Here is a 141,565-nt window from a genome sequence, read left to right as displayed (position 1 = left end):
GTTTATAGTTATATAATTCAGGTAGTAGAGTCAATGCTGTTTTTTCTACTGCCTGCTCTCAAATGGTGTTTATCTGAATTTTGATAGCAAACGCAACGCACAGTTTCTCTACTGTTCGGCTGCAGATCGTTTTACGCTATGGCTTAGGCGAATTCGGATAAAAACGAAAATACATACACAAGATCTATTTCATATATTCCTGATGAGATGCAAAACTTATAGCTATTTCAATTCAAATAGCAAAGCCAATGCTAGGTTTTTTGAACGGCATAATTGCTTATCTGAATTTGGATAGCAAAAACGAAACACAATTTTTATTCTGTCCAACTTTAGATAGTCAATATTGTATGGACTTGTCTGAATTCGGATAATAATACAAACTCACAATTTGGTCAAGTGTATTTACTTGTTCGTTTAATGATCAGGTACAAGGTTTCTTTCGTAAATTATCGTATTTGGTAAAGTGTATATTAGCTTAGGACAGTGTAACATAATGAATACTGGATTTAATCTGACAATATTTTGTATTTGTATATTAATATAAAATGAAGTGAAGTTAATCAAAGTCTGCCTTTTATCTGTTTTCGGATAGAGCAGTTTTCTTATACATATTTAGATATGTGGTTTCCTGTTCCCTGCTCGAGGTGTCTTGTATTATATTCATGATCATTAAAGTTATGAAACATTTACTTGTTCTTTTTGTGACTTTCTGATAAGATCTCGATAAATCAAGCATTTTGACAGTTTGGAAACTGTCAAATACAATTGGAACGTGTTTATTTTAATTTTTCCTCAGCAGTAATATAGTTAGCAGACTGAAGATGTTATTACTCGCAGACTGATCAAAACCAGCTTAAGGGACTATATGATTGCGCTTTTTTCGACCGTCATTTCGTTTTCAGGTCCGTCCGTCTTGTCCATATTTCATTCATCATGGGATTTCAATATTACTTGGCACAAATTACTCAATAATAAGACAATGTGTCATGTACATCTTTCAAACGCCTAACTTTAAATGGTCAAGACCACACTTGGCAGTCAAATGCTAACATGGCATGAACAGGATCGGTTTCGTGCCTGGTCGAGAGCTCTGCCGTCCATTAAGGGATAACAATATTACCATAATCAGACGACTTGTCATTTTAATTAAACAGAACCTATTTCATGTTCAATGTCACAGATGGAATTCAAAGGGTTTTTGCTTTCAATAACTTTGTAATATTACTTGGTACAAATGTTTCCCATAGGGTGTAATGCAACACCCTTATCCCTAACTCAGAGGTCAAGGTCACAGTCATAAAACAGAAGTCATTGACCTGATATCAGAATTAAGCTCCTCCCATATTGACGGACTCTACATAAGTTTCTTTCCAGACTGAATTTTATTACACAGTCCAGTTTCGATGTTGCACAACTTTTTTTTTCTAAACAGATTCTGTAATCTTAACAAATTTCCTTGAATATGGTTGTCTCTACTTTTATCACACAGACAATAGCACTGAATGACGTCATTGTGAAACGTTCATGATGATATCACAAAATTTACATGGATCGATTCTTGGAAAGGTTTACAATACACACAATACACTGTATGATATTCTTGTTCTTGATTTATGCCAAATTTAAGGCATGCACATTTTATTAAGTTTAAGTCTAGGATTCACTTCAGTGAGATTTTTTCTAGTTAGAAAAATGTTTTTCTAAGTGTTTGTGTAAATTATTATTCTCGGTTCAGTTAATTAAAATTCATGCATCAGTGTAAAGGAACATGTATCATAAGGCACAATTTTAGCCCCAAATTTCGAAGAAAATGAAAGTAAAAATACATCTCAACGATATGGATTATTTGAAAGAAAAAGGCTTAATCTTGCATTTTTTGAAGAAAAAATGTATTAGTTTTGCGTTAAGTCATGATCCATGGTCTAGTTTCATGTCATCAACACAGATTTTGTACATTTTTAGATGTTTTCATGCCCTTTATCAGCAAAGTACGATACGAGCGCAGGGGAGAACAATTTTAGTTTTTGAATATGTGTTGAGGATTACAAAAACACGGAGAATGATACATGAAAGAAAATTGTTCTAAGGTGCGCTCGTAGTAAATTTTGAACAAATACGGTACATTTTTACTCTAAAAATAGCCATATAAAGGTACAAAACTCTTGCTTTACTTGAAGAGCTTGGTGTAATGGTACGTAAAACATCTTTTGACGTCATGCGTAAGTCATTTCTTTTGAAATGGGTCGCGTGCGATCAAAAACTAGGTCAATAGGTCTAAAAATAGAAAAACCTTGTGACCTCTCTAGAATCCATACTCTTCAATTGATCTTTATTAAAATTGGTCAGAATGTTCACTTTGATGATATCTAGTTCAAGTTCAAAACGAGGTCACGTGCCTTCAAAAACTAGGTCAGTGGATCAAATAATAGAACTTGTGACCTCTCTAGAGGCGATATTTTTCATGGGATCTGTATGAAAGTTGGTCTGAATATTTATCTTGATGATATCTAGGTCAGATTCGAAAGTGGGTCAACTGTTGGAAAAAATAAAACCAGTAGGTCTACGTCGTCCGTGTGTCCATGCGTAAACTTTTGCTTGTGTACAGTTTTGCACACCAATCTTTAAACTGTCACTCATTGACCATAAATGTGACCTACTGATCTACTTTCTAATATTTTAGCATCAGTTTGAAACATGTGGTTCAATATACTCAGGTGAGCGATACAGGGTCATCATGATGTTTTCTTTCTTTGTTGCTTCATAATTGATTAACAAACAAAAGGAAGTCTTTATTTATATTTTGTATGCAATAAATCTGGAAAACTGTACTAAATTAGAAAATAGAAAAAGTGGAAACTCCACAGGTCGCTCAACACAACAAATACGAAAATGTTGCAGGCTCGGTTTGATTGAGCCTGTTCATGGACGGTAGTGGAAATGCATGCTACCGTCCACGCCCTCTAGCCCCGGGTTGAGCAGAACTCAACATTTACACATGCTAAAAGTACAAAAAAACAATTTAGAGACATCCGCAGATATGTTCATACGGCGGTGCACATGGAACCTTCAATGCTACACTAGTGTGTAATTCCATGAAAAGCGGCGTATGGTCCCCTTTTAAAATAATGGGTATGCCCTAAACGAGAAAACAATGAGCAGAACAAAACAAACTGGAATTTAGAAAGGGGATCTGAGGTTATGGAGGCAGCGCTTTTGAAATGCCATACCCTACCGCCTCTTAAGACAGTACTTTGGCAGATGTCCTTGAAAGCTTGGTTGATTGGTAAGAAGTCGGTTTCAGCCACGATAGTAAGAAGTATACTAATGGTCTAAAATAAGGATAACGTGTGATTTGTTATTGATGCAATATGCTATCACAGAATGATGTCAGAGTAAAATAACAAAGTATGTAAAATCTCTTCATATATACATTGTACATGTAGATAACTTGTTGCCTGTAGAAAACATTTCACATTCCAAATGTTTGGCCATTAGGCATTCCATTGGCCATCAAGATACAGATATCGCTAAGATAGTTTCAAATGATTGAAAAAGAAATGATCGGTGTTATAAAAATATATTTCAGGGCGTAACAGTTTAAACAAAAGTAAATGATATTATAAATAATCAAGTGGTGTCAGCAACAATTACACATTAGACTTTTAATAAGTATTTAACTAGTTTACTTCCGAAAATTCTTCTGCATCTTTATATCAGGAAATAAGATATTAAAATATTTTACAACATGCGATGCCTCAAGAGCCAATACGTGATTTAGAAGTTCCTTGTTCCGTTCAAGGGAAAACAATCATCTCAGTTGACTTTAAATGATCGAGAACAATCCACTAAATTTGGATTTCTTCTTTCGAAAAATTCGTGATCTTTAACTGGAAGAAACGGCGTTTAAACACAATGCATCTCAAGTGCTGGTGTCCGGTTCCTATTTCAAAAGTCCGTATGGACTAATTGTCTTTAACTATGACAAATAGTACAACAAGGAAGACAAGTGTGGTATTCTAAGAAGACGGCTTTTAAACACAATGCATCTCAAGTGCTGGTTTCCTATCCCTATATCAAATGTCCGTATGGGCTAATTGTCTGTAAGAATGACAAATAGTACAAGGAAGACAAGTGTGGTATTCTAAAAAGAAGAAATTTGAACAATTAAATATACTTAAAAATTAATGGATGGGAATAAACATTTTCGTTTTTATCTTTTACACATAATTAATTACTGAAATCCTAAATAATAGATTAAAGAATTAATACAATCCTGGTGGGATTCAATGTATGTCAATAACAACAAGGCCAGGTATCCAGGTATCCAGTTAGAAAAGCCTTTCAGCATAAAAAAAGTTTTCAAAAAGCATGTATATATGAAACTTAATCTGATCTTAATTGATGATCATCAAATGAGTGAAACTGCTATATAAAAAGGTAACTATATGAATTTTTGACTTCTTGCGCACTTGAATAAAATGAGGACAATGCAGTATGTATTTACAGCAAGTCATCTAGTTTCAACCATTTATTTTAAACGTGAATTGCAACAGGAAGTAAATGGTAACGTACATAGATTTGCTCTTTTACACCACAAGCTGGGTCAAGTGTTTAAGTGATGTGTTTCAATCTCATATTGTTTATGTATGTTTGTTAGATAGTTCATAGTAAATTATTGAGTTACAATGTATAATAGACAGAAAACAAAATATATTTCGTACTTTGTTACTAATATTGTAAACCTTTCCTGTCTTATTTTTCATTTTATAAAACTACACAGCGCAAAGGGCCTGGATTGTTTAATTATGTCTCTTTTGAAAAGTTAAAATTGTTATGTAAGATCTTGTTGTACCCTTGGAGTTGTGTTTTGAGCGAATTTGGGCTAAAGTCACATGAACTCCTTTCATATTTTTTGTCAGGTCCTGTTCTAACCGCTGATACAAACTATTTTCCGACACTATCTATCTCCCGATACTGACCAACCATTTACAGGGACGTAGACACTTCCGTGCGCGTCAAGCCCAAAAAAGACACTTTTAGTAGAAAATAAAAGAAAATCGAGACAAATAAAAGGGAAAGAAACATTTGTTAGTGGTTAAAAAAAAAAAACAGGGATGAAGAACAAGGTTATGGTGAAGTGTGTTCAATGTTGCAAACAGCGGCATTAAACTACTCAAGGGTTGGAAAGTAGGGAATGTCAGGTGGAAGATTATTCCACAGGACTATAGTCCTGGGAAAAGGAATATTCGAGGTTGTCAGTGGTGACAGAGATTACCCTGTAAGACAGCTAATGATAATGGCGTTATTGCCTAGTTAAGGGGATGAGATAATCTTCCATGGGGAATGCAATCAGTTGATTTGAGATTTTATACATTAGAGAGAGTCGGGTGTAAAGGCGCCGGAGATGTAGCCTGTGCAATTTTTGACTGTATAGCATGTCAGTGACAGTGGAGTTGCGGCCAAAGTCAGACATAGCCCAACGTGCTGCCCGTCTTCGGACCGCTTCTGTTTTGGTCTATTTTGGTTTGTGTGTATGGAGACAAGACTTCGGAACAATATTCCAGCTGTGGTCTGACGAGGGTCTGATATGCCATGGAGTTTGATTTGTCTTTTTGGTTGACCTATTTATATTGGCGTCCCACGACAGATCGTTTGAGATATCCACGACAAGGTATTCTGTTGAGGCGACATATTCTAGTAATGTATTATACAGGTGGTATTATGAGGGAATAGGATATTTCCTTCTTTTGACGCAGATAACTTGACACTTGGAAGAATTGAATTCCATGTCCAAGTCCAGCTGACACTTTTCTCATGGCTCATTTTATCAAATGCTTTGCTGAAAATCTTATAGTATCAGGTCAACCTGCTGTTTGTTTTACACTGATTTGACAAGGTCATTTACAAGCATTTGAGGAGAAATAATGGATCCTTTTAAAAAACAATGCATAAAAAGTCAATCTGTTACCATGGTAACAAGTAATTAGATTTGTAACCATGACAAGTTCTAAACTTACAAAATAAGATAAAATAGATATAAAACAATAAACATTTTTTGATGTGTCTTTATTTTGGAAAATTGAGAAAATACAATTTTTACCTTACTTTTCAGCTGTTTTGAGTAAAGAAGAGTTATCTCCCTTTATATTGTTTTTCTTATTCAAGTATTATAATGGGTATTTAATGTCAAAATGAATTGTACACTGTGTTAGCAATAAATGATCAGATCAAGTTCTAATTTAAGTAAATAATAACTTCAGTATGGCACTTTTTAAGCATATCCCCTCATAAACCAAATATTCACACTCTTGGACGCATGTATATATAAATCAGTACTTTTTTTCTAAAAATACTGACTTTATTAAGATATTTGGCAACTAAATCAAGAAAATAGACATATTTTATAATCTAATGATGCATTCAAAAACAGAATTGGATCGGGGGCCCAAAACACCCCTTATCATACATGGTCCTTTAGTGATTTTTAAAAACTTTAAAGTATCTCTGACCTGAGTCTGGATCAGGTCTCGGATGATATGGGCGGAAGTGGTTTGGTTCTCTCACTCCTTCCAGCCAATATCAACCTCGATCTGATAACATTGATATTAAAAGACAGTAGCCTGTTATTCTCTATAAAACAATAATCAGCAACAAAATATAGAAAAGAAACGAGATATCAATACAATATGATATTATTAATGGGGCACACCGGTATTATGTACATTTTATTCTGTTCTATATACCATACATTAATGTTTGTATTGTGTGAGAAACACATGAGATAGCTTACATATAGAAATTGTATTAAAATAACTTCTGCATAGAATGAGCTCTTTGAATTGAGTAACTACTGTCTAGAAAGATATCACTGAATGGAATAACTACCGCATAGAAAGATTTAGATCACACTGAATTGAATTACTACAGCATAGAAAGATCTCACTGAACTGATTAACTATTGCCTAGAAAGATATTACTTAATGGAATAAAAACATCATAGAAAGATTTAGATCACACTGAATTTGATATACTACTGCATAGAAAGAGCTCACAGAATTGAATAACTATACTGCCTAGAAAGATGTCACTGAATGGAATAAAAACCGCATAGAAAGATTAAGATCACACTGAACTTAATGTACCACTGCGTAGAAGGATCTCACTGAATTAGATAACGACTGCCTAGAAAGATATCACTGAATTGACTAACTACCGCATAGAAAGATCTAGATATCACTGTATTGAATTACTACAGCATAGAAAAAACTTACTGCATAGAAATAGCTCATCGACTGGAATAATTACTGCCTAGAAAGATCTCACTGAACTGAATAACTACTGCACAAGAAGAGCTCACTAAATTGAAAAAAAAAATACTAACTAGAAAAATCTCACTGAAGTGAATGATTACAGTCTAGAACGATCTAACTGAATTAAATAACCACTGCATAAAAAAGCTCACTGAACTGAATATCTGCTGCATGAAAATATTACTGAATTGGAAAAGTACTCAGTAGAAAGAGCTCACTGCTTTGTATTACTACTGCATAGAAAGAACTCTCTAAATTAAATAACTACTGCCTAGAGAGAGCTCATTTAATTGCATAACTACTGCAAACAATGGGCTCATTGAGTGGCTTCTTAATGTTGATAATCTCTTATTTGCAATTACAAAAAAATTATACTGTTGTTTTCATGTGTAAGATACTCAAATAGATCAGGAAGTTTGTACATTTCCTTTTCCATGTTATCATTTGTGTTTAAATATGTATGATATTATGAAGTTATTAAAGGTCTGAGATAAATAGTCTCAAACCCTTTCCTTTCGCCAGTGTGACGCCAAATAACAAAAACAGCATTGTCTTCTTTTGCATAATATTTGCATTTTTGTTAGGGTTTTGTCTGAAATGTTTTTCATTTGAAAATTAATGTTTCCCTTATAAACACGCTTTTCTATTAAAGTTACCTCGGGTTACCCGAATTCATTTTTGTCTGTAGTTCACTTAATATAATATTGTACAATCTAGTTAGTCAATTTTATACAATCTTCGTTGCCAAAATAGTAACCGTCTTTTCATCGTTCAGGTCAGTAAGGCAGAAACATATAAAACGATATATCATGGTCTAGGAGCTAGTCTATCACGGAGAGCATAGACTGAATCCTTTCACTAGATTTAGATATAAAAGACAGTTGTCCTAGCTACTCTACTCTGATAATCGAAACCTACCTTTTTCGAAATAATTGCCATGCGTGTTTGCATTTTGATAATTCTTTATTGATTCTCCCCTGTATCAATAAATTTTTTTTTTTTTTTTAAACTGAGTTCCGAGGAGCAGTTATTAATTCTGAAGAATGACAAAGTGACACTATTAGAATCCTAAGACGTTTATATAATTGAATTGCAAAATAGAATCCACAATATCTTATCATGCACAGTAAGCACAGATGTGTTCATTCTGTTTATAGTTTAAAATGTATATACTATATGTGTTACACTAACAGGACCACTTGAAAACTCGTGTCATATACTGGCAACTAGGTCAACATTTTAGGACGATTTCGGCCATATTATCATTAACCAGCTGGACCACGTATTGTAAAAATGTATGTTGTTTTGATGTTTTTCAGTTAGTATATTTTAATACCCTTTTCACTTATAAAATGTGTTTTCTTACATACATAGACGCATAGAAAGTGAAGTCAATATCTCGTATGTAGATAATCGATTGGCAATACAAAAAATATGCATTGTGCATGTATAAAAAGTAAGCATTATAGTCCCATCAATTAAGCATGATGAATTTATTTCTTGTGGGTAAAGGCAAAACCTGTTTACTTTGATGCTCTATAGCAGCACACATGTTTTTATTCTCTTGAGTATTTATTATCTTTTGTATGATTGTATCTAATTATAATCATTAGAATATTATGTACAAAATGCATTTTCATTGATATTTTTGCCTATATCCTACGAGATATGAGTTATCCAATTAAGCCATATATATCTACGTTAATAATTTGAAATTAAATCTACAAAGAGAAAACATTCAACAGGGTTTCAACGTTCTATATTTACAATTAGTTGGTAAAACCCGCTGATGATCACATATTAATTTATTCCAAAGCTGGGATATTGACCGGTCAGACCATGTAATTTGATTAAAAGAACAGTAAAGTCTTGAGATAACGTACTTCTGTAACTGAAGTTTATTTACTCGTGTCAGTCAATGATCATGAGATAAAGAAGTACTTGAGTACTTGATATTTGCTGAGAGCAATTTATTTTATAAGTATTAGAGTATCCATACTACTGTATAATTTAGAGCGATGTAAACGAAATTTGATATATCAGTTTTCAGTGAAAAAACGTTGCATACTTTGCAAAATTTACCATTCATTTATGGGTTCGTACAAAACACTAAAGTAGTCTGACTACCAGTGGGATATTTTTTTAAGTATTTCAACATTTACTATCTCAGCTAATTTTCCTTTTCTCTCTTGACCTGTATTCACCTACTATCAAATTCTGAATTTATAATTATATTTCAAATCTCGAAAACATAAGTTGCAGTAACTTCTATACGGTAGCTCTTTGTCGTCAATACTATATTTATGGCAATTTGGTTAAAATCCATACTTTAAAAACATACAGAGCCAAATTAATTTTAGCATCTCGGTATCTAATTTTCATGTTAAAACATTGATGAATATCTTTAGCAGATGTGAACTTAAGCTGACCTGTCAGAAATTTGTTACTCGGTAAAATTGGTGGATTAGATCAGTGTTTAGTGATTACAGATGGTCAGTGTCCTAGTCAATATGTTCTAGTGATTCAGATTTAGTGGGGCTTATAAATCTTTCTTGTTTGTTACAGAGCAAGAAAAAAATCCCTTTTTCTATTATTAGAAACTAAATTTTTCAGTTTGTGATGCCCATAGTCATAATATTTTTATGCATGCTATCCTCCGTTTTAAAAAATTTGATTATGAAATGATGTCTCTGTGCCTTAAACATTACATTGGTTGTGATATGTATGCTATAGCTCTATCATACAAACGAAATAGTAGCGACATTCACAAAAAGAATTTCGGATTTCTCTAAGTACGATATTTGACTTGTGTGCTTTCACATCTCTCATTTATTTTGACATGTAAAATATCTAATGATACCAAGAAAACATTGATAACTATCTTGAAATCGTTTTGATTTTATCAACTCTTAGCTACTTCTTTTTTTCCGTATTTGTCCTATTAACATTACGTTATTAAATCGTTTCCCAAGATATCAGTTGGTAGCTAGTTTAAGCGATTTAGATATCAATTAACAATTTGCGATGCCAAAATATTAGTTGATATATTCTATTATATAGTTTTCTCAATGTTTTTTTTTTCTTATGCTATCTAAACTTCATTCTTTTACATGAAGAACTAAATAATCAAATTTATATCATAGAAGCTATCAGCACACAGAAAACAGGTTTAAAGTATCAGAATGTAAATAGCTTTAATTTTCCATTTCAAGGACATCTTTAGTTGCATGTTACGATATAGATATACAAATCATTCGTGATATCAAAAAATGAACATGAAATATTAAGTTAAGTCATGATATCATTAATGAGTGAACTGTATGAAGAATCTAGATATCCCAGAAATGATACCTTAATCTGGTGTTTTAGCATATATGTTATTTAATCTGTACGGGAAATCAGGCAAATACAATAAATTCAATAATATTCACATATAATTAATACAACCGATAAGAATTTTAAATTGAAAAGAAAAAGTATTAAGTATTAAGATTTTTAACATAATTATGTTAATCATTTTCTACTTTCCTACTGATAGCAGAATCAAGAACAGGAATTTGATATAAGTGTTGTATTTATATGATTCTGTTTTTGAAGAATCTGAGAAGATATACAACTATTTGCAGTCTGCCAGAACACTTCGCTTTAATTGGCCTAAGTTGGGTTGTATGTGTAGGTAGCAACCATCTTAAGTGTTTTCATCAGCGTGGTTTCAACTTTCACAATCGAACTTTCAACTTTCATCATTGTTTTAGTTTCGAATTTCAACATCGTTGTTTCGACTTGAAAATCGAAATTAAGATGTTGAAAATCGAAACTACGATAACGAAAGTCGAAAGCACGATGATGGAAACATGAAACCACGATAGTGAAAACGAGAAAAGTTATCGACTTTCACTATCGTAGTTTTGAGTTTTCAAAGTAGTGATTTCGACTGTTATTATCATCTCATCGTAGTGTCGTGATTTCGGCTTTCGAGGTATGTGGCTAAGTAATAAAAAAATGATGGTCCAAACGGAACACAATAAAACAATATCACTGAATAACAAATGTAAAAAAGCTAGCACATAATGTTTTAAAAACAAGTTAACGCGGTAAAGGCCTACACACAACAACTACGTTCATGTGAGTATTAGCTTTTGGTTGGTCTTTAAGGTTTAGGAGTAAATAGTTTATCAAACAAAGAAATATTTGATAAACAAACAACATCTTTACCGACAGTCTACATTACATGTAATGCAGTGCTGTCCCGTACGATGGATCCTTGAAATATTCTGAAAAAGTTGTTCCCCTTTAAAACTAAATGGCATGGGTTAACTAATAAAAATTAATAACTGTTAAGTATGGTGGCACAATTTTAACATGAGATGATAGGTAGCTACACTAGCCACTAGACTGGTAATAAATATATTTCTACATTATTCCCTTTTTTTGTATAAATCGATTTCATACGGACAAAATCCAGTACATTTTAGAGAATTACACAGAGGAATGGTGTTTCAGTTATCATATTAAATTATGATACTGGACATAGGTTATAGACTGGCTCAGTTCACTACATTCAATCATAAGAATGTAAAAAGATATATCATAGTCTAGGAACTAGTCTAATAAGTAACCAGCGCAATACTTTTAAGAAACGAAGTTATCTTAAAAGATTATCTCAATAGTCTATATCAATGCAATAATTTAACTTAGTATCTCGATTTTTTGTGTGTGTTAGTGCCCACAGTTGCCATTACTTAGCAAGACAGCTATGTCGATACTTTCAGCAATTATCTTGATATTTCGAGCTTTCCTGAAAACATCTCTCAATAGCCTAAAGTTTCCTAAAAAATAAAAAGAATATCTTAAAAAGTAATTTATTACGATAATGTTTTCAGGAAAATGCACAACATTTCTGTAGAATATTATCATGATAGCTACCAGGTATCTCGTCGCAGTTCCAAGAACTAACACGGCATTTTTGCGCTAAAACATTTTCAAAAATGATGCTGGAAAGGTAACATATATTAGCAGAAATGAAAGAAGTCTGGTTGATTATGTCATATGTAGTCCGTCAATTGTGGACTTATTTCAGAGTTTTAATGTTAAGAGACCAAGTATCTTGTCCGATCATTGTGTTTAGAATTTTACTTTACATTGTGTTATCTCTACAGATGAAAACAGAAAAACCGATACCTCTTATAAATGGGATACTAATAAAACTGAAAAATATGAAGAAAAATAAACAGCGAGAATTTCATCTCAGAATTGAATAATTTAACAAGCTGTTTAAATGATGAAAGTAATCCATCTTCAATCGATACAAATCTTTTACATTTTTCAAACATTATGCACAGTGTTTGCGCACCACATTTTAAAAAAGATTATAAAATCGGAGTTACATAAACCTTCCGCCACGGATTTAAAATAAAACATAGTTTGACGAAGAATGTTCATTAAAAAGAGACAGATTTTATTGTGATTGAAATAGGTTTAGAGAAAATAGGTCAGATAGTAACAGAGTAAAACTTATTGAATCAATGTCGGGTTATGAAAAGACTATAAGACAGAAACGGTTTAATGAACGTAAACGTAATACAAACAATTACTGAAGATAGCTTGGCACAGAAATAATAATACTAAAAAGAACAACCCAAGACAGTTGTATGAATACATTACTTTTACTATTAACAATTTTACTATAGCAAGCAATTAATATCTAATTTCGTTTAAATTAATGGTTGGCAGAAATTGGTCACAGCTTCACATAAATGTCAATATACAAATACATATGATATAAAGTATATGTTTAAAATGCAGATGTGGAGGCCCTGTGAACAGAGGCCTAATACAGTATACTTGAAACAAACAAACTTCTTATTACACAACGTTAAGATATACTGGTGGAGGCTGACCTAACCGCCGAACCTGGGATCAGAATTCAACGGAGATCAGGTATACAAAAACAGACATACAGAATCAGTGACTACGTTAAACGTTTATATATGACACATACACATTTCACAGTTCTGGAAAACAAACATTGTCATGTCCATACATCAACATGTGAAAACTGCCAATATTCCATGTGAAGCTGTAACGACTGAAGGGAAGGAAGGTGTAGGCTGAACTTGAACACATAAGATGTACCTGAAATTATAAAGAAAAAGGAGAACACAAGCAAAATAAGGGGAGTGAGGGTGGGATATTAAACATCAGCTAGTATAAACAATCGAGGATTCCTTCGATAAGAAGCAAAATCAACACTCGCATCTATTTGCAAACGACCTTCTTCTTCCATGTGCAAAACTGAAAGGACCCAAAAGGAGATTATATCGCAACAAGTATATTAATATACCAACAAGACATAAGCTTAAAACGGGCCCTTACAACAGGATAAGAGCTCCTTCAGTAACAGGTTTTGAATGGTAATCATTAAAAACACATTACTGAAGATAGCTTGGCACAGAAATAATAATACTAAAAAGAACAACTCAAGACAGTTGTATGAATACATTACTTTTACTATTAACAATTTTACTATAGCAAGCAATTAATATCTAATTTCGTTTAAATTAATGGTTGGCAGAAATTGGTCACAGCTTCACATAAATGTCAATATACAAATACATATGATATAAAGTATATGTTTAAAATGCAGATGTGGAGGCCCTGTGAACAGAGGCCTAATACAGTATACTTGAAACAAACAAACTTCTTATTACACAACGTTAAGATATACTGGTGGAGGCTGACCTAACCGCCACGTCGAGAATTTGGAACAACGTGAAAAATTCTTGACAACCGCCACCAGTATAGCGAAGCAAACCCTGCCTGAGAAGCTGTGCCTTAATAATTTATTGCTAAAAAGGACTGAAGCTTGTGTTGCAGAGTGAATAAAAACAAAATATTTCCAAATTATGACAAGTGCACCCCATCCCTGTTGAAGAGACCCGTCACGGAATGAGCAGCGAAATTATTAACGCTCTCTGTAATGAAAAATAAGTTAATTACTCAGTGAATAACAATGATACCTTGATTTACTTCAAAAGGAAACAAGTGTAAGATTAATGGTTTAACTTGCCGCCTTTTCATACCACCCTGACTCTGACACAGTATGGTCGCATTATGACGCTGCATTACAAGTTGAAAACCCTCAGCTGATTCCTTGTCGTAACGAAATACCGACTTTATAATTGAACATCCAACTATCCAAATATGGGTAGGACGCACTGAAAAGCTGAAAACAATTGTCAACAAAAAAAGGCAAACAGATGGCAGGTACAATGAAACTGCTTATATGCTTAAGATCTGAGTGACAACAGCTGACGTGAGAGGATTCTAATGTTATATTTAAATGCACTTGAATCCGGGGCGCAACGCCCCATTCTTGTAATATCGTAAGCAGTCATGCTGCTGTTGCAGCACCTACTCTGAATGAATGTGGTTTATATGGAATGGCACTAGTTTGAAGCACTAGATGGTCGAACAACCATATCTCTCTATTAAATCCAGGGGTCAAGTAGAACAATGTGCAAGGTTGTAAATGAATAGTTACTTCTTCACCTTTTTCTGATCGTTTTTTGATGAATGCAGAATTTTGCGAAGTACACCAATGCTTACAATACTAACGTCTCCCTCACATAATGCGTGACCTTTAGCACTTATATTCGAGGAGTTTGGGTTCGTGTGTACAAGCTCACATATCCTTAAAAATCAAAAATGGTCAGTGAAAATACTGCTGAAAACTGTAATGCCTCAAATATAGAAGAGAAAACAGTATTTGTCACCTGTATAAGTTTACGAAGTAAATCAAGCGTTATAGGTTGCCTGATGTCAATTGTCCGATGTAACTATCAAAACTGATAAGCATTCAACGTAACATAAATCTTTAAGTAAGATGTTCGAGACTATTAATTTTACAATAGAAGAAATGTCCGAGATATACAAACTTGTTGTATGACGAGCTACATTCTTGATTAAAAGATGGGCTAAAAGTGGAATAAGGTGCAAGTCGTCTGTGCATGCAAGTAAAGCTGACACGATCGGCACTAAATATATAATGTTATTATTATTTTATAATATTAAAATATAAAAAGGTTACGTTATTGCATATACGAACGTCTGCCCTCTAGAAGGCCAAATGTAGAAAATCAAACTACTTCGAAAAAGCTGCGCGTCCTAGTTCATGTACGCCAGCGCTATCAGTAAAGAAGTTTAGGACAGAACTATCCAATCAGTGTAAGTCGTGGAAGCTGCAGTAACCATTAAAACTGTCAAACAAAATGATAACCATATCATCTGTTATTGAACTGGTCACTCTTAAATGATGAGAACTTTTAACCAAATTGCACATAATAGCATAGAAACTACTACTAAATAGTCTAGAAAGGAAATGGCTCTGCTACAGAAATTTAAAGATCAACATACATGTATTTGCATTATTTTCATACTTTTTTTTTTTTTTTTTTTTTTGCTACGGGAAGTTAAGGTATTTGCATATATCTATAAAACAGCCTTTCGGATTTCCTCTTGTACCGCACCAGCTATTGTAATAAATTATCAAACTTTTCCCAATGGCAGCAAGAGATTGCACACTCATAGGTAACGTCTTGCCGTAAAATAATCCCGTCCTAATTTGAAGGCGCTGGTTTTGTAATCGAAACCCTTTGTTAGAACCCTCTAAAAATTCAGCTGCCACTTATTTATTTGGATATAAAGAAAGGTAGACTTGTAATACTGCTAATTCAATAAGGGTTTTTGGTGAGGGAATGGAGGTTTAAGTGACCCTCTTTGAGATGCCGGTTTTGACTATCTGAAGTTTCCACGAGGTCCAAGTGACGAGTACATAGAACGATATTGATTGGTAGCTACGTGATTCTGAAACAATAAATACTTCCTAGAGTGCTTCCTATGACAACGCGTAAAGTTCGTATACACAAGCAAATTTGGTACAAATACCTTGAAAACTAAAGTCATAACATTTTCTTGCGCACGGTATATATAGATACTCATGTACATGTACATTAAGGACCGGCAATGAATCTATTGGTCGGAGCCTTTGACTGAAATTTTAGATATCAGTCTGCGTCAGTAACAAAAAAACTCTGACCTTGACAGTTATAAATGTGATCTGAGCGTAACAATACTGTTTACTCAATGAATTCGCCATTAACCATCTTAATTTTAACATTTGCTGAAACGTGGTCTCCCAAGTCGTTATAAATGCTCTACATCGGAACCACTCACCATTTTGTTCAACACTGTCTGACAGTGCCGCGAATCATCATCCAAAATGCTCCTTCGCCGCGCAAACACGGAACAATGGTGTTCTGCAACAAGGCTCACCACAACCACAAGTTGTTGCGGGTTCAGATTCACCGGTTGCGGGGCTGAAACGGCTGGGTGGCTTTGCGGTGTGGCTGTACCATCTGGACTGTGTTGCGGAACTCCTTGGGTTTTTGACGTGTTGATCGTCATATTGTCTAGAAATAGTTAATTGTATACTTGACAATTTGGCATAAAATATATTAATATATGTAAATTTGTTGCTAGCCCGGAATAAACTTTGAGATAGAAAGGAAAATATGACAAATTTGCAATTTGGCAGCACATCAATTCGAAATCATGTCACCAGCATACACAATGTCTATAGTGGGCAATCAGTTAATAAGACTGAAATGGTCAATCATTTAACAAATGGGCTAAAATAAATTCATCAATATACATTAGTCATGCATTCAAAATCTAATTACCATCCAACACAATGAATATAATGAGCAACTCTCTTTTTTATGATAGAACATAGCCAAATGGGCAAACGCAGTTCATCAATATACATTAATCATAAATTAAAAATCCGATTACCATCTAAACACAAAGTATATAATCGGCAACTATCCGGTTACCATCAACACAAATTAAATAATCGGCAACCATTTTGTTAATGATAGAACAGAGTCAGATGGGCTAAACACAGTTCACCAATATACATTAATGTTAAATTCAAAATCCGGTTACCATCAAACACAATGGATATAGTCGACAACCTACTCTTTTATAAATGATTGAACATAGCCAAATGGGCTAAACACAGTTCATCAATATACATTAATCATAAATTCAAAATCCTGTTACCATCCAACACAATGGATATAATCGGCTAAAATAAGTTCATCAATATACATAAATCATTAATTCAAAATCCGGTTTCCATCCAACACAATGCTTGTAATCCGAAACCTTTTTAAAAAATGATTGAACATAGCCAAATGGGCTAAACACAGTTCATCAATGTACATTAACCATAGATTCAAAATCCGGTTACCATCCAACAAAAGGGATATAATCGGCAACCTATTTTTTATTTTTTATTTTGTTATTAAATGATCGAACATAGCCAAATGGGCTAAAGACAGTTCATCGATGTACAATAATCATAAATTCAATCCAACACAATGGATATAATCGTCAAACTATTTTTTTTCTTTTTTTTTTTTTTTTGAAATTATCGAACATAGCCAAATGGGCTGAACATAGTTCATCAATTTTCAATAATCATTAATTCAAAATCTGGTTACCATCCAACACAATGGATATAATGGGCAACCTATTTTTTTTTTTTTTTTTTTTGTTTAATGATCGAACATAGCCAAATGGGCTAAACACTCAGTGTACAATAATCAATAATTCAAAAATTTGGTTACCATCCAACACAATGGATATAATGGGCAACCTATGTTGTTGTTTTTTTGTTTGTTTTTTTTTTTGTTTCTTTTTTTTTTTTTTTTTTTTAATTTTTTATTTTTATTTTTTATTTATTTTTTTTTTTTAAATGATCAAACACAGCCAAATGGGCTAAATAGAGTTCATCAATATACATTAATCATAGATTCAAAATCCGGTTACCATCCAACACAATGGATATAATCGGCAACCATTTTTTTTTTTCTTTTTCTTTTTAAATGATCGAACATAGCCAAATGGGCGAAACACAGTCAATATACATTAAACATCAATTCAAAATCAAGTACCATCCAACACAATGGAGATAATAGCAACTTTCTTAACTTTCTCTTTTTTATTAGAAATGATCGAACATAGCCAAATGGGCGAAACACAGTCAATATACATTAATCATAAATTCAAAATCAAGTACCACCCAACACAATCGAGATAACAGCAACTTTCTTAACTTTCTCTTTTTTTATTAGAAATGATCGAACATAGCCAAATGAGCGAAACACAGTCAATACACATTAATCATAAATTCAAAATCAAGTACCATCCAACACAATGGAGATAATAGCAACTTTCTTAACTTTCTCTTTTTTGTTAGAAACGATCGAACACAGCCAAACGGGCGAAACACAGTCAATACACATTAATCATAAATTCAAAATCAAGTACCATCCAACACAATGGAGACAATAGCAACTTTCTTAATTTTCTCCTTTTTTTATTAGAAACGATCGAACATAGCCAAATGGGCGAAACACACTCAATATACATTAATCATAAATTCAAAATCAAATACCATCCAACACAATGGAGATAATAGCAACTTTCTTTTTTTTATTATTAGAAACGATTGAACATAGCCAAATGGGCTAAAAAAAAGTTCATTCTTAAGCAGTAATCATAAATTCAAAATTCAGTTACAGTCCAATACAAAGGATAAGAAAAGCACCCTTCTTCCTAAGCCAGTACCGGCTGATACAATCAGACATTAGCAATTGGGCTAAGATCTGAAAGGCTAACTATAGATTAAGATCTGAAAAAAAAAAAAAAAAAAAAAAAAAAAACAGTCATCCTTCTTCAAATGACAATAAGTGATAACTACTTTTTTTTTTCTTTTTTTTTTTTTTGTAGGAAGCCAGCTTGCTTTATATTCATTCATTTGATTGCTTAATTAACAATATTCTTCTGTACAAACCATATACATTAACCATCAGGACTAAAAACAAACATACTGCAAGAAACGGTGGTATATTGAAATTTTACTCACACATGCGCATTTAATTACTTGATCCGTGCTCTTGAAAATTTAACTTTGCGTAATATATATGTGAAATGGAAGTTAAATGTACTTCACTTTAGAAGAAAATACTTTTCAGCGAGATTAAGTCTGATAAAGTTGCTTAAACCCTCTCTTTGTAAGCAGGTATCATGAATAATAGACTCTTCCACGTGTTAAAACTACATATACTCGCCACTTGTATACAGAAATCGTCTGCTACACTGCTAGCATGGATGTTTACACATGTCTATTTTTAACCCTGCATTACAAAGGAATGCATTGTTATCAAAATTCGCGTTGTTTAACTTTTAACTTTCAGGTAGATGTTGAACCTTCATATATGGCTACCTGACTGGATGGGAAAAGATCTGGTAGACTGGCGAAAGAAGAATGTGAATATCTAATACACTGACTATGTGGAATCATGAACTATTTTCTCTAAAAGAGGAATAACGTTATGCTTTATTGTTTTACCATTTGGACAGAAACTTAGTCAACGCTCATTCTTTTTATAGCTAATTGTTAGGGCTTATCTAAATTCGGATTGCAACGCCATCAGTTAGTTTTGCTTCATTCGATTTCAGATAGGACATTGTTGAAGCTTAACTGAATTTGGATAGTAACGACAAAACTCAAGTTTTTCTTCAGTACGATTTTAGATAGTTAAATGTTCACGGCTTATCTGAATTGGGATAACCACTCAAACAGCTTATCTGAATTCGGATAGCCACTCAAACACACAGTATTTATTTTTGCCATTTGATACACATGTACAAAAATCATATTATCTTAACTACCAAAATTCGTAGTGTGCATTTGTTACGGATGGTAAAACAGAACGAAAGTATGCGCATTATCCGATTTCGGATAGAGCAGTTCTAATATATATAGAGAGACATAAGTAAATTATGTTTTATGAATGAATGTTTCCGGATCAAGATATTTCTTGAATTTTATTAATGCTTATCAAATATATGAAACATCTGCTTGTTCTTTTGAATTTTCCGATAAGTTCTTAATAAATCAAGCATTTTGACAGTTTGGAAACTGTCAAATACAAATGGATCGTGTTTAATACACTAGTGTAATAAAGCTTTGACGTCGACGTCATTTATAGTATAGGCGACGTCGGTCAAATTGTGTTGTTTATATAATAAAAGAAAGTCGAATTTTTGATGTTTCGACAAAAAAGGCTAACATGTGATAAAAAGAATATTACATTGTGACTTTCCATACTGAGTTTAATAAATTCAATCTGGAAAGTCACAAATGTAATATTCTTTTTATCACATGTTATCCTTTCCTGTCGAAACAACAACAAATCTACTTTCTTTTATATAAACAAGTCAATTTGACCAACGTCTCCTATACTGTAAATGACGTCGACGTCAAAGCTTTATTAAACTAGTGTATTATCATTTTTATTTAATGGCTTTATTACACTCCCGCGACGCCAAATATGTGATAAATAGAGGATATTTGTTTGTTTGCAGTGAGATATCGAAATATATCATCACCGATAAGGGAGACAATTGAATATTTTCACGAAGGCGGAGCCTGAGTGAAAATATCAGAATTGTCTCCCTTATCGGTGATGATATATTTCGATATCTCACTGCAAACAAACAAATTTTCTTTTTATTTTATGCTAGCTTGTGAAGCTTAACGAATTTTCTGTTTATTACGTGCATAAATGTTCATATAAATCCGATATTTTATGACGAAATTCGGATTTATTTAAGCTACCGTGTTACATATGATACATCCGCTAAATTACCATGGACACTTAGGCACATTAATATCGAATATTGGTGATTAGGGTCATTAAATCAACACGACGCCATTTTGTTTTTAAAAACAGAAGGCGACAAACAAAAACTGCATTTAAATATTTTGTGTAAAAATACACAGTCCGCGGCTAACAGAGACATTGACAAATGCCGGTAGTTAAGTAGAAGCATAATTAAATCTTTTCGGGTCAATCCGTCAGTTCGTTGAATAACCGGAAGCTTGCTTTGTTTACCAAAACACACGCAGAAGGTCAGATTAAAAAAAACAACACGAAAAATCTAAACAACTGTGGAATATGCGTATGTCCATGGAAATTAAGCTGCAGAATTAAATATCATCATGGATTCAATAGAAATAGCTAGGAAATATTGATCTAGGAGCTGCTTAGCATAACAAAATGCATGGAAGTTGGAACACAACTGGCTGGGCTTGGAGTGGGAAAGTAAATGCTGGCATATTACGTAAGGTTGAGTTGATGTCTTGTGATAATTAACTAAGACAACAACCAACTAAATGTGCTGTCGTCAGTAAAATCTACCACACGATAGTGAACCAATGGAAAAAAGTAGAGGAAACACACATATATCTGTAGCTACATGAAATTATGGCAAGGCCTAGCAACCAAGCTGACAAAGGTAACATTATTTCTTTTGCAAATTTAATTATATAGCTAGCCTGTTCTATATAGGATTGTCTAGCAGTTCATGACTCGTGTATGGTTTGAGTATTAGTATAATACAGTAATTTTAAAGGCAGCAAAGGGAGGTAATTAAAGAATATATATTTCAAGGGAGATAATTCATCTGGAAAAAAAAGAAGTTCGGCACTGTGAGTGATATCGATTTATATCTCACTGCTATTTTCCAGTATTTCACCAACAAGCATAAAATAAATAATATTATTTAAATTAAAATGCTTTACCAATTATTTCTTTAAAACAGGAGCATACGTATTAATTGTTAAAATGTATTTGATGGATGTATGTGCTCCAAATATTATTTGGAAATCTCTGTAAATTTCAAGGTCACTGACACATTGATCCCCGAAATATTAAGGGTCATCTATTGACATGTGCCTGATTACCCCGTCCAGTCGAAATACACTGACACTGGGCTGACCAGTACTAGTACTTTTCTCCTAATGCTGACCGCGAAGCGAGGAAGCTACCAGTACAATTTTTCACGTCTTTGGTATGATACGGCCAGGGATCGAACCTGCCACCTTCTTCTAATAAGAAATCTTGGCCAGGTTCCGCATTGATTTACCTGAGTATATAGCATTAAATGTAAATGTTGATTTTGTGGTCATTTTGAGCACGCAATGGCAAAAAAAAGAAAAAAAAAAAAACAAAAAAAAACAACTGCTGACTAAGACTTTCATTTTTTCCTGACGATTTTTATTAGATTATTAGATTTCCTAATCTTGCGGGGGATTCTCTTAACATAATATTAGATTTTATTGATATTGTAATTACAAATAGATATAATTTTTGTGCGACAAGTCTTAACTAGCCGGTCTGATAAATATTTCTTATATTTACTGAGGGATTCTATAACGCTGGCCAGAAAGATGATGCCGATGATAGATACAAATCGTTCACTATAAATTTTGAATAACACTTGATAACTTATTTAATTAGTGATTACCAAAATGTAGATCTATTTGAGTTTTGTTAAACACGTCTCAGGTAGAGCACCTATATACTAATTGTATAGTAAATGCATATCAATTATAAAAATGTACATTGATTATACGTGTACTTAGCCCATCCTTTTATTTTCTTTCCTCATTCATATACACAGCTTCATCTTGATGAGTTATAGTTCATTTGAAAACGGATCTTATCTGAAGCGTGGCCCTTGACTTCCGGAAACACTTTTAGAACAAACAATTAAGTTTTCATTTTCATTGTCAATTTTATGAGCACAGCATTATGGAAAATATTCAATTTGTTAGATTTTTAACTTTCATATATTGGATACAAAGAATCATTTGCCGTAAGTAGAACTTTATATTCCATTAATTTAATAACAGTGTAAACTCGATAATTTGGTTTTATGAACAAACAATCAGCTAGTATCGTAATGATAAAAAAGGCAATGTCAGTCAAAGTGAACCCTTAATCGTAATTCCTTAGGCACTCTAAGGTTGCGAAACTGACTGGAATGATCTAATAGCATGTCATACATATATACTTCATTTTGAAAGAAGTTATCTTCCTTTGATAATACTAGTTCATTTGAATCAATTATTGATAAATATATATATTACTAAAACGACACCTTACACATTTGGGATATCTTTTCTCTCTCTCATAAACCCCAAAAATGCGGGTAGTGAGAAACTTCCCGTTGGAATATGTATTGCCATATGATTTGCGCAAGTTAACCCAATAAAAGTAAAAACAAGTTCAAAAGTTGTTGCAAGACGCAATAAAAGGACACCTCGTGCTAAACAAAGCAGTGTTTGTAGTACCGATAGTAAAGGAGGTGATATCTTTGGTGTAGACCCTAGGCAAACAAACAGTTTCATAGGCGTGACACTCATAGTTTGAAAGGAAAAACCAATATGGGTGTTTAGACTACCAATTGGCATAGTTTAACATTGAACTACAATACCATACAAAAGTAAAATTAAAAACGTAAACAACGTTCTTGGTTAAATAACAAAATTATATGGAAAAAAATACTTAGAATAGATGTCAAGATTTGATATTTTATTCATGTATTTGTGAAAATTACAATTTCAGTTTTCAAATGTTAAACTATAAAGGCATTAAAACGTTAAGAATTATAAGTGTTTATGAAATAAACCCGAAAAGACGATAAGTAACTCTAAAACGACATTTATAGAAATAAAAATTTCGTAAAATACCAAGAACGTAAATATCTTCTAGAAATAACTGTATAGATATATGTATCACCTTTTCTATCACTCGAAGAAATGAACACTCAAAAAAGAACGGCTCGGACAATTCACACCTTCAAGCACGTCTGGTTTTTGTCATTTGTATTATTAGAAAATATATATATAAAGTCTTGTTATGAAATTTTGTTGGCAGATAAAGTCAGTATGTCTTAAATCACGAATTGGTTATTACAAAACGTGCAGATTGGTTATTAGCGAGAAACATTTGCGCAGCTTCTGCCAATATCAATACGCAAATTATGCAAACGGTAATTATTGCAACACACAGAACAAAATAGTTGATACGCTTACATTCAAAACAATATTGATGAGCCATCTGTATGTGCTTTAAAAATGCACAATCACATGTTTTAGTGCTTATGGATCAAAACTATTTCTTTCTGGCGCATTCATCAAACTGAAAGGGAAAGGAATTATCCAAGGGATGTCCGACAAAAATGTTTTCTTTCCTGCTCTTTGATTTCTTTTCTGTCTTATGAGAGTCATTTTTTCTCGTTTGTGTTTTTCTAGTCAGATATTGAATGAAATTTGAAATTATGCAATCGAAAGGACAAAATCGTCATTTACGACATACTTTGTAGTGACAAAAGGCCATCATAAATACTCTGTGAGATTAATTGTTGAGAAGGAAGTAAACCGTTTTAAAACTAAGGAGAAAATTAACATTCTTCCTGCTTTTTAAACAATATCTAACAGTTATTTTCACCCACTTAACTATTGTTTCACTGTCACATGGTATTACATATTTTGTGCCAAACTTGATGGAAATTTTCACTCAAGATGTAGGCATATTTTTCAAGGTTGTTTAGTTATTGCAAACTTCTTACATAACTTCATAACGTTAAATGACTATTTTTGACAACGACTTAGAGCTGGAATAACTCGTTAAACTCAATACCGTTATATTCATGTTGTTTTCAATGAGGATGAGATATCTTGAAATACTACTCATAATATTTTATACAATTTACGTAGCTCTACACACTTAAATTAATTTTATTCACTGTTAGTTAATATATGCTTATTGTCATAAATATTGCAATCTAAAGGGGGTGTAATATTTTATGTACATGTGAAGATATGGGCAATATCATAAATATCAAGCAGAGTGGTTGTATTATCACATGTACATGTAATCCACTCGCTTATAAGACGTTGAAATGCAAAAGGAATAAAATAACTGGTATACACTTTATGGTTGTATAGAGCTATTTTCTGATATTTTATTCGCTAATCTGTCTTCTTTATTATATTAAGAAAGTAGATAAACATGTAAAATAGTACAATAAAGTGTTGTATATTGAAATGTAATGTAAATATATTGTGCCATATAAACGGGCCTTAAACGTGGTTCCAAATGAAAAAAGTAGATAAATCTCTACACTTACGGAAATCACAACTGGTCATATTGTTAAAAGTTAGCATAAGAGAAAAGTAATAAAGTATCTATTTGTCATTAATTTCAGTAAGGCTTACAACTAGATGCAATCCCCTATACCCAGAAGTTTCACTGCGGTTCTAAACTATATTCACTATATGAATGAACAAATCGCAAATTTAAAAACAAATGTTTTCATTTTATTTCCTAATTGTGATTGTATAACTCTGCCACTGCATTTATATTATTAAAATAGAAAAAGTGGAAACTATACAGGTCGCTCAGCACGACAAAAACGAAAATGTTGCAGGCTTGGTTTGAGCCTGTTCATGACCGGTAGAGGAGATGCATGCTACATTATTAAAGGCACAACATTAATTTAACGGCGGATATGGAAATTCTGTGACACTGATCCCTCAAGCATGCACACTGTATTTAATACAGTACAAAAAGGGTAATACAAATGTCAAAATTATAAGCGTTGATGGATCCGACAATTTTTTCCCGGTGAGAAAAGGAAAATATGGTAACATTACTTTTAGCAAGAGGTTTGCCTGAAAAAGCATTTGAATATGTATTATTATTTTACATAGAATGTCCAAATACAGTGCATCCTGGAATCAAGGGTTTCGGACCAAACTGTAAATATAGATGTAACTGTAAAGACAATGTACAGTGTAACGTTGTAACGGGCGAGTGTCCTGATGGTTGTTTGTTCGGATGGATGGGACCAGGATGCCAATACCGTTCGTATAAAATTATTGCATGTCGCAAAAATTACCTAGTTAGCTTTAGAGTGTTGTTTTTCTGACATTACATTATGATAAAACCAAATATTTAGTATCTAGCCATTGAATAAAGTAACCATAGAATCACACGTTATACAAATACATTATAAGTAAGTAGTTAAATGAGAGAATCACAGGTAATAGTATCGCATTACACCTTATAAAGTACATTAATTTTCAATTACATTGATAATTTGTTCTAAAATGTAGTACTTGTACAGTTTACACTGAGTGATTCGTTTCTCCAATGTTTGAAAACTATCGATATCAGGAAATACTTGTGTCATAAAGAAAAAATAAATTATTTTAGGGAATCTTGTAACTACATCCAATGGTACTAAACAGAACTATAGAGAGCAAGACAAAGCCCGATGGGCAAAAAAAGCAATAGATGGAGATGTGAACACATGCAGCAGTACAGGCTATAATAAAGAACCAGGAAACCCAACACAACAATTTTGGCGTCTTAAATTATCGACTAAGTTTTATATAGTTGGATTAGTCATCAAGATTCGGGACTCAGATAAAGGTTATATATAAATCAAATCAGTAAGTTAAAGCCTGGAAATTAAATATAATATAAGAAGCATATGGAATATATATGGAAGCATAGACCGCAGCCAAGTGAAATTATTTTGACTGAGTTTGATGATAAATAGAATAAACAAACTACTGTCTTTTCGTATCGGCAGATATGGGCTGAAGAGGATCGGTAATAACTTGTCCATATTGTCATATCATGTCGTTTTCATATTTCTTTATTGTGGAAACAGCATGCTTTCATTTGACTATGTGAATATCATAAAGCGATATATACTGCTTGGACCAAAACGGAGCAAACTATTGACATTTGATCGCTAATTATATGCCTTTCCATTGTAGCAAATTTTCAAGGATTTTCTGTAGAAATAAAAAACACTACCAATAACTATGAGGTCTGCTATCAACACGGAGCCGGTACAGAAGGAGAAAGTGTTATGAATGTGAATTGTGTGAAACCAATTATTGGCAAGATAGTGAAAATCAAACTTAAAGAAAATATGCCATCGCCTTTAGTTCTGTGTGAAGTGGAGCTATTTGGAGGTATGATTTTATATGATTTAGTAATGATCTGGGAAAACATGTACAATATAAAATTCAAAGACAAATAGAGAATGCATTCCAAAGGTCGTGATATTTTACTAACATATCCTTAGACACAATATGCCAGGAAGGAGAAAGTTCTGTCTTACCGGAAGTTCAACAACGTTCTGACAAACATTGCCAATGTTGGCTCATATTAAATTTCGTTTTCGTTCCTATTGTCTTGACGCCAGTAATAAACTATGTTGTAATAATGTGACGTCATGCATATGTTTAGGGGCTTGAATAAAAAACCTCGGATTTGATTATTTTACAAACAGTAACTTTGTCACATTAAAATGCTGTTATGCAATGCTTTTCTGTTGGGATGTGAATTGTAACAGGCTGTAATGTAGTTTTACAGAGATGTGCGTAATGTTTGCGTAGTTAGAATCGAGATAATAAATATGTTCCATTATTTTGTTGTCCAAATATTAGTTTTGCGTATGCCATCCACATATCCATTAATTCATCTCGAAAAGTTTCTTTAAAATGTCTTTTATTCAGTTATTAGCTGGCAAGTAGAACAGTTTCGTGTAAATCACAGAATAAAATGCCTGTTAGTGCCCACTACTGCCATCCACATATTCATTTATGTTGACTAGATATATTGCTTTTATCATTTAGTCACTTATTTCATGATAATTATATATTTTCAGCAAACATTTTTCTAAAAATAGACACTGTTTCGTCCTTCCCAACCTCATTGGACGATAGGTTTAATTCGCTGATTCAAATCGCCTGCTCCTCACCAATGTGGATTCGAAACATCGCTTGTTGGTGTATGTGTGCGTGCGACGGGGGTGGCGGGGGTTGAAGAATCCAACTTTTCCACTTGCCTGGTAATAACTGCATATGTGACATGTTTTAGAGAAAACTGTCTACATAAATAAGTGATTATGTGGTTGGCAGAAATATGCCACCATGATTACGCATACACATTGCATATATTTCATTCACTGAAGAAATATTTATAATTTCGTCATTCACGGTTGTATATTTGTTCATTTAGGAATAAAACACGGGACTGTTCACGCGAAAAAAATACGGCTACGTTAACTTATTAATATACCTCGTAAATATTTCGAAATAAGTTGAACGCCACGACCATTTTCTGAGATCATAACAAGACAAACGAAAATAATGTCAATGATTTATGTCTGCAACATTGATGCAGTACAAAAGTGTTTATCGTCGTTTCGTAAAAAACAAAGACAAGTATCAAACAGGGAATGTCACGCACCAAAAACGCAGCCTCCCCAAAACGAAACCCACAGCACGCAAACGTGCACACCACAAACGCACACACACACACGCACGCAAACACAAACACATGCGCGCGCACAAACACACACAAAGCCAACACATGAGGACAAAACGAACGAACGAACAAACAAAGGAACACAGTGGGGCACCGCCTTGGAACGGTCAGTGGCAAAAACACCACTGGGGAGCTTAAACCGGTTTATGGTGCGCACCCAACCTCACTCTTACGTAAAAATATTACTACATTTGTCATACATTAACACTCGTAAAAAGTGCGTCGTAAATTTAAATATTTTATATATTTTAGGTAATCGAAACGAAACATTTTTGACTGGCTTCAATACCATATTACAATTTAGTATATTATTATAAAAAGGTAATAAAAAGCTTTAATTTTGTATCACTTTTGCAAAAATAGGCCAATTGAAGCATTTTTTTTCCTCGTTTTGCAATTATTGCTGCGGTGTGCAATTTATTTCAAAATATTACAGGGATACTTATTAAATTAAGGCAGCTGTACTTTCAGCTTAAGTTTTTATTACACTACTTAGGTCCAAGCTCAACGAACAACATCAGCACACTAACATATATTAATCCTGGATGAACATTTCTCAAACAACAATTGTGTCTTATATTAATAGTTTAACTTTTTACTATTCACAGTGTTTTAGTTTAAGGTAATTTTACATGTTAAGATCAAACTTATTAATGAGGTACGGTTTGGTAATAAAAGTCTATGGGCCAATCGCAATTTTGTTGACATTTGTGCACACAGAAACAATTCTACGATTTAGGTTTTAATGAAGCTTCTCACAATTGTAAACTGTCTGATTATCTTTCATTCGGTTAAATGAAATACATAGGTCTGTGTGCTTATTTTTCATTTGCTCATGATAAAAGATATCTGCAACCTTCAAGCTGATTTTATGACTAGTTTTGGATTTTTAACGAGTAAATATTTGTTGTCATATATTCAGTCTTTAGAAAGATAGGAACACTGTTGTTGTTTTATCAGTTAACACAAAGTTTATCATTTGTTCGTGATTTGGGAAATAAAGTATTAATAATGTTAATACTGTCGGCTGTATACGTAGCGTCACTACAATATTTTTTACGATATAGCAGTACCTATTCACTAGAAGTCAAATGAGATAGGAAGAAAAGAGATGCCTCCAAAAGTTCCTTTCAGAGGCCTACATTCACTCCATTTATTTTGTGAAACAATTTTACTTTAACTTTTATGGTGACATTTAGAAATTTTATTACAGGTCGCCTGGTTTCGTTCAATAGGCTTACTTCAATAGAAACCGTCCTAACATATAATGGAATATGGAAAGCTTCGTATGCCGTAGACGGAAGGCCAATGCTGTCTCCCAGTGAATCTCAGAATAGTGAGCCGAAGAGAACTTGCAGTGCAACAATGGATTATACTTCTGAACCAGCAAAGTGGTGGAATGTACATTTAGATACTTTTTATGACATCCAAGGAATCAGATTCTTTGGTCGATTAGATCATGGAACAAGTAAGTGAAAGGTAAATTGTTTTATTGATGAATGAAATAAATGAAAACGGTTGCTTTCAATGCAATAAGTTATCATCCACGTATAATTTGTAATTTATACAATAAGTGATCTGCAAAGTATTACAATTTAATTTCGTTTTCACACAATATGATATACATGTATAATTTTTCAGGTCAGTATAATTCGTACAAAGTACTGGTCGGAAATAATAGCTCTCAAACAAAACTTATATTCACTGACAATGGGTCTGAAGACAAAAAACAAGGTTATAACCCTAAATCAAGAAACTTTACGGGACCGTTCCTTGGTAGCACTGTACGGGTTGAAAGATCTGCCAAGATTCTGGTTATTTGTGAATTTGAAGTATTTGCAGGTATAAATCATAGTTCATTAAAATACAGATACGGGACGCAAACCCGCTAATCAGCGGGGCACGGGGCAAAAAGTCGAAATTTTAGAACTCAAATGGCCGGTTCTCGGGGGCGAAAAGTCGAGATTTAAGAGACATATTGGTAGGATCGCAGAGCGAAAAGACGCTTACAAGCGTTCTGTATACGTTGACCCCGTCATTTGAGTGTTATAATCTCGACTTTTCGCCCTGCGTCGCCGCTGTTTAGCGGGATTTCGTGTCACGTGTTTGCTGTTTAGCGGGTGTTCGCCAAGCGCTATTTAAACCTCTTAAATATCGTGTTTTGTCTGGCGGGTTCGCGTGGCGAAAAGACGATATTGCACTAATAGCCACTATAAAGCAATTGTTCTATGGCAAATTAATAACAACTTCCTTGAATGTCATAAAAATATACTTTTTGTTGGATTTAATGTCGCACCGACACATGATAGGTCATATGGCGACTTACCAGCTTTAATGGTGGAGGAAGACCCCAGGTGTCCCTCCGTGCATTATTTCATCAAGAGCGGGCACCTGGGTAGAACCACCGACCTTCCGTAAGCCAGCTGGATGGCTTCCTCACATGAAGAATTGAACGCCCCGAGTGAGGCTTGAACCCACATCGATGAGGGGCAAGTGATTTGAAGTCAGCGACCTTAACCACTCGGCCACGGAGACCCCATAAAAATATAGAAACGTTTACAAAGATCGTTAATTTACACATGGCTAATAGCAAAGAAAACAACTTGAGCAAGAGGAAGATGAAAGATAAAATCCTGAACAACCTGAGACGTATGATTATTTTTATTATTAAATGTATTAATTTCAATACTGCGCAAACAGAATGCCCTCTTGGAAGATGTGGTTGGGAGTGTAACGAAACCTGTCAGTGCAGAAGTCAGACAACTGGACAACACAAGATTGAGGGCATGTGTCCGTATGGATGTAGCGGAAGATGGAGTGGACAAAACGGAAAGTGTAATATTGGTAAAAATTCTTACGTTTATCTCAATATAAATGGACGGATAGCTCAGTGGTTTGCACACTGGCCTTCCAATCCTGAGGTCGGTGGTTCGATCCCCGGCAGCTACTCGGGAATTTTCAGAAACGCTTTTCAGTGTTTCCCACCCAACTAGAGGTGTACTGGTCAGGAACCCAGGCAATCCTTGCGTATATCAGTGCTTATACACTGGGCACGTTAAAGAACCAGGCTGTCTATTCGCAACGAGCTAGGCTAAGTTCGCCGGACAAGCCTGTATCTGATTTCTGATCTCTCTGTCGTGGGGGCTTTGTCTCACTATACCCCAATGGTCAGATCGCTCTGTGTCTGTACTAGTAGAGGATGAATTATGCGCCCTGTGTGGCTGCATTTGAACTATGTAAAGCGCCTTTGAACGTGAAATTGATCATGAAAAGGGCGCTATATAAATCTGGTATAATAATAATAATAATAATAATAATTAATAATATTCCAGCCGCACTGGTTAAACGTACACAATTATTCTTCTATACGATTGGATTGTTTTTATGAGGTTTAACGATCGAGCTGCATTTTGATGTATTTATGGTGTTTCCAGAATGTTCCGATAAGACATGGGGACCATATTGTAATCAAACATGCGGTCACTGCAAGAACAACCATCTATGCAGTGTATCTAATGGCAATTGTCCAGATTCTTGTAAACCTGGATTTATTCCTCCTTTATGTCTGTATGGTAAGTGTAACTTTGTGTATCATGTATGCGCATTTGCAAACAATTACATATAAAAGGCTGAGTTCTGAGTCAAAGTCAAAACAATTTTAACTCCTTTGAGCAAGCAGTGCTAATGTTAAGTTTTTATGATAGTTGAATATCTGTCTGTCCATCATCCTTTGTCTGCAAATTCTTTGAAAATATGTTGAAAATGGCGTTAATCTCAAAACAAAATGCTATACTATACTATTCTGTACTGTGCTGTGCTGTGCTTTGCCGTGCAGTGTCGTGCCGTGCCGTGCCGCACTTTACCATACTGTAATGTACTTACTGTTATGTACTGTACTGTGCCGTATCGTACTCTACTCTACTCTATTCTGCTCTGCTCTGCTCTGCTCTGCACTGCACTACACTACACTGCACTGCACTGCACTACACTACACTACACTACACTACACTACACGGCACTACACTTATACTGTTTTTGGCTATGCTGTGTTGCGCAGTACGTAACTATGCTGTACTGTTCTGTGCATGTGCATGTGCATATGAATATCCTATCCTTTCCTTTCCTTCCCTTTTCTTTCCTTTCCTATTCTATATACTACACACTATTCACCATACACTATATTTTACACTTTACAGGCGTTACACCACACCACACCACACCATGCTACACTATACTTTATCATATGATACCAAATTTATATAGCGCCTTTTTCATGATAAACACGTTCAAAATGTTAAACTCAGGTGAGAAATCAAGGGCTGTGACTGTCATAGCCCTCATGTTTTTTATCGAAATTATATCAAACAGCCTTTAACATGCTATCCAAATCCAAATTTGTTATTTTTAGACATCTCAGATTTAACTTAGTCTGGAAGTAGTCAGGAGCCCTTAGTGTTTCTATATTAAAATTGATATTTCTTTTCTAATTTTGTCAGTATGATATCATTTTCATTGAAAACATGCATTCTTACAGAATGTAATGATGGGAATTTTGGACAAGACTGCAATTTTAAATGTGGACAATGTCAGCATGATGCTGCGTGTAACAAAGAAAACGGCAGATGTGTTTCTGGATGCAAGCCTGGATACAAATTGCCATTTTGTATTCAAAGTGAGCTGTTTTGATACGCACTTTTATACAGTTATTGACTAGAGACCCATATATCCATATTACACATATATTGAATGACTTGCCGGTCAAAAGTCAAAATTATTGCCCGAGGTCCGTAGTACCGTGGGCAATAGTATTGACTATTTGCTGTCAGGTCATTCAATATGTGCTTTTTTACATGACGTCAGAAATAAATTTTTAAGAAATAATATATCTCATCCAGTGATTTGTCGTTGAATAAATCATTGTTTGTGTTCAGATGCGAAGGAATTACATCACGAGGGCACAGCCCGAGTGATATAATAATACGCATCTGAACGACAAACAATGATTTATTCAAGAGCAAATCACTAAATGAGATATATTATTCCGATTCTAACACGTCACCAAGGATTCTTAAGTACATTCTTGACAACATTCATTAAATATTTGCCCGTTTTTGATCGGTTTCTTTTCCAGCGCGCCGCTATGCCGTTTGACGCCATGACGTAATAATTGTGACGTCAGCACAGTGATTTGTTGTATAATAATTCTTTGTTTTCTGCCTTCTTTGTTTAGTAGGAAAATGAATCGGATCGTGTTATGTATCATCTATTTTTTAAGTTTTAACTTTATTCCGACAAAAATTAGTAATGAACTATAACCCAGTCAAAAGCACAAACTATAGACCGGCGATTTATATTAGATATTCATAGACAAAGTCATTTGCCTCGACTATTTTCCGTGAGGTCAAAAGTGAATACCAGCCCACTAGTCAATAATTGTTTAATTATATGACACTATTATCCATTTATATTCAAACTCATCAATAAAAAATAATAATTATATTTGATCATTGACATTTCATATTCTGTGCCTTACTAGATTATCTTGAGTTCAGCAAAATAATAAAGGCAAGAATTGTTTTGATCATTATGTTGATGATTGCGAAGAATGCTGGAGGCAACAAACAATATCGACGATGACGACTAATGATTAAGAATGCCAAGAAAAACGAATTATAACCAACAATTAGGAAAACCGCTGACGAAACAAAAATGAAGATTATAAATGCCGACGATAAAAACTGCCGACAATGAGAAAAGCTGACGACGAATAATGCCGATGACAAAAACTGCTGACGACGAAAATTGCCAACGAGGAAGAATGCTGACCATAGAAAAAATAACAAGAACGCCGACGACTAAACATGTCGACGAAGAAAATGCCGACGACGAAGAATGATTCCTACATGGATCCGCGTTCAAGTAGCGTTGACAGAACATGGTACCAGCTCATGTTCATGAATAAAAATGTCACTGTAATCACATAATGAGATACAATAGGGGAAATAGGAAATATAAAATGTATTTTATTTCTCCGATCGTGCTCTGAACTTATGAGATGCCATTTATTAACAAGTCATGTAAAATAACTCCAAGGGTGGATATAACAACTTTTTAAAAAAATCTTGATTAGTTTTTAATCTTACGTAAAAACGATTTTGATAGGGTATTTTATATCGTTTATTGTAAATTTTAACCATTTTGACATCGATATCTGAGAAAATGATTTATTTTGACTTCGAGCATTGAGTGATTAGGATATTTTTAGCATAAACGCAACACTTTGATGTAAAATGTAAAATTTCTAAAAATAGTTTTTTTTTCGAAATGTGATTTTGTCCGAAATTCATAACGGGAAAATACCTTTTTCACATGAAATAGCATTATTAAACATATTTGTAAATTTCAAAGATATCCTAATACCACCAACTGAGACCTTTATAACTGAAAATAGTTTATGCGTGGGTATTGCAAGCATAAAGCCGCAACTCACTAAACACTGTTACGAATTAGTTTGATCAAACAGTAGTCAGAGTGACCGAACTGCGGTAAGACAGCTGTTTGCAAACTTGGACATGCGTCGCGCTATATTTAGTAAGAAAAGTTAATAATATAAAGAAACTGCACAATGTAATCATAATGCATGTACATCATACATTGCTAAGGGGTAATGCATATATCTTCTAGCATGTGATCCAGGATGGTACGGCGCTAAATGTTCTACACAATGTGGAAGCTGTAAACATGGTGAAACTTGTAACAATACGAATGGTGAATGTACTAGTGGATGTAGTCCAGGATGGTTAACTTCAATGTGCAATAAATGTAAGTGTGTGTGTGTTCTGGTTTAATGTCTTTTTCAACAATTTTTCAGTCATATAAACGACGGTGTCTACTTATAGCAGTGAGCACTATGCCCAACTTTATAGTGCTGCCTCACTGTAATATCACGCCGTAGACACGTGGCATGATACCCCACCCAGTCACATTATACTGAAACCGGGCTGACCAGTCTTAGCACTATCCTCTTAATGCTGAGCGCCAAGCGAGGAAGCTGCTAGTACCATTTTTAAACGTCTTTGGTATGACGCGGCCGGGTATCGAACCCACGACCTCCCGCTCGAAGCGGACGCTCTACCACTAGGCTACCGAGGCGGTGTGTGGGGTAATAAATGTAACAAAACATTTATTTCTTCAATCATATAGACATAATATGAAATGTAACAAAGCATCTATTCAACCATATTGACATAATATCAAATATGACAATGCATCTATTCAATTATATTGACATAATATCCATTGTAACAAAGCATCTATTCAATTATATTGACATAATATCAAATGTGACAATGCATCTATTCAATCATATTGACATAATATCAAATGTGACAATGCATCTATTCAATCATATTGAGATAATATGAAATGGAACAAAGAATCTATTCAATCATATTGACATAATATGAAATGGAACAAAGGATCTATTCAGTCATATTAGCATAATGATATTAATGCATTTTATTCATTCAAATTATCCACCGACGTAATTGAAACGGATTATCTAAAAGACATAATAAGATCCCAACTTAAAACAGTTGTTTGTTAAATTGTGAATCTCTATAACAAACTTTATCATTCCCGTCAGTACAAGCTAGGGTTGAGAAAATATCTGCTATTACGAATGACTCAAATGGTAATTGAACATTATTTTAGCTGAAAGTATTTGTGAAAGGTATTCAACATACTTTACATCTCGCGTGTTCTACAAATTCCGTAAGTTTCTTGCCATTAAAAATAGAAAACTCATCAAATCATGCTAGATTAACATAAAACCACTTAATTTGACAAAGGTTTCGTATCGGACATGATGTATGTTTGCGGACATGCTGCATTTACACTTATTCATGTCTGATATAAAGTTGTAAAATTGATGACCAGGGCCGATCATGTAACATTAGGAGAAATCTAAATTCTCATAAGTTGAATACAGTCTCTCTCCTAGCTTCCTATATATATTTCCCAGTATGTGAACACGGATGGTATGGCATGGACTGTTCTAAACCATGTGGAAGCTGTAAAGATGGTGACACCTGTAACAACACGAATGGTGAATGTACTAGAGGATGTAATCCAGGATGGCTAACCTCAATGTGCAATATACGTAAGGGGCAGACATGCTATTAACGTATTCTTTAAAAATAATATTATCTTAAAATATTTTCAAATATGAAAATTTTGATTTGCTTATGAAGATATTCAGTAAACGACATAGTACCATCGGAAAATCTCTACCAGTTTTCAATATTTGATTTAGAGGAATACTGAAATTCCGTTGCTTGCGCTGAACATTACAGCATGTGCTAGTGGGTTTTATGGTGACGGATGTAATGAAACTTGTGGACATTGCTTAAATGATGAGATTTGCAGTCACGAGAACGGATTGTGTTTACATGGCTGTGCCTCTGGTTACCACGGAACGGTGTGCAAAACAGGTCTGTTTCCTTTATAATAATAAAATTCTTCGTTTTAATTACTATCGGAAAGCTTTAGAAAAATCTAACAGCTATGCAAACACAAACTCTTCAGCATTCATCAGTTAATTTCAGACAATGGGATACAATTAATTTCTTTTTATCTGAATAATATTCAACATGTTTTAAATAATTTAGCTGTGTCTAGATTCTAGTCAAAATTTTTGTTATGTGTATTTTTATCATGATGTCCTTAAATGTGAGTTTCCTTTTGAGTCACAAAAGAAACAGAATCAAATTACATATTTGTCACATAATAGATAATAAGCACAGTTACTTTGTAAAATGATAAAGCTTTACAAACATTATCTTACATAACTTTCAGTATTTCTCTTTTTGAAGTTTTTCGGTAATTATAGTTCAATCAAACCGTCATTTTGATTCACAAGTTTTGACGAGTTCAATTTTTTTTTGCAAGAATCTTATATAAGTAATACGTAAACTACTTTTGGATTTTGGAAACGTAATTTATACTTCTTTTGTGTGACCAAAGGTTTATCATTTACAAGAAAAGAATTGGTAAAAATCTAATATTATTTTTACAAATTTCGAAAACAAAATCCCCAAATAATTTGATGTATTGTATATAAGGATATTGTATACATGCTTACTACTAGTAACTTCAGATGGAAACCTCAACAACTAGATATCTATTGTCCGAATCGGTTGAAATGTACATATAAACCGAACAATTTATAAAGGATTGACAGAAAAACCAGGTTGAAATTGTCAGTTGTGGATTTGCCTTTCTGCGTTTTGTCGTGTTGAATGCTTGTGCTATTACATCCGCGTTTGTTTCATTATTCCATTCTTCTTAGGTTTCTGTGTGTATGTGTACACAATTTCGTGTTGAGTGTTTAATGGGTTGCTTCGTTCTTCAGGTTCGCCTTTTGTCCTTCTTTTGTATGACCTTATTACCATATTTTATAGGATTTAATCATTTTTATGGTGTTTGCGCATTTGCAAACCTCACCGAATAGAGCATACATAGGGGCTTAATGATAAACGTGTGCGGTATAAGGCAGGGTTTTCACATGCTTGACTACCTGAAAATATCTAATTTAAACCTTATACTCCCAAACATACCTACTTTCACACCCACTTTTCATTGTACTCCCAGATACAAAGTTTATTGGGCTATCAAGGAATCAAGCATGTCCGTCCGTTGGTCCGTTTGTCCGTTTCTTCTTAACTCCTGGGAAACTTGTTTTTATTATATTATATTACAGTTGCAAGAACAAACAGAAATATTTTCAAAATCATTTATACCATTTGCTATTTCTTCATGGAATGGCTAAGAAAGTACTATTCGAGAATCATGCCTTTTAAACGCTTTTAAAACAAATATCAAAGAAACATTCAAAACCCGCAAGTTCCAGATTTTTACTAATCTGGATCTAAGATTATTGCCCGTGTATCACGCTAGGCTTAGAAACAAGTGTAATTGTTTCAATTGTGATGTTTCTAAAAATCATTTGAGAGATTCATCTCAGTGTGGCTATTGATTGAAGATGCTGAGCATTTCTTTTTTAATTGCAATCGTTCCCGAGATCAAAGACATAAGCTATTTATCATAGCCAAACGCCATTATTACCCCATAAGAACAAACGCATCATTATTTGATAAAGATTTCACAGTAGAAGAAACTCTCTGATATTCAAAGTAGTGCAAAAATTTATAAAGAAAGGTTCAAATAATACATTAAGTGTGAACAACAAATCAAATGTAAGTGAACACACGTCTGATCAATACTTGTTCAAATATATAAACATGTATTATCTTGTTACAGTCACAGACAGGCAGACAGATCCATGCCATCGAACCACATTTTTCATATTATATTATATTATATTGTAGTATACTAGACTGGGACTTGACTAGACTAGATTATACTAAAATAGACTTACACTTACACAACACTATACTACATTACACTATACTACACTGCACCGCACCGCACCGCACCGCACTACACCACACCACACCACACCACACCACACTGCACTATATCATATGATACCAACTTTATATAGCGCCCTTTTCATGATAAACAGGTTCGAAATCGTTCAAGAAAGCTGTTACACTCAGGTGAGAAATCATGGGCTGTGACAGTCATAGCCCTCTTGTTTTTATCGAAATTTTATCAAACTGCCTTTTACATGCTATTCAAACTAAAATATATTATTTTCAGACATCTCAGATTTAACTTAGTCTGAAAGTAGTAAGGAGCCCTTACTATTTCTATATTAAAACTTAATATTTCTTGTTGATTTTGTAAGGGTGATAATATTTTCATTGAAAATATGCATTCTTACAGAATGCAATGATGGGAACTTTGGAGAAGACTGCAACTCTGCTTGTGGACAATGCAAGAATGATTCTGTGTGTAACAAAGAAACCGGCAGATGTGTTTTTGGATGCAAGCCTGGATACAAATTGCCATTATGTATTCAAAGTGAGTTGTTTTGATATAAAGTATTTTACAGTTTTTGACTAGAGGCCCATATTACACACTTATTGAATGGTTTGTCGGTCAAAAGTCAAAATTTTAGCCCGAGGTCCGAAGTACAACGCGCAGTAGTATTGACTATTTACTGGCAGGACATTCAATATGTGTTTTATTACATGATGTCAGAAGTAAATTTTCATATTTTTTCTTTATGTTTAGACTTTAATAGTCCGGAAAAAAGTCAGTAGTACAAACTATGGTCCAGCGATTTATATTAGATATTCACAGGCAGAAAGTCATCCGCCTCCACTTTCTATCTGTGATGTCAATATGACATTTTGCCTGTGAATACCAGCCCACTAAAGTCTGTTCCATTCAAAAGGTTTACCCCAACTTCGGTGTCATAACAAAACTACGACACTTGTCGGCAAAGTAAACATGGTTTGATAAATTAAAAACAAAGTCACCCTCGAGAAATTAAACGATTTTTTCTGCTTTGCCATATGTCCAAATAAACGGCAAATTTATATTTTCAACGACAGTCTGCCATTGTAATTTCTTGTCGCCATTGAACTTTGCTATCTAAATTTGAAGTATTATAGGACATTTCACGTGAATTTTATAGGGAGCAACTCAAACTACATGCGAATGCATGAGTGAACTGTAATTTTGTAGATCTATTTAAAAACAACAACAACAACAACAACAGTGACTGGTTATTTAACAAAAATGTAAATGGACTCACTTTTAACCTATCAAAGTTGTAATCACTTCAAAGTTCTTCCATGTCTTTAGCAACTCTATCCAATCCTCGATGAATACATTGAAACAAGCTCTTTCAAACATCAATGGAATTCAGGCACCAGTCGCACCATGCACTTGAAACGACGATTTGTTCAATTTAACATTATTTCCAAACGCATGGTTCAAAGATAACCTGTATTTTAACGTCATTACTGAAATATTTACAGTCCGCCACATATCTAATTTCCTTCACAATGACCAGTTTTCAATATATCGCGTCCCGTTGTGTATGTAAGAGAATTTAAATTCTTTTCTCCGAAAGAAATTTGAGACGTATGGGACACTTGACGAAAGAATGTTATGGCCATGTGCAGATTTATACGAGGCGCGAAAGGGAATCATTACCTAGATAGAAATCTTAACGCATGTCACGCTAGAACACACCCGTTAACCGGTTGCGAGCAAAACAGTTCGTGGCGGACTAAACAGTTCTCCGATATTTGTGCCGGAAATACTTCATTACACCGGCATCTATATTGGGGTAAGTATTTTCGATCCAAGAATCGGTTGGTGCAAAAAATATTAAAGATCTCTATTTCTATAAAAAGAAGCATGAACAAAGAACATGTCCTGTGTTTCCCGTTTAAAAGTAATGTATATTTAGTTAGTGTTATGACGAGTTAAAAGTGTCATTTTATTGAAAAAATGCGAAAACGAAAGTTTATCGCGTTATATTTAATTCACTTTTCAACTTACGCCTGTAGTATTAACGTCAACCTTTAAAATAATGTTTGCTCTGAATATTGTACAACTTTTAACCGTCAAAGCGCAATATTCAACGAGTTATAGATATCCAAATATGACATGGTCGAAAAAAGTGTGGCGGCATTGCACAGTTCAAAATTATTTGCGTGGCGAGACAGAGCAGTTCCATGTCTTTTGTGATTTTAGTTTAATAAATAGTGTCTAATCAGTGATATCGAGCTCGTACTAAAAAGTAATGTTTATATTCTGACAACAGCAGATTATTTATTGAACATTTACGTTTTGCAGTAATGGGAGCACCGAAATGAAAGCATAGCTTAATCAATAAGGAAATCAATAAGTGTCTTTGCTGACTCACTGGTAGGAACCGGCATATTAATCCAATAAGTGAGTAAAAATGGAAATATTAGATGTTTAGACTAATTAAACTATACGAATCTTTACATAAATAGCCAGTCCATAGTTCGGACAAAGGCCACTCACTTAGATTATTAGGGAAAACTATACATAATGAGGCTGTGAGTTCGATTTCAAGTCTCCGGACGACACTTACATACTCTGTGACTATTTGAAAGAAGACAATGTTTCTAAAACCATTCTTCCTCCAGCTCTGATTCATGGTGAGAAGTTGACGGTTTTTTGCGTAGAACAGGGGTAGTACTACAAGTTAGGCTCGCCGTTATATAACTGAAATACTATCAAGAAACGCCGCTAAACCCTGAAGCAACAAATAAACAAGCAGTGTTCCGCATTTAACAAAACTAGAAATTCTATTTCAGATCTCATGTAATAAACTATTTATAGATTGGATGCATTCAAACCTCATGCAAATAGTAATGATTATTAACTAACAAGCCCATGTTATTCAGTAAATACATGTTACTGACCGGCATGTCATTACGTGAAAATCCAAAAATATGTTCTTTTTTCAAGTTTTTATTTCAAAATTTACTTGTAAAATAGTACCAACTATGAATTGGCGATGTATATAATCAATACACGCGTATTTTACATCAGTGTATGCATTAGAAATGCATAATGTCATCTCCGCTGTACTCTTTAAACATCATAAATAATAAATCCTTAAAGGCTGAACACCACTAAATGCAGCCCGTATATAATTCTATATAAACCACACTTCAATCTGCAAATCTATTTTCTAATATATCAGACCTTGATGGTTTACCATCTTTCAAAAACTGAATGTTGTGCAACAAAAAATCAAGAGAAAATAGGGTGTTAACTTTTATATAAGAAAACTATAACCAGCTGAATAATTACCATCCAAAATACAGCAACTTTTACACCGGATACGGCTTGTTGACAGTGGTATCGTATCCTTGCACAACTTCCTATTTCATAATTGCCTATTAAACCTACCGAAAGTGAACTTCTGTCATCTACACAACCTATATTACTTGTAACCATCATCATCAGTGGTATCAATCAATGTCCAATGAAAACAAAATAAGGGGGAAAATGCACTATATTTTAATTGGGTCTACTTGAGACTAGACCTCGGAGGCTTACACTGTATTCGGTAGTGATCAGCCTAAACAGACACAATGCACGTTGCTTTACTGGTACCGTGGCTATTAAAACTACTAAAATGTCTATAGATAAAGGTACTAAATCCAAGGCTTACGTTTGTCTAAATTTTCACTCACTGAGACATTGCTGAGCTAGTACCGATTGCTTTTGTCAGTTTACAATGAGTAACGAGCTTGATATCACTATTTATACCATTTATTAAACTAAAATCACAAAAGACACAGACCTGCTCTGTCTCCGCCACACAAATGATTTTAAACTGTTGCAATGCGCCCACATTTGTTTCGAAAACATGTTCAGTTTGAATGTCTATAAATCTTGAATAATTGCGTTTTGTCACAAAAAGTTGACACATAATTCCAGAAAACATTATTTTAAAGGTTGACGTTAATAGTACAGCCGTTAGTTGAAAAGTGAATTAAATATATCATATGGAGTATGCTTTTAAATTTCACAGGGTACGTGAGTAATCGTCGCAAGTGTTACGCGACTTCTGTTTTCTGCACAGATTAATTATATCTGTCACAAAGTCTTCTTGATAAAGTTCACGGAGACCGATTGATAATTCTCTTTTCGCCTGATGCTCACACGTGTCATAATTGGCACCTGGCTTGTATTAACTATCTCTACATTAGTATAATGCAATAAATTTTGAAATATATAATATGGTTATTATTAAAGTAGCTTGATGATATAAATCCGGTATACCATATATGCTGTGTTAGGCTCCAATGGATTATGATAGACCTTGATTACCCGAGGCTCGCGAGCGAATGAAACATAATAGAATGTTCAAAATGATTAAAGAGAAGGAGTAGGCGTAGAAGCAGCGGAACCGGAACCCCTCCTCCTACGAGAGTTAGAGTACAGCATGTGATTTGCACCCTCCCTTCCCCGTCGTCCCCCGCACTTTTGGTTAAAAAAGAGATTTTTTTCTTAGAAATAACAGAAAAGCCAATTTGAGAGAGCATTTAGATAAGAATTTGATGCAACGTCTATTGTCAAATGAAAATAGTCCAAAAATTATAGAAACGTAGGATGTGTATATATTGCTTTAGTGTAATGTACTTTGAGAGAGAGAGAGAGAGAGAGAGAGAGAGAGAGAGATTTAACATAACTATGCATACCATACTTGAACCTGAAAGAAATATAATGAAGGTTTTCGTATATACGCCGAAACTAAACCAAAAATAAAGGAAAGTGAAACAAAATATGCACGTTGGGGCCTAAATTGGACTGAAGATGATTAAAAGGGACATATTTCCTTGCTCATATAAAATATATGTCAGATAATCATATAGGCTCCTTGTCGTGCATTCATATATGTTATACGTAATATGCTGTCCGTTTCTTGTATTGGCGGGAAAACTGCATGTATCTTCTATTTATTGTGCTCCATCGGTTCATTAACATAAACTTACATGTTGCCGTCATGATTTCATGTCAACAGAAACGATTCTGGTTTTATCATAGAATGTAATGTTGAATTATTCTGTAAGGAAACCAAATGAAAATATACTATTCTAAGCGTGAATGAATTTCGTTTCTGTAAGACGGTGACTAGCTCTTTATTATATTTTTCTTTCGGAAATATTAATATTTTGCTTATGTGTTAAGCTTCAAAAAGGACGTTAAATTGAAAAAAATAATTACCAACTAAAGAATGTTTAATATATCCCTCAACACCTCGTACTCTTACAAGCTCATATACCCTAAACATGTACAAGTTTCGGATCGAATCGGATACGATTAACCAATGTTGCTATTAAATATTATTTTAATAATAATAAAAAAAACGTTAAATTGATGACCGTGGCTCGTTCTAATTTTTTATCCACAGTGGTGACTACAGGATTTTACATGCAATATCTGTAGTCTTAAAGAAAATGTGTTTAAGTTATCATTTTTCTGTATGTTTTTGAACCGATGTTTCTTTATTAGATTTGGATCTAATTAATATAACTTAAAATACAGAAATATTAATAAGGTTATTTAGGAAAACTCAGTATTTCTATTTATAGTAGATCAGCATCTTGTAAACGGTCACGAATGCCTTTTTTATTTATTGACATATTTCTTAGTCTCACCGGCACAAATATTTTGAGTAGTAGACATCTAATCTTTTTTATGCTAAAAACAATTTTTTCATTGCCCTTTCCGTTTAGATTAATGTGACGTGATTGAATAGGAATATCCTGACGGACTGCAAAGTTTAGTTTCCGCTTTTATTCATTAAATCCATAAAAATACTTCCAGTCGCGACTCGTCGAGGGGTAATATCTGCTTAGGGTACATCAACTGAAGTGGTTAGTTTTCTTTAAATGACAGAAGAAAATAATATAAAGAGAATGCCCATGTGTTATTGAAATAGCGAGACGTTCACACGCACATTTTTTCTTTTTAGAAATCTCCTTGGTTTTCTTTTTGTGTTCGTTTCTTTTTATTTTTTTATGTTGAGATGGCCTGAACATAAATTCCCCCAAGTATTAACTTGATACGATAATGTAAATTCACAAACAAACACAATCTTGTCAAATATTAACTCGGGCATTTTAATTAGTTTACTGCGCGCGCCGCAATTTTTGAAAGTCGACGTAACATCATATAGCATTACGGTCTATTGGGGAAAAGAAAAATGCAAGATTATATCTTTAAAATACACTTTACTGAAAAAAAAAACAAATGAAAAAAATGTCTTGATATATTGATGTATGGTATATAAATATGCTTTTTGGACGACTTTACCGACACTGATAACTCAGAAAAGAGGTGAACGTAATAGGTCGAACAGACTTTAATCAAGAAGTCTTTCATTATATGACACTGTTAATCTTTTCATTTTCAAATTCATCCTTCTTTTGTATGACCTTATTACCATACTTTATAAGATTAAATCCTCTTTCGGATGTTTGTGCCACTGGCACCAGACCAGAAAGAAAATGCCTCTGTACATGTTGTACCCTACCCCTAGTTATTCTATAAGATTCATGGTTATGAACGGGAAAGTGCACTAACCTATTTCAATCGTACTTTTCTTACCTAAAACGTGCAGTTCGGTGAATGGGTACCCAGCATATTGAACATTGAGCGGTAATTTCTCTTCCACAGTGTACCAGTCACATTGTCTCAATATTTCATATTGCAGAGATACTCCACATGTTTTATGCTTTTGTCAACGTTACAGAAAAAAGCTGCGTGAACTTCTCTAATGAACATCCGGTCTAGAGTTCACAGCAGTGTGCACATGTTTGGCGAAATGTAAACAAACAAAATCAGAATGTAAAATATTCACAGTTTTACAATAAACTCAAAATGATGAATGAAATTCATCTTTGTTATGATTTTGAATTTGAAGTTATTCACTGGTAAACATCTGTACTGTATTTGTGATGGCTTTATTTGAGTGCAGTGGTCAGTGTATGTCGTAAATGAAGATTTTTTCCTTTCGATTTGCAAAATTTCAAATTTTTATTTAAATGTCTGCTCTGGCCAATATAAATCGAATCAGATTTAACAACGCAAACGAGAAAAATAAGTTTCACAAGAATAAAGAAGCAGGAAAGAAATCAAAGTGCAGAAAAGAAAGCAATTTGTGTCGGACATCACTTTGGAAATTCCTTTCGTTTTCAGTTTGATGAATGCGCCAGAAAGAAGGTTTCCTTTTTCGTGTGTAATAATTTTACTTTCTATTTTATTTAAAATATTGATTTATTATATTGTTGATATTGTTTTTTGCCACATTAATTATCTATGATAGGAGGTATAGAGCTTTTATTCTAACAAAATTCCGGATTACTGCTTTTTAAAGTTAATTTATGCTATTTTTTAAACTTTTGTATTGTCTTATCTTTACAGTATTGGTACAGTATATAAATACATTAGTTTATAGACATCGTTGGCAATTATTTATTATAACTTTTATTATCACTAATTGCGACAACGCTTCGGCCCATGGCCTTTATCAAGTCACATACACAATTTTTAGATTACATATTTTGCAATTATTCGGTCTAACAAATACATAAGTAACGTTATATGGAACCACGGAAGTGACGTTTACTTAAACAATACAATCGACGTAGACTCGTCATAATTGGGGTACATACTTAGTTTTTTCTTAAAGCCCTGCTCCGCGGCTTTTCAAATTATATTGTGTGTATGCGACCCATGATTACAGTAGGTAACAGTTAACGGCCACGCGCCGCACTTTAGCACGCAAAACCACATGTATTTTACATAGAATTTTACATAAAATAGACTATTTTGACAGCTAGCGTCAATGTTCATTCAGGATTTTCATGCTTTTTTCAGTGACAATTTAAGGTTAAAAGGTAGGACTGGCGCAGGTTTTTAAAAAACATGCACTACTTATAGAAAGTTATATAGTTCTAATAAAAAAAGGGATAAAGGGAGGTAATTAAGCAATGAAGTATCTGAATTATTTATTTGAAAAACTGATCTATTATTTATGTTAGTCTTGGATCTTCGTTAAATATAATTATTATAGTAGAAAATGAAAATTAACAGGAAGAAATAAGATCAAGGAAACCTGTGTGTTTTTGTATTGATTTACTGGTATAAAATCTACTACTCTGGCCGTAGGCGATAATATAGTATATTTCTATGCTGGGGCGGATGGACCGTTATTAAACTTATGCGCTATTTAACAACAATTGAATGTTAGTAATGTATATTCCATCGCGTGTTTTGAGCCGTGACGGAATAATACACTTTTTCAATTGGGTTAAATCGGTATTCGGTCCATACCTGGCTGAAAAATCTCTACAGAGTAAGTTGATAGTCAAGTCAAATAGTTTATTTATGTCTCTTCATAAGTATCGCATAATAAAACATTACAATATTGCAATATTTTAAAAAATACGCATGCCTTTCTATACAGAAATATAAGAGACACATTTACTTATTCTAAAACCTAATATTTAGTAAGATGACTATGTCACCGACATAAAACTATTAAAATCCTTATATGTTGGCATCACTTAAAAAGGTTACTTACATAAAATTAAAAAGCATGAGGAAACTGCGAATCCATCAGTGACTAGCTGCAGATAGATGCTGTAGGGAAATTTTGAATATAAGATGCTGTACTGAAATCTTGAATCATTCTGTGGCCAAATAAAGTTAACCAGAGCTGTCGGAGGACAGCAATGCTCGACTATTCGACAGCCTGAATATTAAAGTCAAAAAAGGAGCATACTTTTGTAACATTGCAAAACAAGGTTACGGAACCTGTACAATGCATATCAGCTCATGACAATGTACGATTGTGTGAAGTTTCAATCCATTCCCATAAGTGGGTACTAAGATACCAGCTTATATACAAAAACTTAACCAAAAACACTGCTAAGCTAAAAAGGGGCATAATTTTGTAAAAATGCAAAGTAGAGTTATGGAACATGTGCACCGAATGTCAGATCATGACAGTGAACAATTGTATTAAGTTTCAATCAATTCCCATCAGAGTGATATACTATGTTTTGTTTTCAATGAACTTGATTATATCGCTGGCGCAGTTGGTAGAGCGTTTACAATGATTACAAACCGTGAGGTGCGAGTTCAAGCCCATATTACTGTCGTAGTTTTTCACTAGTATACATTACTTTTACTTTATTTTAGTCAAGAATCTTTGAAGACTCTTTTTGAAAACCATTTTATATATTTTAATAATAATGTTTGACTTATTTTTTTCATTGTTTCTATATTTTTAATCATCACTATATTTGTAACGTGTTGAAGCCATTACAAGGTAACTAAGACTAACAGGCAAGTATTTTTGACTAGCTAGCACATAATTAACTAATCGATTCAATGAACTGCACAACTTTCTCGTGCAATGTTTATTGAAACAAAGATTAAAAAAAATAAAAAGTATGAATTTACCAAGGCTCGAACCTCGGAAAGCAAGTTTGTTAAGCCATCGACATATCCTTCGGCCCATGCATTCGATTACGTTCATCGATAACTTGTACCGCTTTACTATGTATTACATAAATTATGTTCCTACCCTTTTTCGGCGAATCAACTGTCCTGCATAAATAAGTCACGGCTCAAAACACGCGATCGAACTTATACTGTGTGTTATTATCAACTAGAATGTTTAACCTCATAGTTATCCCCCGCCGATGAAATCGGGAGGGGGGTATTGAAATGGCGTTGTCCGTCCGTCAGTCCGTGCGTCCGTCCGTCCGCAGCCATTTCTCAGTAACTATCAGGTAGAATTTCATAAAACTTGACATAAACATGCACCAGCATACTGTGATGATGCCCGTCAAATCTTTTGTCGGATTGGTCAATTTCCCTTCGAGTTATTGCCCTTGATTTAATGAAAAATCTACATCTGCAGCCATTTCTCAGTAACAAGCTGGTAGAATTTCATGAAACTTGAAATAAATATGAACCAACATACTTCGATGATGCCGGTTATGTTTTTTTTCAATTGGTCAATTTTCCTTAGAGTTATTGCCCTTTAATTGTTTAAAAATCTACAGATTTGTACATAACGAACCAACCGATTGGTAGAATTTCATTAAACTTCTTTCATTCTTTTCCATGAACATTTATTTTTAACATGTGAATTTTTGTACCCACAGCTGGTCACCACATCTTGCTATAAATTATTTCGATTCTAATATGCCCTTAATCTAAAACAGTAGATAAAATATAAAAGCGTTCTTTCTTGGTCGCAACAAGAACACTAACATTACCGCACGTTAACGTGACGTCATTGTAGCGTAAGTGTGTTTTAACAGAGAAAAACATTTTAGAATTTTAGTTTTATAGATCTTCTTTGATTATTTTTTTAAGTTAAGCATTTATGTGTTTGATGTTTGATATGCGTAATTATAGTCAAACCTTTTACAAATGTCACCTAACAATAAGGCACAAAACTGGCCTTTGAACCAAGGTGACCTGCATTTTAAAGTATCCTTGCTCTATTATCTCAATGTAGGTTCTTAAGCAATATCAGAACTTTCTCTTTCTTGAGAGGTTGACTGCACAACATTGACCGTTTGTCTTTCCAAAAATACTAGTTGATCAGTATATGACTGTATAAAGTGGTAAAGATGTTTATAGTAGCGAAATGTTTAGTCAATATTCATTGCTGCATATCCAGAAGCTGTTCTCCAAAGGAGGAGGTGAAGAAAACAACAACAATAACAATACCATATAAGTAAATACAACAACGTAATCGTCAACATATAACACTTGTGTTATAATTTTTTTAGTCCTTAGGCTTTCAAACTATGAGTTTCACGCCCCTAGAAGGGATAAAATGATGTTTGTTGTGTTTCATTCATTATACATCTTAGTCTTTCCTAATTTTTTAACTTAAAAGTATTATATAGAGCCCACATTCCTGATTAGACATTTATCAGAATAATGGTCTTGATAACATCTGAGAGAAGTTTGAAACTCAGTCACTCCGGATGAACAACTACGTAAGTCTGAATTTAAGCACAGCCTTGTGTATACAATACATTTCATTCCATCTGGAACAACTGATACGTATTAGACCTTTCTGATTCCATATACAAAAAAAATAGAAGTCAATTTCGTATATGGGTTATGATTAGTCAATATTTAGGTCACTAAATACAACTATAAAAATCCTGCTCACACTATAAAGACAATGTTTTTTCTCTAACATTCATGAAACCCCATCAGAATGTCTGTTTGTCTAGGGTCTGCAACAAAGACACAAGTATCGTTATATCATCCCCTGTTCTATCAGTACTACATACACTGCTTTGTTAGGCGCGGAGTTTCCTTTTGCTGCATCTTGCAGCAACTTTTGTACTTGTTTAATTCATATTTTACATTTATGCTGCATATACACATTTTAGTGTACACGTGTAGTTAAACGACGACCGACATACATTTTCACATCAGACAGTCAGAATGGTTTTGTAATCTGGACCGGAACTTCACTTGGCAAGTTCGACCAAGTTTTTTGTGTAACGTTGAAAAAAACTATCAACTACGCGTTGTTTCTCTAAGATAAAAAATATTGAAGAAATGTGACCGATACACAATGGAAGATAAATTACCACTTATTCAATATCCATAGTACACATTTACCGAACTGCTCGTTTTAAGTATGAAATGCGCAAATGAAATTTGTTAGTATATTTTCCCGTTCATGACCATGGTCCTTATAGAATACCTAGGGGTAGGGTATAACATGTAAAGAGGCATGTTCAAATTATCTATCATATATAAACGTGTATTATCTTGTGAAAGTCACAGACAGACAGACACATCCATGACATCGTACCACATTTTTCATACGATATATTATGTTTTAGTATACTAGACTAGACTTGACTAGACTAGATTATACTAGAATAAACTTACACCTACATTACACTATACTGCACTGCACTATACTACACTACACAGCACTACACTACTGCACTACACTACACTACACTACAATACAATACAATACAATACAATACAATACAATACAATAATCAATATCACACCACACCACACCACACTACACTACACTACACTTTATCAAATAACACCAAATTTATATAGCGCCCTTTTCATGATAAACACGTTCAAAAGTTTTCAAGAACGCTGTTACACTCGCGTGAGATATCAAGGCCTCTTGTTTTTATCGAAATTATATCAAACTGCCTTTTACATGCTATTCAAACCGAATTATTTATTTTCAAACATCACAGATTTAACTCAGTCTGAAAGTAGTAAGGAGCCCTTACTATTTCTATATTAATTTGATTTTGTAAGGGTGATAATACTTTCACTGAAAATATGCATTCTTACAGAATGCAATGATGGGAATTTTGGAGAAGACTGCAACTCTACATGTGGACAATGCAAGAATGATTCTGTGTGTAACAAGGAAACCGGCAAATGTGTTTTTGGATGCAAGCCTGGATACAAATTGCCATTATGTATTCAAAGTGAGCTGTTTTGATATAAACTATTTTACAATTTTTGACTAGAGACTCGTATTACACACTTATAGAATGATTTGCCGGTCAAAAGTCAAAATTTTAGCCCGAGGTCCGAAGTACAGCGAAGTACAAGTTCAAGATCATTGTCAACCGTAAAGATCAACTGTCTTGGTCACAAGATTTTACTTTCCCTGTATCAAAGCGGTATCTGAAGGAATTAATCGGCTTTAGAAATTGCTGTAGTTTCTTGTTGATTTTCTTTTCAGCATCAAAAATTTCGAAAACAACATTTTACCAGATTTGTAATCGAAATCATGGTCAGTAAAAGTCTACTCGCACTAATATGTGTTTCTTTTTGAAATAAGATAGATATTTTTTTCAGCTATTTTATTCAAGTGTAGTTTACGTGGTCGAATTCAAAAATTGAAAACAAAGGGGTTCATCAAGTTTAAAAGTCTCGGCGAGACCATTCAACGTCTTACACCAAGAAATATTGTTATTATAATACATGTGTTAAAACTACGTTTGTAAAGCACTATTATTATATTCCTGGGTTTTTAGAGGTAGAGAAGTTTTTACACTTTGCGAAAAGATAGTGCTTTGTGCTTTCATAAGATCTCTGTATGATTACTGATACATTGCAAATAGAATGTGAAGAAGGGATGTACGGTGAAAATTGTGTAACAAAATGTGGCAGCTGTGCTGGAAATGAACATTGTAACAGAACGACTGGAACTTGTCCCCATGGATGCATACCTGATTACAAAGGCATTCTTTGTAATGTCAGAGGTAATAAAAAATATTACTGTTAATATCAGTAAAGAGTAGCTATTTTTACTTCATGTCTGCTGCTTCAGAAAAGAAAAGAGCAAAATCAAATTTGATATATATATATCTTAACATCTCTTCACTAAACAACTATTTGCTTAGTAGTTCCTGTTAGTTTTACCAGGTCCGTTCAAAAAATATATCTCGTCTCTTGTTTAGGCTTTGTTTGGTAGAAAACACGCTGTGCAAAACATCGGTGTGATTAGAATGAAATATTGTTCGAAATAACATATTTTATTTAACCTTTTGTATTTCTCATTACAAACAAATTATTTTATTAGCAACAGAAGGAGGATCTGAGAACGGATCTTCTACAGGACTTGATGCGATTATAGTAGTGTTAGTGTTGGTGATTGTTGGAGTGGTCATAGGAATCATTGTCAGGAGAAAATTGAAAAGGTAATGTTTTATCATGAGAACGATTTTCAGATCATTTTTGTATCATTCAAGAATACGATATACCGCACATATTTGTTTTTGACACGTTCAATATTTGCACTGTGCTACCTTTAATTCTATTTTTTATTGTGTTAAGTTAACTTTCCCGATAATTTGATATAATAATAGGCGCACCATTGAATTAAATCTGTCAAATTTGTTTTTCACTATTACGTGTATATATCTTTTGAACTGTTGTACCATAGGGATACAAGAAATTCAGCTGCAAATGGGTCTCCAAAGACCTCAGATCAAAGTAAGTTTTGTTATTTTCTCAAGTAATATTCAATATACATCAGATCTAGTTTGTATTTACACAGTTTTACAGCCATTCAATTCGTGTAATTCTTTATAGTATGTAAGTCTACATTCAGAAGTATGGAAAATCAGCATACGTGTAATGGTTTACAATACATAATACCAAATATATTACATAAAGTACATTGCCAACAAACCAGACGTTTGGTCTATTTATACACAATATTCCAGATATTACAGTCATAAATGGGCCTGCACAAAAGGCAGATGTCGTTCCAAAACCAAATCAAGACCCACTTTATCGTAACACTGTCGAAAAAGAACCCATTGACGAGAATTCTATCAAGATATCTCATCTTAGAACCCTCCGTAGCAGCGCTTAAAGAGATCCGACATTTCTGTATTCTGAATTTCAGGCGAGTATAATTAAAAACTATCTTCTCTTTTAATACTGATAAGAAATGATATTAGTTACACAAGGCATATCCATTATTTTATGAAAAAAATGTATCTTTACAGATGGTTATATATTTCTTGTCCTTTGGGATCATGGGGAATATCAGTTTCTACCACATTGGAATTCCCTTTATAAGCTACTAGGGGGTGCGAGGGTGTTGCATATTTCATTACCTCTCATGAACAGACTCCATTTAAAAGTGTCCGATACAATATTGCTTGGATCATCTAACTACTTTAGATTGTAATTTTATTCTAGATACCTCTGCCTACTAACATTAGATATAAAGAACATTGAGCACACTGTTTCTATGTTTAGTAATGGTATGTAACAGACTGCGTGGAGACATATATACAGAACAACTTGTATAACTCTTAAAACTCCTTACATTTTTGTTGTATCTGTGTTATATATGAAAACAAGACAGTATTGTTTTTATTAAAACACACCAGCGATTGCAATCGGAACTTAATTTATTGAGCCATAATGGACTTACATTATGCTAGTGTAACAATACCGGTCATTTATTCTCTTAAAATTTAGAAGTTGCCGTATGGATTAACAAATGACGCATCCGAGGCAAAAGCTGTAGAATACAAACCGAAAAACAGATATAAAGACTTGTACCCATGTATGTATAATAACTAAAGTACTAAAGTAGCTGAATCTTATAATTGTCATCCCTTTAAAACTCACAGGTACATACCTGTATACATATATAAAGTTTTGCAGTGACTGTTATGTAATTGATTGCTCAGCTAATATTTTACATTGAAGTATGATACATCTTTCTTAATATAGCTTGTTGATTTCAGACAATATGAACAGAGTAACGCTTCCAGAAATACCAGGAGAATCGACTTCTACTTATATCAACGCCAGTTATATAAATGTAAGTATTACATTCACAATATTCATAACGTGCAGAAAGTTGAAGATGACTTTACGTAGAGAAAGGTGATGTTGACTTGACGCAGAGAAAGTTCTGGTTGACTACGTACATTATTCATAACAAGGCGAAAGTTGGAGTTGCTTAACGTAATATTCGTATCATGGAGAAAGTTGAGGTTGACTTAACGTGGTGAAAGGCGTGGTTGACTTAACGTGCAGGAAGTTGTGGTTGAATCAACACGGAGAAAGTTGTTGAGAAGAGTGAGGTTGACTTAACGTGGAGAAAGTTGAGGTTGACTCAACGTGGAGAAAGTTGTGGTTGCCCTGGCGCTACATTCGTAACGCAGAGAAAGTTGTGGTTGACTACATACATTATTCGTAATGTGGGGAAAGTTGAGGTTGACTTAACGCAATATTCCTTACGTGGAAAATGTTCTTGTTGACCTGACATCGTAATGTGGAAAAAGTTGAGGTTGACTTAACGTAAAATTCGTAACGTGGAGGAATTTGAGGTTGAAATAATGCAATTTTCCTAACAAGGAGCAAGTTTGGGTTCATTTCAGGTAACATGGAGAAAGCTGTTGTTGACCTGACACTTAAAACGCTTAAAACTTCTCTGCAACTGGCTTTGCGCTTGAAATATAGCAGGTACTAGGTTGGATAGATGGCTATCAATTGTAACAGAATTTTCGTTTGTATTTTCAGGGATACGAGACTACTAGCAAATATATTGCAGCCCAGGGTAAGATAGCTATAACATTTACACTATAAACAAAGATGCATGTGTAGATTTAGATTGCTTAATTCGTATTCAAAAGAATGAAATGACAGTACAACACTTCCTTTAAGACCTGAAATCAAGAACCAACAGCTGAAATACGTACATGAAAACTAATATTGTCCCAGTCTTAAAGCAAAACATATAGAATGGTTTTAGGTTTAAGAGGGATGAAACCACTTGGTTAAAAGACATACACAGATATTAAAGATAGCCGTATTAAAGATAGCCGTATTACAGATGACCGCACAACCGTATTACAGATAGCCGTATGTCAAAGAACTAATATTCTTGCATTGTGGTTTATCTCAACTCTGTACATGGTTCACTCTAGTATGTAGTAGTGTGTATCAGTCTGTAATGAACACATTTATATGTCATAAACTGCGTTCTTTTTAAAGGGGCTGTGTTCTTGGAACCCAGATATTCCTACTAAAAATGTGTTCTTATGTGCAAATAAAGTCATACAATATACTCAAGCACATATTTGCAGGTGCCCTTGAAACGACTGTTGAAGATATATGGAGAATGGTTTGGTCAAAGCAAATTTCTGTCATAGTCATGCTCACCAACTGCTTTGAATTAGGCCGGGTATATTTAGAATTTGTATTTCATTAGCATCTGATATGCAAAGAAAGCTTAATTCATTTAAAACTATGTGTTATTAAAATATGCAATACTCGTGGTCTGCTTGCAGTCTTTACGCGTGGCTATTTGCTTAGAAATGTAGATGTCAGTTTTGTTTTATAACATATGAGAAATTACTACACGATATATGATGTGCCTAACTTATTGCATCGATATCAGTAGGCACCTAATTCATGTCAATTTAGGTAAATCTTTACTAATATAATTAACGTTCAGTTTCATAATTATTTGCACAGCTAAAGTGTGTCCAGTACTGGTCAAATGAGGGCTCTAGGGTGTATGCTGATATATCTACAGACGTTGTCTCGGTTGAAGAGTACACTGATTTCAAAATCAGAACATTTCACTGCACACAGGTAATGAATTACCGCATTTATTTGGTCCTAGGCAAAAAAAAAGGAAAACCGTATATGAAGGTATTTTGTAAGTATAGAATACAAAATAAAAACATATTCGGTTTTACTCCCCCTTTAATTATAGTGCTCCTCTTTGTTTTGGCAGCCTAATCCCGGGACTGTACTTGATTGTTTTTTCCTACTTGTGTGGGTGCGTTTGTATGCTTGTGAATCTATAACGGTGCCCTGCTGTTTTCTTGTGTGTTGTTCGGTTGGTCGTCGTCGTGTCTTTGTCCTTGGCTTGGTGCATAGGTGTCTGCGCTGTTGTAGTTCGCGTTGTGGTACGGTTGTTTTTGAGGAGCATGGCGTTTCCTTGTGTGTTCGTCCTTGTTCGGCTTTCCCCTTTGGGTTCCTCCCCCACCCCCGGCCCCGTTTCGCCCCTTGCCATTTCCTTCCCCTTTATCAATATTTAGCTTATATTAATATGTACTTGTTGGATGTTTGAAGCAACCCGTCTGAAATATTTTTCCATTACAGCTTCTTTTTGTTGTGGGCCTAATATGTAAATGCGTGGCTCTGGTGCTGTGTTTTTGGTGCTCTGTGCTTCCGAGAAATCTACCCTTACCTATTATCTTTTGGTTGAGTATGTTCGGGAAACGGTATGAAATAAACAAAGCCCACACGCTCCATCCGAACTGTAATTCAAAGTATAAATGTGCAGAATAGTAGAATGTTTTTCACTGGATAAATCGTAAATGGAATAACGGACGCAAAATATTATATATGGGTTTTAAATATTCATGTACACTTTACAAATTGCAATATATACATTTGTCGTGATGATATTGAAATACGATTCATCTACTTCTTCTACGAGATTATGCAAATTCAATATTGCATGCCCGATGCACATGTATCAATGTTGCAGATCCTCTTCATTTACACAAGGCAAGTTGTCAGGTCATATTCATTTTCTAGTCTTCGCTATCAATTTATACTGTTTGAACCACATTTCGTAATTGCAAGAATAGAAAAAGTGATTTCAATGTTTTCATTATTTGTTTGGAGCAGTTCTTGTTCAAACAAAATTTGGTCAGAATGTTTAAAAGCATAATGGCTTGATATCCAGCTGGATCTTCCTTGTAGCCTGGTTCCCTACTGGTATGAGGTAATATCGGAACTCCAAGAACGGAAGTTGCTGTATCCCAATTTTACAAGCGCTTTGTTTGATGCATGGATTTAGACGATGTCAGCGTTATCAATGTAACAGAAAGGAACAATTTATATAACATTTATATAGCGGTCTTTTCGTACAAAATATGTGCGTTCAAAAACGCTTTACAAAGACATAAAGAACACATGCATATATATATTGGTAAAATATTAAAAGGAATAGTAATTAAAACAAGATCATCCATAAATTATGTTCAATGTTCAATAACATTACATACACTATTAAAGGAGAACACTCCCTTTCTCAATAAAAAACAAACCTGTCATGATTTTGTTATTTTTATTTTGTTTGTTTTGGGTTTAACGCCATTTTCAACAGTATTTCAAATTTTGTTATTTTTTGTAACGTGTGTGAAAGAGATGCGTTTTGTACGGAATCCTGTTAGTGCCATGTAAAATGTCTTCCGTCGCCCCTCAAAGGCGTCGGAATCCTGTTAGTGCCATGTGAAATGTCTTCCGTCGCCCCTCAAAGGCGTCGCCTTCGCGGGGTGACGGACGACATTTCACATGGCACTAACAGGATTCCGTAGTTTTCAAAGATTTTTTTTTAAATGCGGCCAGTGAGCTTGAATCTCTGATGCTTGCTGTGAGGGCATTCCAAAGATTTGGAACTGCATGCCTGACACTTCTGTCACCATTCCTTACCGTTCGACTCCTCGGTACAACCAAAGACACTGGGCCATTTGCCAACCTTAATTCTGTACGAGGCTTGTACATGTCCAGCATATCGACAATGTACTTGGGAGATTCATTGTGCATGGTTTTGTATGTAAGTGTCAAGATTTTGAACTCAATTCGGTGCTGAACCGGAAGCCAATACAACTCCTTCAAGACTTATGGGATGTGATTGTAACGCGGAGTTCTGGTTATGATGCGGGCCGTTGTGTTTTGTACACATCGAAGTTTTTGCAGTGTGTCTTTGGAAATTCCATACAGCAGCGAGTTACAGTAGTCTACTTTCGATGTAACCAGAGAGTTCACAAGAGACTTGGTAGCATCAGCTGTTATGTACTGCCTAATGTGGCCTATTTGCCGAAGTTGTGCATGACTAGCTCTGCATAGAGAGAATTTACATGCTGTGTCATGACCATGTTTGAATCCATTCTAGCGCCGAGATTCTTCACATATAATGATGGTTTAATCCGAGAGGGACCTGCTTTCGCTCAGATATCTTCGGGTAATTTTGTGTGATTTGTGTGAAACAAAATGACCTCAGTTTTGTCAGTGTTGAGCTTCAGCATGTTCTGATGCATCCAAGAGAGTCCTCAGCATAAAGTGATGATTAAGTCCATGGCTTCTGCAGATTGAACCAACGGGTTTTGTGTACATGATGTAGTTTTTCGGCCCTACCAGTCAATATTGGTAAGATTGTTGCATTGTTATTGTGCTGTGTAAGGGAAGTCTTTATCAGCCCTCGTTTTTATTGTTACTAGTGCATGTTACTGGAAATACAGTTTGGTCTTTTATACCAAACTATAAGAACAAGTTAGCAAATTCATTAGATTTGTTCTCAAGAACATACTAAATTAATCATATAACAAAACTTATTACAAAGTGAAGTACCAAAAGCGATTGTATTTTAGAAAACATCATCTTAAGATTTATATAAAGGCAAAACTGATTAAAATATTTCAGGAAGAATCTGGAGAACGCCGAACAGTATTGCAGTTCCATTACACAGCCTGGCCCGACAAAGATGTCCCTGACACTGCTCTTTCATTGGTGCAGTTCTGGCGAAAGGTCAGGGGTCACGAAAAAGCTAAACGTTTACCATGGATGGTGCACTGCAGGTATTAAACAACATATTTATATCAAAATATACCATATTCCAAAGCAATTGGCTCCTTTCATCATAATATGCACGGTCAAACGAAGTGAATATTAGCTACATGCATGATGCATTTGAAATTTACATAAACATTCCTTGAAAGCAACAATGTTACAATAGTTCAATTTTTGCCGAAAATGCTGGGTTTTTTTCTACTCCATGTTTCAGTGTACATTAAGTCTAACTTCTGACAAACTGTTTCAGTGCTGGTGTCGGACGAACTGGTACATTTATTGCATTGGATTATCTGTACGATCAGGGTAAATCCGAGGGAAAAGTAAACGTCAAAGATGGTGTATACACTTTACGGCAACAGCGACTGAATATGGTGCAAACAAAGGTCGGTCAGCAACAATATGATTCTCTCAAACATGGTGTACATGTACTTAAATCATGAACAATTTTCAATTACACTCAAGAACTATTAAGCCCCCACAAATATACATACGGACATTTTGACCCAAGAAGATTTTCAGAATGCATTTGTTAATGAAAGATGAATAATAGATAAATATATTAAGATGATATATCTTCTGGACCAATGCTTAACGAACCGTAACTATGAGTAATCGGGTTCATATTCGGATTAATTTCATTCAGGTAGCTCTATATAGAAATTGCTGTTGTTGTCGTCGGAAAAAGTATATCGAATATCCGTTTATTTTGTTCCATCAGATAGATACAAGCAGGTAGATACATTGACAGTTTCTTTTCAAGTTAGTTTTAGTTGCAAAATACATATTGACAATGAAGTCGTTTAAAACGTTCACGTGGTAATGTCAAAAGTGGAATACTAGAGCCACAGCCTGTCCAATATAATATCTGTGACTTTCCTTACCTAATTAAATGGTGTTTGATGTTGCCGTTTTAATGGGTTTCATTAAAAGCTTTCGGAGAACGCCTACTTTTAAAAAAGTAAAAGTCAATACTGATTTTTATAAATATACATTTAACTTAATACAAGCAGACATAAATAAAACGTATCTGATTCAAATAAAATCAATTAACGTTATGATCGAGACATTTTGAAACAAATGGTTGTTCACGCGTGTTTAATCGGCTCTCACTTGTAATAACATATAATTTTTGTAAGTGTTTGCAGTGAATTTGGTATGATGTGAATTACAGCTCAAGGTACACGTGTACATGTAACATTGACAGTGAATTTGGTATGATGTGAATTACAGCTCAAGGTACACGTGTACATGTAACGACGACTACTCTGAACTATCACAAAAGAAATGACCGTACTAAATCAGATTTAATGATTATCAAAATATTTCAATACAAGTTATGAAGAATGAAAGGATTGCCATAAATGGTTGTGGTGTTTTCAAAGACATTGATTGTGTGCGTTATTTTAACTTTTGTCAGACGCAAGTCGCTTCAAAGCCGAAATTGTCTTAGATTTCTCAAGGCAAAAACAGTATTTATATTTAAATGATGCCAAATACTTTACGCTTCTTTTTTATGAATAATGTTCTTCATTTTCTTTGTTGATAATATTGCATTTTAAAGTGAAAAATGATGTTTTCATGTCACGTGCATACTGATTTGCGGAATGACAGTGAATTACTTTTTTACCTTGACCCCTCTTATTTTCGGACAATGTGACGTTCATGCCAGGATTATGATTTGCATGTGTAGAAACCTTCCAGCTGGCTTGCACGTTTTTTGTTGGGTGGCTTTTCCTGTTGGATATTTTTCAAGGTTTGTGGTTATACCTTGGTTCACGTTAGGGCATGAAATAATGCCCACAGGAGCACGTGGGATCTCCCTGCACCGTCATAACTTGTAAGTCGCCATATAATTTATAATTGTGTTGGTGCGAGGTTAACTCCTACAAATGTACAATAACAAAAATATGTTTTATTTAGATTCATAAGCTATTTTTCTTTGTTAATTAGGAGCAGTATGTGTATCTACACGAATCGGTTGCAGAAACGCTTGATCCTTTAGGGACTGTCTGTGAGAAGGAACACTACATAGATGTGCATAGGAAACTGTTTACTGAAGAAGGAATCCCTAATCCAACCTTCTATGACGAATTTGAAGTAAGTGGTTACATTCAGTTTTGTTAGCCGACACGTTTTCAGTATATTCAATTACATTATAAATTACATCTATTTCTGTGACTGTTTCGCGATCTGAAAAGCCAGAACAGTTACCTTCAAAAATACATTAAAGATAAATGGAACAATAGAACTGTTGAATGTGTCAGTTAAAAGTGTTACGCCACTTGGACATTGAAACCTTTATAAACAATATCTTACAACGTATCTAGGGGCCTCTGTGGTCGAGTGGTTAAGGTCGCACCTTGCCCTTCAATGTGGGTTCGAGCCTCAGTCGGGCGTTGAATTTTTCTTGGGAGAAAGCCATCCAGCTCTCTTATGAAAGTTCGGTGGTTCTACCAAGGTTCCCGGCCGTGATGAAATAAGGCACAAGAGGGACTTAGGGTCTTTCCTCCACCTTTAAAGCTTGAATGTCGCCATATGACTTATGTGTCGGCGCGACGATAAACTCATCAGAAATACAATGTATCTATTTCGAATATATCTTACAACGTATCTGAATAAAATAAAATTATTTAACGTTATGGCAGAATATTTGTGAAGACATGGAAGCTGGAACTGAGACAGCGGAAGCAATTTATCAAAATACAGCAGACACCAACAGTGCGAACAGCAAAGAGCATTCTGACGCGATGCTCCCGGTAAACATACCCAAATCAAGAGATATTCAAGTCATTCCAGGTAATGTAGTCATAAAAACCGCGAACGAAGAAGAAGAATTCCAGGTAATAATACCAAACATAAAGTAATTACCATAACAGCTAGACGGAGAATTTTATTTACGCTTAAGTTTGTATTAAAGCCGATTGCCTGCAAATAGTTTCTTTAGTACTTAAGCTGTAAGCAAGGGGATATGAAATAATAATGAAAACGTTAATCTCATTACAGATAACCTCCATCGGCCTAGACTAGGAATGACTGTCAAAGGAAGAAACGATTTTATTAATGCTGTTTTTGTCTCGGTTAGTGTGTCTTTCAAATTTCCTTTATCTAACAACCTTGGCGAGTTAGACCCCTCTTACATAAATTGTAAAGGGGAAAATATTTCGTAGCCGTTTTGGTACAACACAACTAGTTGAAATACTGAAATTTGATTGCCGTGTAGAAAAATTTTTTGGACAGATATTGACTTAATTATAGTAAAAGGAATGTTACTCTGGAGAGGTGAATTTTCTGATAAACCTTTGTATCTGGAAGGAAAGTCTGCAGACTTTGAAGTGGTGCAAAAGGGATTGCTAAAATGGAACAGAGCTAATTTAAGGGTTTGATTTGTTTATTTTGTTGGGTTTAACATCGCACCGACACAATTACAGGTCATATGGCGGCTTTTAAGCTTTGATGGTGGAGGAAGACCGCAGGTGCCTCTCCGCGCATTATTTCATCACGAGCGGGCACCTGGGTAGAACTACCGACCTTCCGTTAGCCAGCTGAATGGCTTCCTCATATGAATAGTTCAACGCCCCGAGTGAGGCTCGATCCACATCGGTGAGGGGCAAGTAATTTGAAGTCAGCAACCTTGACCACTCGGCCACGGAGGCACCCTATAAAATTTAATGCCATATAGATTGTGAATATTATTTAAAAGTACTTAAGGGAACGGCAGCATACAGGTATCACATGACGTTTAACCATGATGAAACTCGAAGCAATATATGTTATAACCGAACGTTGAATATGACATGCATATTAGAATAAGAATCTATTCTTAAATCTTTTTCAGACATACAGCCAAAAAGATCGTATGATTCTTACACAGTTTCCATTAAGAGAAACTGTTGTTGACTTTGTAAGAATGGTGTGGGAGTTTAACATTAAAACAGTTGTATTACTGGAGGACTCAGATATTGCGGTATTTGCCTTTGGAAAATTGCATTTGAATATAATTAAGAACATGTCAGTGAACCTTTTAACAAAAAGATCGGATAATGATATCGAAACTGTATACATATCGTGCACAGCATTCTTTATGAGTTATTCCAAAATCTGCACCTAAATAGCACAGAACCTAGTTGTTCAAAACTTAACAGGCGACTTTAGGCTAAGGATCAGTTAACTGTGACGGTTATATTTCAACATTTTAAAAGACTTAGAAAAGCAAATGTATCAGCTACAGGTTGTGAGCACTAAACAGTCTTTACAGTAAAATCAAAACATTACATTAGTTTTGTTACACCAAGACTAATATTTTTAATCAAACTTTAATAGGCGGTTAATTTAAGCGGCGGTTACAGTTTTGAACAACTGGAACCAGTTGTACTTCCTTTATAGAATTAAGGATAACATGGTGTAATAGGCCTCAATTTCACCAAAAGCGTATATACATTATCAAGTTGTAAGCTTTAAAAATGTCAAACGATAGAAGTAAAGTGCATATTGACAAGATATAAAGTGACAGAAGTTCTCAAAAATTTCCTTTAGATTACCTCCCCTGATAATTTTGGTTTTTCATGAGTTATCTCCTCTGAAAACTAGAAAATATTATTTTCTCCTTTTCCCTACGGGGAATTTTAGATTTCTTTTTGATATTTGTATCAGAATCATATAATGCAGCTTTCTACGGCAAAATTTTCTCAAAACTCTAGTTTAGGTTCTCATAAATAAAGAAATTATATATTTCTCATAGGCATCAATGTTAACTTTAATACCGATTATCTCCCCAAAAGGTGATAAAATTTGAAAAATCTCTCGGTGAAAAGTTTTTAATTTTGAATGTCTTTAAAGTGACCAAATTTCATTTAAATATTACCATCCAGTTACCAGATATGAAATATGACTATTACACCATGTTATCCTTAAGTCCGATAATGATGTCAAAAACTGCCCATTCATCTTCATTGATTTTATAATATAATGGAATAATGTTCGAGGTAAACTTTAGTATTCTTTGTAAGCTTGCATTGCTAATAAGTGTATTGTACTTTAGTAGCTATGTAATTTTGACTTCGTTATTATAAGGTTTTAATATTTATTAACTTTAAAGTAAATTAAGTCAATAAATTATTTGGGAATTTTTCCTAATTTTTATTTGCATTACATTTTTTTCATATTAAATCCACAAGACTTACGGACATAGGGAAAGACAAAATACAGTCCTTTTTTCGTTGAAAAGTTCCAAACAGTATTTGATGTCTGTTACAGGAAGGTGTATATTGGCCTTCAAGTGATGTACCAAAAGCGATTGGACCACTAAAAGCCAAACTTATGCACGAGAAGAAAGAGGAGTTTTACACATCAAGAACAGTTAGATATAGTTTCCGTCTAAACGATAATGTAAGTTTACCATATACCATCTTCACATTTCGCAATCATCATAAACAGTCAAGTTTATATTCCTTTTCACTTTACATTTTCAAATGAGCATAAGGAGGTTGAAACTGAGAACAGTCTTTATAAACAGAATATGGAAATTAATTAATAACCAATTACTTTCTTGATATGAAATTAGATAATCATTTCGACATGCGTGGAACGCTTGAGGAACAAGTAGATAAATTGAAAGTTGAACTGTAGATTTGATCTTCTGGGGCAAGTTAATGAAAACAACCAGACCCTTTAAAGCATTTGTCAAACGTTCTTGATATTGTTCGTCCTGTATTGATCAAAATGAGGAGAATTAAGGAAGACGATAATGATGAACACTGTATGGTACTTATAAAACTTAGTGATTTCAGCCAGACATTTAAATTGTTTAACGGTCGGGATCAACTGAGGAATAATGGAATTCGAATTTCAAATAGGCAGCGTACAATTTTGTAATCATTGAAAGCCAAGGGACAAAAAGCTCATTACAAAAATGGGCGACTACAAATAATGGCGAAAACAGATGGTACTGATGAAACTCAAGATGTATTTAAAGGGGAATGCATATGGATGATGGTGTATGGGCCGGAAGCTTAAATCATAGTAAAAGTTTGATTTGATTAGAGACAAAGCAATCTACAAGAATATATTGCGACGTACTAACTGAACGGCTAGATCGCGATCCGTTGACGACCGCAAACATGTAATAGTGGACAAAATACATACCAGACTGAATAGCAAATTGGTCTTTATCCCACACTTGCATAAAAAGCGCTTTGTCGAGATCCTTTTTATCTCTGAACGTGCGTAGTATAATTGCAATTAAATATTTTTGTACTAAAGTGTTTATATAATTAACGGTCAAGCTGATAAATCTATTGTTACTTGTATAAGCAGATTTGAAAATCCGACCGGGAGTAACTATTTACGCTGTCTGCAAGGAAACCGCTAGAATATTTACCCAAGTGCCGGATTTTTCCATCTGCACCTGCAATCTGTGATATATTCTTTTACTTAAACACCTAATTCTATAAATATTTAAAGGAATCAGTATTTACATAATATAAAAATAACACATACATTTACGCATTTATTCATAAATGTAGTTCGTTATGACTTCATTTACATCACGTGTAATGCTTCACCCTGGGGTGTAAAACTAGACAAGCCAAACATTGATATAATCACTGGAAAAATAAATCCAGTATGCAAGGATAACTATATATTATGTACACTGGGTGTTTTGCATTATATCGCAAGGAGTCACGTGTGTAGTAATTTGCTATATACCGCTAGAAATTAAGAAAATACGTTATATGACGTTTATCCTTTTCTATATTTATCCGTTGATTGTAACAAGACTACTTTTTGGTTGATCTAAAATTAAATGTTTCATTTCAACAAACTTCAGATCAAAATGTGTATTTAACATTAAGCCATAAGAATGAGTCAGAGTGAAGCCAGAATCGGCAGTTATTAAAAGTCATTTTCCATGTTGAGTGTTCATTTTGTCCATGATAAAAAAGCGTTAATACATTATTTTGCCAACTTCCAACCATTTGTTATTACTGAGTATAAAAAATCCAAACTCTTTCATAGGAGCAGCAAAAGGATGTTCACATGTTCCATTTCCGGGCATGGCCAGGCAATGGAAAGATACCGAAGAGCACAGCGTCTATGCTTAGACTGATATCAGATATTGAGAATGAAGACACGGGCAAAGAAAGTAGTCCGCTGGTGATACAATGCTTGTGAGTATCTTTAAGGTGTAATAATCTAGAGTGATAGAAACACATTTTACTGTGGATAACATGGGATCCATAAGTCTAATTAACTCTATCTTTTTTCTGTGGTTGGTTTATGATTGGCTGACAACTTAATGTTTTATGCATATTTTAATGATACTAATGACAATGAATTTCTATTCCGTCAAATGCGAAGATCTGTTGATCCCTGAGTCAAGTCTGTTTTTGTTCCGTAGATTTTGCGAAACAAACTTAAATATTGATTTTTCAGTGAATATCTATGTAGTTGGCGTGGTATTATATGGAGACTAAGAGGTGTTGCATATTTCGTTACCTCCGTCGACAGACCGAGTCTTCTTGTTTCCTTTGTTGCCGGGGTTTTGCATATTTAATTACGTTTTATGTATAAAGTCGGACCTTATCTAAAAATAATTGAATCCTGTGGTAAAGTATTTTGTAGATTTCGTTCATGACAATTGACAATTACAAATTGTGTGTATATCGACAAATGGAAAAGGTCTGGATAATAAAAGTGTCAATTGTTTGTGTTTTGAGATATATAGGAAATACTTGAATATTACGATATAACCTTAAAACGTTACATTAAAGAGACGGTGCTAAGAAGAGCGGGCTCCTGTGTGTACTGTTATGTGTGTTGGAGAGGATGAAAACGGACCGGGAGGTTGCAATTGCAGAAACTGTCAGACTGGTCAGACTGAGAAGGAAACAAGTTATTGACAACATTGTAAGTCACCTTGACCTTAATCTGAAATAGATTACATTCAATAGGGTATCTACAATAAAACACTTTGCTATGAGCACTCTGCAAAGAAAATCACTTGGGCCTAAAGATCAATAGTTACATTCAACATTTTCAAAATTGTTTTTGTCGTCACTAGGATAAATCATTTCTAGATGCAATGATGGCCAGATCTTAAACAATTACCAATCTCGTCTCACCTTTTTATGTTTCTTTACTCTGCCTTTTGCAAATTCATTGAGTATATTAGTTTGATAGGTGTTCGTTCTATATAATGAGTATCTTTGTGGTGTGCTTCCTGATACCAGAAAACCGGGTAAAACTTACCGGTGGGTGTTTGCCACTGACCGTCCACTGTGTCTATATTATCTGAAGGTGGAGGGATATAGATTTGGCGTTGTCCGTCCGTCCAAAATTGAACATTCTTATCATCCAAAAAGTACTTATTATAATAAGCTTGAATCACCAAACCTCATACGATTATTATTTAGCACATGACCTTTGCTCACATATAGTATTATCCCCCTTGACGCAGTAAAAGCAAAGTTTTTCACCTTGAATTGGTAAAATATATGGATTTTTGACTGTATCTATGTAACCTACAACTGGATCTTCATGGAAATTTATATAAATGTAGATGACTATAAAATGGTGATGTATACGCAATTTCGCCAAGACCAATTGAGTAACAGCTGTTACCTTTAACTGTTGTACTATCCATAAATTCCCAAGTACTCCATTAATGGATCGCCATTAAATTTAGTACAAATATAGATAACTATAGGGCGGTGGTGCATGTACATCTTTCATCAGGATCTTTGCAGTATCTGTAGAGTAACTGCCTTTTGATTGTTTTAAATTCATAAATTCCACTAAACAAAAGTAGGTCATTGATGGATTTTAATAAAGGCTAATACAAATTAAGATCACTATAGGACGGTGGTGCAGGTACAACTTTCGCCAGGATCTATGCAGTAACTGCAGAGTTATTGCCGGTTAATTGCTATATCTTTCAAAGTAGGGTCCCTTTATTCACAAAACAACCTATTTGCCGGGGAATATAAATTCACTGAATTTGCTTGTTGTTTGTATTGTCCTGGTTGTCTGTTTGTGTTACTTTGATTATATATTTTAAATATTTATATATATTTATAAAGAATAAACGTCAGTGACCAACACTGCTTTGGAGAGGCTTCATTCTTTTAACGTGGCTATTGCTATAGGATCTTTGTCCTTATTTTGTTTGATTTCCTAATCGTAATAAATATGAATGTTTGGCTGTACATTTGAAATATGATTCCGTGGTATTTTTATAGCTCATTACTATCTTTATTTCTCTACAGAAAGCTGGACATGTACTTCATAAACAGTATTATATAATTATATATATATGTATGTTTTAATTTACTTCCAGGAGCAGTACAAATATTGTTATAACATTATTCGAGAATACATCGAGAACCATGATGTCTATGCAAATGTCATGTAAATCTTCAAATGCAAATTACACCTAACATTGTGTGATGCAGGAGTAGGTTACAAAAAGTGTAATACATATACAAATTTACTGTCTGAAATACAGCAAGTGATAAATGAGTACAAAACCCTGAAGTCATGTAATGATGGTATCCCGACAAGGTTTACGATTGATTTAACATGGGAAGTGTTGGAATGTTGGAAGGGCTTTACGAATTTAACGTTTCTTGTAAATAAGGATGACATATTACACTTCTATAACGCGCAATGGCTTAAGAGAGGAATGTATTCTGTCTTCTCCACATCAATGATCTGATTTTACCTTTAACTGTTGATATATCTGTTACATTTGAAAATCTCGTACCCTATTTTACGCCTTTGATATTGTTGTATTAATAGAGAATGTTTGTGATTTGAAAACTACTGACTGCTTTCTCTGAACTGGTAGTAACAATGTCGATATGTTTATGAAATATGTTTTCCGCAACCCTCTGAGCAATTGTCTGTTGGGGTATTCGCTTGTTGTACAAAATAAACACAACGTTGACTGGTATGCTAGTTGAGGAACACCTCTAATCAGACCCAACTAGTTTAAGTTCTAGCCTATCAATAGTTTCTTAATCGCTTAATGTAAACTCGAAGGTGCTGTTTCACAAAATTTATTTACGAAATGAATGACCATAATTATATTATTTTAAAACATATTAATTCACTGTAATTCAGCAAATTACTTTTAGTGTTTAAAACATGTTTTAACATTTTATTGTAAAACAAATTACTAATTGTGGTATAAAGAAACATGATGCATATTTGAAAATTGACAATGCAGTACCTTTAATTTTATAATCACTGTCTAAGTAAGTAAGTAAGTTTCTTCTTCTCATAGAGTATGTTATAAGTTTTCGATTTGTGGAGCAACACCTTTCAGAACAGAGATGGGTAGATATAAAATATGCAAACTCACGGTCTGACATGCTGTAATACAGTTTAAACCGGCAGTATAATCTCAACCACAAATTGCTACTTTTGGTGTTAACAGCTGTTTCTCTTTATCAAACATTCATCTTGTTGGTAAATAAACCGAATGTACATTCTGCTAAGCATTCCTTATAAAAATCATGCCAAAACCAAAAACAAAACTGTTAACATGAAGATGTTTTGTTGTTGTAAATAGTAATAATTTCATATCATTCAAGTATTTCTTTTATTATAATACTCCCAAAAAGAAGTTGCTAATTACTCCATCCATAGTTTAACTATGTTGACAGTGTATCTTACACGTGTATTAGATCTATTATCTTTTTTATTTCAGTTTCAGTATTTAATTATTATTTTCAGCTTTGATTAATTTTTGGTATAAGAATTAGCAGCTTCTTCGTGGTTTGTCTTGTACATATTTTTGCATACTTACAGTGTATATAACGTTGATGGAGGGCAGTAATCCCTACTTATTCATGAACTGAATGACAATGTATGTAATGTTAACGATGTTTAGATGTACATGTATATATAAATATGATACATTGAAGTGGCTAAAAAGAAAGAATAAACTATAACTGCACACAACTACTCTGTCACGTGGAGATACTGAACAAATGTGCTAAACGATTGAACTGAATAGAAAATGTAACCCGTTTTCTATAGCACTGTTCTACCGAAATCGACAAGACTATAAAACTCCTTTATATAAAAGTGATGCCAGCGCAATAAATGCATGTTATCCTCAAAACATAGATGTTACATGCACGAGCCGTTCCTTTATATCCGTATATATTCATACATTGTATACGACTGAGACAAAATCAGAAAGGGATTTTCAATGAGTGCCAAGCTATGCCTCATTTACTGAAATATGCTTTAAAATGCAGTAGATACACTGATGATGGTGTGTTGCAGTTGAAACGAAGACATTTCCATAGATATATAACATAGGTTTCAGTATTAGCATTAATGAAAATCAACAGAGAAAGGTAAAAAATGGCCACTTTTTAGCGCTCTTCTTGTGCAAAATTCAGTCTTTTGTAATGCAGAAAATATACTTACAGTATAACAATAAACAGTTAACTTAAAAGTATGTACAGCAGATACTATGCAATGATTAACATAAACTGAGTAGTGCCCGTAGTCCCTCTGCATTAAATACATTTACCTCCTTTGCCATTTTTGAACATTTTTGAAAATGATGTTTGTGTATGAATTTAGGTTAAAACCGTGGCATGAGGTAAAGTTAAAACAATCATCATTCTCTCAATGATTCTTCATTATATGGCAATGCATATATTTTGTCATAAAACATTTTCTATAACTGTTTTGCTTGGTTAAATTTGTTTAATATACTATATTGTTATACTTTATAGAGATTTTCATATTAAGTGTTAAATTCTCTCAAATAGAGCAGTGTTATGACAAGAGATGTAGCATGTGTCCGTAGCCCTTTCTACCTGGGATAGGAAGAAAAGATCAATATTTATATTCTATTTTTTATATTCTTCAAGATCGTTCACCACTTCAGTCCACCTTGATCATATTTCGGCCGTATAAACTAGTATATTTATTCATTTACATATTCTATAGGGTTCGACTGGAAATTTGTTTACGTTTTTTGTACCCCTCTCCCCCATGAGTGGTGGAGGCATATAGATTTGCTCTTGTCCGTCCGTCCTTCCGAGAATATTGTGTCGCGCCTAGCTCCGAAAGTATTTGACATAGAGTCACAAAACTTTACAGGACTGTTGGTTAGCATGTGTAGTTGTGCACCTAGGGTTTCGCGTGCTGATTCATTCAGTCGTGTAGAAGTTATGGTCCCTGACAGTAAAAATTGGTCATTTTAGTGTTGTGTCGCGCCTAGATCCAAAAGTATTTGACGTAGAGCCACAAAACTTTACAGGAATGTCGGTCAGCATGTGTAGTTGTGCACCTGTGGTATCGCGTCCGGATTCATTCAGTCGTGTAGGAGTTATGGCCCCTGACGTAGTAAAAAGTAAAAAATTGGTCATTTTAACGTTGTGTCGCGCGTAGCTCCAAAAGTATTTGACCTAGAGTCACCAAAGTTTACAGGAATGTTGGTCAGCATGTGCAGTTGTGCACCTGTGGTTTCGCGTCCGGATTCATTCAGTCGTGTAGGAGTTATGGCCCCTGGCTTATTTTTTTTAAGTTTTTTCATTACACAAGACCAGACTTCTTGTCCAGACTTACTTAAAACAGTTTGTGAAACATGTATGTTAAAATGTTTTTGACCCAGAATCATAAAATATTAGAGGATTGTTTTATAGTCTGTGAAGTGTTCTCTTTAGGATTTTACTAGGCCAGAGTTATGGCAAACTAAGTGAAAAATACACATAAGGTTCTTAAATGTTTGTGTTGCAAACATCTTAAAAAATATTTAACCTGAGTCATAAAACCATGTTACAGTGGCAGGAGTGGGGGCACTTGTGTCCTATGGACACACATCTAGTAATTTTCTACAATAAATATATACTTCTAACAAAATAAACTTGTTTGTAGTATTTTGGTAGCGCCTTCTTGAGTAATCGACCACAGACACACTCAGGTACCACCTCCCCTCCTCCGCCCTTTCCAACTGTTAGCCAATATTTTTTAATTAAACACGTACTGAGCATATATGACAACCAAAACTGGTTTTATTACAATTTAAGCATGTTTTATCAAGAGGGTCAGGATGAACCTATATTGGCCATGCTGACTCTACATCGCTGACCTTTTAAAGTTGGCCTTGGAATCATTACGATAAACATTCTGACCTAGTTTCATGGAGACAAAATCATAAATGTTGCCTCTACATTGTTGACAAGCTTTTTCTTTTATTTTAATAGTGACCTAGTTTTTGACCCCACATGTCCCAGTTTCGAACTTAGCCTATCACTATTAAAGCTGTCCTTGGAATCATTAAGCTAAACATTCTTACCAAGTTTCAGGAAGATACATAAATATTGCCTCAAGAGTGTTATCAAGCTTTTCCTATGATTTGAGCGGGTGGCCTCGTTTTTAACCCCACATTATCCTGTAAGAACTATCAAGATAAACATTCTGACCAATAGTGTTAACAAGCTTTTCCTTTCATTTGCCCGGATGACCTGGTTTTCGACTCCATATGACCCAGTTTTGAACCTGGCATAGGAATCATCAAGGAAAACATTCTAACCAAGTTATAAATGTCATAAATGTGTGTAATACTTTCTTGCGAATTGATCCCTGCTTTGTACAGCGCATACCGGAGTTGTGTACCAAAATTGGACTTTCATAATAGCAAATGATGATCCTGTGTAATCTAGTTGTAAGCGTAATAATTTTGGTACCCGGTTTATGACAAGCATGATACAAAGCAGGAAGCGTGTGTGAGGGGATGGGGTAGTGTTCCCAGTGTCAGTTTAACAGATGCATTGTTACCCATAATCAGTATGTGCTCTAATGCTAAAGATATTAAAGAATGCTAAAGAACTAGGTGGGTAGGCCATGGTAAACTTAAAAAAATATACAGGTGGTTCAAATCTCTTTGCTGTAGCTTCAAAAATAAGAAAATATGTCAGTAGGTCAAGATTAAGACTATTCAAGTTGAGAATTGACATTTGTAACAAAAAATATACAGATGGTCCAAATTTCTATGCTGTATCTTCAAAAACAAGAAAGCAAGTCAGTAGTTCAAGCTAAGACTATTCAAGATGAGTATTGACATCTGTAACAAAACAGCTGGTCCAAATTTCTATGCTGTATCTTCAAAACAAGACAGTAGGTCAGTAGATCAAGATTAAAACTATTCAAGATGGGTATTGAAATCTGTATCTGTATCCACCATTATACATGTTGTCCAAATTGCTTAGCAATGACATAAAAAAAAAAGTAAAACAAGGGACCACCTGGGCGTGGCCTATATTGACCCCAAGGTCAGGATTTGAACAAGCTTGGTAGAGGACCACTTGAGCATGCCATATACCAAACATCTAAGCATTTAGCCAGCTGAAAAGAAATTTTATTAAAGGTTTTTCCTATATAAGCCAATGTAAAAACTGTTGACCCCGGGGCGAAGTTAATTCTGTTCCTAGAGTCAAGATTTGAACAAATTTGATAGTTGACCACTAGACAATACTAAAATCTAAATATCTAAGGCGGCCTTGGTCTTATGTTTTTGGACAAGAAGATTTTTAAAGATTTTTTCCTATACAAGTAAATGTTAAACAAAGGACCCCCAGGGTGTGGCATACATTGACCCCTGGGTCATGAACCATATTTAAGCTCTGGGCGTTATGTTTAAGACAATATTTTTCAAAGATTTTTTATCTGTACAAGTCTATTTAAACCATGTGCCCCCGGGGTGGGACCATTTTAACCCCAGGGGAATAGTCTGGACAATCTTGGTAAAGTACTTCTATACAATGCTACACACCAAATATCAAAGCCCTAGGCTATGTGGTTTTGTGCAAGAAGAATTTCAAAGTTTTCCCTATATAAACCATGTGACCCCCTGAGCGGGGCCATATTTGACTTCAGGGAAATAATTGGAACAGTCTTGGTAAAGGACTACTATATGATGCTACCTATTAAATATCAAAGCCCTAGGCCATTAGGTTTCGTATAAGAACATTTTCAAAGTTTTCCCTATATAAGTCTTTATAAACCATGCGACCCGCAAGGCGGGCCATATTTGATCATAGGAGGATAATTTGAACAAACATGGTAGAGGACCATTAGATGATGCTACATACCAAATATCAAAGCCCTAGGCAATGTGGTTTTTGACAAGAAGATTTTAATAATTTTTCCAATAAAAGTCTATATAAACCATGTGACCCCCAGGTCGGGACCATATTTGACCCTAGAGGATAATTTGAACAAACTTGGTAGAGGACTATTAGATGATGCTAGGCCATGTGGTTTTGGACAAAAGGTTTTATCAATTTTCCTATATAAGTCTATATAAACCATGTGACATTTTTGATACGCCGACTTTGATGTATTGCGTTATTTATTAACGTGTCTAATTTTTTTATTATTATTATTATTCACGGCGTTTGCTTTAGGGCCATTTCTTTCCTGTTGAAAAGTTAAACCCCTGTTTTCCCAATTATCACATTTTTGAAAAAAATAGTATGACTGAAGTAATTTTTTTTTTTTTTTTGTTAAATTTATTATTCTGCATGAAACATAATCACCGTGATACAGCATTGGAAGTTTTCGACAATTTATAACAAATTTTATCAAAATTTATTTATTTAAGCATTTACAATTTCGGCAGTTTCTTTGATTTTATTCGTTTATTTCATTTTGATACATTTATATAACAGTATAAATAAATTACACATCAACATATCAAAATAATGGCTATGATATAATTATAGAATCTACATACAAATAACAACATTGACATCCACAACTACACTACACATAACCATTTAGACTTGTACATTTAATCATTAAACAATTAATCCTAAATCACATAATTAAAACACCCATTTACCTACTTCAAATAAATAATATAATACCCGGGACAGACTTTGAGTATGGATAAATTGATGGATGGACAGCCAAACAGACAAATGGTTTGGAAAGATGGATAAACGGACGGACAGGGCTTCTATCTGACATCATATACCTATTATATAGCATACACGTATAACATCTTTTCCTTTCTTTAGTCATGTACAAACCTACATGACATATAGCTCATCGTATTTTCAGGGAAGATTACTTATAACAATTTAAGTTATTTCCATGTTTCTAATCAAGGACATAACTACAATTCACAGTACACAGTGCTCTATTTAATGTATTTCAACTTTCACATATTGAATACACAAGAAAATACATGTAATTGGATATTGTAATTTAGATTATTTCAGCACGCGGCACAGTATGTAAGAATTCAGGTAAAATAGTAAGTGCATTTTATACATGTAATGGACCAGAAAGATGTAAAAGATGTACATGTATATATATATATATATGTTTTATATTATAGCGTATAGCGTACCAGCACGTGAACTGTCTTTTAATTTCATCCGCCTTTCAAAACTTTTTTTAACACGAAAATTATTAGATACATAGAGGTGAATTATTTTGTACAAAAAACAATATGTCTTAGCCGCAACTTTGTTGTTACCATACTTTTCTCTGTTTTTGTGACGACGATCTGTTTGCATGCATGGCTGTACAATTTGACAGTGTTAGAACAGTAGCACAACTTTTCAACCAATTTCTGTACGAAATGTGGAACCGCGCGTGGATGTACATCAGAAATGTGTAACATGAAGAATGCGTCAAACACTTCTACATTTGCTCATCAAGTTTCTACGGAAGCCCTGGAGGGACATTTATTACTTATTACCTATAATTTACAACTTATAACTTAATACCTATAATTTATAACTTATAAGTTATTACTTAAAATTTATAAGTTATAATTTATTAGTAACGGTATACAGCTGGCGGGAAATATTCGAATTATGCCCCTGGGGTGAAAAGATCGAGGTCTGCTCTGGGGGTCACTTGTTATATGAGTTATATAGGAATAAATACTTGAAAAATTATCAGATTATATTTCCTAGATAGTTTAATTATAATTACCTGATTACCACAAGCGATTAGAGGTTACTTGGCTGTCACCTTGACCTACTGACCTAGCTACTTCCTTGCTTTTTTTAAATACAGCGTTGAAATTTGGATGACGTATACAGTTTTGCACATCGATCTTAAAACTGACTTTCAGTGACCATAAATGTGACCTACTTTCTAATATTTTAGCATCAGTGTACCATTTTAAACATGTGGCTCATATTACTCAGGTGAGCGATTCAGTGTCATCATGACCCTCTTGTTTGAAATTTGGGGTTCGTCTGGCATTCTCTTATGATTTATGCTTAAAATTTGTTTTAAATATGAGGTTTAAGTTGTTATGCATAAAGGTTTTGTGCTTTTGTTTTAAAAGTTCTTTACAGTTTTGATAGTTGCTCTATTGTACCCCCTGAACAACCAAGTTGAAAGGGGGATATACTGGTTTCAGGTTGTCTGTCTGTCTGCCCGTAGACAAAATCTTGTGTGCACCAACTCTCCTCATCCCCTTGACACAATTTAAAGAAACTTCAAACAAGTAATCAGTAACAACAGTAGTTGTGCATGGTGCATTGCAGAGTTACGTGACTTTATTTTTTGTTACTGTAGTATATACATAAGAGTTTGCATATGCAAGCTTGTGCAAGCCTAATCTCCTGAACGCTTGCACACAATTTAATGAAACTTATGCACACAATTTAACGAAACTTAATAAAAGTGAAAAATAGTAACTTTGTCGTGCATGGTGCATGTTAAATTCTTTTAGACAAAACATTGCACAGTCACGTGACTTTTATTTTTGTTAATTTAATACATACATACAGTCTGCATATGCAATCTTGTGGGCGCCTAATCTCCCGAACCATTGCACACAAATGAAACTTCACATAAATGATCAGTACCAACCCAAGTTGTGCATGGTGCATGTTACGTTCTTTTAGATGAATATTCTGCAAAGTTGTAGGACTTTGGTTTTTTTGTTACTTTACTATATAAATTGAGTCTGCATATGCAATTTTGTGTACGTCTAATCTCCAGAACCCTTGAAAACAATTTAATGAAACTTCACACAAGTGATCAGTACCAATGCTGGTTGTGCGTTGTGCATGTAAGGTTCTTTCAGAAAAAAAATCTGCAGAGTTATGGGACTCTTTTTTGGTTTCTATACTATATACATACAGTCTACGTAATTATACAATCTTGCGTGCATCAAATTGCAATGTACTGTGTCAGTGGGCAGGGGACGGGGGTACATTCATCACCTTCCGTCATAGGTCTAGTTTTGTTTCGGCATTGTTTAGGTGTGGAAAAACTCAGAATTTGAGAAGAGATGTGCAACTGCCGATTTTCAGATCTTTTCAACCTATATGAACAAAAATATACATATTTAAATAGTGGCGGATTTAGCATTTTTGGCCTATTTTTGAAATTTTGGGATTCATTGGGCATTATCTTATATTTACAATTAATTTGGAATATGGTATTGTTGAAGTTTTTATGCATAAAGGGTTGGTGCTTTTGTTATAAAAGTTCAATAAAAGTTTTAACAGTCAGTTGCTTTATTTTGTTTTGGCTCAGCCAGAGCTTGAAGTGGGAGTTCCTTGAACATGGACCACCATATTCTTACCATGTTTCAAATTTTTAGCTCACTTGCCACTTTGTGACAAAGTGAGCTTTTGTGATAAACTTTTGTCTGGTGCCCGTTGTCTGTTCATCCCTCAACTTTTCCTCCTGAACTCAAGAGGTCAAATTTTTGGTTCAGTATCACAATGTTCACCTTGATGATCTCTAGGTCAAGTTCATATCTGGGTCATGTGGGTTTAAAATCTAGGTCACAAAGTAATATCATAGAAAAAAAATAAGAATACTTAAGAGGCCATAGTTTTGGCCAAAGCTTCATGGAATTCTGTCAGAATGTTCACCTTGGTTATATCAATGTCAAGTTTTAATTTGGGTCATGTGGGGTAAAAAACTAGGTTACTAAATTTAATCGTGGTAAAAAAAAACTTGTAAATACAATAGAAGTCACAGTTTTGGTCCAACCTCCGTGCAATTTGGTCAAAATGTTAACCTTGATGATATTTGTGTCAAGATTGAATCAAGGTCATGTTGAGTTAAAAACCAGTTTACTGGATCAAATGAAAAAAAAAGAGTAGTGAACACAGTAGAGGCCACAGATTTGGTCTCCGTGAAACTTGATCAGAATGTTTGCTTTTATGATATCTAGGACAGTTTTAAAAAATTGGTCATGTGGGGTCAGAAATTAAGTCACTATGTTAAATCATAGAAAAATCTTGTGAACTCATAAAGAGGCCACAGTTTTGGTCCAATCTTCATGAACCTTTATCAAAATGTTTAACTTGGTGACATCTAGGTCATATTTGAATCTTGGTCATGTGGGGCCCAAAACTTGGTAATTAGGTCAAGTCATAGGAAAACCTTGTGAACACAGTTGAGGTCACAGTTTTAGTCACATCTTGATGGAACTTAGCCAGAATGTTTACCTTGATATCTAGACCAAGTTTCAGTCCTGGTCACGTGGGGTCAATAAGTAGATCACAAGGTCAAATCAGAAAAACCATGACCGCAGTTTTCGTCAAATATTCATGAAACTTTGTCAGATTTTTCAGCTTTATAATATCTAGGTCAGCTTTAAACCTGGGTCACATGGGTTCAAAAACGTAAAATAATAGAAAAAGCTTTTAATAGTCTAGAAACCATATTTTGATTCAATTCTCTTGTAACTTGACCAGAAGTTTCATCTTGACCCTATATAGGTGAGGATTGAAAGTGGGTCATGTTTGGTAAAACAAGAAATGCTTTCGAACAGCAAAGAGGCCTTAATTTTGGTTCAGTCTTAATGCATCTTGATCATCTCTTGATCATCTATAGGGGCTAAAATAAGCAGTATTTTGCCTTGTCCTCCACTGAAATGTTCTATGCCATTTTTAAGTTTTTATAGCAAACTTACACACAACTAGTATCATTAGTAGATCTCGTTAACCAGGTTTACGTAGATAACCAGTTATTAGACTGGGATATGTCGGCGGACGGGCATCAAACTGTGGTTTCCCCGCAATAACTTTAGTTTAGAACATGCTATGGATACCAAACTTGGCCTGTAGATAGATGATAAGGAGTCAAAGGTTGAGATTGCATTTGGGGTCATAATGGTCAAGGTCAAGGTTGCTGTTTCTAAAAATAGAAAAATTGTATTCCACACAATAACGTTAGTTTGCATTGATGTATTGAAATTAAACTTGGCCTATAGGTAGCCTGTAGAAAAACAAAGGTTGGGATTGTACATGGGGCCTAAGTCAAGGTCAGGATAACTTATCTTTACACTTATTGGCGCAGTGGTCTAGGTCTTTTTTCTTTTTTTCTTTGTTTTGGTCAAGGTCTAGGTCAAAGTTACTAAAATAGATTTTTTTTTCTGTTAAAGTAGATTTTTTCTCTGTATGATTATCTAAAAGGTGATTTCCTTTTTATAAAATTAGTTTGAACTTACATACTGTCACCAAACTTTGTGTACAGCCAGTATATCTAAAGAATTAGCTTTGGGTGATATTTGGGGTCACTGTTACTAAAAATAGAATAATGGTTTCCACTCAATATCTTTAGTTTGGGTACACTTATTGTCAGTATGCTTGGTGTGTAGATAGCTTTTATTAAACACGAAAGGCTGGGAATGTATTTGAGATCACTCGGATCAGAGTCAAGGTCAGTGTAGCTAAAAATAGAAAAATGGGGTCATATTTGAAATAAAAATTATATTTTTGTCCTATGGAATGGAAAAGTGGCGGTTCAAATCTCACTAAGATTCAGTTTTAATGCACTCCCCATCCCCCCCCCCCCCCCCAACCCCTTCGAAGAAAGAGGGTATATTGTTTTGCAGATGTCGGTCTGTAGGTCGGTATGTAGACCAATCCGTTTCTGGATGATAACTCCAAGAACGCTTGGACCTAAGATCATGAAAGTTAATAAGGAGGTTGGTCATCACCAGCAGATGACCCCTATTGATTTTGAGATTAGTAGGTCAAAGGTCAAGGTCGTAGTGACCAGGAACAGTAAAACGATTTCCGGACGATATTTCAAGAACGCTTGGGCCTAGGATCAGGAAAATTGGTAGGAGATTGGTCATGAGCAGCAGATGATCCTTATTGATTTTGAGGTCATTAAGTCAAAGGTCAAGGTCACATTGGCCAGGAACAGTTGAACGGTTTCCGAACAATAACTCATGAACGTTTGGGCAAAGAATCATGACCAACATATGACCCCTTTTGATGTTGAGGTCAGTAGGTCAAAGGTCAAGGGTACAGTGACCCGGAACAGTTAAACCGTTTTGTGACGATTACTTGATAACACAGGCCTAGGATCACGAAACTTGATAGGGAGATTTGTCATGACCATTATATGACCCCTTTAGATTTAGAGGTCATAATGCCAAAGGGCAAGGTCACATTGATCCTGAACCGTTTAACCCTTTCCGGACAATAACTGGAGAACACTAGGGCCTAGGATCATGAAACTTAATAGGCAGGTTGATCTTGACCAGCAGTTGACCCTGTTGATTTTGAGGTCAATATGTCAAAGGTCAAGGTCACATTGAACCAGAACAGTAGAACTTTTGTTTACAGTGAGCAAATGATTTTTGTTTCTTGTGCAATAACTGAATGCATCAAGCGGGGCATTTCGTGTTCTACGAGCTCATTTTTTTCTTTTTCTTTGTTTTTTTTTATTTGGTGACAAAAAAGGTCCTTTTAATGCCATTGGGTAACTAAAAATAGAAAAATATGGTCATGGTTGTAATAAAAAATATATGTATAATAGAATATGACCATTTTTTAAAAGAACCTGTTGGCATGGTGCAATTGGAAACCTGGTTTTCGTGGAATTTCCTCGTTTTTCGTTTCCCATCTTGATCTTGCTCGATCTTATCATGCATTCTAGGCATTATTTTGTCTTGTCTGCATAATAGTCGTTCCATTTTCATGATTTGAACTAGTCTTGCACAAAACTAGATGCAAAGTGTCATGCACAAGATCCAGGTCCAAGGGCACACTTGGAGGTCGAAGGATAAAAATTTGGACATTTTTGTGTCCAGGCCATAACTTCATGCATGAAGGGAATCTGAGATAACTTGGCACAAATGTTCACGATGATGAGACAGTGTGAAATGTACAAGACCCATGTCTCTTAAGTCTTAACTTCAAGGTCACATTTAGAAGCCAAATTTTGAATGAATTTGTTTCGTGTCCGCATCACAACTTCCTCTTGCATAAAGGGAATTTGAAATAACTTTGGAATGCGCCATGCGCATCCTATTTCCAAGGTCAAGGTCACATTTAGAGGTCAAAGGTCAAAAGTCAGATTCATTATTACAAAGAAAAACATAGCACCAGGTAGATGAAAAATTATAGAAAATTTGTGGGGATTTGAATGAGGGGGTTGGGAATATAGAGGAAGGGACAAATAACTCTGAAATTTTGTTCAGTGGCAGTTCTGTTTTCTGCTTTCGGTTTTCATGACCGGATGTTAACAACTCCACACTTACAGTTACTAGTATTTATTTTTATTCTTCAAGAAGGATGCCTGGCGATTTTTAGAAAGTGCTCAGTATCAACAGTTTTCCAAAGAAAGAAAACATTTCCAGAATTATATTACTCAGGAAGTTTCTCTAAATTGGTGCAAAGAAATTGATATACAATTTTTTATAATTGCATGCATATAAAGACTGAAAATGACCACCGTGACTTTGAAGTCCTATACTGCAGTTAAAGTAATACAAGAAACTTAACGTGCCTGCATGTAATAAACAAAGACAAATATCAAACAAGGAATGCCACGTACCAAAAACGCAGCCTCCCCAAAACGAAACCCACAGCACGCAGACGCGCACACCACGAACACACGCACACATACACGCGTGCACACACAAAGCCAACAAAAAATATCAAACAGGGAATTCCACGTACCAAAAACGCAGCCTTCCTAAAACGAAACCCACAGCACGCAGACGCGTACACCACAAACACACACACACATACACATACACGCGCGCACACACAAAGCCAACACATTCGGACAAAACGAACAAACAAAGGAACACGGTGGGGCACCGCCTTGGAACGGTCAGTGGCAAAAACACCACTGGGGAGCTTAAACCGGTTTATGGTGCGCATCCAACCTCTGTCTTACCCCCACCATGTTCCAAAGACACAGGACAGTGTAAATAAAAGTAATCCCCTCCAGGTGAATCTCTAACACACGTAATGGAAACAAAAAGACATGGCATGTAAAACACAAACATGCTTGTGTATAAATATATATAAAACAAACCTTTAGAACCAAAAACACATGTACTCAGTGCCTTTTCAGAAGACAGAGCAACATGAGAAACACCCTTAAAGGCCCGACGAAACAGGCCAGAAGACAGATATCAAAACAGTTCAGTCCAGGATTTAAAAACTGCTTATCATAGACTAAAGATGTTTAAGATCTAACCATTTTATGACATTTTCCAGATTATATTACACATACACAATATCATATTTATAGTGATAACTACTTCCCAAAACACTATGGTTATCGTGAATAGGTTTCATTTGATGAACATAGTCTATTAGTTTTACCCTATCATATTTCTTGTTCGTACAGACTGATCAATTCTTCATATAACTTGAAACCATCATCTGCGTTGCACGGAGCCTGAAGATTTGGTTTAAGGATATATGCCAGTTCACGAAACTCTGCTCCCAAAACTCTGCACGACCTTTTTGTTTTGGCGAAGCATACATTTCTTGACAAAGAATTAAATCAATGGCATCAACGTTTTTACCTATTTCATATCCACCAAACAATTCGGGAACGTTAAACAAGATTTCGGGTTTACCTGAGGGAAGCTCGTTTACACTTTTCTGAGGCCGAATATTGTGCAAATTCCAGTGCTGTGCTATCCGGTCAAGTTCTGCTTGCAGCACATCCATAAGACAAAATATGACGCATTCTATGTGAACTGGATTAAGTGCGTTAAATCTGCCAGAATCTCGTAAATCTTTTAGTTTATTTATCTACCAGTGTATACCTTGGCGTCTAAGGTAGCTCCACCAGGCTTCAAATCGTTGATTGGAAGTACTTCTCCCGAACATAAAGCTCTTGATTCCCGCCATGGTGTCATTGTGACTCAGTCGAAGTAAAGGCTGTATGTAACTGAGGTACATGTTTTCAGTGCCGCAGTCAGCTCTGATAATCCGTGGAGCACTTGTGTGCAACTGTGAAGCTGTATCTCAATAACAACTGTCTGTGTTGGACTGAAACTTCACACAATGCTTCCCACTCAATATACCTGCTGAAATAACCAAGGTATATCACTATTGGTTGAATTTGATACATTACACTTTTCCGAGGCCGAATATTGTGCAAATTCCAGTGCTGTGCTATCCGGTCAAGTTCTGCTTGCAGCACATCTATAAGACAAAATCTGACGCATTCTATGTGAATTGGATTGAGTGCGTTAAATCTGCCAGAATCTCGTAAATCTTTTAGTTTATTTATCCACCAGTGTATACCTTGGCGTCTAAGGTAGCTCCACCAGGCTTCAATTCGTTGATTGGAAGTACTTCTCCCGAACATAAAGCTCTTGATTCCCGCCATGGTGTCATTGTGACTCAGTCGAAGTAAAGGCTGTATGTAACTGAGGTACATGTTTTCAGTGCCACAGTCAGCTCTGATAATCCGTGGAGCACGCGTCAAACTCTTTACTGTTTCCAGATAATAATTTGAATGCATTTCGGGTCGTTGTTACTTGCTCCAACCTCTAACCACATTATTCTGCGACTATACCCATCTATTGCTGCATGAATGCATAAATCAAATTGTTTAAGTTTGTCGTATCCGTCGACGTGCCAGATACAATTTGGACTTTGTGCACAGTATCTTCTTCTGTTTAGCCTGTGAGTCCTTCTCAAGTTTACTCCCTCAGGATCTGTTTCTTTCATCAACCTCAACATCAACCATCAACCTCAACATCACTTCTCTTAACGTTCAGTTTATAATCGTACATTAATCGACGCCACATACGTCTATAACCAACACAATTTCCACTGAGTTGGAGTTCCTTTTCTATCAAGTCTTTTACTTCTTCTAGCCGCGTATACACATCCCCACGGCGACGCAAATTATTCGCTTTCAATGTTCGTTTTAATTGTCGAATACTTATTTTAATATTGTGTTGACATAACAGTAGAAGAACAATTTCAAAGTATCTAAAACCAGCGTAAAAGTATTCTTTCACCAGTGTAAGTCTAGACTGCGTATTTCGACCTGCTGGCGGCAAATATGGAGGCACGACAGCTCCTACATTACCTATGATCCACATCATAACTGTCGAAAAAAGTACAATCACAGCACTCCAAAGCATTTTTCCAATTACTTGTACATGTATCTGCAATTTAAAAAATTATAGTTTTAGACACTTACACATAAAAGACAGATAGTCTATGCATTTATCCATTTCGTTCAGCAGTACGGCCATCTATTCATATGCATTTTCTATTAGGTTTTCGTTCAGTTGTTATGACTACATCTTATACGGTAGCTTAACTATATTATTATTTATAATTTATTATCTATTACCTTTTATTTATTACTTATTATTTATTACTTATTATTTATTACTTATTATTTATAACTTATTATTTATTACTTATTATTTATAATTTATTAGTTATCATTTGTTACGTAGAACCTATTACATGTACATATAACTTACAATACATGTCTCGTCTTCTGTCTTGTCTTGTGTCTCATTTTTTGTCTTTTCTTGCCTAATGTCTTGTTTTGTGTCTAATCTTGTCTTGTCTGGTGCCTTGTTTTGCATCTTGTGTTTGGTTCTTATGCTTGGCTTCTGTCTTGTACTGTGTCTTTTTTTTGCCATGTGTCTTTTCCAGCTTTGTGTCTTGTCTTGCGTCTTGTCTTGAGTAATGTATCTAATCAATATTTACACTGTATGTTTTCAACTGATATATGATCAAAAGTAAACAAACTGAGGGAACTTTGTCTGTCTGGTCCATTTTATTGTTGGTCGTCCCTTGGTCTTGAAGCGGATTGACCAAAGCCTAGTCGGGAACTACTTTATTGAAAGCTTTACTGTAATTACCATCAGTTTTGGGACAGTAAAAATAGCTAACTATTTTTCTTGTCCCAATATATTTTATGGTCATAGTAATAATGTAGAAATCAGTAAAATCACGCAATTTAAAACCTTCTTTTTCTATTTTGCTTTATAATATAAAAAGTTATCCAAATAGATCAATTACGATTCATTCGAAAATGAAACATTATTTGTAATTAAAACATTATTCGATGGTCACAAAAACTTAAAGCAAATACTGTGTGTACCAAAATTTAGGGAATTCTGAATGCAAAGGTGTCAAAAAACTTATGGTAATTACGGTAAGTTCTTATATGTTTCAATTCATATTTTTTCTAGGTTTTTGTTCAGTTGGTATGACTACAGCCTATACAAGCAGCCACTGTGGTTTCATTTCATCAATAGTCTGGACCAGTTTCAGAACATGTCCCTGAATGCCTCCTCTAATACATCCACTCACAAAGCTCGTAATATTTTTTGAAAACAAATCAAGTGCCAAACGTTTTGCATGCCCCTCGTAATACAATAAATTTATTTTCATCTAACCTAGCTGGAAACAACCTTAATAGACCACCTGCACTAGGCCTTTCTGATTTTCACGGGTGTCGAAAACTTGTAATATTGCCTGAATATTATTATATGAATTGCTTTCTTCACAGTAAAGCATCTGGCAATAGACACACTGTATGCAATGAGTACCACTTTGAAGGCAAATACATGTAGGAGTATATGGGGTCTATCATCAACACGATTGTATACTTCGTATTGCTCTTTGTTTAATGGTACTGTTTTTACAGTCTTAAGCCTGAATAACAATTTTCACAGGAATTACATGGTATAGTCTCATGGGAAAAGTGGGCAAAATTATAATGACATTAGGAAAAAGGTCGCCCCTATCCTCATTAGTCACCACAGGCAATCCCTTACCTTTCTACCTGATATAGTGCTGCCGAGATCCGATGGCACAATGATATTTACTAAAGGAATGAATGTCATACTTTTTGGTTTTACACACTTGTAAAATCCAAAACAGAAGTACACATATCCGATAAGGCCGTTATCGTAGATATGTGTACGAGGTTTCGGGTTTTACAAGTGTGTAAAACAAAACAAAAATATGACATTTTATAGTCACTGTTTTCAAGTCAATCATTTTTTAAATATAAATAAAAAGTGAAAAAAGTAGTCTAACATCCGGAGCAGCACAAAAGTTATCCGAATAAATTTGTTTTTCACAGTTGTAAAAAAATTCTGTTCGCCAATCAAATTGAAGGAAACGGTCCAAAAAATAAAAACACATATAATATAAATATTATTGGGTCTTCAAATCATGGCAGTATCATAAGCCCTTGATAGTTTCGTTGGAAAAAATAAGCGAAACAACCACAACACAAACAATTTATGAACAGTTCAAGAACAAACTTTAGTAGAACTATAGTATCATCCCGCATGTCAATAACCCGGATAAACCGAACGCAGTCTAGTCTTACCGTGTTTAAGTTACGAAGTTGCATTGTCTGCCATTTTAAAACTGGCTTTTAGTCTTATTTAAACACTGCGACATACAGAAAATTTTATATGCGTTTCGAATATACAATACACTTCTTTTGATCCTGTGAATGTAAAACCTCAGAAAACGCCGCCTTTCGATGAATAGAAACGATGTACACGCCGATAGTCTAAGCTCTCAGTGTACTCAGTCAAACATAAAGATCTCCCGCCATAACGAGCAATATCCATAACTTATAAATCATAAGTTATAAATATTAATTAATAAGTCATAAGTTGTAAATTATAGGTAATAAGTAATAAATGTCCCTCCAGGGCTTCCGTAAGTTTCAGATCGTTACTTCAAGAAATTTACAAGTCCATTGTTGATGTAGTTCACCACACACTCCTTTGCTATGAGGGGCATAAATCAGCAAAGGTTCGCAAGATTTGAGAATAGGCACCGACGGTCAGATAGACTCCGAAATAACCGTCCCACAGCTTCGTTGCGTTGGAGGAAGGGGAGCGGTGCGGTCAAATACTAAGTAAAGTTCATTTAGATAATGACATCATCTCTGTGAAGAGCTTCAGCACATTATTCAAAATATAAGCGTTCTTTTAGGTATATAACAAAACATGTAATGATCAAAGTTAATTACCGTATACCTGAAAAACTATTTCTAGCGAGTCCATTTCCTCTTCTTACCAAGCTCTGTTTATCGATAATACTGCTTGGGGATGAGATGGTGTACTGTAAATATGCATTTTGTAAATATATTGCGCTTAGGTGAAACGTTTAAAATCGCAAATAGCTGTTTTGAATACAGTAATGGATATATCTTGGATACTATTTTAATAGTACAGCAACTCAATCCCGAGCTGGAGTCACACACAGGAACGCATGTGCGTGCGCACACATACGCAGACACACTACTAACTACAGCACGCACGAACGCATTCGCTATTTTATGCAATCATTTCCGCAAATACGAGCAGAGTTCTCAGAACCTTGCTAAGCATCTAAGCATTTCTGGGGCCAAGTACTTTATGTCAGCATCAACACACCCTATTACCTGATGCCCACCACGCCGAGGGATGCAGCTGCCACAGAGGTCAGAAATCTATAACGATGATTAGTGGTGTTAGTTTTTTGAGCTGTATTTTTTCACTTCGACTTTCCATGAAGGTATTTTGGTGCAAGCATACGTGTAAATGCCTAAACATATTATATAATTAATCCTGGTCGCCAACTTTGTGAAATAAAGAAGTATTCAGCTGCTTAAATTGGACTTTTATTAAAATTAATGCGAAAATCATATTCAACGGTCCAATTCGAACTGTTTACAAAATAATTTGATCGGGTTTACCTCACACGTCAAACGATCAATCATCTGGGGATAATCCTGGCAAGTTTCAAGTCTGTCCGTACTTCTACTCCGACGTTCTTGCCCTCCAAAGGGACCCGGGTATAGTCACGCATGATAAACTTTACCGCAGAGGGCATTTTTAATGATGCCTATCCCGCCGAGGAGTCAAATCTAAGATATCGTTTACGGCAGAGGGAAATTTGGTGCAAAAACGTCTATACTGGCTGTTTGTCTGGGAGGTCATGGAATTATTTGCAGTATGCATTGCTCTTACTTATGTTTAATAATTGGCTATTTTCAATGGCGAACACCGCTGTAACAGGGTGTTAATTAGTCTAGATTGTATCTATATCTATCTCCGACATTGAATACAATCTGCTACATAAATTTGTTTTGCTACTGTAAATGTTCATTTTGTAAATTCATTTTTGTTTCAATTTCCTTTATCATGAAATATAAAGAAATAATGATATCGTAAGTCCTGATGGTATCGGTATTTGCGTTCTTGCTGGATTCAGTGTTGAATTTACGGTTAATATTAGATATTAAATCGCTTTTGCATTTATCATATACAGCTTTCATTCAAATACACATCAGATATATAGTTTAACACAGTTTGTCGACTAGTATATTTAAGCATATATATTTGAAATATATGAGACGTTTAAAAGAAAGCTAAGACACTGATTTGCAGCTTACGCTAGAGTGATTGACCATTTAGTTACAGGGAACTGGAAACAGATGAAAACATTTGGAATGCTGGATATAGGACAAAAACATGTACTAACGTGATTCCAAACGAAGGTGAAATGCTTATTTCTAGCAACCAGTGTGTGGGCATTTATCGAAGCTACAGGGCAAAATATCAAAATTGAATACACCTTTATAGTTGTCAAAAGAGATCGATCAGAATGAAATCTTTATTTCAGATAGTAACTTGGTATTATCATTTTTATTAGCAGGTGGTTTAGTTATTTCCATTTCATTCTGATAAATCTATCTTGACAATTAAATAAATGGTCAACCACTCCAGTGTTAATCATCTTTGGTTCAGAAAATGAATACAAGATAAATTGTTCAAGTTAGAACATTTCTACAAACGATTAATGAATAACAGCTTTATTTAGAACCGATCACTTGACTTATGCCACTGACAACAAATATATTTAAATTTTCTAACCTAGCTGATCTTTTATGTAGAACTATGTTATCAGTGGCCTCTTAATATGAAAGCTTAATAATGCAAAACAATTTGATATTTAATATTAACCGTATATTCAACACTGAATCCAGCAAGAACGCAAGTATCAGGACTTAAGATATCATTGCTGGCAGCAAATTTCTGTATATTATGATAAAAAAGAAACAAAAAAAGATTCTACAAAACGGAGACTTTCAGTGGCAAAACAACTCTATACATATAGCAAATTGAATGCAATGAAGGAGATAAATATAAATACAATCTAGACTGCTTGGAAAACGATTTAACATCCAGTATCACTGAATCCAGGAAGAACGAGAGTACCGATACCTGCAGGACTTACGATATCATTAATTCTGTATATTTCATGATAACGGAAATTGAAACAAAATTGAATTTACAAGTAAAAACGAAGACTTATAGTAGCAAAAAAAAAAAAACGTCAAAGATATATAAAATTCAATCTAGACTGATTAACACCGTGTTATAGCGGTGTTCGCCATTGGAAATCGCCCATTATTAAACACAAGTATAAACAATGCATAGTGTTAATAATTCCATGATCTCCCAGGTCTTAAAAGCAAAACAAACAGCCAGAATAGACGTTTTTACACCAAAATTTCACTCTGCCGTAAACGATATCTTAGATTTTGACTCCTCGGCGGGATGGGCATCATTTAAAATGCCCTCTGCGGTAAAGTTTATCATACGTGACTACACCCGGGTCCCTTTGGAGGGTCAGAACGTCGGTGTAGACCTATGGACAGACTTGAAACTTGCCAGGATTATCCCCAGATGATTGTTCGTTTGACATGTGAGGTAAACCCGATCAAATTATTTTGTAAACAGTTCCAATTTGGCCGTTGAATATGATTTTCGCATCAATTTTAATAAACGTCCGATTTAAACAGCTGAATACTTCTTTATTTCGCAAAGTTGACGACCAGGATTAATTATATGATATGTTTAGGCATTTGCATGTATATCTTCATGGAAAGTCGAAATGAAAAAATACAGCTAAAAAAACTAACACCACTACTCACCGTTATTGATTTCCTACCTCTGTGGCAGCCGCGTCCCTCGGCGTGGTGGACATCAGGTAATAGGGTGTGATCAAGTACAAAGATAGCAATTAATTTATATTTTTTCTAAAATAAAGTTGAATATACACTTAACAAAAGTTTTGATATTTATTTCAAGATCATTACTACTTTAAGAGATAAACATTCCCTCTCCGTGTCGATTTGATTGTAGACTTTGTGTCTAAGATCATCCGTCCCCACCGCTGATTCCTGAGATTCATGTGAAAAAGTTGACAGTTACTTGCGGAGAACAGGTTAGTACTGGTACAGAATCCAGGAATATTGTTTAGGTTAACTGCCCGCAGGTACATAACTGAACTACGGTTGAAAATTTGGCACTAAACAAATCAAGAAATAAATATTTCCTGTATTATGTATATAACAGTGTTGGCGAGTATGTATGCATTACAACGTGAGGTAGACAGATTTAAAACAACAACAACAACAAAAACACACACACACACACAAAAAAAAACAAACAAAAAACAATTTCATCAAGTAAAAAATTTAATAGGAGCGTATCAATCAACTGTCGCTATTCGGAAACAATGCTCCTGTAAATTACAACTCCTTTTCTTATATATACTTCAACCATCTGAGAAATCATTTTTCTGTCACACCGTTTAGAATTATTATTAGAATATTACAACACTGTAGGAAATTTACAGTATTCTGTTACATAGAGGGTATTACACGAGTGTCTTTTTATACTGAATTTATTAAACGAGTTGAATAAAATAATAAAATGCGAGGCTCTGCCGAGCATGAATTTTATTCAACGAGTTTAACAAATTCAATGTGGAAAGTCACAAATGTAATATTCTTTTTATCACATGTTAGCCTTTCTTGTCGAAACAAAACATTCGACTTTCTTTTGCTATCATAAACAAGTCAATTTGACCGACGTCGCCTGCACTATAAATGACGTCGACGTCAAAGCTTTATTACACTAGTGTATTATCATTTTTATTTAAGGAGGAACCACACTATAACTTTTTTTCAGAGTCCACGTTATTGACTGGTACCAACAAAAACTGGAAGATATTTCTGATTTAGATCTGTATATATTTTTACGTTTAATGCATCAGTGACGTTTCCATGACGTCGCAAACATGACCACTTCGCGCACTTTTGACGTCAGATATACGGGGACAAAATCTGCCTTAAAATTATTGTACCGGCAATATTTTTTAACGTAAACCCATAAATTATATATGAAATGAAAGCTGACATGAAACTCCAGACGATGATTTAATCGGAATTGCTCTACGTTTTCGCGTAATAAAATGAGAGCCGAAAAACGAGTTTTCTTTTTACTTAAATTTTCCACAAAAAATAGCTTCGCTCAGCATTTAAAAAAAAAATCCATCCGTAATTTTTTACCAAAATTGAATATGTTTTACACTAAAACATCCTGTAAATATATAGTAAAAAACAGAAAGTTTTACCGTGCCGTTTTTTGGCTATAAGAACTTTTTAAGCATCACTACATTAACATTTTTCGACGCTGAAAAAAAATGACGTGAATGTGAAGATATGGCCCTTAAGGTTAGGCAAAAAAAAAATTGTTTCTGGTAACATAATAGAAAATTAGTGTAGGTAGCTAAGGTGCCGCCAGTTTTTATTTACACAGTTAAAATTAACTGTAATATATTTATTATTAGGTATAAGGCCAAGTCACGGCTACGAAGTAGGTTCGAAATGGCTTTTTTGACCATGTCTGGAAGGTTTTCGACCCAGCTGGGTCCCTTTTGACATAAACTTGTACCCTTTTAATACATGGTCGACTAGGTATGGGTCCTGGCTACGGATTAAAACCATGTTCGAAAACCTGGTTGAGCCATATGTGTCAGGGGAGGTAATACATGGAGGAACGGTATTGTATTAAATTCATACTGAATTCCAGCTGATAATGACACTATGTTAGATTTTGACCCTTGTTCGAGTCTCTACACCCCAGGTACCTACCTATACCATACATGAATATGTTTGTAGATGTCTTAGCTTTACATTTAAGCTACTTACAAGTCCATATGATGCCATCAGAGCTCAGGACAGATATCAGAAAATGGCCAAACTTGTTATTTGCAGTAGGGTGCTGGACAAGACTAAGCTGGCCCGCCCCAGGGAGCCGTGAGAATTGCTCTAATGGTGTCATTGGACTCAGTGAAGGTAGTGCTCGAGTTTTCAGGACTGCCTTGACTGCTCTGAAAAGTTCATATTTTGAGAATATTACCGGAATTTGACCTATGACCTTGACCCCTAGTCGACCGGGTTCGAACCTGACGTGGCCTGTTTTCTCTAGGTATTATTATCACATGTTTGACGTCGCGGGGGTGTAATAAAGCCATTAAATAAAAATGATAATACACTAGAGTAATAAAGCTTTGACGTCGACGTCATTTATAGTAAAGGCGACGTCGGTCAAATTGTCTTGTTTATATAGTAAAAGAAAGTCGATTTTTTTTTTTATGTTTCGACAAGAAAGGTTAACATGCAGAGCCTCGCATTTTATAATTTTATTCAACGAGTTTAATAAATTCAATATGAAAAGACACCGGAACGTATTAGCACGGTAACGTCATGGTTTCTACAATCTAACGCGTCGCGCTTTTCGGCATTTATCTATGATTTTCAAAGATTTTTAGCAAAAAATCCAACGAGAACACATGCCTTTCTTATTTGATAATTTTAAAGGGCGGGCACAGCAGCAGACTGTTTTAAAAAATAAAACATTTTGACCGCACGGAAAAAAAGTTATTGGACAAAATGCATTAATTTGCACGCACAAAGTTTACAACGAATTCGGCGTCAGCCAATTTGTTTTCAGAAAAATAACGGTCTTATAATGCACTAAATACATTTAACATTTGTCAAATACATTGGAACAAACAACTCAATGCGCAATCGAAAAAAAATGAAATCGCCAAAATATTAGTGAAATTACGACAGAAAAACGAGCAACTGACGTGAAAAATCGGGGGCCACCAGGTGGCGCTTTTAACGTGAACGCACAAGTGTAAAATCGAAAAAGATACATACATTCTGAGGTTTGATCTATATTTGAGCCAAAATTCATACTTTTCCGTCAGACTTCTACATTCCAGTCCTAAGGTGTGGATCGACCTTAATGACAATTAAAACAAAACACTTTTAGAATAATTCTGGGAACTGTAACGTTCTAGCCCGAATACCGCATGTAAGTCAATTACTGTAAAAATAGAAATGCTTACTTATTTCAATTTTAAGTCCCATAGAACTTCAAACGTATAAAATTTGAAGACGAACCACAGAATAAATGGACCGTATTCTATTGTATTTGCATGATGGTAATTATACATGCTTTGCATGAAAAGACTGAGAAATACAAGCATCTGCTAACAAATTTACAGTGACATATATTAGGCTAAGACAATGCGTTTAATGTCCAAACATTTTATTGAATTGATGTAGCATTATTCATAGTATTTGATATATTATAATAACCCGAGTTTAGACCACACTTTATTTCTACAGGGTAGGATAGTTATTTATCAATGTTTTAAAACCTATGTTAAATAAAGTTTGCAGATGAACTTGTGAAAACACAATAATTCAGTGACTGCGAGGGTCTAAAGTTCACCTGTCATCATGCAATATAGCTGTATTTTCTCAGTATTACAAGAATGATTTTCACGAAGTTCATGTGAGTGGAAAAACTACGTCACTAGGATGTGCTGGGTCCTTAATGTTCTATAATTATTACATTATTAAAAACAGTCTGATCTTTTTCGCGGTCCGGTTAAGCTGTAAACACGTGGAATAAAAAGCATAAACAATAACGAGACTCCCGTGCACTTTGAGCCCCGCGGTGAATAAACTTTGAGCCCCGCGGTGAATAAACTGTACTTATGTGAAGTGTGGTGTCTCAGGCGAGCTTTTTATTTTGGCAAAACATTAACTTAAAGATACTGAACTAAATATTTGAAAGTATTCGGGTAAAAACGACGAAAGAAAATCAGTAAGCACTGTGTAAATTGCAAAACAATCTTTTTCCAAAATTTCAAAATATCAAAACGGCATAATATCCTTTACATAATTATATGTACACGAATGGTTCACGTTTAGCGTGTGGGACTCTTCTTCATTCCTCAATGAATTCTCATCTCGCATCATTGTTTTTTTTATTTAGACATATTTATAGTCGTGAGATGGAAACCAATATTGACTCCTCCAGAAGACTGTTTTTCAGAGGAAGATAGTACTTTTAGAGGAAGATAGTACAAGATATAGAAGACGCTCCGATTCTAGAAGCTTCCCCGTTTCTCTAGCGTGCCAGGTGTAAACGGGACTCTTATCCCAACGTAAGAAGTTTTAAAAATCGAACTCATGATCCCTTGTTTCGTAGCCAGACCACCACTGCATCTTCTCTTAACGTCGCAACAATGTATATTATCTATATCCATTCCCTTGACAGAATTTCCGTCAACATCTATAAATGTGTTCGTCAAATTACTTTTAACTCTATAGGAAACAAGAGCTCGTCGAACACGAAATGCCCCCTTGATGCATTCAGTAATTGCACAAGGAACAGAAATTATTTGCTCACTGTAAACAAAAGTTCTACTGTTCTGGCTCAATGTGACATTGACCTTTGAACTATTGACCTCAAAGTCAACAGGGGTCATCTGATGGTCATGATCAACCTCCCTTTTAAGCTTAGTGATCCTAGGCCAAAGCGTTCTCAAGGTATCGTCCGGAAAGGGTTTAACTGTTCCTGGTCAATGTGACCTTGACCTTTAGCCTACTGACCTCCCTATCAAGTTTCATGATCCTAGGCCCAAGCGTTCTCAAGTTATTGTCTGGAAACGCTTTAAATGTTCAGGGTCACTGTAACCTTGGCCTTTGACCTACCGACCTCAAAATCAATAGTGGTCATCTGCAGGTCATGAAGAACCTCTCTATCATCTTTCATGACCCTTGGCCCAAGCGTTCTTGAGTTATCATCCGGAAACCGTTTAATTGTTCCTGGCCAATGTGGCCTTGAACTTTGACTTAATGACCTCAAAATCATTAGGGGTCATCTGCTGGTCATGATCAATCTCCCTATCAATTTTCCTGATCCTAGGCCTAAGCGTTCTTGAGTTATTGCCCGGAAACCGTTTTACTGTTCCTGGTCACTGTGACCCACTGACCTCAAAATCAATAGCGATCATCTGCTGGTCATGACCAACCTCCTTATCAACTTTCACAATCCTAGGCCAAAGCAATCTTGAGTTATCATCCGGAAACCATTTAACTGTTCCGGGTCACTGTGACCTTGATCTTTGACATACTGACCTCAAAATCAATAGGAGTAATCTGCTGGTCATGACCAACCTCCCTATTAACTTTCATTATCCTAGGCCCAAGCATTCTTGAGTTATCATCCGGAAACCGTTTCACTGTTCAGGGTCACTGTGACCTTGACCTTTGACATACAGATCTAATCAAAAGGGGTTATCTGCAGGTGATGACCAACCTTCCTATCATCTTCCATAATCCTAGGCCCAAACATTCTTGAGTTATCATCCATAACGGATTGATCTACATACTGACAGCGCAACCAACCAGAAGACCGACCGACATCTGCAAAACAATATACCCCTCCTTCTTCGAAGGGGGGCATAATAACCATTGGTTTCATATTCAAAATAAACTAACCATCAGAGTTCTGTCAATGACTGAAATACAGAAAGTTTGATAATGATAGAGATATCTGATTTATAACAGGATCAATTGAAACAATCAGGCTTTTTACTGCTTCTAAATATCTCAATTTGATATATTCTATATTCATCTAAACAACTAAATGTTTAATAGTTATCTAAGTTTGCTCACAAACTAAAGTAGCGCCTTACATGACAATTCAGAATAATTGGTTGTTCAAAGTTTTCAGCGAAATATTATGAAAAACAAAACATATGGTGTAAACTCTCTAATTGCCTTCTTACGAACTACATGTGTCCCTACATATCAAAGGAAGGTTTAACATTCTATGAATATGAAGCGAAATAATATCAGATCTACATCGGTCCTTTTGATTCTCAAAACTTGTTACTTAGTCGGCTGTTTAGCCCTGTGTAAAAAAATCAAAATGGGTCAGCTAGCGCACCACGTGCAAACTACCTAAACAGGAAATCGTATGTCCAACTTGGTAGTTTCGACAGCTGGACTAATGTAATTTTACTATTATGCCTAAGTTTTCCGAATACAAGCCGTAAAAGGTCGAGTAGGGTAGGTGCGGGAAGTGGTTCCCTCTCCTGCAGATGGGAATAAGGGCCGCCAACCACAGATTTTTTATATTATTCAAATCAGAAATGTATTTCAGGTAATTAGACGCATATCTAATGACTTATCAGATTAGGGCATTGACTCTTTTTGTCACAGAGTTATAAAAAAGTAGACTTGATTCTGTTCCACAGAGGTAATGAAATGTGCAATAAACGTCGCCTACCCCAGCTCTATTATTCAGAAACAATTGAGTGCACTCCATGATCCCAAAGGACCAGAACATTTTACAACACTGAATCATTGAGCATACAACTGGCTGCGACTACCTAGCCAACTGCCCAGTAGTGATTAAATCTCTGGGTATATTCTTTCTCAACCTTAATACAGCAGAAATGTCGCCATTTGACCTACTGTGGACGCATTGGTCGAAATGGCTAAAACGCTTTCCTACAGATGTGAATTGTAATTGAATTTCAATGATCATAAACTCATCCAAACAGTTAGTCGATCGTACATATATGTCCTATTTAATTATTTCTTTTTTCATTAGTAATTAATACGAGAACATATATTTTTCATAACTTTATTACTGAAGTAAAAACAAAGGCCCAAAACTTTTCAGGCAGAAAAAACAGCAAATATGAACCTGAGACTTTCATACATCACCACAGTGAGAGTCGATTTAATCCTCCAAAGCTTAATGACCCTGCCGCTAGTTCAAATAAATACATTATGCAGCTGCGATGTGATGTACTGCTGTAACGTAATTGTTTTAATACACATTTCAAAGCATTGCTGTCTCTTCTTCTTGTGATTAGCTTTATTAATAACAAGTTTAACAAGACAGTCTGAAAGACAGCTAAATCCCCCGCCACTGTTATGGATGGTGAAAGGGTAAACCTTTGACCCTTAGCTGTGACCTTGACCTTGAACTGACATTGCTGACTCATACAATATGCACATCGTCTTGATGAGGTGATTATTTGACCCAAGTTTCATTAAAATCCTTTAAGGGGTTTAGAAGAAACAGAGCTCAAACCTTTGACTTTGAGTTGTGACCTTGACCTTGAGTTGACATGGCTGACTCATGAGTTCTTGATGAGTTGATCATGAGATACAGAGTGGACACAAAAATTGAAGGCTCAAACCTTAGAACCTAAGGTGTGACCTTGATCTTAAGCCTGCATGGCTGACTCTTGAGTTCTGCTAGTCGTCTTGATGAGGTGATCACTTGACCCAGGTTTCATATGAATCCTTCAGGGGGATTGGGAGATACAGAGCGGACACAAAATCGAAGATTCAAACCTTTGACCCCGAGTTGTGACCTTGACCTTGAGTCAACATGGCTGACTCATAAGTTCTGCAAATCGTCTTGATTAGGTGATCATTTGACCTAAGTTTCATGAAAATCCTTCAAGGGGTTAAGGAGATACAGAGCAGACACAAAACTGAAGGCTCAAACCTTTGACCCTAAGTTGTGACCTTTACCTTGAGTCAGTATGGCTGACTCATGAGTTCTGCACATCATCTTGATGAGATGATCATTTGACCAAAGTTTTATAAAATTCGTTCATGGGGTTAAGGAGATAAAGAGCGGACACAAAATGGAAGGCTCAAACATTTGACCTCGAGTTGTGACCTTGACCTTGAGCCGACATAGATGACTCATGAGTTCTGCACATTGTCTTGATGAGGTGATCATTTGGCCCAAGTTTCATGAAAATCCTTCAAGGGGTTTAGGAGATATGGAGGGGACATGGAAGTGCTACGGACAGAAGGACAGAGACCATTTTTATAGCCCCCCACCACTCATGGCGGGGGATTAATAAGTTTCAATACATCAATCTACATAACTGCTCAGTTGGTAATGGGAACTTTAAAAAAAATCTTGATTACTTCTATTGCCAAAAAACGATACTGACAGAGTATTTTCCAAGGTGAGTTGCAGACATTTTGTATGCCATTTCAATTTTTAATAAACAATGCAAGTAGTCATTATGCTAAAGTAAAAAGCTAAAACTATTATACTGTTGAGGTAAAAATATCATATACTGTTCCTAAATAGAGATGTTATTTTAGTTTGTGTCAAAAAGATACTGCAGAAATAAAATTAACAAGGCAGTCTGATAGACAGATAAATCCCCCGCCAGTGCTATGGATAGTGAAAGAGTAAACCTTTGACCTTTAGTGTGACCTTGACCTTGAACTGACATGGCTGACTCATGAATTCTGCACAACGTCTTGATGAGGTGATCATTTGACCTAAGTTTCATAAAAATCCTTCAAGGGGTTAAGGAGATACAGAGCTCAAACCTTTGACCTTGAGTTGTGACCCTGACCTCGAGTTGACATGGCTGACTCTCGAGTTCTTGATAAGGTGATCATTTGACCTTAGTTTGATGAAAATCCTTCAAGGCGTTTAGGAGATACAGAGTGGACACAAAATGGAAGGCTCAAGCCTTTGACCCTTAGTTATGACCTTGAGCCGGCATGGCTGACTCATAACTTCTGCACATCGTTTTGATGAGGTGATCATTTGACCTAAGTTTTATAAAATTCCTTCAAGGGGTTTAAGAGATACAGAGTGGACACAAAATGGAAGTCTCAGACCTTTGACCTTGAGTTGTGACCTTGATCTTGAGCCAGCATGGCTGACTCATGAGTTATGCATATCGCCTTGATGAGGTGATCATTTGACCTAAATTTCAAATGAATCCTTCAAGGGGTTTAGGAGATATAGAGCAGACACAAAATGGAAGTCTGACCTTGACCTTGGAGCTATTGGTCTTGGTCCTGCACACATCTCATTAAAGGAAACATTAATATCAAGTTATTTCAAAATCCCTTCATGGATTGAGTTATGGACCAGGCACGAAACTAAGCCTGTTAACCTTTGACCTCTAAGTGTGACCTTGACTTTGGAGTTAGGGATCTGGGGGATGAGCATAAATTGCCATCTCATTATGTTGAACATTTATGCCAAGTTATTTCAAAATCCCTTTATGGACGACCAGAGTTTTGGACCAGACACGAAACAGACTCTGTTTTAACCTTTGATTTCTAAGTGTGACCCTTAGAGCTAGGGGTTTTGGTCTTGTGCATGACAAGTCATCTCATTATTGCGGACATTTATGCCAAGTTATTTATAAATCCCTTTATGGATGCCAGAGTTATGAAATGGACAACAATTTACACGGACACACTGACAAATGGACAGAGTGATTTTAATATGCCCAACCATGCTCAAAAGGGGCATAAAAACTTTACCATCATTTTAAAACAAAATATGATTAATAAGAAATCAGCTTATTCGTCTTTCAAAAACAAACAAAATGAGTTTACATTTTATATACTGTAAGACATACAGAACAAAGTTATGCTGTATACATCAGTAATCGAAAATGTATACAGACTTAAAACAAAATACATCTACATGGTATAAATATGGCACTAAACATCAACGCATACCTATGTGTAAAAATATTCATCCAAGCCTTCAGGCATATATATGTATGACTTTATTTCCAATTATAATGGACTTGCATTCTTAACAATCACTGCCCTAAGTAAAACTGGTATAAAAGACAATTTTCAGACTTGCACAAAAATAAAACTATTTATTAAGTGACACCCAAATATATTACTTTCACAACCTAAATACAAATTGACCTGCATCACCTGTATATAAACAATCTAAAATACTTAAAAACAAACAGACAAAAATCAACATGATAATTCATAAACTGCATCTGTTACACTCCACTAGTATACTGTGTTCACATACAAGATATACTTTGCATCAATGCCTAAAATAAAAAATAATAAAAAAGGCATGATTATGAGTATTTTAAGCAGACAATGTAGTATAATAAAATAAAAATAAAATTTCTGTTTTTAAGAAATAAATAGAGAATATTACAACAATCAATTTCCTTAAAACAAGGCAGTCTGAAAGACAGCTACATGTATATCCCCCGCCATTGCTATGGATAGATCAAAGGTTGATGGTATTGAGGACCGCATTGGAAATAAAAGCTTTTCAAGCTACTTTATGGGTTATCCTTGGTATAAGATCAGCAGAGAAAATTTATGAAACATAATTAAATTTGAAATAACTTTTATATATATATATTTCATTACTATTAAATCATTGTCAATTTTTATCACTTTGATAAAAACCATGTATTCGTGTTTTTTATCTGTGTTATGCAATATTATGTGAACGTAAGTCACATGTTAGATTTAGAAATTGTTTGCTCAGTTTTAAATATCTTACAAACCATATCTTATTTCATGCAATATTTGTATTTTTAAATTGTGTATATGATCTTATACCTGAATAAATCTATCTATCTAGCTATTGGGTGGAAGCACTGACGTTGTTAAGTATATTTTGTAGTCCATGTATGACAAAATCAACTACATTGTAATTTGAATTTATACATGTATTAAGAGATTTAGGAGATACCGGGCAGACACAAAATGGAAGGCGTAAACTTTTTACTGTGAGCTGTGACCTTTACCTTGAGTGAACATGGCTGACTCATGAGTTCTGCACATGGTCTTGATAAGGTGATCATTTGACCCAAAGTCATGAAAATCCTTTAAGGGGTTCAGGAGATACTGAGCTTGAACCTTTGACATTGAGATATGTGACCTTAACCTCGAGCCAACATGGCTGACCCATGAGTTCTGCACATTGTCTTGATAAGTTTTATGGAGATCCTTTTAAGGGGTTTTGGAGATATAGAGCAGACACAAAATGGAAGGCTCAAACCTTTGACCTTGAGTTGTGACCTTGACATTGAGCCGATATGGCTGACTCATGATTTCTGCATATTGCTTTGTTAAGGTGATCATTTGACCCAAGTTTCATGAAAATCCTTTAAAGGGTTTAGGAGATACAGAGCAGACACAAAATTGAAGGCTCAAACCTTTGACCTTGAGTTGTGTCCTTGACCTTGAGCTGACATGACTGACTCATGAGTTCTGTACATGGTCTTAATGAGGTGATTATTTGACCCAAGTTTCATGAAAATCCTTCAGGGGTTTAGAAAATACATAGCAGACACAAAATGTTACAGATGGACAGACCGACACACAGACGGAGACCATTCCTATAATCCCCTTACCACTTGTGGCAGGGGATTAACAAAAAACCTAGTGAAAACATTGTTCAGTGTATGTACAAGTCAAACTGTGACACACTGATTTCTTTTTCAGTTTAAACATATCTTTAATAATTTTTGCACCCTGACGCTATACATGATTTATATGTTTGATGGAGTACACCGCACATTACTTTAAACAAATGTTTATGCTTCTATCAAGCCTAGCCGATTCATGTCCATACATTGCATATCTGCTTTTCTGTGTCAACACTGCTTTTCTTTCTTTGATAACCCTGCCAGAACGGATCCTGTGATTGTTACTGTCATGCCCAGCAGAAGAATCAGAATATTCTTTCGGCCCTGTAAGTAAAAAGAAAAAAATGTTGGTTCAGCTAAATAAAGATTTTAACAAAACTGAATTTTTCTTATGGGAGACTGGTAACTTAAGCGTATCATATTCTGCACTTCTGATATATGCTCTACAAGCATAGATAAGTTCCTCACGTAATCAAGGCAAAAGCAGGGTAACTTATACTACTAAGTATACCAAGTTTTGTCCACAGAGTTGAACTCACCAAACTGAGATTGTGCCAATTGTATGAGCATCTACATATTCAAAAGGATGCATAGCACACAATAAAGCAGACTATGACTAAAAACAGATCTGCATCACCTGTGATATTACAGTCTCCGGTACGTACCTGATTCAAGCCCTTTAAATGACTAGTATCTTTAACCCTTACCTAGCTGGATATGATTGATTCTGCCTTTGCGACCAGTGCAGATCAAGATCAGCCTGCACAACCATGCAGTCTGATCATGATCTGCACTGTCTGCCATTCAGTCAGAATCATTTTGGTATGCAGCCCTCAAACAGTTAATGGTACTGTCCAGATTGAAAGATGGACAGGTTCATTACAGAAATTTAGCAGGGTAAGGGTTAATGTATATATTTTGTAACCACGATACTCCTAACCCTAACCTTTAGTCGGTATATTATACATGTTATACACTAAATGCGTGTGGACATGCAAAGTTTTGTGTATTGCTGCTCCGATGATAATAATTTTGTGACATACTCAGAACGACAACTCTAGATCTGTAATGAGAAACATCGTAAAATAATAGCAGACTTAGTCTTAACGAGTCTGTTCATGAGGTAATGAAGGTGCAACAACCCCATGCCACAAAATGCTGGCGTAAGAGTAACTGTAAAATACAGAAACAAAGTAGAATTCTTGTTATACAGAAATGTTGCATGGATTCCAATATATCAAAACAAAATAAATAAATAATAACAACACTAAACTAAAGTACCGGGAGACTTTTCATAGCCGTCACAATGCACATAAAGACTGCTGTTTTGAAGTATGATAAAACCTACAAAAAGTTTCTCTTGAAGGAATTATTGTACATGACTCAACAATCATGGAGCAACTTTTTCTGCATGCTTGTAATCATATATACATTTATTAACAGGTATGAACCAAATTAAACTATAGAGTTGTCACAGGAGTGATGAATTATACCCCCACAATATGGCCTTGTCACAGAACTAAGCCAATGTCAAAGCTGAACTTGCTTGACCTTTGACCTACTGACCTCAAAATCAATAGAGGTCATCTGCTGGTCATAATCAACCTCACTATAAAGTTTCATGATCCTCGGCCCAAGCATTCTCAAGTTATTGTCTGGAAAAGGTTTAAATGACCTTTGACCTTTGGAACCCAAAATAATTATGGGTCATCTGCTGGTCATGACCAACCTCCCTATTAAATTTTGTGATCCTAGTCACAAGCGTTGTGAAGTTGTTGTCCAAAAACCGTTTTAGTGTTCTGGGTCACTGTGTCCTTGACCTGTGACCTGCTGACCTCAAAATCATTAGGGGTCATCTGCTGGTCATACCAACCTCGCTATCAATTTTCATGATCCTAGGCCCAAACGTTCTCAAGTTATCATCCGGAAACCGTTTGACTGTTTGTGTTATTGTGACCTTGACCTTTGACCTACTAACCTCAAAGTCGAAAAAAGACCTGTATTTAATCATGTTACATCTGTGTACTAAAATTTAAGATCCTAGACCCAAGCGTTCTCAAGTTATCATCTTGAAAATGTTTAACTGTTCCGAGTCACTGTGACCTTGACCTTTGACCTACAAACCTCAAAGTCAAACATGACCTGTATTTCATGATGTTACATCAGTGTACCAAAAATTATGATCCTAGGCCCAAGTGTTCTCAAGTTATCATCCGGAAACCATTTAACTGTTCCGAGTCACTTTGACCTTGACCTTTGACCTACAGACCCCAAAGTCGAACTTGACCTGTATTTCATGATGTTACACCTGTGTACCAAAATATATGATCATAGGCCCAGCATTCTCAAGTTATCATCCAGAAACCGTTTAACTGTTCAGGGTCACTGTGACCTTGACCTTTGACCTATTGGCCCAAATTCGAACTTGACCTGTATTTTCTAATGTTACACCTGTGTACCAAAAATTATTTAAATCAGTCAAGCCTTTCAGGAGTTATCATCCGGAAACCACAAAAACCAACGGACCAACCGACCGACTGCCAAGCTCGCTCCTATATATCCCCTCCCAAATTTCGTTTTGTGGGGGTATAAAAATACTGTTTTTCTACAATGTGCCAATGTCCACCATTTAGGGTGTTACAAGTCTGAAAAAAAAACATCCATGTTACCTGAATTTCTCTGAATACTACAACTCCAAGTATTGAAGCCACAACGCCAGGTCCTGTTGTCACAATAGGGAAAGCGACAGACTCTGATAACACTTTGTTAGCTACAAACCAAGACGAGGTAGCAATTCCCCACATCAAACCGGAAACAAACCCAGGTAATATTGCACGTGGATAGACTTTTGGTTTGTTGCCATTGAATGCTGCATATATTAGGAAGTACACTGTGCTTGTTGCTAGGATACCAGTAAATGTTGCAAACACGTAATCAAGCGCTGAAGAAAACAATAATCAAATGATAAGAAAACAACAAGGGAACAAGATAATATAGTTATCCATTAAGAAAACAAGAAGATGATGTATCTGTGACCATGCAATTCTGAATCCACAACTAAAAGTGGAAGAATGTCTCAAATGCAGCATAACGGTTTTAACCTAATGACCGGATATTTCTCAATGATGTATTACATACAATTATAGTATACAATGTATTATTTATTATTTCATACCAGATTTCAAAGGCGCTTTACATACAAAGGCTGCCAAATATTTATTTTTTATTTTGTTGGGTTTAACATCACACCGACACAATTATAGGTCATGCTTTGATGGTGGAGAAAGACCCAAGGTGCCCCTCAGTGCATTATTTCATCATGAGCGGGTACCTGGGTAGAACCACTGGCCTTCCATAAACTAGCTGGATGGCTTCCTCACATGAAGATTCCAACGCCCCAAGTGAGACTCGAACCAACATCGATGAGGGGCAATCAATTTGAAGTCAGCGACCACAACCACTTGGCCACCAAGGCCCCAAGGCTGTGAAGTATGAGCGTCCTTAACTATTTTATACTTTTACATAAAATTATCTAAATTAAAATACTTTACCAATCATTTTTATATAAAAGGAGCATATTACTGTTAAAATGTATTTGATGTATGTATGTGCTCCAAACAATATTTGGAAACCACCGTCAATTTCAAGATGACTGACTTAATGATCCACAAAATATTAGCAGTCATCTATTGACCACAGGCAATAATTTGCCAACTAGTTAAACAGTAGGCAAAAGTGATAATTAGTTATGTGAAAACTGTTTAAAGTCTTGCTGTCAATGTGTACTTCACCTCTGACTTCCATATCCCAATGATAATAGGGGTCAAGGACTGACCACAGGCAGTCACCCTATGAAGTATGATGACTTCTAGAGGGCAAAAAGGTCGTTTAGTTATTTAGTGGAAATTGTTTCCAGTTCCAAGGTCAATGTGAACTTGCATCTAACCTACTGAACCCAGAACAAGAGGGTCTTCTACCAACTACAGGTGTATGTGTGTGTGTGTTTGGGTTTAGCGTCTTTTTTAACAGTTTGTCAGTCATATAAATGTCGATGTGAGCACAATGCCCGTCTTTATAGTGCTGCCTCACTGGAATATTATGCCAAAGACATGTGACATGTTACCCCACCCAGTCAATTTTTTTTGTGGGGCAGGGGTTAATGTCGCAACAACACAATCAATTATAGGTAATATAGTGGCTTTCCAGCTTTGATGGTGGAGGATGACCCCAGGTGCCCCTCCGTGCATTATTTAATCACAAGCAGGCATCTGGGTAGAACCACCGACCTTCCGTAAGCTAGCTGGATGGTTTCCTAACATGAATTTTTCAATGCCCAGAGAAGGCTCGAACCCACATCGATTAGGGGCAAGTGATTTGAACTCAACGACCTTAACCACTTGACCACAGAGACCCCCCACCCAGTCAAATTATACTGACACTTGGCTGACCAGTCCTAGTACTATCCTCTTTGTGCTGAGCACCAAGCAAGGAGAGGAAGCTACCAGTACCCTTTTTTCATGTTTTTGACATGACACGGCCAGGGATCGAATCCACCACCTCCAGCACTCAAAGCAGGCACTCTACCACTAGGCTACTGAGACAGTACCAACCACAGGTACTCATCTAGTTTAAAATTTGAAGTCAGTAGTCCAATATTGGGCAAAAACTGCTTTCTGTCTTGTGGTCACTTTTGACCTTCTGACTACTGAACTATGAAACAGTAAGGGTTATCAGCAAAACTAAAGCAATTATCTTGTTAAAGTTAAGGACTATAAGCAAACTTTTTCTCTTCTTATTGAGCAGGCACTATTTTCAGTCTCAATGTCATTGTGATCTTGACGATCTTGGATCTACTGACACCAAAAAACAATAGGGGTCAGGTACTGATCACAGCAATCAGGAAATTTGAAGAAGTCTACAAGGTCAGCGGAAACAATTATAAGTCTCAAGGTCACTGTGACCATGACCTTTCACCTACTGACCCCAAAAACTATAGGGATGATCAGTCTGAGCAAATGGTAAACCAACTGTACGATAGACAAGACGGGATAGAAAAACGGACTAATATGACAATAAGCAAAACACAATGAGCTAAACAATTAATCCCAAATTTTGTTAAGAGTACAAAAAGGGGGCGTAAACACCCAAATAATCATGTTAAAAGAGGAAATTTTACCTTCCTGACTTGCTCCAACATAATTATCTTGCACATATATTGCTGGTGTAAACATCTGACCATAAAATATTCCAGATATAGCTGATAGCAAAATACCTCTGCAAACATAAAAGAGTTGTTTGACTAGCTGAATACGTTTAACATTTACTTGATTAGAACGCAATTTTCTTTCATACTACAGAATAAATTCCAAAATTTGTTGAAGATTCTCTACAGCCTTTGATCAATAAAAACATTGAAATTTTAGTTATATTACAGTTATTCTGGCATTAAAGTACTGATTAAACTTGGTCAGTAATATGGTCAGTAATAGTAATATTAATTAAACATAATACATTTTACATTTTAAAATTCACACCTGTTATTATTAGTTCTTTTTGAGAAAGGTCCACACAAAGTTAAATTAAAAAAATTGTCAAATGTTACACATATCTGGTACTCTGGTACATTTTTTGTAAAACTATTATACCAATGCTGACAGTTTTTACTTACACTATCCGTTTAGTCACAGGACTGAGTCTGTCTACAAACGTTTCATCATTTTCTTCATTTTCAGTTGTGCTTTCCTGGTTAATACTGTTCTGAATTAGATCCATATTTAATAAGTTAATTTTTGCAAATATTAAGAACTTTGGAAAAAGTGTCAACAACAAAATCAGTCTGTTTCCAAAACATAGCTATCTAGTTTTCAGGAATGGCAAGGCATAAAACAGAAGACATGAATCATCAAAATCATAAGACTACATGTAATATAATTGAAGTACTGAAAGTAAAGAAAGGCTTTGGAACAATGAATGATAAATGTGCAGCACATGTAACGTTTCATAATGGATCCATGAACAGCCTCAATTAAACCGAGCCTGCAACATTTTTGTTTATGTCATATTTGGAGACCTGTGATTTTCCACATTTTCTATTTTCATATCAAACTACAGGAAACATAGGGAAACCGTTAAGAGGAAATATCTTTATATACTTGACAGGTGTTATAAGCAGACTATCTGTAGTAGAAAAAACAAGAGGGTCATGATGACCCTGGATCGCTCACCTAAGTAATATGAGCTACATGTTTCAAATGTCAAACTGATGATAAAATATTAAGAAAGTCAGTAGGTCACATTCATGGTCAATGAAATCCAGTTTTACGATTTGTGTGCAAAACTGTGTAGGTCATCAAAATTTCAAGGCTGTATCTTAAAAAATAAGAAAGTAGGTCAGCAGGTCAAGGTCACAGTCAAGTGACATCATATCACTTGGGGTCATCAGGTAATTATAATTAAACAGTCTTGGAAATAGGATCAGATGATTTTTTAAGTATTTTTCCTATATAACTCACATAATAACTAAGCGACCCCAGGGCAGGGCCTCTTTTAACCCCAGGGGCATAATTTGAACAATTTTGGTAGAGGACTACTAGACAATGCACCATACCAAATATCAAAAGCCTAGGTCATATGGTTTCAGACAAGAAGATTTTTAAAGCTTTTTCCTATATAAGTCTATGTAAAACACTATGTAAAACTTGGGAGCCCCCGGGGCGGGGCCATATTTGACCCTAGGGGGATAATTTGAACAATCTTGGTAGAGGACCACTAGATGATGCTACATACCAAATATCAAAGCCCTAGGCCATGTGGTTTTGTACAAGAAGATTTTCAAAGTTTGCCCTATATAAGTTTATATAAACCATGTGTCCCCCAGGGTGGGGCCATATTTGACCCTAGGGGGATAATTTGAAAAATTTTGGTAGAGGACCACTAAATGATGCTACACACCAGATATCAAAGCCCTAGGCCCTGTGGTTTTGGACAAGAAGATTTTTAAAGTTTTTCCTTTCGGTTATTATGGCAACCAGAGTTCTGCATGGAATTCAATTCTTTGAACAATTTTGAAAGGGGGCCACCCAAGGATCATTCCTGTGATGTTTTGTGTAATTCTGCCCAGTGGTTTTCAAGAAGAAGATTTTTTTTAGAAATTGTTGACGGACGACGGACAGCTGACTAGGCATGACGGACTACGCACGACAGACATCAAGCGGTCACAATAGCTCACCTTGTCATTTCATGACAGGTGAGCTAAAAACACAGTGTTTCCTTCAATGGCAATAATATTGTAAGTGGGACAGTAAGTAATTCTCACTTGGAGAAAACTTGCCATGTTAGTTCATTCTATGATGCAGTATACATGTGTGATGTTTGAAAGCATGATTTGGTAGACTGAGTAGCTTTTGAGAAACCTGCTTACATGCAAAATTTTAACCTTAAATTTTAAGTTAAAAAGGGATTTATCTTTAACAAACTCAAATGCAGATTTATGTAACTTGTCCTAAGCAGTCATCTCATGATGCAGAATTTCAGCCGTGCAACATCTGTCACTTATTCTACAGGGTGTTTCGTGTATCACTACTAACTTGTTCTCCATAGTAATGTAAGACATTAACCAGTAGTGGAGGACCAAACTGTCAACATTCTGTTTTCTTGATAGAACACTTGTCAGGGGAACAAACTGCAACCTCTTCACTGGTAATCTTGTGCTCTGCCTACTTAGTAAACCTTTCTGACTTCTGATTTATGTCAGTTAAATATTTTGTGATTTTTTATTTGAAATATTCATCTAACAGACTTTTCCTTTGATTTGATTGGGTGACCTAGTTTTTGACCCAACATGACCCCAGTGGAGGGGGAGACATAATAGAATTTATTTCAACAGATAAAAATACATACTACCCTGGGTTTGTCATTATTGAATACAATGACATCATGGTCTTCTGTATGGACACTGGAATATGTAGGCCCGTTGTGTCTAGCAGTATTCTACAATATAATATAGTATAATACAGTACACACTGCTTATAATACACAACAGGATTAACATGATTTCTGATATCATACAGTTTAAACAACAGCTCCACAAAGTATATTATAATAATGAATCTTTTATACAAAAAGTGATGTTTTAAATCAGAATGTAGTCTATAACAAGAGCTGTCCGTAACACAGCATGCTCGACTTTTCTAAGTGCTTGACTCTGAATTCGAGCTTTGCCAGCAAAAGGGGCATAAATCTGTCAAACTTCTAATCAGATTTATAGGGATTGTTTCTTATGGTGTAGCCTTTGATAGTAAATAACTATTCTAAGTTTCAAGTCAATTGCTTTGATAGTAATAGAGATAGTGGACGTTATAGAAACCTTTTACCTTTTCTAAGTTAAAAAGGGGCAGAAATCTGTATAAATTAAAATCAGAGTTGTGGGGATTGTTTTCCCTGGTGAAAACTTTGATAGTAAATAACTAGTTTAACTTTCAAGTCAAAAGCTTTGATAGTAACTGCGATATTTAACTTCATCAAAACTTTAACAAAAAAAAAAATCTATGTTAAAAAGGGGCATAAATCTGTCAAAATTCAAATCAGAGTTATGAGGATTGTTTCTCCTGATGTTGACTGTGATAGTAAATAACTATTTCAAGTTACAAGTGAAACACTTTGATAGTAACAGAGATATTTGACTTCATCAAAAACTTGAACTAACGGCAACGCCAACGCCCGCGCGAGTGCAATAGCGCTACATTTTCTTCGAGCTAAAACTGCATAGAGGGGAGAGGTTGAAACAAGTTTAGAATTTATAAAATAGAACTTTGGATGTTAATACTTTAGAAAAGAAGTATTAAACAGGTCATATAGGGATGCTCTGACAAAATTCAAATGCTTGTCTGATTTGAATAAAGTCAGGCAGATACAGTGAGGAGCCTAATCAGAACTCAAACCTGCTTTCATTGTACTCTGCTGTTACAGATATAAAACTCATTTTATGTAATACTGTAAGAGGAATCTGGATATTACTTCAACCATTATAATGATAACAAAAATGCTGTTTTATTTGAAATAATAATTATGATATGTCTGGCTGCCAAAACCTGTTTTAATAGCTTGTATAATGGTAAAAATTGTCACATACTGTATTAAAAGATATTTTATAGCATTTCCATTTTATATATACCAATTAAGAATTTTAAGTGTACATATCAAATATCTAATAACTCATATAGTGATCGTTTATTAAAAAAGTTTCAAGATTGTATGACATGTACAGATTAAATTTGTTATATATAATACTGTTTGTCTCTCATACTGTAACTCTAGAAACGTTCACGAGTGCTACATTTCATAACAAGGTGTTTTTGTCACAAAAACATATGTCTCCCCCCACTAAGTATTCCAAGGATGGAAGAGGAAATCTGTTGACTCCAGCAGTTGGACCTGTGAAAGCCAGACAACATTTTTCTATTTTTAGCTCTGGTGGCCATTTTGCATAGCGAAGCTGGAGACCCAGCGACATGCACAACTGGGGTTGGTACTGGTCACTCCTGTGAAGTTTCGTCGAAATATTGCCAGCAGTTTGACCTGTGAAAGCCAGACAAGATTTTTCTACCTTTAGCTTTGGCGGCCATTTTGTGAAGCAAAACTGAAATATGTCGGCGATACGCACAACTACCCTTAGTACTGATCACTCCTGTGAAATTCGTCAAATCTGTCCAGCAGTTTGACCTGTGAAAGCCAGACAAGAATTTTCTGTTTTTTCTCTGGTGGCCATTTTGTACAGAAAAGCAGAACGTGCCAGTGATATGCTAGAGCTTGTACTGATCACTCCTAAAAGTTTTGGCGAAATAAAGCCAGCAGTTTGACCTGTAAAAGCCGGACAAGATTTTTCTATCTTTAGCTCTGGCAGCAATTTTGTTCAATGAAGCATTATGTGTTGGCAATATGCAAAACTAGGCTTGGTACTGATCTCTCCTGTGAAGTTTCATCAAAATCCAGCCAGCAGTTTGACCTATGAAAGCCGAACAAGATTTTTCTATTTTCAGCTGTTGCGGACATTTTGTGCAGTGAATGAAACATGTTGGGGTTATGCACAATTAGGCTTGATACTCATCACTCCTGTGAAGTTTCATCAAAATTCGGCCAGCAGTTTGACCTGTGAAAACAGGACAAGCTTAATGCGGATGGGCAGACAAGACGAATGGACTGACGGACAAATGGCGATGGCAAAAAACCAATATATCTCCCCCTGGAGAAGACATAATGACTACAGGCAAAGATTTGTGGAATACATAGGACAAGAAATACTTGAAAACTGAATAGCTTAAGTACGTAATAAACAGTTGCCGGCACAAGTACAAGTAAGACAGGAGATAATTTACGCAAATAACTGATCATTTATCCTTAACGCAATTTTCAATCTACCATGCTTTGTGATCATGCGTGAAATTCATGTTCCAGAATACACTCCTGGCAATCACAAATTACTGTATAATAGTGCATGAAATCAGTCCAATATGTCTATACCAAATATTGTTATGCTAACTAAAAAGGACAAAAATACAAGTAGTGCAAAGGATTGTCCTATTGATAATACATAACCATCCTCAACACTGACGATTCAATTCCATTTTGCAAATAAAGCATTGAAAGAAGTACAGGCTACTCAGTTTGAAATGTTGGCCACTCTAAACGTTATACAGTCAGTAACTGATATATTTAAATATGATATAATCTCTTTTTAATAATTATAAACTCATGCATATATCAGGGAGAAGCTTTGCAGCTTACTACAATGAAAGCTACAAACTTTCACATTTTCAAGGTAGCTAGATTATTCGCGACTACAAAATTTCGCGGAGGCACACAAACAAAAGGTTGCCAACTTAAGTAGCGGGAAACCATTTCCAGGTTTACAGTATTTCTCGAACAGTTTGCATGATATAATTGCTTTCACTGTACATTTGGTTTGGTTTGTATATAACATATCTTATTTTAACATATTGAAAATTTGTAAAGAAATCATTAGTAAATGATTTCTTAATGTTAACCATCAGGTAACAGTCCTTTACTTGTGCTATATTACAGGTCTATATTCAACATAAGTTCACTGGGCTAAAGAAAAATCTATAAAAAGTTTGTATCTGCTGTCACATAATGAAATATCTACTGAACAGCTTGCCAGTCAATTGTCGAAATGATTACCCGAAGTCCTTTAGACCTCAGGCGATAACTTTTGACCAGCAAACTATTCAGTAAGTGTTTACTATTGTCTGGCTCGATAAACAAACAGTCACAAATTTACCTGTAACAGCGGACTGTTTTCTGATGACACTTCAACAGTGATTGTTTGATCCACACCAGCTGTACTTACTTCACCTTTCACCATGGCAAATATCACAGCACTAAAACATGAGACAAACATTTACATCATGTGTCAATATACAAAATTTTAAACAGTTTTATGCTTTGATATATCAAAATAATTTGTCAAAAGTAGTCTGCTCAAAAGAATCTAGTATGTAGATGAAGTGATTTCACATTCTAGCATAGATGCAAGGATGTTTACATAAAATACTAATTACATGCAAAATTTGTTAAAGCATAATGAATTTGTTCTGTAAATAATATATACAAGCTTGGTAAAGTTTCTATGAGGACTAATTTTCATAGATTTCATGAATCTAAGATATCAAAATTAATCCAAAGAATGAATAAGCAAAATTCCCACTCATTTTATCTTCAAAACTTAAAATTCACATAATTTTCATATCCCATGAAATTACATGCCAACACAATTAAATGATTTTACAGCATTCTCTTTGTCTGTCAAATCCCAACAAAATTTAAGACTTTAAACTAAATATCAAGCATTATTTGATAGAACATTTCCTGGTAAAAAGTTTATGTTATAATTAAGTCACAATAAACACTGCCAGCAAAACTCTTGCAAAACAAGCCAATAAGCATCTGTCAACAAGGCCTCCAAGACAACAGGCATGTGTCAACAAGACAGGCATGCTCCAACATCTTTGCAAAGTTTAAGGACTCAAGGCATTGTAAATGAACTGTCTTGTAATTCAACAGATAATACTAAAATGGAAATGTTGAGGTTATTTAAGATGGAACTGTAAATATCACCTGGAGACAGCGAGTATGACACCAATATCATTGAGCACCTTGTTGTCTGGAGGGTCTGCATGTAAACCAAACAGTCCAAACCTGCAATATATACATAACATAGTCTAGCTGTCAATCCAAACCTGCAATATATACATAACATATTCTAGCTGTCATAGCCATGAAGCATTTGGGATTGCAAATCAAAATCATGAAGAGTGTCTCTGTCAGTTATAGCATTATATACTGGCAAACAGTTTGATTTTGATTGTCAGATCAAAAAAATGCTTTGACTAGTCACTAGCAAAGTGAAAGCTAAGTTATCTGATCTTGGTTGCCTAATATGCTTCCATACTCTCTTGTCTAACATTTTGTCTATTAAAATCTATTAATTTTGAGAGCATAGTAGTACATCAGGCACCTTGTTGTATATCATGCATGTTATTCTAGAGGCCTGTACTGGTTCTTCCCAGGAAAGACGGCTTGACGTGCATCACTGCTATACACCGGGCACATTAACAACCAGACTATCTATTCGCAAAGAGCTAGGCTAAGTTAGGCGGACAAGTCTGTATTTAAAAAGAATTTCTCTCTATCTGTTCTGGGGGCTTTATCTCACTCTGTCCCTCTGGTCAGATCACTCTGTGTAAGTACCAGAAGAGGATGAATTTCGCGCCCTGTTAGGCTGTGTTTGCTATATATGTTAAATGCCTTTGACAGTGTTCATCATGAAATTGGCCTATATCAATCTTGTATGATAAAATTATGATTAGGCAATCATGGTCATTTTGTTTGTTTGTTCCAGGTTTCAGTGCTATGTTTCAACAGTATTTCAGTTACTTGATGGATATAGTGAACTTAATCAGTGTTCCTGGATTCTGTACAAGAAGTAACCTGTTCTCTTCAAGTAACTACCAACTTCTTTATAGGTATTAAAGGACAAAATTACCTCACACACAATATCTTTTATCAAATCATAATGGAGAACATACGGCTCCTCCATTTTCTAACCACTGACGTGTATCAGTACCTTCCATTAGACTAGATTCTGCTGTTGTTTAAACAAAGTTTAATCCTAATGACATTTCGTATAATAAGACTAGTGAGTTTGATAACTTTTCTATTATGCACCAAAAAGTGAAATTAAAGAAATTTAGGTTAGGTGTAAAAAAATGTTTGTTTCCTGTAACATGCTAAAAAATAAGCGTAGGTAGGTTGGTATTTTTTTTTTTTTTTTTTTTGTGGAGGTGGTGGGGGGGGGGATTTTCTTTTTATTAAGTGGGACTTTTTGAAAATTATTTTTGCGTCAAAAAATGAATACAAATAAGGGGGTAATGCCTTTAGAGCAGCAGTAAGTTGATTTCTAACATCTCTGACCACGTTTAAAGCATAAAAAGTGCAGTTTTAACACAAAAAGTTGAAAATAATTTCTCCAAGGCCATAAAAAAAATTTAGGGTTGGGCCAAAAATTTAGGGTACGTCGGGATAGTGGAAACAAACATTTTTTTTGATGCCTTACAAACTAAAAAATTTTTTTTAAACTTAAGATTTTTTTAACAGCTGGCCCAAAATATCTGAGCTCTTGAGCTAAACTATGACTGAAATATATATTTATTTTGAACAATCTGAATGTACCTTCCTGTTGCCCAGCCACTGAGAAGATTTGTCATTCCCCAGATACACAGTCCCAGTCCTAAACCAATTGTCTTTATAATAGGTACAACACAAATGTTTCCTAGAACAGAAAAAACTCAATGTTTTATACAAACATCTTAAGCATACAATATCTTAATAACATTAACACTATTTCATAAATCATCATCAACAAAATGAATGAGTTTAAACTTCAATGAAACCACTGTAAAAAATACCATATGGAAAATAACTACTGGCTTGTTGCTCAGAGACGTTAATTTCATTAGAGATCAGTGCAGAAATTGTCTGTCTACGAGGGAGGTAATTCTTCTATACAGGTGTTTTTTTTTTCAAATTATCCTCTAATATGTAAAAGGAGTTTTCCGCAATACAGAACAACAGTTCAATCTGGGCTATTTCTGGCATACCAGACGGGGATTTCTGGTATTTTCATCGGTGCTGGAAAAACCCAGGGGGTGTAAGATGACACTCGTGCTGTAAATGACGTATTATGTAATAATTTACATTTTACTTCATAAAACAGAATAAAAATCCAATACCTTGACAGTTACTCTTTGTTCCTGATAGTATATTTCTCGATTCAAAAAACGTTATTTTATCAAAAATTCATAAAGTTACACTACAACTGATAAAACAAAACCGGAACTAAACATTGTTATTTGTCTTGAAACATCATGACGTCTTTCCTGTTTACGGACGTTGGTTTCCCGTGCTTTGTTTAAATACTCTGCTATAAGAAATAGTTCTAAAAAGAAAGCCGTTCAATTTATTTGATTTCTATTTTTATTTCTTGAATATGGTATGCAAGAAAAAGATTCTGTCACTAGTTGTAGGTGCAGATGGGAATATCCAGCTCCCGGGTAACTGTTTACGCGGTAACTTGGCACAAGCCTCCTTTCCGCCTAATCAGTTACCCTCGAGGTCGGAAATTCCCATCTGCACCTATAACCAGTGAAAGAATCTTATAATAGAACAGCTTAAGCTTATTAGACAAAAATACAGATACAATTTGTCAGTTTAAAAATCCCTGTATGAAATCATCATTATCATTATCATCATCAGCATTATCATCACCCTAGTGTTCACTAACATGATACACAGCATACAAGCTCAATTTAAAATAGAAAATAAACTTAATTGCAGTTAGCTTCAGTCACTTTGTGAAATCAATGCTTTCCAAAAAAGACAAGACATATGTAGTTAAAACACATAGAGGTCTTACCTGTTTCCCACAACAGGCCACCCAGCATTGCAAGAGGATAAAACTTTGGGCTTTTCCTGATCATCTGTACAACTAGACCACTGCACCATATAGCAATACACAGTATCCACTGGAAAAACATGCCTGAAACAATTTTCAGTCAAATAAAGTGTTTGGATATCAATTCCATGTCATGACTTCAATCTTAAGTCAGGGAACTTAAGCCAGACAAATACTAGGCCCTACCCTATAATCAACAACTGTGTTTTTCCAAAGAAAAAAAACAACCAAAATTCAAACAATTCATGTAGACTTAAAGGGAGCTAAATATGCTGAATGCATGCTTGTTTTACTATTGTTCTGGCAACATGATGTGGATGCAATTGTATATACTTCGGTATTGGCAAATAATTTTCTGTGCCTGCCAGTGGACAAAATGTTTTCTGTACCCCATAGCCATTCTTTCAGTATAACTTTCCATTTTATTTCTCAATGCTGACAAAAGACAGACTGAAGCAGGGAACAGTATCATCTATACAATCTATGTCATACTTAATAAACTATAGTTTATTAGAACCAAGTGCCCTCCATCACCTTGCACCATTCCTAAAACCTGGCCAGTTGAGCATAAATTTTTTAAGCATGAAATTGAGACATTCAGTCCTTTTAGATAACATTTTCAGCTAGCTTCACTCAAACAAGCGGGTCATTGACCCTAAAGCGCTAACCTGTGTACAAAGTTTAAAGTGTGTTTTTATAAGTACAGAGTTAGGTTTCCTCTATAATAGCCTGTATTATATACATGTCACACAAATTTTTAAAACTAGGACAATGATTTGAACAATCATAGTAGACATTACAAATCTGATATCACACACCAAATATCAAGGCTCTAGCTATTATTGATTCAGAGATGAAGATTTTCAAAGTTTCTTAAATATAAGCCTTTAGTAAGTACATGTCAGACACAGGGGCGTGGCCATTTTTGTTACCTTAGGGCAAAAGTTTGGACAGTATGGTAGAGAGTCAAACCCTTATATCACATGCCAAATATCAAAGCTCTAGAGAAAAGGATTATAATTTAAAGTGTGATAGCTGAAGTTTTGGAGGAGATTTTGTTTAAAGAAATTGTTGATGAAAAGTGACCATGCCCTCTGAAGGCCATGTTTTTTGACGAATCGAAAAAATTTAACAATATTTGTAGAAGGTCAGTCCACTACATATATGGGTACTGCATTATCATAAATGTTCATTTCAAGGAGTGCACACTTAATTCATTTAACATGCAAGATAATGCTGCTAAAAACAATATTTGCAACAAACTTACCATCTCCTGTGTCAAACTTTTTAACAGGAGCAAAGTTGGTACCATAGAAAAATATAGCTATAGCCGCAGTTATAAATCCCCAGTAGAACGGAATATCACTGTGTTCACAAGCTGCTGTAGTACTGTGATATGGTATGGTGGTGGCATTGGTGATGTAATCAGTTGTCATGGTAAATGGTACCACTGTTGACATATTGTCTGGTTTCATAGATGTCAGCACTGTAATGTTGTCTGGTAAACTTAATGTTGACCACTGTTCCTTGGACTATTTAACTTATCAACACCATGTATTCAGCTAAAATGTATCAGAAGGTAAGTACCGAGGTTGCAGCACACCATCATCTACAAAGCATTTTCCTCAAATCTGTAATAAGATATAGTTCTTAGTTAACAATAAACTATCTCAGATTTAAAGGTACATTGTCAGAGACAAAGTTTTTTTCATTAAGTAGATCATCAGGAAAATTCTTCCAATTTGAAACATAAATATAACTTGAGATCACACATTCCAAATACATCAGAAACCTCCTTTTAAACACTCTTCAACTGACTCCATTATTCAAAGGAAAAGGAAGGTTGAATATTGGGGCTGCAAAGCACTGGTCAGTGTGGGAGGAGTAGTCCACCTTCTACTTGAAGGTTTCGACAAATGCGTAATCTCTGGCAAACTTTGCCCTGAACATTGGGTACTGATGACTATTGTTTTTCGGCAGGCAGTTACCAGATGAATTTGTCTGTATGACAACTAGATTTTGTGATGCTTTTTTTTTATTAATTAGTACTCTGATTTGGCATGAACATTTAAGTCTGTGAGCATAAAGTGTACTAATACCGATGCTAACTTATATAGGTGGAAAACTAATAAAATGTATATATATGCTGAAGATATCAGCTAATCATTTATTAGCATGCATTTTAAAGACAATAATTTTGAACTGTAATAATAAAATATTAGCCAATGATAGGATAAGACAGCAAACACTTTATGCTATTTATCATACACAGAAACATTAAGTACTTATAAAAATTAACAAATATGCTTACGAATGTGCTTAAAGACGCTTGCTGTAGTTTGTTGTATGAGAGATGGAGCAAAAACTTTCCAATAATAGAATTTTTTCAAACTTTTTACATTGTATATGAACATAGCCTCATGTTAGAAACAGAAAAATGCAAAAACAATCTCAGGTCACCATGCCTGTTCAGGAGTTATCTGCCCTTAAAACTGGATTTTTCTTCAAATGTGCATACTTAAGGGCAGATAACTCTTGGACAAGCATGGTGATCTTTGATTTTTTTCATAATTTTGTTTCTATTATTATACGACACTGTGCTCATATACAAAGCTTGAACAAATTCTATTATTGGGAATTTTTTAAGCCCAACAACTGTAACCATCTCTAATTCCTTCAAACAAACAATAGATATTGGATTTCAGAATATCATTTAATCGAAGTTTGCACCTCCTTAAGATAGGAGCAACAACCTTGATCGTACAGTAAAATGAGTAATCTATTTCTTGAACTTATCCATTTTAGAAATTTTAGCTATGAACACTGTCAAAGGCTGGCATTTATAAAGAAAGTTAAACACTGCCTTTCGGTTCAGATTGCTGAAATATCCCAATGTATCCATCCAAAACAGCTTATATTGAAATAATTTATGACTTTTAAATATTTTCATATTAATTAATTAATTACAAAAAATTCTTTAAAAAAAGAAAAAAGATACAGTTTTAGTCAAGATTTTAACTCTACTGTATGTACTTTTTTGTTCCTTAAATTATTCTCTAACATACTACATATGGAGAAGAAGAGAACCATTACAGCTCCTTATGGTGCCAGAAATTAATATGCTTACTTTTAGAACTGTATTGGTTCTTTATGATGTTCTCTCAGTTGCTATTATGTTAAAGAAAATGCCTAAATGTCATTTTGCCAGTTTATTTTTCATTTTGCAAAAACATTGTGAGTGATGATTTCTAACAAATTCTAACCCTGCAGCCTTAAGCTTTATCTGGAATTTGTCAGAATGAAAATTACTCACTTTTTTAATTGTTGTTTCTATACAAAATGCTTTGAAATTCCATCTATATGTAATTTTCTTGTGTTCTTAATATTGCCAACGGTGGACTAAGAACCAATACAGCACATTATTACTATGAAAGAATTTCATATTTAAGATCTAGCAAGATAAGATTATCAACTATACCATATCCAGCTGTGACAACATTCCCTATGTCCAAACTCATTATGCATCACTTATAAATGATCTAAAGAAGATAGTCAGCTGTATAGTAGTATTACTCACTATAAGTGAGTGATTCATTATTCAGTGTTTATTACTGCATGCATTGTAGACCTTCATCTTTAATATTTATCATGGTCATCAGCAAGACTATTCTAATTTATTCTTACACCATGTGACTACGCATCAGCTTTTTTTAAGTCTTCATAGTTTACTTGTATGTATAATTGCATATCAAATGTGGAGTGGGAAGGGGCTAAAGGATACTAAGAGACAATATCAAGTGACATATGAAAAGAAAACTAAAAACAACAGCTCATAGAACATGAAATGCCCCCTTGATGAATTCAGTGACTGCACAAGGAACAGAAATGATTAGGTCACTGTGCACAATGGACTTTAAATTTGACATACTGACCTGAAATCAATAATTATGGGTCATTTACAAGTCATAAGTGACCTCCGTACCAAATGTGATCTTAGACCAAATCATTCTCTCTAGTTATTTGGCAAAAAAGTTCTGGTGCTCTAGGTCAAAGTGACCTTGAACTTTGACCTACTGACCTCAATATCAATAGGGGTCATCTACTGGTTATAATCAACCTCCCTAATAAGTTTCATGTTCCTAGGCCCAAGCATTCTAAGTTTTTGTCTGGAAATGGTTAAACTGTTCCAGGTCACTTTGACCTTGACCTTTGACCTACTGACCTCAAAATCAATAGGGGTCATCTGCTGGTCATGATCAACCTCCCGATCAAATTTCGTGATCCTAGGCCAAAGCTTTCTCAAGTTATCATCCAGAAACAGTTTAACTGTGACCTTGACCTTTGACTTACAGATATCAAAATTAAGAGGGGTCAGCTGGTGGTCATGACCGTTACCTATTAAGTTTCGTGATCATAGGCCCAACCATTCTCAAGTTATCATCCGGAAACAGTTTAATTGTTCCGGGTCACTCACTGTGACCTTGACTCAAAATCATTAGGGGTCATCTACTTTTCATGGTCAACCTTCCTATTAAATTTCGTGATCCTTGGCCAAAGAGTTCTAAAGTTATTGTCTGGAAACCGTTTAACTGTTCCGGGTCACTGTGACATTGACCTTTGACCTACTGATCTCATAATCAAAAGACGTCATCTGTTGGTCATGACCAACCTTCCTACTAACTTTCATGATCCTAGGCCAACGTGTTTTTGAGATACCATCCGGAAACCAATTCGTCTATGGACTGCCCGACATACCAACCAAAATCTACAAAACAATATCATACCTATCCTTCTTCGAAGGGGGTGGGGGCATAATAAGTGGGGGGAGGGGGAGATGAAAGGATATGAACATACAATATCAAGTAACACAAGTAATTGCAGGGGGCAGCTGCGAGAAGCAGAGGATGGGATAATCTTAGAGTCAATATCAAGAAACATAAGAAACCAAAAGTAAAAACAATTTTGCTTGGGGTTGCAGGAAGTGGGGGCAACAGATTGGCAGACACACTGCATTATCTTTATTTCCCTTCAACTTAAAAGCAAGGAATAACAAAAAGAAATAGAAGCTTGAAGTCAAAATTGTGTAAGAAATAGCTAAGTACAAAAAGGGGTATAACTTCATCAAAATAACAGCAAATTGATTCAGCTGGTACAAGTACTGAATACGCAATTTGTTATTATTCTGCAGACAGTATGGTTATAATAACAGTTAAGAAAAATGTTTCTAAACAAGTGCTGTCTCCATAGGATGACACATGCCCCCGATGGCACTTTGAATGAATAGTTATGGCCGATGTTAGAGTTTAGGACCTTTGACCTACGGAACTTGGACTTGCACGTGACACGTCGTCTTACTGTGGTACACATTCATGCCAAGTTATTTGAAAATCCATCCATCGATGACAAAGATATGGACCGGACATGCCCATCAATGCACTATCCTTTAATGTCTAAGTGTGACCTTGACCTTTGAGCTACGGACCTGGGTCTTGCGTGCGACACGTCGACTTACTGTGGTACACATTCATGCCAAGTTATTTGAAAATCCATCCATTGATGACAAAGATATGGACCGGACACGCCCATCAATGCACTATCCTTTAATGTCTAAGTGTGACCTTGACCTTTGAGCTACGGACCTGGGTCTTGCGCGCGACATGTCGTCTTACTGTGGTACACATTCATGCCAAGTTATTTGAAAATCCATCCATCGATGACAAAGATATGGACCGGACACGCCCATCAATGCACTATCCTTTAATGTCTAAGTGTGACCTTGACCTTTGAGCTACGGACCTGGGTCTTGCGCGCGACACGTCGTCTTACTGTGGTACACATTCATGCCAAGTTATTTGAAAATCCATCCATCGATGACAAAGATATGGACCGGACACGAAAATTGCGGACAGACTGACAGACCAACAGACTGACAGACAGTTCAAAAACTATATGCCTCCCTTCGGGGGCATAAAAATTAGAAGATGTGTCAGGTCTTCTCACAGGACACTTTATATCAACATGTATAATGTCTGTGATGGACAAAGGAACTGTTACTGCAGAAGTTACAAGCCAGTCTGTTCCCAGTCTTTACAATTAAAAGGGCAAGTACACTCATGCGGCATTAACTTTTCATGTCCATTTGGGTTTTAAAATGTTTTTTTAGCTATATGCAGAAAAATTAGTTGACAAATGCAGGTGTCAGATTTTGACAGGTAATATTCATTTTGAGATAATCCCCTGTTTGGCAAAATGCTTGACCCGATAATAACAAAAGTGACCTACTACTGGCTTAAAGCATAGCATGGAATGATGACGAATTACTTCTTAGTTGTAAATTAATTTTAGATAAACTGTTAATGGTCATGGATGAATTTACATTATCACATTGTACACTAAAAGTTTCCATAGTGATCCGCTATTTGCAATACGACTGTACTTGTATATCTAAAATACCCGTAACCGCACAATATTATGGTGTTTCTATTTTTAGCAATAAGTAAATAAACAAACAGTAGGAGTCTTGTTTAAGACAAAAATTATGATGATACGAACTTCGTTCTCGTACGACAGAAATTGGAATATTCATCTCCTATGTGGAATTCCCAAACAACAAACCCAAATAAAACTGAATGAACAAGTACAATGCAGTGAGCCATTTATCCCCCTGAAACCAGACAGCGTCTCTTCAAACATCACAAACCTTCACTGGTCATCCTTACAACAACGTTGCCAGCGCTTTGACGTCATCCTTCTATACTGTGTGGTCCATGGACTTATTGCAGTGCCTGCTTCATATTTACCAACTAAAGAAATTATTCGAACCACTAGACAAAGTAATGACCACTAGTTCTTGCAGCCTCACTGCCGAGTGAATGTATACCAGTTTGAAATGCTCGACCCACCGCTCTTGTATCTGTGCCGAGCCTGGATGCGTTCAAGTCTTCCGTCCAGTCACTCCGAGGACTCTCTGCTTAGGTGAAGAATAAACTGTACAGTGTATATACGTTTGGCATAAGTCATTTTAACAACAAACACATTGAAGACGCATTCCTGTGACTCTGCCATGTGCAGTTTTTAACCCTCTCAAGTCGATGTCCACAGAGGCATTGGAGAGTACATCACTGAAGTTGAATCAATAGATGGCTAAGTGTTGGCACAGGGGATGGGACTGTGATCATTTTGTAGTGATACTTTTGATGTTTCGAATCTTGCATCCATCTGAAGATTTTTTTATTTTGCATTTAATACATACTTTGTATAAGTTTGTTCTTCTCAGGTTTCTAATTCATTGTTTTGTTCTCATTTAGTTTAAAATCGACAGTATCTTTAAATTAATCAATACCGATATTATGGCTAGGCAATGCTTTCTAAAGTGAAGTATAAGATTGTCATAAAATTTATAAAACCATCCCGTTGTGCTTTAAAATATCACAGGAGATATCGAGCTTAAAACAAGAGGGCCATGAAGGCCCTGTATCGGTCACCTGACCTGCTGACCTAAAGATCATCAAGATTAACATTCTGACCAAGTTTCATTAAGATATGGTCATAAATGTGGCCTCTAAAGTGTTAACTAGCTTTTCCTTTGATTTGACCTAGTGACCTAGTTTTTGACCCCACCTGATCCAGATTTGAACTTGACCTATAGATCATTAAGATTAACATTCTGACAAAGCTTCATTAAGATATGGTCATAAATGTGGCCTCTACAGTGTTAACTAGCTTTTGCTTTGATCTGACCCTGTGACCTAGTTTTTGACCCAACATGACCCAGATTCAAACTACATCTAAAGATCATCAAGATTAACACTCTGACTAAGTTTCATGAAACTACAGTCATAAATGTGGCCTCTAGAGTGTTAACAAGCTTTTCCTTTGATTTGACATAGTGACCTAGTTTTTGACCCCAAATGACCCAGATTTAAACTTGACCTATAGATTATCAAGATTAACATTCTGACCAAGTTTCATTAAGATATGGTCATAAATGTGGCCTCTACAGTGTTAACTAGCTTTTCCTTTGATTTGACCTGGTGGCCTAGTTTTTGATCCTGCATGATCCAGATTCAATCTGGACCTTGAGATCATCAAGATTTACATTTTGACTAAGTTTCATGAAGATAAAGGCATAAATGTGACCTCTAGAGTGTTAACAAGCTTTTCCTTTGATTTGACCTGGTGACCTAGTTTTTGACCCAAAATGACCCAGCATCGAACTCGTCCAAGATTTTATTGAGACTAACATTCTGACTAAGTTTCATTAAGATTAGGCCAAAATTGTGACCTCTCGAGTGTTAACAAGCTTTTCCTTTGATTTGACCTGGTGACCTAGTTTTTGACCCAGATGACCCAATATCAAACTCATCCAAGATTTTACTGAGGGTAACATTCTGACTTAGATTCATTAAGATTGGGCCAAAATTTTGACCTCTGGAGTGTTAACAAGCTTTTCCTTTGATTTTACCTGGTGATCTAGTTTTTGAACCCAGATGACCCAATATCGAACTCGTCCAAGATTTTATTGAGGGTAACATTCTGACCAAGTTTCATTAAGATTGGGCCAAAATTTTGACCTCTAGAATGTTAACAAGCTTTTCCTTTGATTTGACCTGGTGATCTAGATTTTTGACCCCAGATGACCCAATATGGAACTCGTACAAGATTTTATTGAGGGTAACATTTTGACGAAGTTTCATTAAGATTGGGTCAAAATTGTGACCTCTATAGTGTTAACAAGCTTTTCCCTTGATTTGACCTGGTGACCTAGTTTTTGACCCCAGATGACCCAATATCAAACTCGTTCAATATTTTATTGAGGGTAACATTCTGACCAAGTTTCATTAAGATTATGTTGATGACAGACGACTGATGGACGGACGACGATGGACACAGGGCGATCACAAAAGCTCACCTTGAGCACTTTGTGCTCAGGTGAGCTAAAAAACAGTACATCATTATCATAGCGAAGTGTATTTAAACATAATTATGTGATAGTAATGACATATTTCAGTTAACCAAATTTACTAACATAAGAAGTTAAGTCTTCATTGAATCTTACTGAAAAAAATAAGAAATTAAATAGTTTTTTAAATCAGAAATTATACAGGTTTGGGAATCGAACTCACAATGAAAAAGTACAACACAGAGAGCAATACCAATGGAACGTATTACAGCTCGGCCAACGAGAAATTACAGTGTTTTTTTTTCGGGTTGATTTGGGGCCGAAGTTCGGCCCCAATCCCAATGAGAAATAGTATGTTTTTTCCCCAATTTTACCTTCAAAATTCCCAATTGAAAGTTGAAAAAAATGCCAGAAAGTTCTTACAACATGACACGAAAAGTAGGTTCCGAATATACATTACGTTGGTGTTTAGTGTAAACAGTCAATTGTAGTTACTTCCCCTTAAGCCGCGTCATTGAAAGGCATGATAATGTGCTGATCATAAATATGCTGTCTACAATTGTAAGTATTATATACAAAGAAAATCAATAAAAGTGACGCTAAAATTGATGTTTTGTTCCTCAGACAAACCTTAAAACTACAGATTCGTTTACCGCTCAAATTATTACACCTACAATGGCAATGTCTAGTCAATTTGAAACTGAAAGTAAAAATAAAGAAAACTAACAATAATAGCATCAGTGATGACTGATTCAGGTAACGATCTAAGTTATAATGAAACACAAGATACAATCATGTCTGTTGTATTGCAAGCTCAATGAGAGATGAATATTTGCTTGTAGAATTTTTTTTTATGCCCCCAAAGGGAGGCATATTAGTTTTCAACTGTCCGTCTGTCACAACGTTAATTTTCTGCATGAAGGCACTTTACTCGTGAACCATTGCACCTGGGACCTTCAAACTTCACATGCTAATAGTACTTATTGAGTACACAACCCCTATTGACTTTGGGGTCACCAGGTCAAAGGTTAAGGCGCTGCGGGGGTATTTGTCACCATTAGTGACAGCTCTTGTTTTTTAAAATATTTTTAATGAATGAATATGATAACTTCACTATCTTTTACCATAAAACTTGCCTAAAAAGTATTGTTAGTTTATTAATTCTGAAATAAAATCCCAATCTGAGTGTTTTACAACGCAATTTTCCCAATTGTAAAGGCCCTGGCCCCATTCCCAAACTAGTGGAAAAAAACTGAATTAGTGTCAACAGGTTCCAAAATAGTAACAAATTAGTAGGGATGTGTATCGGTCAAAATGATTGATACGATATTTGTATCGGTACAAAATGATCGATATTCGATATATCATATGATATTTTCTAACGGAATAATAACAGAGTACAAGACCATTATAGTAATGCAATATGAACTTTATTACTAGTATTGATTTATCACTTTTAAGGTCGGTCTATTCTGAGACAAAATCTCATGACTTGTATACATTTTTCTTTAGGAAACAGAGGCAAGCATGTTAGAATTGTTGTTTTATCTTTTTTTAATTAACTATTTTGAAGAAATAACTAAACTAGTAGCTGATTCAAAATTTAGGAATATGGTATCTTTCAAAATGACATGAGCTTCTCAATTCAATCCGATAACAAAAGGTGTGATAGTCTTTTTGTTACAATCAAACAGCCAGTAATTACCCGCAATTAGTGTGTCACCTATGTCAATTTTGTTGTTCACAGTTTGATCTCGGTTAAAGATAATACTCGATCTTTAAGTAGTATCATAAATTTTGTGATTTATTAATATTTCTTTAATAAAAATACTTTTAAATTTATATGAAATAAATTTTGTTTGAAAGAAAATTAAACCATTCGATCTTTTACGGAATGTAAAGGCAATCTTAGATTTAGAGGTGACAGTTAGCACAGAGAGTAGTTTCCCTTTACCAAAATGGTGACCATCGGAAACAAATTTGTTTTCTGAAGTTGGAAAATCGTCTATACCTGCATGTGTATAATCTGCGCACCCACGATTCGTGGGTGGTCCCGGGGGTAAGAAAACTGCGCATTATACATAGGTATCTACGGCAATGAGGCCATTTACCATGTACATGTAGTTAGCTTTTGATCGATATTTTGATCGATACAGGAACGATCGTTCCACTGTATCGATCGAACCCTGAATACCGGTATTCGATACATATCGAGAACCGGTACGCACCCCTACAAATTAGCTATATAGTTAAATCAAAGAAGTATAAAATACATTTATTTATTTTTATAGCTCTTTGGAAAAATCTAGCTATATATACTATAGCTAGAATTAGCTATGAAACCAATAGCAATAATGAAAAATATGTGAAAATCAAATGCAGATTGGTCCTAATCAACTCCCAATGGTTTACAAGATAAAAGACAATAATACAAATCCTAGATCTTTGCAGTCACATTTTCAACAAATGCAACAGCTAGTATTTTGTGATAAATCATTGAAGTATTTGTCACTTGTGAGAATCATCATTGCATAAGACAAATTTTGTAATGACTTATTGCAGAAATTCGCAACATGTGTTGAAACTTAATAGATCTCCGCAATTTTTCATCGTTTTTTTAATTCATGTTTGCAGCTACGTTTTTTTATCAAGTTTTTCATATTAATGTTTAATGTGGTATTATTGGCTTTTATTAACATAACTGTAATCTTTTTAGTTTTCCCCAATTAATATGATTAAGATAGTTTTATTGTCCAACATCGGGAAACTCGGAAAACATGGAAGAACATTATGGTTAGATTATCTCTCATGTAATTAGATATTTGATTCAATTTTTATTCTAGTATAATAATATATAAACTACTTACATAAAAATAGAAAGAATGTAAAATAATTATGTATATAAATCACTAATGAAAATGCTATAAATGATACTTTAATGCTTTATAGCACTAGCTAGCTATTATCCAAAGTAGTACAACTTCAAATAGAAATAAGCATTATTTTGACGATCAGACAACCTTATCAAATGTAAATATTTCTTACTTCTTTTTATATATGTCGTAGCATAAAGGTTAATTCTCTATAGATAAATACAAAAATTAACTTAATTGCTTTAAGTGTATTTAAGTTCTAAGCACTTTTATGATTTCCACGTTCCCGAAAATGCCACATTTTCACATAGAAAAATATGCTATTTTGACGATCAGATTACCTTATTAAATGTAAATATTTTCTATTTTTTTTACATACATCTTTGCATAGAGGTTCCATTATAGATACCGTTAACAAATAAATAAATTGCTTTAAAAATAATTAAGTTCTCAGCCATGGCTACTTATCCAAAATGCTACTACTTCACATAAAAAAATTCCTTATTTTGGGTACCAAATTAATGCATCAAATATAAGTTTTTCTATTTATTTTTAGGCAGTGGCTAGAGAACCGGAATCGGTTCCCTAGACTGCGAACTTATTCGTCCGGAACCGGTTCCCTAAGCAAAATACTGTGCATAGGCTAGGGAACCGGAATTTTATTTCTATGCATAATACTGCCGAAATCCACTTTGTTTCTTTTGGTAAGTATCATGAGGTGTTACAAACCAGTATTTAAAGTGATCAAAGAATATGTATGAAGTTTTAAGGGCAATTAAATTAGTTTATTCATCTATAAACATGTAATGACCCAAATACAAACCAATATTATTTTATATTTAGATAATTTAAACAAAATACAAGTTTAAAGCAAATAACATTTAAAAACTGCAAGGTAGTTTTCACGCATTCATTCGTACTAGTTTATATCATTTGAATACGGCAGACACGGTATATATGCGGCGAGTACACTCTGGGAGACAGTAAACGCAGATAAATGCAAGGGCATGCTAAAATTAATTAAGATAATAATATGCATGACATTTACCAAGAAACAAAGTGGATTTCGGCAATATTATGCATAGAAATAAAATTCCGGTTCCCTAGCCTATGCACGATATTTTGCTTAGAGAACCGGTTCCGGACGAATAAGTTCGCAGTCTAGGGAACCGATTCCGGTTCTCTAGCCACTGCCTTATTTTTAAATATACAGTATTGGAGTATAGGATTTTTCCATATTAAATAAACTTTACAACCCTTTAAACATATTATAATATGGAGAGGGGGAACTGTCACCCTTACATAACATTGTGGGGGGAATTGTCGGGAGTGAATTGTCTGGGGGGGAATTGTCTTGAGGGGGAATCATCTTGGGGGTGAATAGTCTGACAACCTTCATTTACCATCCAGACTGGTGCACCTGGTTATGTTCTAAATTTATGCAGACCTGCTTGAGAGAGATACAAAGCTATTGACGAAAAAATCATATTGTTTTGAATCGTACTCCTACAGAAATAATGAGTTAGGTTTAATTCCTAATTAACGGTAATTTTGGTATATACTTACTTATTTAACCAAGCAGAACAGTTGTGTTTACATTTTTGGAGGGTGTATCACATGACTCCGCACATGCTTACCTCCCCATTGAAGAGCTCGTCAAGTATATCAGCCGTCTATTCGGTATAATCGTAACCCGGTCAGTGTAATAGGTGACTTAGGGATGTTGTAATTGTTTAGGATCTCTGAGCTGAATAGATCCCGTACTGAAACATAACCAGAAATCATGCCAGAAATATGTCATATAATTTCAACAATTGAAATGCTAGTGCCCAGTATTCTTGGCACCTATTTGTTGTAAATTGACCGAACCTGTTATGAACAGTCGATCATATGCATGTCTAACCATAGTATTCTTAGTGAAGTACAAATTTATATGGATTCCACAAGCAGAGATCATGCGAATCGCAATTAATTATTACAGGTCAGGGCTTATAGCCAACACTTTAGATGAAGGAGGACAAGTAGATGTTGCACTACCTGATTTTAGTATTAGGCATTCCACAAGATACCTCACCAATGTCTTCTTGCCAAACTACACAACTATGGTTTACATGGTAATCTGCATCATTGGATCTCTGATTTCATACGAGACGCTACCATTCAGTTATGCCTGCCTAAAAGTCAGCATTCTTCTTCTTCTTCTACTACAACTACTACTTCTAGTTACTATATATACACTCCTTCATTATTTTGAAGATTATGTGTAGGCGCTGAATAAAATTTTAACAATACATATCAAAATTGTACAAGTACCAAACGATAGAGCTTTCCAGATTTTACATTATTAAAACTTTATACACTGTATTGCAACATGTTCCACTGACCTACTGTTCTGGGGGGAAAATGAATATTTGTAAGAATCTTTAACTGGACGTGCCAATTTGTCTGAAGCTGTATATGTTACCATGCTCATGCCTTGTTCTTGAATCAGATGGAATTAATACATTCTTTTCTGGATATATAACTGCTACATGACGGACAATCTTAAAGAATTTTTTTAAACGACCTCTAGTTTTTCTTAATCTTAATTATCTCTACTGCTGGCCAATTTAAATTTGTTAACATATCAGAAACTGATTTTATATTATGAACGTTTTCAATTTGATATGGCTTTTAGTATATGGGTCCCAAATAGTACATGGACATTGTAGTTTTCGTCTTACTACAGCTTTATATGCATGTTCTTTCACTTTAGAAGAGTTGACTTCTAAATTTCTACACAAAAACCAAGAGACCGATTTGCTCTGTTAGATACTGATCGTACGCGAGTTTATGTGCTTGTCCCATTTCAAGTTGTTCTGAAGTGTTACACCAATATACTTTGATGACTGAACATTTTCTAGCGTACGATGGTGAAGTTTATAATTAAACTGGATGGGGTTCTTTTTCCGTGTAAATCTAAGCAAAGAAGTTTAGAGTCACTTAAAGTTATAATTTCTCTATAAATTATGCTATCATCAGCATAGAGTCTTAAAGTGGTATATGTTTAATATAGCCGGCAAAATCATTGATGTAGATTAGGAAGAGGATAGGACACAGTATATTGCCTTAGCGTACACCAAAGGTTACATATACCGTCTTTGACATTTCACCTTCCAAGACTACTGGCTGGGTTCTATCTTCTAGAAAATTAGTAATCCAGTTAAGAGCATTACAAGTTATTCCATAGTATTTTACAGTAGGTGTTTATGTTTCACTTTGTCAAATGCTTTGGCAAAATCCATTATGATAATATCCCTTTGGATACTGTTGTTATGAAACTTACTAATGTTTTGGATGAAAGAAATGAGCTGAGTTTCACAAGCTTGTGCTGATTGAAAGCCATGTTGTAAATCATCTAGGATGTTGTTACTTTCCAAAAAAGATATTACATTACTAGAGATAACATGTTCGATTGTTTTACAACAGATACAAGTTAAAGAAATTGGTCTGTAGTTAATGGCATCATGTTTATCTCCCTTTTTAAAAACAGGGCACACATTTGCATGTTTCCAATCTATTGGGATTTTGCCTTCCGCAAGAGACTTATTGAAAATTAAAGTGAGAACTGGCGATATACTTTCTTTACATTCTTTCAAGAATTTAGAATGTATACCTTCGGGACTGGGAGCTTTATTGGGATTTATATTTGACAATAATTTAGTAACTCCTTTTTGAGAGATGGTTTTGTCTGGCATTTTTGGATGAGGACTAGGACCTTTGTCTGGTATTTCTTGTGGTGTTACTGGAGTAAATACTTTTAGTAATTGATCATTTAAGATGTCAGCTTTTACGGTTGTATCTGCTTTTAGTAGGTCATTTTCACAAAGTGGAGGTATGTTGGATGATTCAGGTTTTTGTGTTTTAATGTACGGAAATAAGTTCTTAGGTTGTTTATTAATATTTTGATTGCCTTGGTCAGGAATTAGAATATCAAATATCATGTTTTCAATATATATATATAGTTCCATTAGGCTTTCAGTTTTGTTAGTTTACTCTTATATTTATTCATTTTCTTTCTTTGTTCATTGGGATTCCAGGGTAATTTATTACAATATTTACTCATTCATCTCATCGGGGGTTCCACATGCCGCAGTCCTCGACTCTTTGTTGTCCCTTGCGTTAATCATTGATATGCCATTTCTTCAACACGTTCAGTTGCTGACTTTACAGAAAAACACTGTCAGTGGAAGATTCCATCATTCTGCAGCAAGATCTCAATAACCTATAAACATGTAAGAGCAATTGGTTTTAAGGAGTTATTGCCAATAAACAAAGCATCAATGCACCTAGTACAGAAAACACTTGTATTATAGCAAACCATATTTTCCAATAAATACATTACAAAAAATCTACATAAAGGTATAAAGGTATTAAATCCTAATTAAAATTATCCTCCATTACATTTCAGCAATCACAATGATAGTATCGGTTGCTATTTGTATATTGAAAAAGACGTTATCATTGTAAATTATGAGCTTTGTATAACATGCCTTATGATAAATTATGAAATGCAGATGCCCGCACTTTATTAATTGTGTGCTATCTGCTTTTGCTTGATCCTATGCGTGTTTGTGGATGGTACTGCATATTGTTACTTTTATCCACTACTGATTTCGTGTTTTAAAATTATATTTGACTGTTTTGTTTCCCTATATTTTATTTGCCTTGAATTTTATCTTAAACGCGCATAGATGTCAGCTAGTGGAATTCTAATTTCTGTAGAATTATCATTTTTTTTAACATGAACATGCCTCGTGCCCACTGGCTACTTTTAAGTTCATTTACAGTCGCCATATTCTGAGAATACTCAGTTTCAGGTTTGGAGTTTAACGAAAGAAGAAGAAGACGCTAAGGATTAACCGCTTACTTTAATGGTTTTTTTTATCTGACATAGAAAACAAACAATGCTACACATTCTATGTTTCCAAAGGAACCTAAAGGTATAAATTTTATAAACTATCACATAAGCAGTCCTTACGTGTCTTGTGTCTTTCCTTACTTGGACTCTGTGTTGTTATATTTTCTGGTCCTGTGCTTCCATATGATCCTCTCACAGATTTTATCATTTATAAACAACTTTGTTGGAAATAATGATATCTAAGTTTAACATAAATTCATAAATATAAAAAAAATGTTGAACTTGACACTCAAAATTAATGACATTGTGCTACGAACTTCGCATAACGGCATCAGTTTCTCACAAGAGTAAAGCGCAGAACAGCAAAAACACACAGAGCAGATAAATTTGTATCTGTTCAAACTACACTTTATGTCATTTGACTTCATAATTCATTTCTGTGGTTAAGAGCAGAACCAAACTTGGGTTGTATTGTTAGACTTAAACATCTATATCAGAAAGAGGATATTTTGGTTTCAAAATTAGGTTTAAACGCTTTAGGATCTACGCAAAGTTGCAAATCACTTGTTTTAATTTTAATGTTTATTCATTATATATAGGGAGTGTAACCTTTTCGATTATATCGGCACTTTTTATACGGTGAAGCTCGCCCTTTTACTAAGATGTTAAGGCTCTAGGAACCCGAAGGGGCGGATTGACCGCTGGGACATACAACATCAGCATTAACATGGATGGAGCTTGCATGACATTGTGCCATGTGTACATGGAACATATTTAAATACCTTGAATTATGTCACATTATTTCTCAAGAACAAGTTCTTTATCTAAAATAGCCCGCTGTATGCTTGATAAGGTTCAAATCAAATTTATACACTGGTGAGTGCAACGGGCTGACTGTCTACAACGTAGTACAGTGTATCATATCAAAAATGTTATTTTTCTATGAACAAGGTAACTGGGCCTTATCATGCCAATAGCAGGGAGCCGATTGCCTGTATACAAGGTTTATTTCCCATTTAAAAGAGGATAACAAAGATCTCTTCGTACTAGCAATGCACGGTTTTTGATGGGATAATGTAGGCTGATTCTGTATCAGCATGGAACTATAAAACATAGAGGGATGGGTCAAGAGTCAAATCTACTACAAACGATCTTTGGCTACACAAGAACTATGGCCTACCGTATCAGTGCTGAACTCCGTGTTAAATCCATCGTCCTGAGCACAAGCACCTTGTATGTAAAATAAAAAAGGGGAAAACCACATGTAATCCTCGTTGGTTTAGCGCATGTTGAGAACATGTCTATCGAGGGGTTTCGACCTCCATAACTTAGCAAACTGGTTAGTTTTTCCATAGCTGTAGCATGAAACGTCGTAAGCTGGGCATTGTTCAATGGTGCTGTGTTCCTTTTTGCCAAATTTTCCACATTTGAGGGTAGTTTCGGCTGGTCTCTGCTGAATAGGTGTCATCTTATTACGTCCAAGAGTTTCTGATTTTAGCGTTTCATGTACATTGTCACCATTAGGATTTTCCAAAGCCATCTGTTGCATCTGTTGCTGGCAGGATTCAAAAGTGTGCACTATTTGAACTGCCTTGTCTAAAGTAAGTATCTTTCTGCTTTTCATGAACTCGCTGTCTCGAACAGTCAACACAATACTATCTCAAATTCGTACAGTTGCATTCTGCAGCTTTGTTCCTAGGTCTTGTTATGAATTCATCTATTGAATAAATTCTCTTGCATTAAGGTGTTAAAGCAATCTCTTACCAAAATTGAGTTTAGCTTGCGTAACAGCTGTACTTAAAATATGACGCACAATGTTAGTAGCTTTTTAATTAGCGTCTGCTTTGGAAATGTTCCTTGTCTGGCAGATCTGTTGCCCGCGACCGTGAATTCACAGGAGTAAATGTTGATACCTTTTCCTCCTCACGTTTCATTTTAATGGCCCAGGAAACAGCACATGTAATTCAAGCTGCTCATGTAATTCAAGCTTGTTCAATGACTTCGGCAAATAACTGCACATGTCCTACCACTTCATAACTGGTGGTGGTTTGCCTACGAAATCCATTTCTTTCCATTTGTCATTTACTTCTGTAATCACTTTTATTTTACTTCGGTCACCATGCGGTATTGTTAGTCTACAGTCTATAACGTAATGTCCACTGATGTGTTGTGATATAAACAACGACACATGTACGAGGTTTATAAATATATTCTAGGAAATGCGCTTCAGCATCCGGGACCAACGCATACATGTACTATGACAACTGAGTGTATAGTCAACAATACTACATTGTATAGTACTTCTTTAAGGCATGTAAATCAGGTACGTATTGTATTTTATTGTTTGATAATAAAATTTCTAGGAGGAAACGATTTGAAATACAAGATGTAAGAAACTTTATTAACAGTCAGATTAGAATTATAAACTTAATATTAAGCTCTCTGCTTCTTTCGGATAGGTTTTATCCATGGGTTTTGACGTTAAGAGAATATGAAAATTAAACGCAGCTATATATTTATTTATTCCAGTCTCATCCACATACATTACAAGCAAATAAACATGTATTCAGTTTTCTATACCGTAGTCGAGACTAAAATCTACATCAGCATCTAAAAGACCATCATACTACAGATGGAAAAAACACAGAATAACACTGGCAATGTGTGAGATTAACAAAATACAATATTTTCACTACTGTATAAATGAATTATTAAAAGGATTCACCATAAACCGGTTTAAGCTCCCCAGTGATGGTTTTGCCACTGACCGTTCTAAGGCAGTGCCCTACCGTGTTCCTTTATTTGTTTGTCTTGTCCTTGTGTGTTTGCTTTGTGTGTGTGGTTTGATCGTGTGCGCTTCCGCGTGCTGGGTTTGCGTTTGGGAGGGGGGGGGGGGGGGGGGGGGGGGGAGGGGACTGCATTTTTAGAACGTGGTTTTCCCTGTTGGATATTCTTCCTTGATTTTATTGTATTTGGATATAGAGATACAAATACAAATAATGCAGCGTTTACATATTCGTCAACGAGGTACATCCATCACTCAATATTTTGTTTCTACTGAAAGTGGTAGAACGTTATTCATAATTTAGGTCATAGAACACAGTTTTACATTACGAATTTACGAATTGCCTTTATAAGCTGAGCAGCTAAAGTAAATATTTTCATATTTACTTTACAATCAATATATTCCAGTGTTTACAAACAGATAATGATCTCCTTCCCAAGAACCAAACCGCTTATAGTCATGTCTGCATTTAATTTAACTTAGATTGGTGAATAACTTGTTTAAAGGAAAAGAGATACAAGAGGTGTATCAGCTCTGATTGTAATTAATTTCGGCCTTTTACACTGTTAACCGTGATGTACTTCTTGGAACACTTCAACGCCAGTATGGCGTCAAATTGGGTTGACACCTGTGCATAGGGCCGTGTAAATATCTCTACGTTTGTTACATGTAGTGTTGCTTAAAGCAGATGTTTGAATCCTTGGTTCTATCTTAGTTATACAGGAACACTGCGCCATGCTTCTCTGCTTAAGGGTTTGTGGATGATTATATTGCAAATGTGATTGAGAAACAATGTGCAATGACAATTAACAGCTGGATGAACGAGAGCAATCTTAAAATGAACACTTCAGAAACGTTTATAATATATATATATAATTTATAAGAGTTTATAATATTTGTCAAAAGTGCACAGTTCAGTAAATGTTGTACCAAGGTGATGAAATGTATGAAAATAGTATAATTTATTTGTGCGAGCTAACCCGCCGTTCGTTCTAATGCCAATAATTTAAAAATTACTGAACATATAACTTTGAAATGTTGTCTATGTTATCGATAAGTGTTCACAATCCAGCAAAGTCAAATTATGCTGTCATATTAATTCGCTCATTTTATGACTTCAACCAGTCCTTGAAAATTCACAAAATACAGTAGTTAAAACATTTAGAATTTACAAACTAACGAATAACGTTAAGAGGGAAGAAAAGGACAACAAAAACAGAATAATGGCGGCGTTGCCATGCCCTATATGTAAAAGAGCATTTGATTTATGTGAAATTTAAACATTTCCTAGTAAAAAACAACAAAATCTGTACTTCCTTATTTCTATAAATTGTACATATTCATTTTCTAAAAACGCGTCTTTCATGTGTATTTTTGCGACTTTTTAAAAACAGTCTTATTCTTTAACAGAATTTATCTAACAAATAATCAAGGCCTTCGAGTGGTTTATCGTCTGATTAACCACGGTTCCGAGTTCAGATGCGTAGGAATTGAACCACGAGGGCGTTAGCCCGAGTGGTTAAATACTGAAGCATCTGAACGATGAACCGTGGTAAATAAAGTAAAGAAGGCCTTGATTGTTTTCATTCTGACATGTTCATTGAATTATTTTAATAAATATTATGCTGGAATTCATTTACCCGAGGAGTAATGTATCGGACGTCATGCGACAATTTGACGTCATAATTGACATCATAATACTCTCTTACCGGTCCGCGCGTCAACCGTTGTTTATCGCAGAATATAGAGAGCGTGATTTTCTTTCTTTGTTTAACTGGAGATCAAACCGAGTCTTGTTAGAATTGGTCGTAAAATGAATAAAATCATATTTTTGCGTAACTTAATACTATTGAAATATTGATATGCTAATATGTCCCATTAATTCAAGAAAAGTGCTTTCAGTAATTTTCAACTCTATGCAAAATAGCAAATGGCGGGTTAGGTCTTTGGTGCAGTGTGGATTAAACGGCAAGTAAAAACGAAATGTCGTACAACTACGTGAAATATCGAACAAAGAATGCTACTTGTGTTGTCACTAGTTATTTGGACTATTGTAATGTTATATTGTATGGTATAGCAGAAAGAAAGTGTAATAAGGAAAATGAAACGTCGCAAAACTTGTTCAGCCGTAGAATATTTGACAATTCTACGTACACCCCTTACGCCATGCATCTGTTGCCGGCCAAGATCAAATTTAAATTGCTCTCGTTCAAGAAAAATGCTATGTTGGAAATGCCTCATTTTGTCTGTCTGAACTTTGATCCCAGTATTGTCCAAGTAAACCAGATGTAAGGCATGCGGAAATTAAGCGGGGTGATATGTTGTTCTGTGGAATAATATATCTTTGAGTATTAGGCAGTCTAAATCCTTAGACCTTTTTTCAGACGATTTTGAAAACTTTTAAACATGTATATAACAATATATATTTTACTTTTACATCTTTATAATAGCTTTCTATGACTTTTCTGTCTGTTTGTTAATTCATGTTAAGATTTCACGTTATTCTGTGTATTTAGAAACCAATTGTATTTTACATCGTGGCCCTACAAAAATAATATCATCATATGAAACCATAAGTTTTCGTTCTATTTCTTCAAATGTATTCACTTGTGGAAAGACAATAATACATCTTGTTTAAAATGTCAAGAGAGTGCGATCATTTAAACATTCACATGTTTTGTTTATTATTTACTGTTAATCGTTTAGAAATTTTAACGTTTCTACAAACTTCAATCACACTTAATTTAAATGAAAATACAATAAAGTATCATCTTGTAATCCTATATATATTTAACCATAACGCACAGAGTGCGATGTTGAAATCTCACATATTCATTTGGAGTGGCAGATACTGCAAGTGCATTGCTTGTAAACGTGGCAAAATGAGATTAAATGGTCTACATGAAAGTTCAGTTTATATAACATGATACATAACCTTACCTTGCTTGTAGTCTAATTTGCATTACATGAAGATTGATAGCCTTGTTGTATTCCATGCAATAGTATAGTTTTCTTGCTGTGATCCATGTTGTCCCAATATGTGGTTTTAATTGCCTCCCCTGACGGTCAGACTGAAAGGAAATGAAAGTGATGTGTACATCACGTGTCGATGCTTAGTTTGGGCTATATTCATAGTCACAACTTGGGTAAGTATCTCTCAAGTGGACCTCGAGTAGACCTTGCGGGACTGTGAGTGGAGTTCGAAAGTCATATTCATAAATTCCACTCAATCTTAACATTCGGAAGGACAGTTCGAGTAATGGTTTCATTTTGCACAATGGATTTAGAGGATTATAACGGTTTATATGACAATAACATCAAAGATATGCAAAAGTGCTAATCATTACTTTTGTAGTTGGAACTTGTAATCTTATTGCTCGTCTGTATGTTTATCCGTCCGTTCGTTCGTCTATTTGTTTTATAATACGTTCAGTTCCGTCCGTTCGTCCGTCCATCAGCTAATCTACTAACCTGCATTAGTAGAATTTAATTAATACTTAGAAATATAGCGTTTAACTTCCTCTGAAATTGAAATTTATTTAAACAACTGAATTATTAACTCTGACATTAATTGTTGGTGTTTCCCGAATGCCAGTCCGCGTATTTTTTTAAAGTGCAATTACTAAAAACATAAATGAGCCGCACCATGAGAAAACCAAAATAGTGCGTTTGTGACCAGCTTGAATCCAGATCAACATGTGCATCGGCGCACTCTGCTCATGATCCATACTGTTCGCTAATAGTTTCTCTAATTGCAATTGGCGTTGAAAACATGGATCCTGACCAGACTACAGACGCACTATGTTGGTTTTCTCATGTCGCGGCTCATATCTTTTTATATAAGTAAATGTTTCCGTTGTCATTTAAACAATGAGATTTAATAATGATAGGCTCTTCATGACATTTAATTTGACGGATTGCATATATTTCAGTATAAATTAACGGATATCTAGGCTTGTGAAATGTAAATATTTATTACTACGTCTGTGTTTCTGGGAGTTACTGATGAGCCCCGTTAGGCTAGGTTGCGTAGGTGTATATTTGAATTAAACATTTAAAATTAAAAATTTCGATTTGTTGGGCCTTTTTGCGTTTTCATCGTTCTCAACAACATGTATTAAAAAAAGAACATAATATATTTTTCCAAAATACCTTGCACAAATATGAACTTCCGCTTTAACATGACACTGTTATCTTACGTTCAAATTAATTAGATATTGTAAATTTGTCATCTAAACTAACATTATGAGACCTTGAGAAACACACCCAGGACCTCCCTCAACAGTCACTCACTCTTGGGAGTTGACTCGACTCTCACTCACCTTTATGAATACAAATGGAATCTTTCCTGAGTAAAGACGTGACCGTTAGGCAATTTATTTGAGTGTACTCAATGAGTGGCGTTGGAGTATTGTCTATGAATATAGCCCTTAGTCTCGACTAAATTTCATTGTTTTTATTTGCTCCTAGTTTGCATTTGTTTTATCTATTTTTGATTATTTCTTTATCTTTGTAAGCTTGTTTTTACCCTTTTAGTCTATTCTTAATTATTTCGAATATGTTTTGCAGAACACGTACGACTTCGTTTTAACTTGCAGGCGAAGAAGTCAACAGTTTATCGTTTGTTGCATAAAATAGGATAATAATAACAGTAACTTGGTCTGGGATGTTGTATTCAATTTGAATGGATTTTGTCAGGCCGGATCACACGTAACGCGAGTCGGTCTAACAAAATCTATGAAAGACGAATACAACATCCTAGACAAGCTTACTGTTATAATGACCTTTCTATATAATATATCTTCTACTTTTTGTTTGTTGTCTTTTATAAAAAGATGGCTTAATACACATCTGCAACATGGCCAAAGGCCACAGTTATTTATACTATAATTATGTACTATATAGACACTGGACACTATTGCAATTTCGAATGCATTCCAGACCCCCTAAAATACCTGCACTCAACAGAACTATACATGTGAAAAGATTCCAGCCACAATAAACATGGAACTATTTAAACGTCTTTTTGATCACAGCAGAGTTTCCAACCTTTCTGGTCCTTTGTGATCATGTAGTCTACTGAGATTAGATGTGTAACAGTCTGTAGAAGGGTGAGATGAATGTTGCACATTTCATTACCTCTCATGAA

The 141,565-nt window shown here is 35.0% G+C and overlaps 4 protein-coding genes and 1 long non-coding RNA gene across 12 annotated transcripts in view; 3 read left to right on the top strand and 2 right to left on the bottom strand.

Moving 5' to 3' along the window:
* LOC123556448 (uncharacterized) overlaps window positions 1–683 on the top strand; it is a 3,946-nt gene extending 3,263 nt beyond the window's left edge. The window contains exon 4 of the long non-coding RNA XR_006687453.2: window positions 1–683. This exon is cut by the window's left edge and continues 690 nt beyond it. This is a non-coding gene — a long non-coding RNA (uncharacterized LOC123556448).
* A 12,222-nt stretch (window positions 684–12,905) lies between these two features.
* On the bottom strand, window positions 12,906–18,053 carry LOC128556862 (uncharacterized). Its single transcript, XM_053542673.1, has 2 exons — window positions 16,545–18,053; window positions 12,906–13,445 (listed from the first exon to the last, which is right to left on the bottom strand). Exons 1-2 carry the CDS (start codon window positions 16,773–16,775, stop codon window positions 13,317–13,319), a joined length of 360 nt encoding a protein of 119 aa, XP_053398648.1. The 5' UTR covers window positions 16,776–18,053; the 3' UTR covers window positions 12,906–13,316.
* A 4,850-nt stretch (window positions 18,054–22,903) lies between these two features.
* On the top strand, window positions 22,904–53,565 carry LOC123556443 (multiple epidermal growth factor-like domains protein 10). Of its 4 annotated transcripts, XM_053542662.1 has the most exons (18): window positions 22,906–23,102; window positions 26,005–26,157; window positions 26,510–26,728; window positions 27,082–27,282; window positions 29,856–30,110; window positions 30,284–30,484; window positions 31,343–31,486; window positions 32,077–32,214; window positions 33,177–33,314; window positions 35,327–35,464; window positions 36,666–36,803; window positions 36,997–37,134; window positions 39,491–39,628; window positions 51,499–51,636; window positions 52,279–52,419; window positions 52,740–52,857; window positions 53,103–53,152; window positions 53,386–53,565. In XM_053542662.1, the coding sequence occupies exons 1-18, from the start codon at window positions 23,039–23,041 to the stop codon at window positions 53,535–53,537; spliced, it is 2,664 nt and encodes an 887-aa protein (XP_053398637.1). In that variant the 5' UTR covers window positions 22,906–23,038; the 3' UTR covers window positions 53,538–53,565. The 4 variants fall into 4 exon arrangements, with proteins under 4 accessions (XP_053398639.1, XP_053398638.1, XP_053398637.1 ...); XM_053542664.1 differs by lacking the exon at window positions 32,077–32,214 and having other exon boundaries at window positions 22,904–23,102; XM_053542663.1 differs by lacking the exon at window positions 51,499–51,636 and having other exon boundaries at window positions 22,905–23,102.
* Window positions 53,566–54,146: 581 nt separating this feature from the next.
* On the top strand, window positions 54,147–72,160 carry LOC123556445 (receptor-type tyrosine-protein phosphatase alpha-like). The gene is made up of 15 exons (XM_053542665.1): window positions 54,147–54,242; window positions 54,427–54,503; window positions 55,208–55,244; window positions 55,774–55,871; window positions 56,165–56,284; window positions 59,132–59,286; window positions 59,529–59,664; window positions 61,232–61,378; window positions 61,927–62,077; window positions 62,285–62,358; window positions 63,117–63,245; window positions 64,535–64,666; window positions 66,296–66,447; window positions 67,051–67,186; window positions 68,616–72,160. Exons 2-15 carry the CDS (start codon window positions 54,432–54,434, stop codon window positions 68,688–68,690), a joined length of 1,614 nt encoding a protein of 537 aa, XP_053398640.1. The 5' UTR covers window positions 54,147–54,242; window positions 54,427–54,431; the 3' UTR covers window positions 68,691–72,160.
* A 25,190-nt stretch (window positions 72,161–97,350) lies between these two features.
* LOC123556441 (transmembrane protein 144-like) lies at window positions 97,351–130,381 on the bottom strand. 5 transcript variants are annotated; one of them, XM_045347168.2, is made up of 11 exons: window positions 130,298–130,381; window positions 118,224–118,587; window positions 116,918–117,040; window positions 115,675–115,774; window positions 114,061–114,141; window positions 113,225–113,324; window positions 109,828–109,917; window positions 107,597–107,685; window positions 107,105–107,202; window positions 104,598–104,869; window positions 97,351–102,252 (listed from the first exon to the last, which is right to left on the bottom strand). In XM_045347168.2, exons 2-11 carry the CDS (start codon window positions 118,429–118,431, stop codon window positions 102,157–102,159), a joined length of 1,257 nt encoding a protein of 418 aa, XP_045203103.2. In that variant the 5' UTR covers window positions 118,432–118,587; window positions 130,298–130,381; the 3' UTR covers window positions 97,351–102,156. The 5 variants fall into 5 exon arrangements, with proteins under 5 accessions (XP_045203103.2, XP_045203105.2, XP_045203104.2 ...); XM_045347170.2 differs by having other exon boundaries at window positions 118,224–118,518; window positions 130,298–130,368; XM_045347169.2 differs by lacking the exon at window positions 130,298–130,381 and adding an exon at window positions 120,435–120,452.
* Between the last annotated feature and the right edge of the window lie 11,184 nt (window positions 130,382–141,565).

Source organism: Mercenaria mercenaria, chromosome 5, assembly GCF_021730395.1.
Source record: "Mercenaria mercenaria strain notata chromosome 5, MADL_Memer_1, whole genome shotgun sequence".
In the NCBI taxonomy this organism is placed as follows: Eukaryota; Metazoa; Mollusca; class Bivalvia; order Venerida; family Veneridae; genus Mercenaria; species Mercenaria mercenaria.
Note: the sequence above shows the minus strand (reverse complement) of the source record. Positions and strands in the feature narration are given on the sequence as shown.

Bases quoted from the DNA above. Each gene is read 5' to 3' on its own strand.
- LOC128556862 (XM_053542673.1), bottom strand. From the start codon at position 16,775: ATGACGATCAACACGTCAAAAACCCAAGGAGTTCCGCAACACAGTCCA. The intron at 13,446-16,544 runs GTGAGTGGTTCC...TTATAATTTCAG, and splicing joins AGACAGTGTTGAACAAAATG to GTACATCTTATGTGTTCAAG.
- LOC123556445 (XM_053542665.1), top strand. From the start codon at position 54,432: ATGAACAGAGTAACGCTTCCAGAAATACCAGGAGAATCGACTTCTACT. The intron at 62,359-63,116 runs GTTAGTGTGTCT...AATCTTTTTCAG, and splicing joins TTAATGCTGTTTTTGTCTCG to ACATACAGCCAAAAAGATCG. The intron at 67,187-68,615 runs GTAAGTCACCTT...ATTTACTTCCAG, and splicing joins AACAAGTTATTGACAACATT to GAGCAGTACAAATATTGTTA.
- LOC123556441 (XM_045347168.2), bottom strand. From the start codon at position 118,431: ATGAAACCAGACAATATGTCAACAGTGGTACCATTTACCATGACAACT. The intron at 115,775-116,917 runs GTAAGACCTCTA...TTTCTGTTCTAG, and splicing joins TGGCCTGTTGTGGGAAACAG to GAAACATTTGTGTTGTACCT. The intron at 114,142-115,674 runs GTACATTCAGAT...TATATATTGCAG, and splicing joins AGTGGCTGGGCAACAGGAAG to GTTTGGACTGTTTGGTTTAC.
- LOC123556443 (XM_053542662.1), top strand. From the start codon at position 23,039: ATGGAAAATATTCAATTTGTTAGATTTTTAACTTTCATATATTGGATA. The intron at 26,158-26,509 runs GTTCGTATAAAA...AAATTATTTTAG, and splicing joins GGGACCAGGATGCCAATACC to GGAATCTTGTAACTACATCC. The intron at 30,111-30,283 runs GTAAGTGAAAGG...ATAATTTTTCAG, and splicing joins TCGATTAGATCATGGAACAA to GTCAGTATAATTCGTACAAA.